This window comes from Pelophylax lessonae (genome assembly GCF_965119305.1).
Source record: "Pelophylax lessonae genome assembly, chromosome: 8".
In the NCBI taxonomy this organism is placed as follows: Eukaryota; Metazoa; Chordata; class Amphibia; order Anura; family Ranidae; genus Pelophylax; species Pelophylax lessonae.
The window spans coordinates 38,798,592-38,942,770 of NC_138775.1; the positions used below are offsets into that span (position 1 = coordinate 38,798,592).

Consider the following 144,179-nt stretch of genomic DNA (forward strand, 5'->3'; position numbering starts at 1 on the left):
GAAGTGACTATTTAAATAAAAGGCATTTTCTTAAAGCCGCTAGTTGCAAATCCAAAGGCAAGTCATGTGAAAGTGTGCAGGCCTACTGAGGCCCCCAGTATTCCCGGAAGGTCCGTAAATTTTCCACAACTGTAGCTTTGAGATCAGAGCTTTATTTCTCAGAAAATAGGCGCAAGTACTTCCCCGTCTGAGTCATCCGTTGTCTCCCCCCCCCCCTTACCCACCTCTGAGCACTGTCCCTTGTCTCAAACCCCTACCCACCTCTGAGCACTGTCCCTTGTCTCAAACCCCTACCCCCTCTGAGCACTGTCCCTTGTCTCCACCCCTACCCACCTCTGAGCACTGTCCCTTGTCTCCACCCCTACCCACCTCCAGCGACAATGCTCGGTCTCCACCCCCTACCTACCTCTGAGCTCTGTCCATTGTCTTCACCCCTACCCACCTCTGAGCACTGTCTCTTGTCTCCAACCCTATCCACCTCCAGGGACAGTGGTCGGTCTCCACCCCCTACCTACCTCTGAGCTCTGTCCATTGTCTCTACTCCTACCCACCTCTGAGCACTGTCCTCTGTCTCCACCCCCTATCCACCTCTTAGCACTGTCCATTGTCTTCACCCCCTACCCACCTCTGAGCACTGTCCCTCATCTCCACCCCCTGCCCACCTCTGAGCACTGTCCCCTGTCTCCACCCCCTACCCACCTCTGAGCACTGTCCCCTGTCTCCACCCCCTACCCACCTCTGAGCACTGTCCATTGTCTTCACTCCCTACCCACCTCTGGGCATTGCCCCTCGTCTCACCCACCTCTGAGCACTGTCCATTTTCTCCACCCCTACCCCCCCTCTGAGCACTGTCCCTTGTCTCAACTTCTACCCATCTCCAGGGACAGTGCTTGGTCTCCACCCCCAACCCACCTCTGAGCTCTGTCCATTGTCTCCACCCCTACCCACCTCTAAGGCACTGCCCCTCGTCTCCTCCCCCCTACCCACCTCTGAGCTCTGTCCATTGTCTCCACCCCTACCCACCTCTGAGCACTGTCCCTTGTCTCCACCCCTACCCACCTCTGAGCAATATCCATTGTCTCCACCCCTTCCCACCTCTGAGCACTGTCCCTTGTCTCCACCCCTATCCACCTCTGAGCACTGTCCCTTGTCTCAACTTCTACCCACCTCCAGGGACATTACTTGGTGTCCACCCCTTGCCCACCTCTGAGCTCTGTCCATTGTCCCCACCCCTAACCACCTCTGAGCACTGTCCCTCGTCTCCCCCTACCCACCTCTGAGCAATATCCATTGTCTCCACCCCTACCCACCTCTGAGCACTGTCCCTTGTCTCCACCGCTACCCACCTCTGAGCACTGTCCCTTGTCTCCACCCACTACCCACCTCTGAGCTCTGTCCAATGTCTCCACCCCTACCCACCTCTGAGCAATATCCATTTTCTCTACCCCTACCCACCTCTGAGCACTGTCCCTTGTCTCCACCCCCTACCCACCTCTGAGCACTGTCCCTTGTCTCCACCCCCTACCCTGCTCTGAGCTCTGTCCAATGTCTCCACCCCTACCCACCTCTGAGCACTGTCCCTTGTCTCCACCCCTACCCACCTCTGAGCACTGTCCCTTGTCTCCACCCCCTACCTACCTCTAAGCAATGTCTCTTGGTTCCACCCCCTACCCACCTCCTAGTACCTTCCCCTTTAGAGAAAACAGAACCAAGTATCGTTTTGTGGTGCTAAGTAACTTGTATTGAATTTGTCAATGATAACAAGAAAAATAGTAAAAATAAGTCCCCTAAAGCCAGCAACACTGCATCCCCCTCCCAAAGCAACAATCGACCCCCCGGCAACGATAGACCTCCCAGCAGCCAGCATCAATAGGCCCTTTAGCGACCAGCAACATAAGATCCCTCCCTCAACAGTAGATTCCCATTTGATTTCCCAGAAACAACAAATTCCCCAAGCAACCATAGATCTCCCAGCAGGCTGAATCAATATACCCTGCAGCAGCCAGCAACAATAGATCAATCCATCAACAGTAGATTCCTCCCAGCAACATAAGACTTCTACAGTAACAATAGACCTCCAGCAACAATAGATCTCCCAGCAGCCATCATCAATAGATCCTCCACAGGCAGCAACAATAGAACCCTCCCTCAACAGTAGAAGCCCCCAGCAACATAAGACCCCTTCAGCAACAATAGATTCCCCCAGCAACATTAGACCCGCTAGCGAAAATAGGATCTCCCAGAATCAATAGACCCTCCAGCAGACAGCAACAATAGACACCCCCAAACCATTGACCCCCCAGCAACAAACCTCCAGAAACAATAAAGTAGATTTCCCCAGCAACAATAGCTCTCCCAGCAGTCAACCTCAATAGACCCTCTAGCAGTCAGCAACAATAGATCCCTCCCTCAACAGTAAATCCCTTCCAACAACCGTTGACTCCCCCAGCAACAATAGACCCCCCCCCTGCAATCAGAGATCCTACCCAGTGACAATAGACCCTCTAGCACATCTAGCACACACCACCACCCTTGCCATTATGTACATTCAGTGCTGGAGGTGCCAAAATTGCGCTCCCCTACATTACTGCTGAAATAAAAAACCCTGCTTGAGATACTTGTAAAGTGCCTGGTGCCTGTGCAGTTTATTGCCAAGTCTGCAAATGTCTGACACAGATCAGCCCCTACTATAGCCTATCATCCTGTGAGAGGTGCAAAGTTAAAATGTTGCAGTCTGATCTCTGGGAGGGGGGAAACTTAGGAAATGCTTTCTGCTGCCTGCACAGACTGATGACATCTTCTCAGCCTAGGCAATATCTCTGGACTGAGGACCAGGGACAGTTTTCCAATTATAAATGATGGAGTTGTTTTAAAAAAGTATACTGTGCCCTATCAGGAACATATTATACAAACTAGTTCATGAACGGTTCTCTTAAAATCCAATCGGCGTTACAGAAACCTTAGTTGAGTTACATAGACTTTGTTCTAATGAGCTTCGTTTTCAAAGACCTACCTCCACTTCTTATTCTAGCACTTGCATGGGGAGAGGATCGGGATGAAGAATGGCGCACAAAGAAAAATGCATCGAATTCTACATGTCTGCCTTATTACCACTTACAATGACAAATTAACCAGTTCTGGACCGGAAGGATTTTCCCCCTTACTGACCAGGCCATATGTTGCAATTCGACACTGCATTACTTTAACAGACAATTGCGTGGTCGTGCAACGCTGTACCTAAATAAAATTGATGAACTTTCTTTTGGTGGTATTTGATCACCTCTTTGATTTTTATTTTTTGCGCTTTAAACAAAAATAGTGCGACAATTCTGAAAAAAAAAAAAAAAACAATATTTTTCACATTCTGCTATATAACATTCCCAAAAAAAAAATTAAAAAATTAAATTTTAACATTTTAGGCCAATTTGTATTCTGCTACATGTTTTTGGTAAAAAAAAAAAAATCGCAATAAGCATATTTTGATTGGTTTGCTCAAAAGTTATCGCGTCTACTAACTATAGGAAAAATGTATGTTTTTATTGTTTTTTTTTTTTTTTACTAGTAATAGTGGCGATCTGCGATTTTTAGCGGGACTGCGACATTGCGGCGGACAGATCGGACCCCTGACCTACATTTTTGACACTTTTGGGGGGACCAGTGACATTACTACAGTAATCAGTGCTAAAAATATGCACTGTTACTGTACTAATGCCATTGGCAGGGAAGGGGTTAACCCAGGGGTGATCAAAGGGTTAAATGTGTACCTAGGGGAGTGATTCTAACTCTATGGGGGTGGGGCTTGTGAAATGATCACAGAGACCTGTGATGCTATATAGCAGGATCACAGGAGCTCTGTGATCATTCCAGATAGAAGAATGGTCATCTGTGTTTAAAACCTTTAGGGCAGGGGCGTAACTACAGGGGTTGTAGGGGCTGCAATTGCAACCGGGCCCCATGCTCCAGGGGCCTGTGCGGTTCCCCTGTACACCTGGATAGGAGGGGTGGCGGGTGCAGCATGTAGAGAAATCACTGTCCTCCTTTTTACTCCTGTAGCTGCAGGAGGAAAATGGAGGAGATTGGTTCCTCTGTATGCTGCCCCCGCCACTCCTCCTATCCAGTTCACTTGTGTTCTGCTGTCTCTGGGCCCCTGTGTGCTCCCCTGGTCCCCCCCCCCCCCGCATTGTGCTCCTTTACCCCTCCTGCCGGCTGCTGAAGGGGATGTGTCACAATGGCCAGATGGAAGCCACTCCTCAGTAAAAGGCACATGACAGCCCACCTGGAGTTTGCCAAAAGGCACCTGAAGGACTCTTAGACCATGAGAAATAAAATTCTCTGGTCTGGTGAAACAAATATTGAACTCTTTGGCCTAAATGGCAAGCGCCATGTCTGGAGGAAACTAGGCACTGCTCATCACCTGGCCAATACCATACCTATAGTGAAGCATGGTGGTGGCAGGATCATGCTGTGGGGATGGATGGGGCAGGAACTGGGACATTAGTCAGGATTGAGGGAAAGATGAATGCAGCAATGTACAGTGACATCATTGATGAAAACCTGCTCCAGAGCGCTCTGGACCTCAAACTGGGTCGAAGGTTCATCTTCCAACAGGACAATACTTTGTTGAAGCTCCTTTGGCACCAACTACAGCCTCAAGTCTTTTTGAGTATGATGCTACAAGCTTGGCACACCTATTTTTGTGCAGATTCTCCCATTCTTCTTTGCAGGACCTCTCAAGCTCCATTAGGTTGGATGAGGATCGTCGGTGCACAGCCATTTTTAGATCTCTCCAGAGATGTTCAATTGGGTTCAAGTCTGAGCTCTGGCTGGGCTACTCAATGACATTCACAGAGTTGTCCCATAGCCACTCCTGTGTTATCTTGGCTGTGCGCTTAGGGTCATAGGCATGAATATCAAATAAAATCTTCCCAATGGCAAGCCCAAAATGTATACACCATTGATGCCCCGAGTTTTAGGGCATCTGTATGAGATAGATGGCTATTATTGGTTTTTAATTATATTCCATATTTGTAATTAGCCAATCAGAGTAAGGAAAGCATTGTTGCTATTTAAATGTTTGTTTTCTCTTTTATGGTTTTTCTACTATTGAACAGATGCTGATCACCACACACGGGTCCATATATTGGTCGAGATGACTGATGGGTGAGCATATGCTCCTCATATCTACCACTTATGGCTGGATGGGCACGTAATTGTTTGTCGGTTTGCCCTTCTCCTAGCCCTTACTTGGACGGAAACAAGCAGCCGCAAGGCAGTCAAGGCCCCACTGCATTCAGCACCATTTTGCATATTCGCAGTAATGGGGCACACGACACCACAACGTCATCCTCCGCCGTCGGCCGGATGACGTCAGAGGCGGTCGTGGGGGATAAAAGTAGCGAGCTGAACGTATCTGCCTGTGTATTCACCTTCGGTGTCAGACGGACGTTCCAAGGTAAGGGAATTACCATAGTAAGGACACTACACCACAGAAAGTCCTACTTTGATTTTAAATACTGTATATGTTTGATCTATAGAGGAACATATAGAGGAGCACATAAGCAAATACTGAACTTTGGCCCAGCTTTAAAAGGAGAGTGTAATTTTCCTTAAGTTTGCATGATATGTTATACTGTATATCCACTTGGGTTCTGAACGATTCCCTAACTTAAGTAAAATTACAATACCCATACTTTGTTCTTTTTTATATACATAGATACAGGGAAGAGTACCAGTTCTATTCTTTGCTCCTGATGGCTAAACGGACAGAAGGGGAGAAAAGGCCAGGTGAGTTTGTACTGCTAGGTAATGAAGCAAGCAAGTTCCTTTGCAAGGCTTAGACAAAGTCAAATTTTGCCAAAAAGCCGAATTGCCATAATGCAATATAACGCAATGGCAGAAATGACATTTGCAATTTAGAAAAAAAAAATAAATAGATTTTTTTACATCTAATGACATCCACAGACATCATTTATTTAACAATATTGGGAGAATATTTAACTATGTGAGGTTAGGAAAGCTTTTTTGCAGAACTAACCACAGTTACCTATATGGATTTGTTTTTCCTTCCTCCATATGAAATCTTATGGAATTGAGAAAGGTTATTACTATTTTTTTCCAGGCTAAGTAACGCGATGGACATAACTTCCACCTATTTGCTGTAAAAAGCCATCAATACATTCTTCAAGCCAAGAATGCCAAACCTAAGTTGCTTTATTATATATTGCAGTTCCACAAACCCACAGCTCCCTCTAGTGGAAGAAGGTAACAGTGCAGAATGAAAGAGCAACTTTTTTTAAAGGGGAATTCCAGCATTTATTTTACAGAATGGAACATTGGAAACCACACTTCGGTAAGGTTTGCATTGTCAGATTAGTGCATTTATCATTAAAGGTGAACTCCAGGGGAGAAATAATGCAGTGGATAGTTTGCTGCACTGCAAAGATGAAATGCTCTTTTTCATCTAGAATAGCTTTTGTTGAATATTTTCTTTTGCCATTTATTGACTTTATTGCATACAAAAAAGGACCATTAAACATGAGCTACAGCACTTACACAGGGGCAGCACTCAACAGTCAAAACAAAAAAGCAGAAAAATAGAGCAATACAGTTGTTCACAGTTCCTAAAGTTTGTGGCTCGAGCACTGAAAGCTAAAATGAAAAAGATAAAACCTTGCCCTAAAAGATTTTAAGGACTTCCCCTAAAAGAAAAGTTGAAAAGTAGTTAGCTATCAGTTCCCAAAAAATAAAAGAAGAATTATCCCAGTATAAAAAAACAAAAGCAAAAAATAGAAGGACATGGTGTGTCAGATGTTAGAAGACATAACGGTAGAGGAATCATCTAACCAGTGTGACCAGATTTTAAAAAAGGTTTTGGGACAACCTTGGTTAGAGTATGTATCTTGGTAGAGGTAAGTTTCCAAAAGTGGGCAGCGGGAGCAAAGGGTTTTTTTTAAGCACATACTCATAGCCTTTCTGGCGTAGAACAAGAGATGGCTAAGGAGAGTTCTCTTTGCCACAGTAGGAACCAAGTCCTCCACCACAGTGTTAATTTGGTTGACTAAAACCGACTAAAATGTTTTCGTCGACTAAATTAACACAATTTTAGTCGTCTAAAATACGACTAAAACTAAAACAATTCAGATTACTAAAATACGACTAAAACTAAAATGGCATTTTAGTCTTAAGACTAAAATACGACTAAAACTAAAATGGCATTTTAGTCATAAGACTATAACTAAAACTAAATAAAAAAATTGACATCATCAAAATTAACACTCCTCTGCTGGCCATTTCTATATTGGCAACACAATTCCATCCAGAGCCTGTAATAATAGCACATTAAAGTTTTAACATGTATTGCACCACCGCATACGCATTGGTAAGGAGCATCTACTAAGCTGCTGAAAACTAAACAATTAAGAAAAAGGCTTTTCTTATATTTTTCCCTAATATTTAATGTTGGTAATATATTCAGGTAATATGTGCAATGACATTACAACCAATGGAGTTTACAGCAGTGTTAATTTCGTCAACGAAAACGTTTTCGTCACCGCTTTCGTCACCGGCATTTTTCAACTGACGAAAACGAGATGCAAAGTATAGCACATTTTCGTCAAATGACGACAACTATGAAGAAAATCAAATCCGTTTTCGTTAACGAAAGAAAACTAAACGAGAATGTGAGGCAGGGACGTTTACCCAACTTCCGGTTTTCACGGAGCTCCGCCTGTGTGGCGTCTGGCGTGGCGTGCCCCGTGACGTCCGACGTGAGGAGTGGACTACTACAAGAGAGTCGACTCGAGACCAGTCACCTGACCTCACCAGAGCACTGCAGCTGCAGCACTACAGCCAGACGCGCCAGGCCCGACTCATCACAGGGCACTGGCTCCCGGCCACCACCACATCCAGAGCAGAGCACCCACTGTGAGGTAACAGCCAGGCCAGCTATTACTGCCTCCCTGAGTCCCCTCAGACCACTCACCAGTCACCACTGGCATCCGATTCCGCCATCCATCAAGGACTGTGTGCGTGCATATAGGCCGCTGAGGCCCGCCCGGCCCATCCTGTTCAACAACTTTAGTTCAGAGTCAGACCAGAGACCACCCTTAAACCTGAGACCCCCATCCAGCACTCTGAGCAGCACTGTGTGTACTCACTGCACTGACTGCATGCAGCAGAATTACAGGCCTCCTCTCTGACCTGACCATGACCATTTAGATGACTAAAATTAGTTTCAGTCGACTAAAATGTAGGACGTTTTAGTCGACTAAAATGTAAGATGTTTTAGTCGACTAAAATGTACTGGAGTTTTAGTCGACTAAATACGACTAAAACTAAAACACTCGCAGAAGACTAAAATGGGACTAAAACTAAAATGCCATTTTAGTCCTAAGATTAAGACTAAAACTAAATTGAAATTTGCTGCCAAAATTAACACTGCTCCACCAGACCCAATAGGCAGAGTCTAGGCTTTGGGGTAATAGAAAGCTGGGCTGTGGCAATAATGACATTGATGACATTTCTCCAGAAGGAGGTATTTGCAGAGCAGGCCCAAAATATATGAAAAAAAATTGTAGCTAGGCAAATACTGTACATCACCAACAGGCTGGGGAGACTTCTTAGTTCCTCCTGTGAAGCCTCTGGATGAGGTAAAGTAGGCACAGTGGAACATTTTGAACTGGATGAGTTTATCTCTGGCAGACACTAGGTGTTTGTTTAGCCACAAGGCAAGGGGGGAGGGACAAAGGGGGGCATGAGTAAGCACCACAAGGTGGAGGGGGGCACAAGGTGAAGAGGGAAGGGAAGGGAAGCTGCAAAAGAAGAGGCAAAAGGAGGGTACACAAGATTGGGAGGGGGAGCTGCACAAAGTGAGGGGAGGTACAGGGGATGGAGAAGCTGCACATGGTGAGGGGGGAAGAGGGGGATGCACAAGATATGGGGGTAAGGGGAGCTGCACAAGGTGAAGGGGGTGCACAAGGTGGGGGGGGGGGGGCAGGGGAAGCAACACAAGGTGAGGAGGAAGAGACAGACAAGGTGAGGGGAGGGTGTCAGGGGTGCACAAGATGAGGGGGGAGGATGGGGAAGCTGCAAAAAGGTGAGGGGGGAAGGGGGAGCTGCAAAAGGTAAGGGGGATGCACAACAGGGGGATAATTGATAAGCTGCACAAGATGGAGGGGGAAAGGAGGTTAGGGTGGGGGGTATCAGGGGGTGCAGAAGATGAGGGGGGGAGCTGAACAAGGTGAAGGGGAGATGGAGAAAATGCAGGGGGGCGGGGGTGTGGAGAAAAAAACTGCAGGGGGGGCATGGGGGGAGTTGTACAAGGGGTTAAGTGTGTCACTTGTTTTCAGGGTCATTGTGGAAGATGCACAAGGTGGGTGAGAACTTGAAGTCCTGCCTGCTGCTGATTTGCCTTCACTCCTGGCTCAGTGAGACTCTTGCTCCCCTGCAGTTTTCCCTTGGACTTTATTCCTTTCTGTCCTGCAGTGGCTCTAAAGTTCTGCGGTGGTGGCTCCTCCAGCTCCTGCACCCAGCCGGACACGAAGAGCAGGGGTGCAGCCGGCCCAAATGAGCGGGCACTGAAAGCTGGGTGGACCAAGAGGGTGGTGAGGCTGGCTGCTGAGCTACTGCTTCTCCTGGGACTTCTACTGCTAATCCTCCACATCGCTGTGCTCTGGGGGGCCCCCTCAGTGCAGCCAATGTCTGCTACTTGAGACTCATCAATAATTGCTGTGTGATTGCACAGCCCCCTGTGTGCTCCCTTGGTCTCCTTCTCGGGCTCGAAAAATAGTAAAACATAAAATTGTGAAAAAATTATAAAATAGCAAAAATAAAAAAAACTACTGACACCAACCTCTGTCCTATTTGGGATTGGGGGGGGGGGGGGGTCTGAGCCTTTGCCCCAGGTAAAACAATGACTAGCTTCGCTGCTGGCTATAGCCGCTAGCAATAATCACTGTGATCTCCCTGCAGGGATCTAATTGACATTCAGGAAATTGGCTGCATAGGAAACCTGTAAGTAGCGAAAGTAATAGTGAGAAGGTACATTAAAGTGAGAGCCAGTTCACACTAATTCGACTTGTCAGGCGACTTGGTCGCCTGACAAGTAGCTTCCAATGCTGTGCAATGGAACTGTTCTAATCAGAGCGCTACCACCTTGCACTACCCAATTGTGCAAATCAATGTTATAGATAATGTTTCTTTTTTCACAATCAGGTAGTGCAAGGTGGTAGCGCCCCAAACCAACAATCCTCAACCCCAATTATCTTTTTACCCTAGTGGTAAGTTGGAGGCAGCACAACTACCTGGTTCATTTACGTTCAGGTATTAGTGTTGTATACACATTCCGTAGCGCAGGTACACCCTATCTCTTCTTACTTTTGTTCTAATCAGAGTGACTCAAGTCGCTCTGACTTAGAAAAAGGTTCCTGCACTATTTTTTGGCAAAGTCGGAGTGACCTGCATTGACTTCTATTATGAGAAGTCGTTGCAAGACACGCTGAAGTCGGGGGGCGACTTTGAGTCGGATTAGTGTGAACCGACTCTGATTGTAAAGTTTTTTTTTTTTTAAATAACAAACATGTTATATTTACCTGTTCTGTGCAGTTGGTTTTGCACAGAGAAGCCCGGATCCTACTCTTCTTGGGTCCCTCTTCTCTGCTCCTGGTCCCTCCCCCCTGTTGAGTGCTCCCACAGCAAACAGCTTGCTATGGGGGCACCCAAACCAAGCTGCAGCTCCGTGTGTCCATTCAGACACGGAGCAGCAGTTTGACCACGCCCCCTCTATATCCTGGTTGGCTAACTGACTTTGATTGACAGCCGCAGGAGCCAATGGCGCCAAGAGGAGAGATGGCCGAGGGACTTGTGGACATCACTGGACAGAGAGGGGTGGTGCTGGGGTGGCTGCTACACACAGAAGGTTTTTTATGCATTAAGATAAAAAAACCTTTTGACTTTACAACTCCTTTAAGTTTACAACGGAGAACATCGAAAGGGAACAGGCAACAGTCCCCCTGATTTTTAATGTGGCCCATTTATGAGGGTCGGGGAGTGTATAGAAGTGAGAGATGGAAATTTTGAGCAAAAATGGAGTATGCGGGGAGAGAGAAAGTTGGAGGCAAGGATGTAAGTTGGTAAGAAGCTTTTGGTCTACAGTAAAAATCGAAGCGCCTTCAGGGAGTGTAAGATGGCAGTCTCCAACAATGTGGAGGAGTTGGAGATGTCAGGCCGCAGCCTCCAATTTGCCATTACTAATTGGGAAGCTATAAAATACTTTTGGCAATCTGGCATAATCAGCCCTGAAGGAGCGGTCTAGTTAAAGTGGAAAATGTATATCTTGGCAAATGAGAACCCCAAAAGAAAGTCATAAATAGTTAAGTCTGGTTAAAAAAAAGAGGACTTGGGAATCCACTGAGGGGAGTTTCAGAACAAGTATGTGAATGTTGGAAGAACTTTCATTTTCAGTAAATTAATGCAGCAAACCAAAGAAAGGGGGGGTTGGCTCCATGCCTTCCTTCTAGCATTAACATCCATTAGTACAGGGTGAAGATCGAGCGTCACATATTTAGTAACCGGACGAGAAACAACTATCCCAATATAGGTGTGAATGTATCAATGCACAATAGTGGAAGGGCTCCAGAGGATGACGCTTTCTGCTCCCTGGTCTATTGGAAAAAGTAACAATATGTGCCAGTAAACCCGGAGGCCTGTGATCTGAGAAATCTAGAATAGCTTTAAATGTAGTTTTTATTTACCCTATTCCTCGCTCCCCTTGGCAGCCAGCACTCACCTCTTCCCCTTGATGCTCTGGGTTATGGGTGGGTCCTCAGCATCCCTGCTTACAATGCAGGACTGATGGTCCTGCATTGTACGTGATAATATCAGAAAACAACTGATGGGACAGATCGCCAAAGAAAAGAAGCTTCGGGGGGTGCACGGAGAGAAGGAAACCTGCACTTAAAGACTTAAAGCTACCCTACCATCCCCAATGGCATGGTGGACGATGAAACCTCCAACCTAATTTTAAAGATGCAGATTCCATAGTACTTTAGGGTGGAATAGGCTTTGTTTGTTGGCATGTATGCACTCCTGGGTCCTGCCTCTTTTAGATAGCTCTGCAATGCAAAAATTGTGGAGGCACAGTGTTAGCACTGGGGACCTTGGTTTGAATCTTAGCCAAGAAGACACCATCTTGGAGTTTGCATGTTCTTCCTGTGTTGGTGTGGGTTTCCTCCCACACTCCAAAGCCATGCAGGTAGGTTAACTGGCTCCTGCTAATGTGGAATTGCTTATATCTATAATTTGTACATATGTGAGTGGCATATTCAATAACATTTGTAAACGGAATTATGCTATGTGATATCATTTTACCCTTACATGAGCATCACCACCTACTGGTTGGAGGAGGAGAAGACTAGTCTCGGACCCTGACATAGGATGTACAAAATATCGGACCATATCGGCCGATACCAATATGCGATGGCCAAAATATCAGTTTCGGCAACGAAATACCAATATCAATCTATCCCTAATGTGTGTAATAATTGGCTATGTGTTATAATCTTCTTTATTCACAGACAAGCAATTGGGGAGGATTTAGGAAGGACTTGGTGACCTGCCCCATAAACAATTCACCAAAAGTTTTGATGGAAAAGGCTTTCAAGCCTATCAGATATGGTGCCCAGAGAGTTTGCCATAGAATCAACAAGAGTTGGATACGACTGAATGGATATATCAATCCGCTATAAAATGATGACCATCCACCATAACTCATTGAGGCATGGATGCCACTAGACTTCTGAAGGTATGCTGTGGTATCTGGCACCAAGCCATCAGTAGCAGAACCTTTGAAGTGGAAGTTCAGCCTAAAACTAAAATCTTTAAATCTACTTGCAGCCACAATCTAAGACTAACCTATTCAGCCCTGTAAAGTAAGAATCGCTATGCATACCTTTTCTGAAGCAGCTTCAGTCTGGTCTCCAGCGGCGGAAGCTCTGTGCAGGAGAAAACCGACAACGGCTGGTAAATTCCAGGGAAGTAACGTCACCCATAGAGTTACTATGGGGCTCTCCGACAAATACAACACTCCACTTTCCTGCGCTTAGAGGTGGCCCCCCAAAGGTATTGCTCTAGGCTCTTAGACTTGGCAAATACAGATAACTGCGACCTTACTGCCCTCTCAAGACCGGGGATGTCTGGATACACTAGAATCAAGAAAAAAAAAACAGAGGGCGCACCGGCCTAGAACATTATCCTTAGTAAAATCGACTTTATTGGATAAATGACTAGTTATATTCATAAACATATGCTTGACAAAGGCACATCGACTCAATGTAGCTATAACCACCAGAGTCTCACATAACAGATGCAACGTCCTCAAATAAACTGGCTGGCGCATTTCAAAGCTTTGCCTCTTCCTCAGAGCCAGTTAGGCTGTATCTGAACCTTTTATTTATATAACCAAAAAATAGTACAAAGAGAGTGTGGTCTAGTACTGACTCCTTCTTAGTGGGTGTGTATTCCCATGGTGTTAACCCATGCAGCATTGCCATGCAACCTATAGACCTAGTCATTGATTATGGACTCAAATGTAACAGCTGGAAAGGTTTTGAACACAAAATAGACACACCTTGGTGCCAGGAATCATCTTAAGAATCGTAGAGAGGGGGTGTATGTAAAGGAAGGTATCCGCAGGTTGGAAGTGTGTGACCGCCACCCAATGTCATCTAAGGCCACCTCTGGCAAGGGTGCAGCCTGACCAGGGGGACACTAAGGATTTTCTGTTCTTATTCCTCCAGGGGCATTCCGATGGGGTCCCACAGATTGAGGGCCTGAAATAATGGGGCTTCAAAGCGGCTGGAACGCACACTACCACTATGGGGCTTCGGTTGTCGGATGCCTCTTCTGCATCTGTCTATGCAGAGAAGCTGCTGCTGACAACTCAGCATTAGACTTGACCAGAGCAGTTTCAGAAAAGGTATGTATAGCGTTTTTTTTCTCTACAGAGACAGATAAGTTAGTCATAGATTGTGGCTGCAAGTAGATTTAGAGATTTTAGTCTCAGACTGAACTTCTACTTTAAGTTCTGTGTGCTGAGAGGTGGGGCCTCCATGGATCAGACTTGCTTTTCCAGCACACCCCACAGATGCTCGATTGGATTGTGATCTGAGATCTTGAGAATTTGGAGGCCAAGTACACACCTAGAACTGTTATGTAACGGTATCAGCCAAGTGATCAGACCAGTGGTGATGTGCAATTAATACTTTACTTAACAATGTAGAACGTAGATTACACAGGAGATCATGTGGACAGGGGTTTGCAGTACAAAACAGCAATATGAGGAAGGGAGAAACATGCATAAAACATATGAAAACAATTCTATTGCAGTTCTACTAATGTCCACTAGATGGCAGCAGAGTGCTCTGAGTTCAGTTTACTGATAGGATAAAGAGCTGAAGATTCTCACGTGTTCCAAGAGATTAATCGTTCATTCAGCAGACTGTGAGCTGAGGGGATTTCCTGCTGGCACAGACTTCACACTGGCACTGCTGATGCTGACTTCGGTCAGGAGGCTCTGGGGGCTGTAGATAGGACCACCCCACTGCTTGGACAACTTCTCCACATGGATTGTAACAGAGTCCTCTCCAGTGACTGGGGCTTGGATAGATGCTGCGTGCTCTTGTGCTCACTGCTGGTGGCCCACACACCAGACTGATCAGATGAGGACCCAGCACCTGGGGACAGCTCACTTGCCCAGTCACTGCTGTCCCATCAGGCAGGATCTCTCTGAGCACAGGAAGCTGGTCGGAGCTGGCATTTATACTCCCTGGGCGTGTCCTGGAACGCAGGAGATGCTGGGAGCCCAGAGGATTGTGGGGAATTGAGTTAAAGGGACTTGCACCTGCATCTGGATAAAGGGGCACACCACTACAGAACTTGTTGTTGTGTTCCTGAAACCATTCTTGAATTTATCAGTACTGGACCACAGAGCTATACAGTAAATATATATATCCATACATGGGAATATTCCTTTAAATGGTTGAAAGACTGTTGACTCTCCATTCTCACACATCAGCAACAGAGCAGGGATGGAGTGGCAACTTGTCACTGCAGGCAGTAAGGAAGCAATGCTTTAGGAGAAGGTAAGTGCTCTACTAGCGTTCCTGTAGAGCAGCCGTCATTAAATGGTGGCCCATGGTCCGAGCACGAACCGAGCGACACTCCTGCCTGGACCGCCAGTGTAGTGCCGAATGTCAGCAGTCATTGGTTTGCTTGGACAGTGGGTTTCACACTGATGGGCACTAATGTTAGTGGGGGCACGCTGATGGACACATATGTTAGTGGGAGCACGCTGATGGGCACATATTATGTTAAGGGGGCACTCTGATGGGGACACCTAATGTACGGGGGCACTGTGATGGGGACACCTGATGTAAATGGGCATTCTGACGGGAATACCTGATGTAAGAGGGAACTCTGATGGGGACACCTGATGTAAATGGGCACTCTGACGGGAATACCTGATGTAAGAGGGAACTCTGATGGGGACACCTGATATAAGGGGATACTCCGTTGGGGGCACCCAATGTAATGAATTATTCTGGTAGGGGCACCTGGTGTAAGAGGGAACACTATTGGGGACATTTACAGAGTATTACCAGAGTGCGTAGAAGAAACAGTAAGAAAAGCGCCAGAGAGTGTGGCTTGCGACAAAAAAAGGAAAGAAGACGCGTACAAGCTTTTATGGCACAGACTTTTGATTTGGACCTTCGGCTGGAAAAAGTTTTTAGTTACTGGACCTCCTTGAATTTTAATTCACTACCCCTGCTGTAGAGCATGGGGAGCTCAACATGTGGCCATCCAGCTGTTGCGGAACTACAAGTCCCATCATGCCTCTGCCTTTAGAAGTCATGCTTGTGACTGTCAGTCTTGCAATGCCTCATGGGAATTGTAGTTCTTCAACAGCTGGAGGGTCACAGGTTGAACACCCATGCTGCAGAGGGTGAATTAGATCCAGTAAGAGGATCAGTAATGTGACATGGGCCGCTGGGTTACAATGTCCCCCCTCTGAGGGTTTCTCTCCTTCCAGGACGCTGCGTGCTTCGGCTTCACGTTGTATAATTAAAAACACTCCAAAGTCTATAAAAATATTCATAAACACACATTATGGAATGTTTTCATTCTCTTTTGCACAGAGGAGCTATAAAACTATTTTCTGGTTGTGAACTTTTGACCGGAGGTCTCCTTGGAAACAACAAAAATGCATTGCAGGGCACTTAAACCCATTAAAATGATGAAATACATAAATCTGAGCGGTTTATTCATCTAAACCTTGTCCAAGTGCCCGGGGGCATGCATGATGCTCAAAGTGCAATACTACATAGCAACAGATCACCTTCAGTCTACAGTGAGATCGGTTAGGATCTGTACTGCAGGATGCCATAATGACCATACACTACATAATATGATTGTACAATCTCCTTTAGATCTACCAACAACTATGTAGTTCAAGGGCCTGCTTTAAAGCGGAACTTATTTAATTTCAGCAATTTTGTACCATTTTACTAAAAATGGGAAAAATTGTATTTTTGCATAGCTCCCAACTGTCTCTGATTTTGAGGGACTGTCCCTGATTTGGGTATAAAGGTATAGGCAATTTTTTTTTTTCATTTTGAATAGAGCAAGGGACATTTATAAGCCCTGTCAGATTTTTTTTTTTTTTTGCTATCCCATTGTGGAGTTTTCCCTTCACTTCCAGTCCCATAGCCAAATGGGAAGTGAGAGGAAATCCCTGAAAATTAAGGGAATCCCTTGAGGACCCCCAGGTCACCAGAACTAGTGTCCCAATTGGAAGATTTCCCCTCTATTACTTTTCCGGGGACAACCAAAAATTGGGGATTTTTTTATTTTCACTTTTAATATTAATGCTAAACAGGACAACAAAACAGGGTGAATCTCCCTGACAGGGGCACAGACCGCAATTAAAACTGACAAGCGTTCTAATACCTCTGCACTCCAATCCAAAAAAAAAATGGGATTTTTTACTCTTACTTACTTTTTTAAAATCCATTTCTCAGAGTTCTTTGATGGCACAGCGCTCCATAAGTCACAATTACAGGGTTATATCCCCTTCTGCAGTAGTAGTACTAGGCAGTACAAAAAGACTTGGCTACGCCCATGGGCCATCCTCAGCTGGCATATAACCCCCTCTCGGCTATAGGTATTCCATTTAGGAGCAAGCAGTATTAGAAGTATCTAAAACTCTTTAAAGGGGTGGGTGCTGTGTCCGTCGATGAACTCAGAGAATTGGATTTTACAGTGAGTAAAAAATCCCATTTTCTCTTTCGTTCAGTGACGGAAACAGCGCTCCCTAAATCATAACTACTGGGATGTCCAAAAGCAAACTGAGGGGTGGGGAAATAACCCAAGGCTAACACAAGCCCCCGATGTCCGCCGGTCACACTACGATCGTCGGTAGAGCGGGAGAAAGGCGGGCGGCTTATGTAAACAAGCCGCCTGTCATTCTCCCCTGTGTAAAAATGGAGATCAGACGGTTCTACTATGTAGAACCGTTGATCTCTGTTTTTACAATAGTAGACCGTCCCATCACAGTTAGAAACACGCCCCTAGGACACACTTAACCCCTCCCTCTCCAATACAGTTAACCCCTTCCCTGCCAGTGTCATTTTTGCAGTAACAGTGCATATGTATAGCACTGATTACTGCAGTAATGTCACTGGTAACCCCAAAAGTGTCAAAAATGTCAGTCAAGGGTCCGATCTGTCCGCTGCAATGTCGCAGTACCGCAAAAAAAATCGCAGATCGCCGCCATTACGCGTTTAAAAAAAACACCAAAAATGACAAAAATCTTTCCCTTTGTTAGTAAACGCGATAACTTTTGCGCAAACCAATCAAAATACGCTTTTTGCGATTTTTTTTTACCAAACATATGTAGCATAAAACAAATTGGCTGAAAATGTTAAAAAATTTTGATTTTTACATTTTTTGGGGGGGAATTTCATATAAAAAAAAGTGAAAAATATTGTTATTTTTGCAAAATTTACGCTCTTTTTTTGTTTATAGCGCATGATCAAAAAATCGCACAGGTGATCAAATACCACCAAAAGAAAGCTCTGTTTGTGGGAAAAAAAGGACGTGAAATTTGTTTAGGTACAGAATCGCACGACCGCGCAATTGTCCGTTAAAGTCACGCAGTAAAAAATCGCAAAAAACCCCCTGGTCAGGAAGGGGGTAAAATCTTCCGGGGCTTAAGTGGTTAAAAATCTGCAGTGTCATGCATAAGATTTTTGTGCCATCCCTACCCCTTGTGGATTGACGATGGATCAAGTTCTGTAGAGACTCATAGGAGGTAAGAATAGCCACCTCTAGAGTTGTGGCAGCAATATTGGCTTCTGGATAGAACCGCCAGTGTGCGTGGGCTAGTTGGGAAGCAATATAATAGTATAGGAGAAGTGTTGCGCTAATCCTAAATGTAAGCAGACCAGTCTATCAATATGAGAGTCCACGTGAGGGATTGTGTCCACACCAGCCGATCAGAAGTGCAAGGAGAGAAAAAGAATCCGCCACCAAATGGAGGAACTAAATACTCTTACCATCAACCCAGACCCAAAGGGGTCATGCAGCGCCAACAATACAGGTATACTGGAATGCAGGTAAACTCCACTTCTCCCCCACAACTTCCTGGTATGGTAATCAATATTAAACCTTGGTAGCCTCACCACTCATAAGAAAAACAGAGATGCCCCTCCTAGTGTAGAAAGTTTTAATCATTTATTAAATAAATAGAGAAAGCAGCTTACATTTATGTAGCCGAGTTTCAGCGTTCTGTTACAAGAAGTTCACAGCAAGTTCACAGACACTCGTTGGTTTCCCCACCAACAAGATGGCCGCCGCGTCCCTCGTCTGCGCATGCGTAAGCCGTCCCTCGTCTGCACATTCACGTAACGGCTTATGCATGCACAGATGAGGGACGCGGCGGCCATCTTGTTGGTGGGGAAACCAACGAGTGTCTGTGAACTTGCTGTGAACTTGTTGTAACAGAGCGCTGAAACTCGGCTACATAAATGTAAGCTGCTTTCTCTATTTATTTAATAAATGGTTAAGACATTCTACACTATGAGGGGCATCTCTGTTTTTCTTATGAGTGGCGAGGCTACCAAGGTTTAACATCGATTACCATACCAGGAAGTTGTGGGGGAGAAGTGGAGTTTACCTGCATTCCAGTATACCTGTATTGTTGGAGCTGCATGACCCCTTTGGGTCTGGGTTGATGGTAAGAGTATTTAGTTACTTCATTTGGTGGCGGATTCTTTTTCTCTCCCTGCACTTCTGATCGGCTGGTGTGGACACAATCCCTCACGTGGACTCTCATATTGATGGACTGGTCTGCTTACATTTAGGATTAGCGCGACACCTCTCCTATAACATTGCCTAGAAGATACCCTATTCATATCTTTTTGTGTCAGCTGCTTTTCATTTGTGTTTTTATTATACTGATTTTATTGATATTAGCACAGCAATTTATACCTATTGAAAGCAATATAATAGGTTTGCATATTAGGGAGTGCTAGGCCTCCTTCCAGAATAGGCAGTTGCAGTGTATCTTTAACAATCCTAACAGCTTTACTTCCCCAAATAAAAGAGGTAAGGATGGAGTCAATTTTCCGGAATCTACGTTTAGGGATACTGTATATACCGGAGAGTTTCTCAGTATGTAAAGAAATAGTGGCAGAAATATCCTTTTAAAATTATTTACCTTGCCAGGGTCAGAGGTAAATTGGACCAAGTCTTTAGCACTTACTATTACTATTAACTAGCAGGTCCAAATTATTTTTAAGATATAAAAAAAATAGGCTGTTGAACTACGACACCTAAATACAACTTTTAATGGACACATTGGCGGAAAAGAGATCAGGGCATCTCAGTCTAATTGAAACAGGAGGGATTTTTCCCAATTGACTTGAAATCCTGAGTAATGACCAAAACCCTGAATGATACTTAGTAAGAGAGGATTGAGGGTCAGCTAAATATATGAGGATGTCATCCGCATAAAGGGACGCCTTTTCTTCTATACCACCAATCACTAGGCCAGTAACGGAGGAACATGATCTCATCAACCAGGCCAGGGGCTCTATCGCCAATGCAAAAAGCAGCAGAGGACACCCCTGCCTAGTGCCTGTCGGTATAAGGAAAGATTTGGTAATAAAATTGTACACTCTGATTCTAGCCCTAGGCTTGTTGTATAGTAAGTGAATCCATTTGAGAACGTCACCAAAGCCAAACTTCACTAGTACCTCCCGTAGATATGGCATTCGACCGAGTCGAAGGCCTTGTGAGTATCCAGAGCCAAAACAGCCCTGGATCCGATATTATCATGTAAGGTCTGCATATTAGTGAAGAGCCTACATAGGTTGATGGAGGTAGAACAACCCAGGATAAATCCTGTTTGATCTGAGTTTATAATAGTGGGAATGATGTCATTCAGTCTGCAGGCTAGGACTTTAGCTAAAATCTTTACATCCAAATTAATTAGGGAGCTAGGACGGTATGATTCACAATATAGGTGATCTTTATGGGGTTTTGGATTAAGCACAATCAATGCTTGCGGCATAGAGGGTGGTAAATGCCCCACTTCAAGTGCACAGTTATATACTCGGAGCAGCTGTGGAATTAAAATTTCTCTATTGTGTGTATATCACTCTATGGGGAAATCTGTCCGGACCGGGCGCTTTATTGTGTGCAAAAGATTGCATAGCTTTCTCAATTTCCTCATAGGTTAAAGGGGCATCCAACAGTGAAGCTTTACTTTCTGACAATTTAGGGAGATGAATATCAAACAAGTAGTCATTTAATTCTGCTATGGTATAGTGGGCTCTAGTAGTCTATAGGGTGGAATAAAATGTGACAAAAGTTTCTACAACATCTTTAGTTTGTTCCACTATGGCTCCCTCAGAGTTTTTAATTTTAGGAATAGTACAGGATTGAAAATCAGGTCAGGAGAGATATGCCTGAAGGTGACTGCTCTTGTCCCCAAATTCAAAAATATGTTGATTTTGGTATAGAAGTTTTTTCTGTGTTTGCTCTAAAAGTATTAAATCTAATATTCTGGCTCTCTGTCTACAGGTAGCATAGGTGTCAGGAGTAGGGGTGGTAGAATGTTGAGCCTCTGCAACATGGAGTTCTCGATCCGCATTCAACAATTTAGACTGGGACGCCTTGCGGGCCTGTCCGATGGCCGCAGCAAATGTGCCGCGCATGGAAGCCTTGAAGGCGTCCCAGGTCACAGGTATGGAGGCAGTATCTTTGTTAGTTGCTCAATATAAATTCATGTCAACCAGCCCTTGATCTGTCACTGCTGAATCAGTTAACCATAGGGGGCTCAGTCAGAAAACTAGAGTCAAGGAACTTAAAAATACATAAAAGTTCAGTCGGTGCCCGTAGGTGGACAAGGAACTTAGATGCCAATCCCTGAGTGAGTGATACTGTTCATGTGGAGAAAATGTTAACAGGAGACAATAGTTCCCCAAACAGCTCAGAGATGCGAGCTGTGCAACCAAATCATATACAAAAGTGATGTGTTTGCCATACACCGTGTAACAGAGCCTATACGCTACAGGATATAGATCGGCCATGTCAAAAACAGCAGGGCATAGTATTTGTAGGCTCAAAACAGCATCTTCTTTCAAAAACAATGTTCCCAGAAAACAAGGGGTGTAATACGCTCCGTATAGTGGAATACTCACTAAACCTCAGATCAGAGAGACATACTTAGCGAGGTGGAGAGCGACAGTTGTTGCGAGGTAATTCTTGTGGTCCACGGGTGTCCACCCAGTAGTTTGCATCCTTCGGATCTGTAAAGAAGTGAGCTTTTCCCTGGTAGATGACGTGCAGCCATGCAGGATAGGGAATACTATAGGGCAGTTGTAGATCACGTAGCCTTTTCTTGATTGATAGAAAGGTTGCTCTTTGTTTTTGTGTAGCCGCAGAGAAGACGGGGAATATAGTGATTGTGCAGTTATTAAGGAAGACTCTGCCTTTTTCCCTGGCAGCTCTCAGAATTGTCTCCTTATCTGGAAAGTGTAACATTTTGATGAGAATAGGGCAAGGAGGTGTGCCTGGTGGTAGCAGGCGCAAGGGAACTCTATGAGCTCTCTCTATAGCAAATAATGGGGAGAATATGGAGGCACCAAACGTAGATGTTAGCCAGCATTCCATAAAAGAGTTAGGATTTTTACCTTCAGACCCTTCCAGGAACCCCAAAAAGCAAAAATTGTTGCGCCTTAGGCGATCCTCCGAATCAGTCACTTTATCTATAGTGGCGTCTTGGCTCTTTTGCATATCAGTAACAGGTGCTTGTAAAGGACGTGTGACATCTTCCAAATCACTTATGCGCTGTTAAGCATTAGTGACCCTGCATCTGAGATTATGAACGTCCTGTTTCAGAAATGACAAGTCCATCCAGACTGAGTCAATTTGTGTGGTTAGAGAGGCCTGGCAATGCTGAATAGCCTCCATGATCTGTAAAAGTGTCAGCTCAGCAGGGGTTACTGTGGGTGCTGTATTGCTGGGGGATATCAGATCAGTGTCCTCAGCAGGAGAATATAGTGGTAAATCACCTAGCCCAGGTGGGGGGATTTCTAGGGACTCACCCAGTGTAGAAACATCCCAGGATTCAACAGCAGAGGGGGACTGCACTTCCCCTGCACCACGAGGTGGATCTGTGCCATCTTGCCTTCCTATGCCGGAGAAGATGGGAGGCTTGAAGCATGGCGTGGCTGCGCCGGCATTACCTATTTTTACCATTCCCCGATCTGCTCTAGATGTTGCGGGAGGTGAAGATGACAGGGGCGGCTGATCAGGAGCAGCGGGGTCGGCAGGATCACTGGAGGATTTGATGAGGCAGGACGGAGCTCTGGGAAGAAGCTACTTACAAGCCGGAAGTTGGCCAGGCCCCCCACCAAGAGACCCTTAATGATGTCATCCAGAGTAGCCTCAAACCGGCAATCGCCCTGAAAGGGCAGATCAATGAGAGCTTTCTTGGAGGCTTGGTCTGCAGATCAATTCCTAAGCCACAGATTAAGCCTATCACCACCACTGAAACAGAAAGCTTGGACAGCACAGGAGCTGCATCCAAAGCTGCATCACAATCAAACTGCAGCCCCTGGACCAACTGGTCTGCTAAATCAACATAAGCAGCGGGAACCTGCTCACTCTCCAGACCCTGGCACAAAAGCTTAGTCCATTCAGTAAGAGTCTGAGACACCGGGGCCAAGGCCAAGACTGGTCACAATGCTGAAGCACCCATAGCAAACATGCTGCGCCTCACAGCCTCCGCTTTCCTGTCAGTCGGTATTTAAAGGATGGAGATTCCTCTACTGGAATCATGGTTGCTTTATTCAACCTGGAAACAGGAGGGTCCACCATTGGTGCACTAGTTCACTTTTTTAAAAGGGATTCCTCAAAGGGGTAACGTATTGAGAAATGTTTGAGGGCTGCAAAGGGTTGCTTTGGTTGCTCCCATTCCTTATAGATAAGCCTGTCAAAATAAGAAAGATAAGGAAACACCTTAGCTGTGCAAGGTGACTTGTGTGTAACCAAAAGAGACAGCCACATCCGTGGCCAAATCAGTCACATCCTCCATTTTTAAAGTTTCACGCACTGCAGCAATTAGTGCGTCTACCAGCACTTTCTCAAAAAAGCGGAGTTACTCTTTAGGGGAAGCCAGGGGCTGACTCCCCTGACCAGGCTGCACCTATAATTACCACCATATCACCATTGGGTAACCAAAGCAGAAATTCCATTTGAATGTATAGCATAAAATAGAGATCTTAACATGCATATAGAATACCCAGTGACCTGTTCCAGTAGTACATAGCTCTTTTTTTTAAAACCAATTAAATACTGCTTTCAATAAAATGCTGACAGTGCAGGCATACGCAGAATTTACTGAGCTACTGACTGGTAAAAAAAACAAATGTATGAACCTACAGCATTACTATCATTACACACACTTCCCTTTTTTGGTCCTTAACTATTCACACACATTACAATGTGATTGTATAGCCTTCTTTTGAAGTATTAACTATATAGTACAAGGGTCTACCTGGAAACATATGACCTGGATTGATAAGGTAGGTTTCTTTTGGTTAGTGCACTGCTACTAACTAGGGCGGTGAGCTAGACTAAACCAGCACAAGTGTAATTTGCTTTCAAAATTACCTGCAAAGACCATAAGGGGGCAACATTTAGCAATAGAAGCAAATGGAAGAATTTAAAGCAGTATTAAACTCAAAAGCAAACATTTCTTATATTGCAGCTTACCAATTCTTAGATGTAATGACTGCATCAGTTTTCTTTTTGAGGCTTTTTTTCTTCTATTTTCATCTGATGATCCAGTCATTACATCAGTTGCGTTTCAAAAGAACAAGCTCTCCAGCAGAATGTATCAGTCACAGAGATAAAGCAAAACATTTAAACACAAACTTATACCATCCAAGTGAAAGATATAACACCAACATGTCAGAAAACAAAAAAAAAAAAATCAAAAGCAGAATCACTGAGTTGGAAAAAAAATGTTTTTTTTAAATACAGACTTACCTGTAAAATTAATTTCTTGAAGTACATCACGGGACACAGAGCCATGAATCATAACATATGGGTTATACAGCCACCTTTAGGTGAAGGACACTGGCAACCAATCAGAATTGATGCCCCCCTATATAACCCCTCCCACACAGGAAGTACCTCAGTTTTGTAGCAAGCAATAAAGACCCCATAGAAGAGGGGAAGGACCTCTGTGTCCCATGATGTACTTCAAGAAATGGATTTTACAGGTAAGTCTGTATTAAAAAATAAATTTTTCTTTTCGTACATCATGGAACACAAAGCCATAAATCATGACATATGGGATGTCCAAAAGCAATGCATCTGAGGGGAGGGGGACACCAAAAAATACCGCCATCTGACACCAAAAAAGGATTACACCGCTACCTGCAGAACACTGTGGCCAAATGCAGATTCCTCCTGGGTCCCAACATCCACTCTATAGAAACGGGTGAACATATACAGCGACGACCAGGTCGTGGCCTTGCAAATCTGAGCCATAGAGGCTTGATGGCGATGTGCCCAAGAGGCACCTACTCCTCTGGTAGAATGTGCCTTTACAGGAAAAGGTGGAACCTTTCCTACTAAACCATATGCCTGGGTAATAACCTGGCGAATCCAACAAGAAATCGTAGATTTAGATGCTGCCAACCCCTTTCTGGGTCCTTCTTGCAGCACAAACAAGCTCTCGATCTTACGAATCCGAGCTGTTTTGTGGATGTAGCACCCTCCTAGATAGGTGCTAGTTAGTGTAAATAGTATGCTCCATCTGCTTATCATGGGAGAAGCAAGTAAAACATAGCCTGCTCCATCTGCTTATCAGGAGAGCCTGATCAGTAGTTAGGCCTGTTACATGTGTCCAGGGTATGATTCATCTGTGCTGAGGGAGTGTCCCCACTGTATCCAATAGGGGAGCCTGTTGGACAGTGGAGGAAACCCAGCCAGTGACACAGGCTTTGTAACTATCCCAGTGGGTTGGCACAAACAGTGGTGCATCCTGGGATATTTTATAAAAGCCAAGGGCACATGTGACAGGGTGTCTTTGGGTGGGAAGCCAGGTCCCAGGAGGAGGGTGACGGCTGTCTCTCCTCCTGTCTGTTGTGGAAGGTGGTCACAGGCGGTTGAACTAGTGAGTCAGAAGTGTGGTGCTGAACCAGGAGGTCCAGTGGATACTGACAAGTGGAGTTGGAGGCAGAGCAACCTTGGGAAAAACAGTGTCCGTGAGTACCGGGAAGCTTGCCAGGGGTCTGTCCAGAAAGGGGACCGCTCCAGTGGAGAGTCCGTGGACAGGAGGTAACACACAGCAAGTGAAAGGGGGTGCCAATCTAGGACACTGAAGAGTAACTTTGACAGGATCATATTCATTATCTTCACTTCAGTGGCAAGATGAAGCAGCAGCCTTGTCGCACACTACAACTAGTTGTCCTCAGAATTGTGCATAGTTCATAGTTGGAGTATCCCACTCATCCCTTCTCCCATCCCAGTTCTAAATAAAAACACAAAAAACCAACATCCCCTAGATTGATTATTGACTGAGCCAAGGACTTTAAATGCTATTTATCTGCTATCAGTTGCTAAGGGTAACCCAGAGGAATCCAGAAATTGCAATTCTCAGCAGTCTTCTAGGGGGCAGTGCTACATGTAAATAAAACTTAAGTGCACGCATTACATCAAGAGAATGTAATAACTTTTCCTCCCCTGAGTGAGGATCTGGAAAGGAAGGTAGTAGAATGTCCTGATTCAAATAAAAGGCGGACACCACCTTGGGCAAAAAACCTGCGTGTGGACGTAGAATCACCCTATCTTGATTAAATATCAAGAATGGCTCTTTACACTTGCCCCAGAGGCTCAAAAGGCTGTTTTTGCAAAATTGCCAATACCAAATTCAAGTCCCAAGGACATAATGGTGGCTTCACAGGCGGAAGAAAACGTAACATTCCCCGGACAAAGATCTGAACCAACCAATGGGAAGCGATCGGTTCCTGGAAGAAAACCGATAAGGCTGAAATCTGCCCCTTGATAGTGCTCAAGGCTAACTTCATGTCTACTCCTGCTTGAAGGAAAGCTAGAATTCTCCCAATGAAATATTTGAGGGGATGTCATTTTATGGCTTCACACCGGGCAATGTCGGATTTCCAGACCCAGTAATAAATGTTTCTAGAGACTAGTTTTCTAGCGTTTATCAGTGTATGAACTGCAAGGCCCGCTCCTTCAAAATTAACTGTACAGCAGGGGGGAATATTGGACCTTGAGAGAGAAGGTCCGGACGCAGTGGAAGGGCCCAAGGCCTCGTCACTGCCAACCTCTGGATTTGTGCAAACCAAACCCTCCTCGGCCATGCCGGAGCTACCAGTATTACTGGTTTCTCCTCTAGCTGGATCCTGCGCAATAGACGCAGTATCAGCTGCACTGGAGGAAAGGCATACATCAGGGAATACTCCTCCCAAGGAGTCACCAAAGCATCCACTCCGACTGCGAGTGGATCCCTGGTCCTGGACACAAATCTCTTCAACTTGTTGTTGAACCTGTTTGCCAACAGATCTACATCTGGGACCCCCCAGCGTAGGAAGATTGATTGAAAAACCTTGGGGTGTAAGGACCATTTCCCCGGAAACATCTGTTGACAACTCAAAAAGTCCACCTGCTAGTTCTCTATTCACGGAGTATAAACTGCTGTCAGGCATGGCACAAACTTCTCTGCCCAAGACAGGATAAAAATTCACCTCTTTGATGGTTGATATAAGCCACAGCCGTGGCATTGTCGGATTGTACTGTGACAGGGTGACCCCGAAGCCTCCAAGTCACTGGAAGAAAGGATTTCCCTTTCTCCAGATTTCTGGTCAACAACCACCAATTTAGACTCTGACGTACTCTTGGTACCAGAGACATGGACCGGTTCAGAGACTAAAACCTTCTGGTCCAGGTAGACAGAATGTTGATCTGTAAGGGTCTGGCATGGAATTGAACATAGGGTATTGCCTCGAATGCGGACACCATCTTCCCCAATAACTTCATGCAAAGACGTATAGAAGGATATCTCAGCCTTACCATGGACCAAACCTAACCATTTAGGTCTGTGTCCTTTCTTGCTGGCAGGAATATCTTTGCCTGTGCTGTATCCACAAGAAGACCCAGATATTCCAGACGCTGGACTGCTTGGCTGACTTTACCAAATTCAGTATCCAACCCAGATGTTCTAGGAACTGCACTGTCTGGTGGACATTTTGGCTTAGAGCCATAGCCGATTGATCTATTAGTAGTAAATCGTCCAGATATCATATTATATCCCTCGGGACCTTAGAACAGCCAATACTGGAGCTAGGATCTTTGTGAACACTCTTGGAGCTGTGGCTTGCCAGCAAGGGGTTCTGCTGGTTGTACAACGAGGGAACATGCAAATTCGGAACAGCGTGTCGATATAAACATGAGTGCTCCGGCTTCGGGGGCTCCCATTTGCTTAGCAGATGTGCACACAAAGGAAAGGGGCGGTCTGGGGAAATTGCAGGAAAAAAGGATGACTCTCGTCAGTATAACAAGGAAAGGCGTCCCTTTCTAAGTAGGTATCCCAAACGGGGGGGCGGCTGACCTACTGGATAAGGGATTTAAAGGGTTTTCAGATTCCTTGAAGTCTCCGGAATCCCCCCCCCCCCCCCTTCCTCCTGCGGACAATTTGAGGTCGGCGCTGGCTCATTCGGAGGTGGTTTCAGACAAGCTATCAAAAGAGGTGCATATGGGCCCCATGGCAGGCCCGTTTGGAGTCGCACTACTGGACAACTTGGTGATTTGCCCTTTAGGGGTGGTCCACAAAAAGGAACCTAACAAGTTCAGATTGATTCACCATTTGTCGTACCCTAAAGAGGGTTTGGTGAATGAGTTTTATTGACCCCGAATTTGTGCTCAGTGTCTTACACCTCTTTCGATGCGGCCGTGCTCTTTTGGCGAAAACGGATATTGAATCCGATTTTCATTTGTTGCCGGTGCATCCCGACAGTTTTCACTTGTTGGGTTTCCGGTGGCAGGGTTTGAATCTTGTTGACCGTTGTTTACCCATGGGATGTTCCATTTCCTGTTCGTTGTTCGAAACCTTTAGTTACTATTTTTGAATGGGTGGTTCGGGATGTATCCAGGATTCCGTCAGTTATTCACTATCTGGATGACCTTCCTGTGCATTGGTCCGGCTGCCTCTAATCGCTGTAGGATTCTGTTGGCTACAATTCAGCATTTGCCGGATCGCTTTGGTATTCCACTGGCGGTGGAAAAAACGGAGGGTCGTCAACGAGGCTGAGTTTTCTTGGCATTTTGAATGATATGGTGGCGATGGAATGTCACCTAGCAGAGGATAAGCTTGTGGATTTGAAATGGTTGGTGGTTGCAGCTCGGGGGTCTGGTAAGTTGAAGTTGTGTCAACTTCAGTCGCTGGAGGTTCAGGCTCCTAGCCATCGGATTAGGATTTCTCATGAACACAGGGCAGATTTGCAGGTGTGGGAGACCTTTCTGGAATCTTATAATGGTATGTGGATGTCTGAGGCAACGTTAAATTTTTGACCTTGAGCTCTTCACGGATGCCCCGGGATCGCCTGGTTATGGTGCATATTTGGGGGGACAATGGAGTGTGGGTGCTTGGCCCGTGGAATGGAAGGAGGCTGGTTTGACCAAGAATTTAGTGGTGCTCTACTTGTTTCCCATTGTGCTCGCTGTAGAATTGTGGGGGTTCACAATTTTGTAATAGGAAGATCCGCTTCAATTGTGACAATATGGGCGTCGTGATAGCAATTAATAGTGTATCAGCGTCTTCGCCTCCAGCGGTGCCTTTATTAAGGCAATTAGTGTTTTTTTGTTTACGTTTCAATTCTTTTGTTTATACTGTTATTTACCAGGCTGTGATAAAGTCTGAGAGGAATGGTTTGGGATGGTGAGTGGATTGCAGGGTGAGGTTGCTGAGGGGGGGGGTCAGAGATCGGTTTTTGGTTTTGTATTTTATAGGAAAAGATGTGGAAGCTCGTTAAATCGTAAGTTGGCAGGGTTGGCCTTTTTGTTTAAGTTGTTGGGTAAGACGGACCATACCAAGGATTTTTTGGTATGACAGGCGGTGAAGGATACCGCAGGAGCCGCCGGTCAGTGTCTTTTGAGTTATTGGGGTCCCTCCCATCAGTTTTGCACCAAGTATGTTCATCGCCTTATGAGGTGGTGTTGTTTCAGGCGCCATTTATGTTGGCCTTCTTTGGGGCATTATGTATCGGGGAATTGGTCTGTTTGGCAAAATGGGATCCGATGGTTTACATTTAGGTGATGTAAACTGTGGGGGAGGTTCGGTGGTTTTTTGGATACAGTGTTCCAAAACAGACCTAGCAGGACTGGGAGTGTGGGTGGAATTGTTTGGTGTTCCTGGATCTTTGGCCTGCCCGGTGTGAGCGGTTACTTGTTTGTTGCATGCTGATGGGTCAGCTTTGTCACGGTATCAGTCTACTTCCGTATTCCGGAAATGTTTGGCAGCCTTGGAGTTTTGTCTGCTTCCTTTGCATCGCATTCTTTCCGTATTGGGGCGGCTACAGAAGTGGCGCAATGGGTTTTGGGGGAGGCTTGGTGAGGCGTATTGGCAGGTGGGAGTCTCGGCGATTTCACCTGTATGTTCATCCTCAATTGTTGAAAAAGCACAATTTTGGACCGTATATTCCCCACCTGGAAGAGGAAATCGGCAGACCCTTCCCAGGTTCTCAAGATGTCAACATCCCATTCAGAGGAAAGTGGCCCTGGAGTATGGGTACGATTATCCCTACGCTCATCGGCAGATTATGTTGGAGATCGAGGCCAGAAGAGAAGAGTGGTGCAACGATGCGACTTGGGAGTTCCTTTAGATCCCCAAGCTGTATCGTAACAAAGAAAAGCCTGAGCTATGGGACCCCTTTCTGTTCTGTTCTGTAAAGACAACCTGGAACCTAGGGCGGGCCATCTACATAGACCGCGTGGAGGTCCGCCGCCCAAACGGAACAGGCCAGGCTTGATCTGTCTGTGTCAAAGACCCTGTCTGGATCTCTCATCCTGACCATTACTGCTGAGGATGTAGGATCCCAACCCTACCAAGATATTGTCATTACAAGACTGGCTAGCCTGAGAGTTGTTAAAAGCAAAGGCGCTGGTGAGCTTGAAGTTCAAGTTGTTGTTGGGGGTTAAAAGCCCTATTCCCATATTCCCCTTTCCCTTCTATCCTTGCAAAAGGGATCAGGAAATCAGCAGAACTGCTACCACTGTGTAGTATCATCAAAAGAGGGCCGACACTCTAACACACAACAGACTTTCTGTTCCGAGGACTTCAGTAGTCACTTGGTGTCATGCTTCAGTTGCTATCAGAAGCCTTCTTTACCAAATGTTCTAACAAGGTCCTTTGGGCCAACGGGCCAGGATCACTTACTGGAACAATTCAAGAGACACTTTGTAAAGAAGCTTAGGCCAACGGGCCAGAAGAAAGAGTACAGAAGAAGAGGACTCCTTTACAAAGATACTTTGCTCAAAGGACACTTTGCAAAGATCCTGTTGGGCCAGTTGAGAGAATTCTGTGTGAGTTACTGCCTCGAGGAGGAGGTAGTGGCTCATGGTCTCTTCTAAGGAGGGGATGCCAGTGTGAGGGACCCCTCGAAGAGACATACAAAACTCACAAGTTGTAAAAGCTAGCTCAGGTTCCAGCAATATAGCTTGTCGCAGAAGATGTGTTGCCGCAGTCTTACGGAAGGAAAGGACACTGAACACCAGTCAGGTGGACTCCGCATGTCTTTCTTCTGAACGTGTGGGTCTGACTATACTAGGAAGAGTCAGTGCCCTAGTGTTGAGAAGGGACTGTGCCTATTATCTAGTCACCAAAAATGGTTCGCAGAGATTAATTAGTTAGCTTGGCAAGGTCTAATTGTTATCTGTTTCAGGAGTAACAATGAAACCTTTAAATAGTGTGCCCTGAAGGGGCAGAAACTAAAGAGAATCTCTGCAAGAATGTGCAATGAAAGATTATGTGGTGAGAAGGCCGACTCTGAGGAGAGGACAGTCTCACTGGTGTAAGTAGCAATGCATTTATGCTTAACCAAACTTCCTTTGTAGGTTTGCTTGGAACCTTCCAGGTCTGGCTAGGCCCTCCATTATTCAATTTGTATTTCTATGCCATGTAGATACTGTATCTAGTTAGGTGTCTACCTGTCCAAGCAGATTTTTGCTTGGCGGGGAGTGCATTGATTTTAATGCACTCGCAATGTGTACATAATGCATGTAAATATTTGTACAGCAGTCATATATATTTTTTTCATGTAAATTATTATATCTACTGGCCACATATGGGCTATGCCCCATGGCCTTGTACATTTGTTACTTCCCTTTTCCCCTGTTCCAGGTTTGTGGGAAACTTAGTGGAACTTTTTGGCAAAATAATTTTTGTAAGGGCGCTGCCCAGAGCCAGTGAGGACATGGCTAGTTTGGCAGGGGGTGAGTGTAGCACCCTCCTAGGTAAGTGCTAGTGAAAGAGTATAGTTTTTGGCTCTGTCTGCCTATCAGAGGAGCAGCAGGCTAATCTATATTGCTTTCTGCCTACCAGAGAGCAGGATCTGTGAGTTAGGTTTGCTCAATGTGCTCAGTATGTGATTCAGACATAGGCTTTGATACAGTCCTGGTGATTGGTAGAGACAGGCTGTCTCAGTTCATTCTGGGATACTGTATAAAAGCCAGGAACACATGTGCTGCGGGGTCTTTGGCTGGTGAGCAGAGTCCCAGAGGGAGGGTGTTGGCTGCCTCCTCCTCTGTAGCGATGGCAGGTGGTCGCAGGCGGTCGGCCTGGGGACCAGAGGAACAGGACTGAACCCAGAGGTCCAGGAGAGCTGACTAAAGGGGGAGATACTGGAAAAACAGTACTACAAATCCCAGTGCACCAAAATCGCTATAGCAGCAAGATAGAGTCAAATAACCCCCGCAGGGACTCACCTCCCCCTTCTCATATGCGGATGCAGAGTGTCAGGCTGCACACCGTGCGGTGATCAGAGAGGAAGCAGAAGTTCATAGAACTGGCACTAGAGGCCGACCGCCAAATCACCTCACCATAGATTTCAAAAACATGGCCTCCAATTGATAGAAATAGGAAACTACAAGAAAATGGCCACCAGACTACACAAATATGGGCGCCGATACATACAGCAGTCATCCACAACAAAATGGCGACTGCACACGGCTGCCGGGACTCTCCAAGGACCACCAGGTACAAATGGACATTAAGGGGGGGCCCCCGCTAGGGTCCCCCACCAGGCCCATTCCCCCCCCACAAAAAGGCCACGTTTGTGCCGCCGGTAGCGTGCCCCCCCCCCGTACCCGCTCAACACACCAACCATAAAAATCAGGAATGGGTGAATGTAGAGGTTGGTCCTCAGAGGGACCATGATATTGAGGGGGAGTGTAAAAGTGGGAAGGAAGGGCACTCGGAAGATCCAACCCAGAGGGGTGGGGGGACACTACTTACCGCACCATGGGACCAGGTGGGTACCACTCCAGGCAAACCACCCACCATCTTGGCATGGGGGTGCTGTGGGCCAGAGGTACGCTGCAACTCAGGTCATGACTAGGATTGTGACCAGGGTTATGCGTCCTCGCGAGACATTTAACTCGCTGGCCAGCCCCATCCAGTGGGGCTATGTCGCAGCCATCCCAGCGCGAAGCTAAGGTCCGGTCTCGCTTACTGAACAGACTGGGAAGGCTGTAAGGATCTAGGATATCCAGTCCATCGCCCAGTCCAGGATTTGATTTTATTATTTTCCGTTAATGTGAGAACTACAAAAGAAAAAATGTTGTTTAAAAAGGAAAAAATGCTAGGACCAGAGATCCGAGCCAGGAACTAGGTCCTTACTCCTGACTAGGCATAAAAAAACAAGTACTATAGCAGGAAGTGGGAGTATAGCCCCTGGGACTGCCCTATAGGCGTAGTAAATTTTTTTTGAGATGGAGCTGTGTCCGTCAATGAGCGAAAAATAAATCACCTTTTTACGGTCAGCAATGGCAGTACGTATATTTATCTAATGAGCAGTAGAAGTACTGTTATTAGCTATTAGTAGCTCCCTGATGGAGCTAAATAATTTACCACTAATCGGGCATCAATCTCCTTCCATTACATATGACCATGCCTGCGCTTCTTTACAATATAAACATGACTTAACACTTTTTAGCTCTGTGTAAGCTGTAAAAATTTCAAGCCTACACAAAATCTTTATTTCCCAGGTGCCAACAACTTAAGAAAAGGGGTGCAGGCATGTGGAAGGGTGAGTATTACTGCTGTGGAAGGAGGGGGAGCTAAAGCCCAAAACGGAGGTCACACAGTACAGTACCTGAGCCCAATTTCAATCCAGCACTGTGCCCATTTGCAGCAGCTCTGTTCTCATTGGCTCCTGCTGCTGTCAATCAAATCCTGAGTGTAGGAGAAGGGGCTGATCCGCACTGTATGTCAACAGAGGCACAAAGCTCAGGAGCAAGCCTGCAGGTGAGCCCCCCATAGGAAGCAACTTCCTATGGTCAAAAACCATAAAAAGCCTTACAACAGAGGGTGTTCAGCTCACAGCGCTACACTCACTGAATTGACCAGAACAAACCAAAAAGCTATGCATGACACATATGACATGAAATTATAAATTAAAATCTAAATACAGCAATCAAATAACGTGACCTACTGAGCTGGTAGCCCAATACCTAGACACACAACTACTACACTAGGAGTGCTGCTGTAATCAGGGAGAGAGAACTTCACCTGTAAAGACAAAAGCAAGGGAAGGGAGAAACCAGCACAGACCTCTGCTGTAGTGAAAGGATCAAAGGGCTTTATTAAAAACAACATATTCTATACTCGCACAGTAAAAGGTGAAAAGGTTGCTAGTCAACATGCCCTCTCAACACACACAGTCAGAAGCAAAAGGTTTGATGAGCAGCTACAGTGTCCAAATCACTGGGACCAGCTGACAGGTGAAAAGCTAGGCTGGATGCCAGAAATCTCCGCTGCTCATGCTCGGCTCACTCAATCCCAAGGAAAGCTCCCAGTGGATGATGATCTCCTGTAAAAGTGGGGGCGCAGGACACGATTTGAGGACTCTTCGACAGCAAAACCTCACCCTAAAAGAGAAAAGTTCCACTTTTCTGACTCCTCTGCCCCACATTAGGACACTTTTTTTGGTTTTGACAGGTTACCCAACTCCGACTTTTGCTTGGATCGCCTAGGCCCCCCTTTTCCCCCCATTCAAGGAATCACAGAGTGATTTCCTTAGTAGACATCAGGAACCCATAGATGGGCGAAGTACCGGCCTGGGGGAGAACATTACTTGATCTCTAGACAGGCAAGTGTCTAGTAAAAATCAGTACAGTATTTGTAGCTGCTGGCTCAATTTTTTTGTGGGATTGAAGATCAATCCGATTTAAGCTTTACAAAAACACTTTATATTAGTATTAAACCCAAACATGTATTCACCTCTTCCTTGCGGCTGCATGGGCTTTAACGCCCGAGAGGCTGCATATATGTGGCCTTATGTAAATACAAAACTGTGCTGTGAGTGCATGCCCTGTGAGCTCCGACCGCAGACACTGATGGGAACCGGAAAGCTCCCCATAGCCACTTACGATCAGAAGCTTTCCAATCATGACTGCTGTGACAGCGGTCACATGACCCGAATGCCCACCTCCCAGCATCTAGAAGTTCTTAAAGGGCATGGAGGCAGCAGCAGGAGGGGGTGAAAAATGCAGCTTACAAATCCTTAAGAGGCGCTGGCTGCAAGTTTTTTTTTTTTTTTTTTCATTCTTTTTTTCACCTGGGGATCCTGTCATTTTCAACTTGCATTACTTGACGAGGCTGTCCAGATAAAGTGGCCGTTACAGGGTTGAGAAAAAAAAAACATTTATTGTATCCTGACAGAAGACTACTCCAATGTTAAAATACACTAATCAGTGATGCAGCCGCTGATCAAATGAAAATTTTCCAACATCATAAATTTCAATGCATCTATTCCCAACCTAAATCTGCCAATTCTTCCCTCACCCCAGACAGAGGGCTGCTGTTCAAAGCATCGCCAGCTGAAATAAAGTCTGAAAAGAAAAAAAAAAATGAATGCAGTCACCACATCTTAAAGTGGTACTAAACCCAGGACTCTGCATCCACTATACAATGCCTTAAAACCGTAAATGATCATACCCCTTGAAATTTTCCCAAATTTTGTAAGGTTACAAACAAAAACAATGGTATTTTATTAGGATTTTATGTGATAGACCAACACAAAGCGGCACATAAAATTCTGAACTGGAAGGAAAATAAATGGTTCAACATTTTTTTTTTTTTTTTACTAATATCTGAAAAGCATGGCACCTTCTTTCACGTTTAATGTGGCTTTCTTCTTGCCACTCTTAAGTAAAAGGGCAGATTTGTGGAGCACACAACTAATAGTTGTCCTGTGGACAGATTCTCCCACCGGAGCTGTAAATCTCTGCCATGGGCCTCAGGGCTGCTTCTCTGATTAATGCTCTCCTTGCCTGGCCTGTCAGTTTAGGTGGACGGCCATGTCTTGGTAGGTTTGCAGTTGCGCCATACTCTTTCAATTTTTGGATGATGGCTTGAACAGTGCTCTAAGATGTTCAGAGCGTGGCATATTTTTTTTTTTATAACCTAAATCTCTCCATAACTTTCTCCCTGACCTGTCTAGTGTGTTCCCTGGCCTTTATGATGCCGTTTATTCACTAAGGTGTTCTAACAAATGTCTGGGGGGCTTCACAGTACAGCTGTATTTACAACAACCGAATCACCCAAGCATTCACTCCGATGGGGATGACAGGCGTGCCCCGCTCTCCTCAGGCAAGGAACTCCAAACATAAGCACATGAAAGAGAAGAGGAGGCGCAAACACCTAGTGCATTACCCGTGGACACCTTTAAAAAGATTATTAAAATGCCAAAAACACACAGAGATGAAGAGGAAAAAAAAAAAAAAGCACATATAGAGAATCCACCACATGTGGAAATGAACATGTTCCTGTAATTGGACCGCCGACACGTTTCGGGAGTCACGCTCCCTTCCTCAAAGCTGGTCTTTCATCAGAACCCAATATATACTGAGTTAACCTACAGCTGTATTTATACTGCGATTAAATTACACACAGGTGGAATCTATTTACCAATTAGGTGACTTCTGAAGGCAATTGGTTCCACAAGATTATAGTTAGAGGTATCCGTATAAAAGAGAGCTTAATACAAATGCATGCCACATTTGTCAAACATTTTTACAAATAAATATCTGAAAACCATTTATCATGTTCCTTCCACTTCACAATTGTGTGTCACTTTGTGTTGGTCTATCACAACAATAAAAAACATTTACTTTTTTGGTTGTAACATGACAAAATGTGGAAAATTTCAAGGGGTATGAATACTTTGTCAAGGCACTCTATCTGGTCTCCCACAGTACATGGAAATGCAATTATTTTAGAAATTATAAACTGCTAAATAACTTCTGATCAGCAGTAAATAGCAGTCTTGCGACTTCTATCAGTGTTTGGTTAAAGCTTGTAGGAGGAGGTTTCATTCTGCTCTGACTGTCCTATGAAGTTGCAGAGGACTGCTGGCCCTGTCTGGACAGTGCTGATTGGCCCTGTGCCAATCACATGCATCCTGCCAGGGAAAAAAAACAGCAATACACACTAAACGGAGCATGTGCAGAGCGCCCCAAAGGCTCTGTTCTCTCAGCAGATGAATTGGGGACAGTGGAAGGAATTGGGGACAGTGGAAGGAAGAGGATCATAGAACACAGAATCAAACAGCCTTTTTACACAATTCAGAAGATTAACCCCTTAGGTTCCACAGTGAGTATAACAGGCATGCTTTACTGCATTTACAGACCGATTTTACGGTTGTGTGTTTTACAACACTAAGTGTTAGTAAACTGAAATGGTAATGTTACATTTTTCTTTTTCAGTTGATTACGGTTTTAAACAAAGTCTTTCAAAGAATCACAAAGAACAGCAGATTGGAGGGAAGACTTGGAATCTACCTCACCGAAAAAAGCTGGAACTCCATTAAGTGGCATTTTGACATTGAGAGTGGAAAACCAGGTCCATGCCCACAGAGATTAATCAGCTTACACTCCTTTTAAAAAGGGCAAGATTCATCCACTTTTATTTGTTTTCAGTTGCATATATCTGATAAAAATGTACTCCGTCTCTTATAACATAAATATTTATTGCTTCATATGAATACTGTATTGAAAGCCCAAAGCAATCAGTTGTACACACAGAAATTATACAATTAAAGAACGCTCCACAAAAGGCAGTGAACACTCGTTACATTCTACAAAATCTACTTTTACCGAAATTTAAAAATTCTATATATCAAAAAAGCTATTCAGTTGAAGAAACAGGTAGAAACTCGACAGCCAGCGATCGTGAGGCGGAGACCGGTCATCAGTCTGGATGGCAAAGGTGTTAAAACAGCAGGAATTGTGCTTTGAGCAGGTCAAAGGGCGTTAAATTCACTGGCTGTTAGAAGGCGAAGTTTGGGGGATAAAGGGGGAAACGAAAAAAAAAAAAAAACTGAATTTCAGTTCACTTCAAAAATACAAATCATGGCGATTTCAACGCACTGCAGGAACTTCAGTCATTCAGTCTAGGTTCACACGTAAATATATTATCACTCTCTCAATACAGCTGAGCAACTTTGCAACGTCATTGCATACAACAGTATCATCTTGGTTAAACAAGTTATCTTGTAGTCAAGAATTTCAAGGTTCAAGCAACAAAAGAATACAAGTACCCTTTTTTGTGTGTTCTTCTTTCATCCAGGCCAGCAAGTATCTACCTTACAAAGACCTGTTTGCTTCAAGCGCAGGATATAGAAAGTTTCTTCTTCCCCATAAATAAAAAATGAAAAACCATAAAAAAAAAAAAAAAAAAAAAAAAACATTGCTGGAAAAAAAAAAAAGGTGGTTCAGTCTCTTGGAATGTTAAAATATTTGCACCATTTTATCTCCTTCACGAGATTCTCTGCATGGTGTTTTAAAGTGTAAATGTTGCCAGCACCTCAGAGGAAGCCATTTTGTGGCCCAGAATGTAGACCAGAGCGATATACAAAGCAGTCGATTTTGCACAGTTAACAAAATCTGTTCACGGAATAAAAATCCCATAAAACAAGGACGACTGATCCTTTAAGATTAGAATCGGCGAAGACTAAAGTGGCTTAGCACGCAAAATGGCTGCTTCAGTCATGTGATGGCAAAAAAAAAAAAAAAAAGATAGACTTTATAAAATTAGAAAAACAAAGTACATATGGAATTTCAATCTAGATCATTGCCAAAGAAAACAATGTGGGCAAGGGGACCCAAAACGTCTAGCTTATATTTTCTTTTTTAAAAGTCAACAGAATAGATCACCTTAATTACGGTACGAGCTTTGCTGAAATGAACTTAAATGACAGAGGACGAGACGCCATAGATTTTTTTTTTTGTTTTTTTTGTTTTTTCTTTTTAATTTTTAACCAAAATGTTGAAACCTTGAAAAAGGGTTGTCAAAATTATAACCTTCCAGTTTAAAAACCTATTCGAAATTAATAAAAAAAAAAAAAAAAAAAAAAAAAAAAACATCTATACACAAACCACTGATTTGACCAAAACCACCAAGTCAGTGGTGAACAGAACCTGAAGGGTTTTCACAGTTCTGACATAGGAGGGAAGGAAAGGGGGGGGGGGGTGAATAAAGCTCATTTCGGATTCCAGAAAAATTCTGAGTTTTCACAACCTGCTGTTTTTTTCTTTTTTTTTGTAAAACTAAAGGTCCACTTTATTTAGGTAAAATTTGTTTACAGTGTAAAAACAGAACTGTTGGGAAAATACTGTGTCTATGAAGTGTTGTCGTTAGTCTTGTTCCATAGGTTCATCTGCTACATCTGTGGCTTCCTCGCTGTTTTCCATGGGGGTTTCTGGGGGGATTTCAGGGGACTTATCAAAAGTTCCCGGCTGCTTAGTGTCACTGCATTCAGTGTCAGCTTTACTTGTGGTGGCCGGGTTCTCTGCCATTGCAGCCTCCTCGCCATCGCTGTGCAGATCCCCCTCTGCCTCACAATGTCCCGTTTCCTCCATTTGAAGAGACTCTTCCTCAGAGGAGGAGGAGGAGGAGTTGCTCACAGTTTCAGATTCGCTGGTTTGCTTGTCAGAGATTTCTGCTGTGGTCTCGCTGGGTGTCATGGATTCTGTAATGAAATACAAAAGTGGAGTGATAAACCAAGATTAAAAAAAAAACACTAACAGTATCTTTACCCTTCCTTTCCATAATCGCTCCCCTTGGACTTTCAGCCCTAATAGTGGTGATTTAGGTCATTTTAACCACTTGCCTACTGGACACTTTTACCCCTTTCCTGCCCAGTCCACTTTTCAGCTTTCAGCGCTGCCGCACTTTGAATGACAAATGCGCAGTAACGCAGCACTGTACCCAAACAAACTTACTTTTTTTTGAGACAGTTAGAGCTTTTAGGTACTATAAAATTTTGCAAAGAAGTAATTTTTCTCCTTCAGTGATGTGTGCTGATGAGGAGGCACTGATCAGAGTAGATGTCCCCTTTTACACTTGCCAGTTACTAGCTCTCCTCTCCATGTTGAGACAGCGAGTTACATTATGATAAGCTGTGATTGGACAATCACAGCAGCCCTTTACCCCAATCACAGAGCGTGACCTAGTGGCTGCACTGTCCAATAAGCGCTCGACATTGGGAGCATTATGATGGATACTTATTTTGGGGCTTTGTACTGTGGTGAATGAACCATTACAGTGGTACATACACCACAATACACAGCATTGCATCACAAGGATCCAGAGGAATGGCAAGGCTATTTGGATTTAGTTCAGCTTTTCATATTTGTTAAAGTTCCTCTTAGCGTTTTTCTTTTCCAGGATTTAAACACAACACAAAAAAAAATATAGGTCCTAGTCTTGATAGGTACCCGTTCCCAATGGAGCTCAGATCACCTAACTGATCCAAGCGCAAGTTCTCCTCTTCCCCTCCCACAGTCTTCTGGGACACGTCACAGATCCCAGAAGACTATGGGACCATTCACCATGCACAGCGAGGCTCAAGCATACGCAGTGGGCATCTAGCGGTGAAGCTGCAAGCTACCACAGCTGGGTGCCCCCACCCTTGAGGTGCTGACATCGGAGACTGAAGACGGTCCCTAGCACCCCCTCAGGTGAGCACACCACTGGATCCTGGGACAGGTGAGTGTTTATTAAAGTCAGCAGCTACAGTCTTAATTTTTACAATGACTGGAGCTCCTCTTTAAACCATCATGCACTACACTGTCCTTTTTCCTGCTTGCTTTCATGGTTACTTAATCAAATTGTAACTACAGCCAGGACTTTGCCATGAGTGTTGCTTTCCGTGTACTATTCAGATGTTTAGGACTCCAATGGAATGGAGCAATGCTGTATTTACCTACTTTATCACCTGTAATAAATAATTAAGCTAGGTAAAAAGGTTTTATTATACTTTGTGAGTTGTTCAATTACTGAACTGCACCCATCTAAAAGGTTCAGCAGAGTAACGTGATATCAAACAAATGTAACACTTTATTACATCATGAGACAATGGTCAATGTACAAGCCTATATGCAGTCCAGCAGATGTGAACTTTTTTGCTGCTGTGGAACCGCAGGCCTGGGAGTGTGCCCACCTTCTGCAGTATGCTCCGAATCACTGTTCTCTTTTTCGGCCTCCTCACTTTCAGATACAGCTTCAGTTTCTTCAGCCATTTCACTGGAAGTCTGGCTGGGTGAGGCCTCCGATTTGGCAGCCTCCGCCTCCTCCTCCTCTTCCTCTTCGTCCTCTGTGTCAAACTTCAGCCTCTTCACCTCATGCTCCTCTGTGGGGTCTTCCTCCAAGTGTTTATTCTTCACAGTGCTTGAAGGAGAACTCTCATCAGGTGACAGGGAGTCACTGTAGATAAAAGGAACAGTCCAGTTGGAATGAATAAACCCCAAATAGAAGACATTTTGCTCGCCTGACAGTTTGGCACATTCGTTTGCAAATGTCTAAAATGTATTAGAATTTTTCAAAACTACAACGCGTTACAGATATTAATGTGATCACAAGAATGCATGTAATATATGACAAAATAGATGTAGAGGAGAGTTGGGAACCTGGTTAGAGCTCTAAACTTACCAAAATGGTAAATTTCCTGCAATAGGAGAGAGTTATACTCCCATCGCCAGCAGCCGTTCCAGCACTACAGCTTCCATCAGTTTCTCCAGCATTTGACTCTTCCAGGTATGTCTGATACTTTCATCCCCCTAGACGCAAGTTGTGGCTCCTTAATATAGCAGTGCAAAAGTCACAGAAAGGAGCCAAAACATGGCAGCTGTAGTGTTAGAAAGGTAGCAGACACAGGCCACAAAAGAGGCTATACCACCTCTATTTTTACAGAGGGGTGCCATTTTGGTTTAGAGACCTGACAGGGACCCTTTTGAGGAAACCGGTACAATGGGCCAAAGAGATGGAATGAGTATACAATATCCCACAAAGTGAGTACACCTCTCACATTTTTGTAAATATTTTATTATATCTTTTCATGTGACAACAGTGAAGAAATTACACTTTGCTACAATGTAAAGTAGTGAGTGTACAGCTTGTATAACAGTGTAAATTTGCTCTCCCCCCCACAATAACAGCCATTAATGTCGAAACTGCTGGCAACAAAGGTACACACCTAAATGAAAATGTCCAAATTGGGCCCAATTAGCCACTCCCCCCCCCAATGTCATGTGACTCATTGTTACAAGGTCTCAGGCGTGAATGGGGAGCAGGTGTGTTAAATTTGGTGTTATCGCTCTCACTCTCTCATGCTGGTCACTGGAAGTTCAACATGGCACCTCATGGCAAAGAACTCTGAGGATCTGAAAAAAGAATTGTTGCTCTACATTAGGATGGCCTAGGCTATAAGAAGATTGCCAAGACCCTGAAACTGAGCTGCAGCACAGTGGCCAAGACCATACAGAGGTTTAACAGGAAAGGTTCCACTCAGAACAGGCCTCGTCATGGTCGACCAAAGAAGTCAAGTGCTCTTGCACAGTGTCATATCCAGAGGTGGTCTTTGGGAAACACACGTATGAGTGCTGCCAGCATTACTGCAGAGGTTGAAGGGGTGAGGGGGGGTCAGGCTGTTAGTGCTCAGACCATACGCCGCACACTGCATCAAATTGGTCTGCTTGGCTGTCGTCCCAGAAGGAAGCCTCTTCAAAAGATGATGTACAAGAAAGCCTGCAAACAGTTTTCTGAAGAAAGACTAAGGACATAGATTATTGGAACCACGTCCTGTGGTTTGATGAGACCAAGATAAACCTATTTGGTTCAGATGGTGTCAAGCGTGTTTGGCCGCAACCAGGTGAGGAGTTAAAAGACAAGTGTGTCTTGCCTACAGTCAAGCATGGTGGTGGGAGTGTCATGGTCTGGGGCTGCATGATTGCTTTCGGCACGGGGAGCGACAGTTCATTGAGGGAACCATGAATGCCAACATGTTCTGTGATATACTGAAGCAAAGCATGATCCCCTCCCTTCAGAGACTGGGCCACAGGGCAATATTCCAACATAACAACCACAAACACCCCCAAGATGATCGCTGCCTTGCTACAGAAGCTGAGAGTAAAGGTGATAAGACTGGCCAAGCATGTCTCCAGACCTAAACCCTATTGAGCATCTGTGGGGCATCCTCAAACCGAAGGTGGAGGAGCTCAAGATCTAACACCCACCAGCTCCATGTGGTCATCATGGAGGAGTGGAATAGGGCACCATTGGTAACCTGTGAAGCTCTGGTGAACTCCATGCCCAAGAGGGTTAAAGGCAGTGCTGGAAAATGGTGGCCACACAAAATACCGATACTTTGGGCTCAAATTGGACATTTTCACAAAGTGGTGTATTTACTTTTGTTGCCAGCAGTTTAGTTATTAATGGCTGTGTTGAGTTATTTTGAAGGGACAGCAAATTTACTGTTATACAAGCTGTACACTCACTACTTTACATTGTAGCAACGTGTCATTTCTTCAGTGTTGTCCCATTAAAAGATAATAAAATATTTACAAAAATGTGAGGGGTGTACTCACCTTTATATGAGATACTATATTTTCAAAATTCTGTTTCTTCTCTGGCTTTACTGAATGCATGCTTGATTCAGTTCATCAGATAGCCAGGTAGCAAGCATTTTTGGAAGGTGGTCTACAGTGTCAGTCCTCAAATATTTCCCAGGACAGGCTTCCATCAGACAGTAAAACAAATCTGCTGATCTCTTTTTTGAATTGTAAGACTCCATTCACATTGATCCGACTTGTTAGCCTGACAAGTCGCGGTCCTCCCGCTCCCACTGTGTAGTACAGGAGCCGTTCTAATAGGAGCGACACAAGTCACTCCGACTTAGAAAAAGGGTCCTGTACTACTTCGGGGCGACCTGGAGGCGACTTGCATTGACTTCCATTATGTGAAGTCCATGCAAGTCGCGCCGAACGAGACTTCACATGTCGCCCCCTAAGTCGGAGTGACCCAATGTGAACGGGGTGTCAGATCAATGCAAGCATAGGAAGGAAAAAAAAAAAAAATTGGATTTTGTCTTACCATAAAATCCTTTTCTCTGATGTTCATTGACAGACAGCTCCTGTCATTTTTGACCATTGGATTATACTGCCCCCTACAGGAGTAGGACACTAGGCAGGACACCAGGCAGAAAAAGATTCTGGCTACACCCATGGGCAGTCGCAGGGGGTATACTCTCTCTCTCGGCTATTGTCAGTTTTGTTGCAAGCAGTGTCAGGAGAATTATAACTCCACAGAGGGGTGGGTGCTGTGTCTGTCAATGAACATCAGAGTACATCCTTCGAATGTGTTGGCCTGGGACACAGGGAAGGCAACACAATAGCTTCATTCAAATGAAAATCAAAAACAACCTACGGAAGGAACGACAGACAGGGGTGAAGAACCACCAAATCACTAAACCATCAGTAAGGTGGACAGGATAACGATGCCAATTCCGACACCCTGCATGCAGAGGTGAAAGCCACCTTCTGGGAACGCGTAAGCAGGGGAATCTCCTGAAGATTCCTAAAAAAAGGCTTCTGGAGGACTGAGATCATCAAATCGAGGTACAAAGGCAGCAACAGACCGCAATGGAAGTGCCTAACTCCCTGAAGAAAAGTACGCACCAGGGAGCATGTGGCCAAGGGCCGTTGAAATAGGACTGCTAAGGCCAACACCTGACCCTTGGTAGTACTCAAGATCCGTTTCTGCTCAACCCCCCCGTTGAAAGAAGGTCAAGATATGAGCCATCGCACAAGAGTGAGGATGAACACCAAGAGACTCACACCACGCAATAGGTTTCCTAGCTTTTAACAGCGTTGGAAACACCAAATCAGACAGAAACCTCTATCCATCAGCACCTGGCATCCAACAGCAAAGCCGCCAAAGCCAGCGACTGTAAAGCAGGATGAAAGATTGGTCCTTAGGACAGCCAATCCTCCCTGAGAGGAAGCGTCCAAGGAACGTCAGCTACCAGCTGCAACAAATCGATGTACCAGGCCAGTCTGGGGCCACTAAGATGACCGGAATCCCTTCTGCCTCGATCCTGCATAGAAGTCTTGGCAGAAGCTTGAGCTGAGGGAAGACGTAAATCAGACGATACTGACTCCACAGATGAAAACACCTCCAGGTGAAGGGACCACTCCCCTTGGTCCAACGCCTGCTGACTGAGGTAAGCTGCCTGCCAGTTTGCCACCCCCGGAATGTATACGGGGAGAGGGCTGGAACAAACCGTTCTGCCCACCTTAGAATGCCAGCTACCTCCAGGACACTTGTGCCCCTCTGGTGCCTGACATAAGCCACAGCCATAGCATTGTCTGATTAAATGTACACTAGACATCCCTGAAGACGATCCGTCCAATGTTCCAGGCACAGTCTGATCGCTCGGAGTTCCAAGACTGATCAGTAGTCTGGACTCTTCCAGTGTCCAGAGCCCCGGAGCATAATATTTGCTGAGTTCCCCCAACCGTACAGGCTGGCATCCGTGGTGACTGTCCACTGTCCAATACAAGGGGAGGAAGGATTTGCCCAGCCCAAGCATAAAGCCACCATATCAGGGCCTCTCTCGCTCCCTGGTTCAGCTGGGTCCGATTGACCAGAGACTGCGGATTCTTGTCCTATTTGGCCAGAATCTCCTTTGCAGGGACCTTGTATGGAACTGTGCAAAACAGAACCGCCCCAAAAAAAGGTAGACACCATCAGGCCCAGCATCCATATAAAAGTCTGGAGTGATGAGCATCTGCTGGACAGCAGGAGACAAATTGCAGCCTGCGGAAGGAGGACTCTGGCTAAGGCCAAGTCCAGAGTCAGACCCAGATAGTCCAGCTTTGTGGACGGAACCAGAGCAGACTTCTGAAAATTCAGAACTCAGCCAAACTCCCTCAAGCTCGTATCGTGATTTGCAGGTTTTCCACCAGAGCAGTAGGAGACTCCACTCGCAAAAGGATGTCCAAGTAGCCCAGCACTGCGATCCACCACTGGCATAACAATGCTGGCACCAGGGCCATCACTTTCGTGAAGACCCGAAGAGCAGAGGCGAGACCAAAAAGGTAACGCCACAAACTTATAATGCTTCTCTCCCACGGCAAAGCAGAGGAAGCACTGGAGACCGACACATATTGAAATGTGAAGGCAAGCATCCTTGATGTCGATGGAGGCAAGAAAATCGCCCCGATCCAAGGAAGCCATCACAGTGCTAACGGACTCCATTCTGAACTTCTGCACCCGCACAAAGTAGTTTAGCTCCTTGAGGTCCAGAATTGGACGCACCTTGCCTTCCTTCCTGAGGACTGTAAACAGGTTTGAGTAAAACCCCTGAAAACGTTCTGAAGTCGGAACCAGGACCATCACCCGTAAAGAAAAGGGTCTTGCACCTCCACAAAAAGAGCCTGTAAGCGGGCTGGGGACAGTCGCACGTCAGAAGGAAGAACCTTACTGGAGGGCAAGTACGAAGCTTGATCTTGTAGCTAAACTGAATGTGTACCAGGGGAGTCCACGGGTCCGGGAACAAGCCACGATGTTCCCCCACCCCAGATGCGGGTGAGGGCGCACTTTCCTGCTGAAGGGGCCTTGTCCGCGGGTCTGGAGAAGACCGCACTTGACTAGCCAGACCAAGTTCCCTTGGATCCTCCAGAGGTGGCCCTGAAGGGCTCCGATCCCTTGTCAATCGACCCTGAGGAACGAAACCCACTTATGAGCCGAGAAGGGAGGGTCCACGTCTACAACGAGGGTCCTTGCCCTTAATAGCCTGCGGAAGAAAGGTACTCTTCCCCCTGCGAGAGCTTTAATGATGTCACCCAGGGTAGCACAAAAACAGGCGATCTCCTTGAAAGGAAAGATCAGTCAAGGCCTTTTTAGTCACCAGGGGGACCCCTCAAAAAAAAAAAAAAAAGGGTAAAAACACAGCTAAGGGACAACCCCTAGCGTTTTGGCAGCACCACCCGATTGCCAGTCACAGAGCGCCAATCGATCCTCAGCAGAGAGGGAGAGGACCCCACTAGACTCGCCACCCAGCAGAAACTAGGCACCGCAGCCACCGTGATAATCTGCACTGCATGAGCGGCGATCAGGAAACTAAAAAGGATCCAGGAGTCAGCACCAGGGAATAAGGAGTGGCTCCCACCGCCAAAATCGCCACCCAGAGGGCTCCACTGCCATTGCTGCTGTCATTTTCAATGGCAAAACACCACAAAATGGCCACCAAACTACACAAACATGGCCGCCATGCATTGAGCACACAGGTTATAAGAAAATGGCCCTAGGCCTCAAGAATAGGCCCCAGACAGGACAGGGGGCCCTAGCAGTAGCCCCCACCAGGTACAACCCCCCCCCCCCGGCTGATCGTCCAGTCATCGCCCCCATCCCCCCCCCCCCCCGTCGCCAGTATAGCGCCTTGCCCCCACCCCAGGAGGTGGCCTAGACCACCCACACACAGCCAAGCTTAAGGGGAGGACAGATGAAGGGGGGTGCCTGATGGGAAGGAGCGGAACCAGAGGGTCCGACCGCCCCAAAACCCTCCAGGGAGGGCGGCTACTTACCAAACCCAGAACCAGGTGGGCACCGCTCCAGACAGAACCTCCTCTCCATCAAAATGGGGGGGGGGGGCTGTCGGCCCAGGGGAACGCTGTAACTTAAGCCGAGACCCGGGCCATATGCGACCTCGCAAGCCAGCCCCCATCCGGTGGGGCTATGTCGCGGCAGGCCTAGTGCATGCTTGTTGGCCAGACTGGGGTGACCACTGGATCTAGATTATCCAGCCCGTTGACCAGTCCAGCAGTTGATTGTAGATCTCACGAGAAAAAAAAAAAAAAAAAAAAAAACAGGAGAAAAAATTATATCTAAAAAGAAAAAATTGCCAGAGATCCCAGCAAGGAACTAGGTCCCTACTGCTGACTAGGCAGGGAAAAAAAAAAACTGAGTACCTATAGCAGAGAAGGAGTATACCCCCTGGGACTGCCCATAGGCATAGTCAGACTTTTTTCTGCCTAATGTCCTACTCCTGTAGGGGGCAGTATAACTCACTGGTTAGGAAGATCAGAAGCTGTGTCCGTCAATGAACAAAAGAAACACCTTTGTGCACAACCCCCCACCACTTGTTTTTTTTCTTAAATAGAGCTTCTTGTGGTATATACTATGCAGTCCAGACAGGGCCAACAGAAAAGAAAGCAACGAGCGCGCCACTTTAAAACATCTTCCATATGGGTTACTTGACATGAATGAACAATTCAGACTTAGATCTTTCAGGTGGATGCCAACAGTTATTCACATTTCATACATGAAAATGACAACCTGTGAGTTTTGTCTTTCTGAGGGACATCGGAGTCTTTATTCTCAGCGCCGTCAGGTAAACCGTTAGATGTAGTGGGGCTAGATAACGACAGCTTAGATTTGCTCAGTGGTCTTGGGGTGCCTGGGCCATTTATGTTTGATCTATAAAGAAAACAAAACTGCGTTAAGTGTTCCATATCGACTGTCTATGATCAATGCAACGATTGTAATACATAGCACACACAAGCCTATTTAACAGACCGAGGGGGTTCGATTTTGGCATGTACCTGTCAGTGTAATTTTGGGAGTTCCCTGGAAACATCACTCCGTTCATCCGATTCAGGCTTGATGAATTGTTTTTCCTATAAAAGAACGGTGGCATTTCAATATTAAAGCATACAAGATGAAATAATGGATCTAAGATAAGTCTTTACAAAAAAGTCTTCATGACATGTTGGCCAGTCCTCTCACAGCAAAGGAACAATATGGCAAAAGCCTGGACACCTGACCATCACACCTACAGTGCCTTGAAAAAGTATTCACACCCCTTCAAATTGTAACATGACATAAGGTGTACAACCAAAAACGTAAAAACTTTTTGGGATTTTATGCGATAGACCAACACAAAGTTGCACATAAATGTGAAGTGAAAAGAAAATAAATATTTTTAATTTTTCACAAATAAATATCTGAAAAGTGTGGTGTGCATTTGTATTCAGCGCCCCTGAGTCAATACTTTGTAGAACCACCTTTCGTTGCAATTACAGCAGCAAGTCTTTTTGGGGATGTCTCTACAAGCTTTGTACATCTAGAGTGAAATTTTTGCCCATCATTCTTTGCAAAATAGCTCAAGCTCTGTCAGATTGGATAGAGAGCGTCTGAACAGCAATATTCAAGTTTTGCCAGAGATTAATAGGATTTAGGCCAGGACTTTGACTGGTCTAGTCTAACACATGAATATGCCGTTATCTAAACCATTCCATTGTAGCTCTGGCTGTATGTTTAGGGTTGTTGTCCTGCTGGAAGATGAACCTCCACTAGGGATCGACCAATATCGTTTTTTCCATTGCTGATACAAGTACAGCCCCAATCATGTGTGTGAGGACAAGACACTATGAAGTAAGTTCAACAAATACACAAATAATGATCCTCAGTTGAAAAGATAAGAAGTCCAGCCACCCAAGATGGAGTCAATTAGATGGAAACACCACCGCGTGCAACAGATTGTAGTAGATGCCTGCTTACCAGAACCTCCAGACCCCCTGTTAAGGCGGGTCAAATAGGCAGATAGTAAAGAGATCCAAGGAGGGGGTCCTCTGTGTTGAGGAAGCCAATCCTGATATGATCACTCCAGATAGGACACACTTCCAGGATCCAAATACACCAGTGCAGTAAGTGGGGATGATAGCAGACCTCAAAATCAAGAGGAAGACTCCAATGGCATAGTAAACTTTACATCTTTATTAATAGAAAATAAAAATGGCAACTCACATTCAAGACAATTCAATGCGCATAAAGTGGAAACCAAGAAAAGCGTGAAGACATGCGGGCGTGCCTGACGTTTCGTCCTACCTAGGACATTTTCAAAGGCCTTTTTGACCCGCCTTAACAGGAGGTCTGGAGGTTCTGGTAAGCAGACATCTACTACAATCTGTTGCACGCGGTGGTGAGGTTTCCATCCAATTGACTCCATCTTGGGTGGCTTGACTTTTTCATCTTTCAACTGAGGACCATTATTTGTGTATTTGTTGGACTTACTTCATAGTGTCTTGTCCTCACACACATGATTGGCGCTGTACTTGTATTTAAATTTTTATGCTGATTAGTTGTTTTTGTACTGGCTGCCCTTTTCCTATTAATTGTTTATATATCCCGAGTGTGACCCAAGCACGGTCTTTTTTTCCCCATTTGCTGTTTCCATTGCTGATAACCGATATTTTGGTCATCGCGTATCGGTCTATACGGGCTGATATTTTCATACTTTAAATTTTTTTTTTTTTTTAACTCGACAGGTACTCTTGGAGAGATCTGGGGGGGGGGGGGGGGTCTAAAAGACCCCAAACTTCTCCTCTGCACTTAAAAGCATTCAAAAAACACCAAGTTTGGCTGTTCTGAATGCGGTAATTTTTTTTTAATCTGGCGCCAGTACCCGGAAGTGATGTCATGATATCACTTCCGGGTTTTTGCATGGAGACCTGATCAGAGCCGCATGCGGCTTTGATCGGGTCTTCGCGGCCATGCAGGCTGGAGCCTCGGAAGGCGGCGAGGTGAGGGGGGGGGGCTGTCCCTTTACCGCTCCCTGTAATGACAGCCAAACGGCTTCTCAGCCGCATTGGTTGTCATTACAAGATAGCCGATCGTCGGCTATGGGCGCCAGTACCGGGGTGATGCCTATAGCTGAAGGCATCACTCCGGTACAAGCACTTTCCGAAATATCGGAAATAATCGGCCACCTTGGTATCGGGGGAAAGCGCATATCGGCCCTCGATATATCAGCTTTGTCCATAATTGGTCGATCCCTAACCTCCACCCAAGTCTTTTGCAGTCTCTAACAGGTTTTCATCCAAGATTGCCCTGTATTTGGCTTCATCCATCTTCCCATCAACTGACCAGCCTCCCTGTCCCTGCTGAAGAAAAGCATCCCCACAACATGATGCTGCCACCACAGTGCAGTGTTAGTTTTCCGCCACACATAGCGTTTTGCTTTTAGGCCAAAAAGTTCAATTTGGTCTCATTTGACCAGAGCACCTTCTTCCACATGTTTGCTGGGTCCTCCACATGGCTTCTCGCAAACTACAAAAACTGAACTTATTGCCACACTTGTGCCAGATTTGTAGAGAGCACAACTAATAGTGGATCTCTGCAGCTCCTCCAGAGTTACCATAGGCCCCTTGGCTGCTTCTGTGATTAATGTTCTCCTTGCCCGGCCTGTCAGTTTAGGTGGACGGCCATGTCTTGGTAGGTTTACAGTTGTGCCATACTCTTTCCATTTTCGGATGATGGATTGAACAGCGCTCTGTGAGATGTTCAAAGCTTGGGATTTTTTTTTTTTTTTATAACCGAACCCTGCTCTAAACTTCTCCACAACTTTATCCCTAACCTGTCTGGTGTGTTCCTTGGCATTCATGATACGGTTTGTTCACTAAAGGTTCTCCAACAAACCTCGGAGGGCTTCACAGAGCAGCTGTATTTATACTGAAATTACACACATATAGACTATTTACTAATTAGTTGACTTCTGATGGCAATTGGTTCCTCTAGATTTTAGTTAAGGATATCACAGTAAATGGGGGCTAAATACAAATGCACATCACACTTTTCAGATATTTAAAACAAAAAAAAATGAACACCATTTATCGTTTTCCTTCTACTCCACTATTATGTGCCACTTTGTGTTGGTCTATCAAATAAAATCACAATAAAATATATTTACGTTTTTTTAGTTGTAACATTACAAAATGTGGAAAAACTTCAAGGGGTATGAATACAATTGCATAAAGCGCTGGTGCTGTAGAACAGAACCCTTCAATGAAAATGATGAAGGGGTGTCCACATATTCTGCCTATGCACATCACCTGATGCCAAAACAAAGCAGAATTACCATAATGTTATACTATCTCAAGTATTATATCAAAGTCAAAAGATGGTAAAATATTACAAAGCCAGCTATACATAATCCCAAATATCTGTAGGCCCAGAAGTAGCAAAATGCACTTACTCGGAAGAAGGGTACACACAGCTAACAACCATAACATTCTGCAAGATAAAAAGTAAAGCAAGTCAGTCCAGCACACTGAACAGGCATGTGGCTGATATGCATACAAACAAGGTAGGAAAAAGGCAAAAATTCCAGCATGAACCAGAAGTTTGTCTGCATTCTCTAAACGTACAAACTGAACCAGTTATGTCAATTTATCTAGCATACCCCTTGACAAGTACATAACCAGCACCACTAACTGATCAACAAAATCACTTTTGAGAAAATTGGCCAATGTGATATTTCTACACAGATAAAAAGAAGGAACAGTACAAAGTACATGTAGTAAAGCTTTTCTGAATTGACCACTTACTGTGAAATTTAAAAGAAAAAAAAAAAAAAAAAAACCCACCATGTCATGCTTTAGCGAACTGACCTTTTAATGAGATCAGTTTCATCATTTATTGTTTGATGAGTTCCAAACTAAAGCTGTAGTTCCTGGGATAAACATACCACTGTCTGAGAACCTATGTACTACTTCACTATAAGAAAAGATTCAAAATGGCCAGATGTAACCAGCTCTGCTGTTGGAAATAAAAACAGAACATGAAACTTTACAGTCTAAAAATCATATTTTAATGCTAATACGAATCTTAACGCAACATCCCTGTCACCCAACCTAAAGTTCCCATTTGAAGATGTGCTTGTATAGCACATAGTATATAAATAGGGATAGGCCGATATGTTTTTTTCAGGGCCGCTACCGATATTTTGGTCACAACGTATCGGTATCGGCCGATATATTTTGTATATTTAAAGTTTTGAAAAATAAAAGACAATTTTTGACACAAATCTGGTACTGAACACGTTCATTTTTGTTTAATGCTTAATGGGTGGCTGACTGGCAACCTGTGGTGGCTGGCCGGCCGGCACAGGGCCCGTGGCTGGCTGGCACGCACAGGGCCTGTGGCTGGCTGGCACAGGGGCTGCTGTGCGTGGGTGTATGGCTGCGATACACTCCCACGAGACTAGTCCCAACTCCAGGCGAGGCTGTCCAAAGCAAAGGAGGCAGCCTAAGAAGGCAGAATGACGTCGGTAGTTCCAATTTTTTATGTCACCCGGCATTACTGCAAAAGGTCTAGGAAACGTAAACTTGCAGTAAAGAACAAACTAAAGTGAATTTTAGGGTAAACGCTACAAACGACTAAAATTTTTGGTAAAATATTTAACACGAGGTTGCACCAAGTAAATAGATAGCAAACATGTCAAACCTTATATTTGTGTGCGCCCGTGGAATAGCAACAAACTTCAGTACCCTATATTTTCTATAGGTGACGTTTCAAAAGCACCCTATAGGTCATCAGTTTGGTGTTACGGAGAAGGTCTTGTGCTAGAATTATTGCTCTCACTCTGCCCTGCGTGGCAATATGCAACGTGTATAGCGTGGGGATTTTATTTGCTCTGATGTAACTGGCACTGGTACCAGGGGCGTGTGGAGGCAATCAGGAGGCAACGCAGTCGCCCAAATGCATTGACCAGACAATCAGGGGTCTGCCTGTCCATTTTACACACAATATCGGTGACTGCAGACACCGAATTGTGTGTGAAATCCCATGCTGCTAGGTCCGTACAACATACGGACCTGGCAGCGAAAAGGTTAAAAAGGACCCATAGAGAGCCATTTTCAGCAATAATAAATAAAAAGAGACTTTAGTGCTTTCCAACAAGCACATACATTTTCTGTTACTGTAATGTTTACCTTATAGTAATTACAATTTAGTTTACCATTTCCACATATACTTGGTCTACCACATTTCCATTCTTGTACAACATATTTAGGCTTGAAGATCTCCGTTGACTTTATGGCCTTGACTTGTACAAGGCCATACTGTGCACATCCAGACGTATTTCTCTGCCAAGATTAAAAGGTCAATTGTACAGCTGCATACAGCCTCCTGGCTGAAACTGACTGTACAGGTATAGAAGCCAAATCCCAATCCCACTGTGTACATGAGTACTGGGACCTGCGCAATGCACCAAATGCAGAGGGACTGTGTTCGAGGACGTGTATCCTAGCAAATGGGATCAGATATATACCTGTAATGTACATTGTGAGAAGCTCAGTGTACAGTAAGCAGCTTTAGTATAGGAGAGGAGCCTGTACAACTGTGCACGACTGAAGGGAAGTCTGGAGTTCAGCTTTAGAAATTTACCTTTTCCACTCCTCTAAGAAACTTGTCTGTCCCTGTGTAATTCCTCCGGGGGTCGGTGACAAGCTCACAGAGTCGCTGAATAGTGAATGGTGTCCTAGACAGAATGCACACAGATATAGTAAGTACTCATTTATAGCATGTATGAAAAACACAAATTACCTCAATAGTCTATAGGTTAAATAGGTCTAGAGGAATCCCTCTACTACATACAGACCCATCTTATCTGTTCAACTATATACATTGACAAGCAGGCACATAGAAATATATGGCTGAAAAGCAGGTTATTAAGTAGTGGTAAACCTCAGACATGAAATATGAACTACTTAGTGCTTTCAATTGATACAACACATGAAGTGTCATTTCTGTCCAGTTGCTTTGTTCCTCTAGTATCAGCATGAATCACTTCTGAAAAGTTTTCCTGACACAAGAGAAAAATAAATGGTGACAGGGGAGGGAGCTCCAGCTATTGACAGCCTCAGCTCTGTTGCTGTGAGAGGGCCTCTTTCCTCCAATCAGCTCTCCTCACCGAGCCCTGCAGGATGCAATTTCAGCTCTCTGCCCCTTTTTTCCTGACAGCTCAGAAAAGCTTATAAATTCTGTACTTTTAACAGAAGTAGGGCAGAGAAGACTGCAGATAAATTCTTCTACATTAGTACCTGTTTGTTTCATTCCTATCACCTGAGGCCAGTCACTTTACTGGGTATATGTCAGGGTTTACAACAACTTTAAGCTGTGAAATTATAGAACAGCCGGGGAAAAAAAAATGAAAATATATATATATATATATATATATATATATATATATATAAGTAAAACCGTGGATTGCGAGCATAATTCGTTCCGGAAACATGCTTGTAATCCAAAGCACTCTTATATCAAAGCGAATTTCCCCGTAAGAAATAATGGAAACTCAGATGATTCGTTCCACAACCATTTATTCATAAATCCTTCAGTTTATAGTCCATATAAAAAGATTATAGCATTGCGATAGGTTGTGTCACCATAAAATGTCCATCCACAAATAGCCGCTTCCACAAGGGGATTAGAAGCAAAATCTAGCAGGAGCTACAGAGTATCAAAGAGAAGAGAGGTGCCTCTAATTGTAGCAATATGGTTCCATTTAATGAAGGTACAACATTTAGCAACTCACATGGTTGATGAATAAAAGTAAAGCTGTCCACATAGACTATCTTCTGCACCACCGGCTGCCAGTCTGTAATCCTGACCGGGAATACCACCCTGCAGTAAAGCGATCTGAAAGCGAGGGGCAGCATGGAAGGGATGACGTAGATGGCGGTGCGGAGGATGGTCCTATGTGGACAGCTTTACCCCGGAAGCCTGCATCCTTAGATGTGCCTGTTCCAATCATCAACCATGTGAGTTGCTAAATGTTGAACCTTCATTAAATGTAACCATATTGCTACACTTAGAGGAGCCTCTCTTCTCTTTTATACTCAGCTGTGACTTGAGGCTACTTGTATATCAAGTCAAAATTTATTTAAAAATTTTGCTTGTCTTGCAAAGTGCTCTTGAACCAATTTACTCTCAAACCAAGGAGAGATAGATATAGATTATATATATATATATATATATATATATATATATATATATATATATATATATATATATATATATATATATATATATATATATATATATATATATATATATATATATATATATATATATATATATATATATATATATATATATACACATATACATATATATACACACACACACACACACACACACACATACATATACACACACACATACATAGAGAGATTATATATCTATCTCTTAGATCACACTAGATTTCAACAAACTTAAAACCCAACTTCTAATCCCCTGCTATCTTGTTTCATTCGTCTGCTGCCCGTTTATAGAGCAGTTTACATTGTGGAAACTGTTTGTACAACTTTTATGAATTGGGGGGGGGTGAGTGCCCAGGTCCAGTGACTGGTATTAACCTCAGCAGCACCGTAAGATCACAGCTGCAGGAGTATCGGAGGGTATTTGGAAGGAATGAAGACTTCAAGAGCAGCCACAAGTACAAGGAACACTTTTACTCAATTTAAGTACCATCCCTGCTGCAGATTGCTGAGCAAGGTTGACAGTGCCCCATCCCCCGCTTTCAACCACACAGTTCACATGGAAATAGGTAATGAACATTCACTGACAGTGCTTGTGCAAGACAAAAGTCGTGCGGGGTGGGTGGGTGGGTAGGGGGGTTGGAGCGTGTTAGGAGGTAGTGGCAGCTGAGCCCTGCCTGAGATCAGCAATAGTAACCCCTACAAATCGGGCACATTACAGGAGGAGCAGAGAAGAAATAGGCAATAACTAAAAGAGATTTAATTTGCATTTTAGTGAAGGGGCAGGTATTTATACATGAATGTACACGAACTATGCATGAAACTTTATTACAGAAAGGACTCAAATGTGAAAGATAAAACAGAGTTAATCTTCGCGAGGAACTGCATCATCTGTCATTGTTGATATTGCCCATAGTTCCAATTTAACCTCTTCATAAAGTGAAACTACTCCACAGTGACAGTGGGTGAAAATAAAAAATGATCAGCAGCCTCTGAGCATGCAATGCAGCTTAGAAGTGCCTTGGTCTTGTACCCCAGGCTACGGTCGAGCTCAAAATCATGTCACCTAAAACGCCTGGATCAATGCAAACAGAAGAGAGCAGGGCTTCTGGCTGGAGGCTCAAACGCTTCGGCCCAACTGTAAATCCTTAAAAACAGCTGCGATGAGTCTCAGCAGGGATAAAGCATTTCGCGCCGAGCAGATCAACTTTGTGCAATATTCAAAGCACGGCTGCCAAATGACAAATCTCACCGGCCTATGTGATCCAAGTTTTCAGATGGTTACCTAAACACAGATGAGCTACATAATACAGACATTCTGGCTGCAATGCATATGGGGCCTGATTAAGTCACCAGACAAGTCTGTACTAGTCTAATGGGGAAAAAAAAAAAAATGTAAAATAAAGGTTATCTGCGTCGCCATAATATATACAATCCAGCTGCTTTTTCGCTGGTAAATATATATATATATATACACACATACACACACACACACAATAATGAGAGTAAGGGTAACAGGGCGCTTTAGGCCTCTTTCACACGGGCATTCCGTATGTCCGTATATCACCCCATCCGTTTGCGGGTGATATACGGACATAAATGCATGTCAATGGGATTGCGGATGTCAGCGGATGACCATCCGCTGACATCCGATTTAGGTCCTTTCAGTTCTGTTCCGTTTTTTGGAACGGAACAGAACCCTATTTTTCTTCCGTTTAAAAAATCATCAGCTGACATCCGCAATCCCATAGACATACATTATGTCCGTATATCATCCGCAAACGGATGGGATGATATGCGGACATACGGACTGGATGACACAAATGTCATCAGTTTCCGTGAAAAAAAAAAAAAGTGCCGGCGCGGATCGCAATACGGTCCGCCCCGTGTGAAAGAGGCCTAAGTGTCCTTGGGGGAGAGAGGTGTCAAGCCCTGCTGTCTGCAGCCAGGCAGGTGTCCGTTGTCTATGCATAAGGCCCTTAAAAGTGAGTACCATTTAGTACGTTGGACTCTGTACCTCTCCCTCCTGAACACACAAAAATGCCAGAAAGGATGCACAGCCGGCCGATAGACTGATCTGTGTGCAAGGGGTCCAATAATGTAAATTTATCTGAAAGGGTCAAATGTAACTTTATCTGAAAATTTCAGAATTGAACAAACAGATGCACAGTGCCACATTCATCAGCTTAGCATACATTCAACAGAAGACTGCAAGCAGGCAGAAGAGAGTTATGGCAGAACAGACACAGCATGTCTCTTCTGCAAAAGAGAGCTGCCTGCTCGCATTTTTGACAAGTTCAGTTTGGTTCAACCTTGATCCCCCAATCTGCAAGCAACAGTTATCACATGATCAGGAACCACTCAGACTGTTTTCCAATTGTTAGTGTGGCCTTCAGTGATAGCGGTTGTCCAAAGTGTCAGCAGATATCATTGAATGGGAGTACAGTTATTAATGAGGCATCAAGCTAAGGAGCGTTCATATAGGAATTGTGGACGGAAAGAGGCTAGACACCCAATTAACCGCATTAACAAAATTGCTGGTAAAAATACAAAATATTTTAAAATGTTTAATTGCATTGTTTTTCTTTCACAAATTATTTTTTGCTCACTTGCAAAGTACCTCAAATTGCTAAAAAAAAAAAAAATGAGTTCATGAAGAGTTAACCTAGTACAGGCCTTTCCCTCCTTACAAGATCCTAGCCCTCTCCTTTCCTGGGAGTGTCTAATCACTCTGTGCTGACTCAGCAACTCACTACATAACCTTTTATGCAGCTGCTAGGGAATGAATAAATGGCAATACTAAGGCTGGGTTCACACAATCTGCGGCTGTGGCTCTCAGCTGGGGGTCGGATATGTCCCTGTTCTCCATTTTAGGTGTGAATCAGGTCCAAACTTTGCCTGAATTCAGACCTGAAAAACGGACCAGAAGACGCACAGGACCCTTTTCCAGTGCAGACCGCGGCCACCCCGGAGGTGTGTGAACTAGCTCCATTGAGAGCTTGTCACACACTGTCATGCAAATTGAATGCGGGGAAACCTGCATCCATGTCACATAAGTGTGAACCCAGCCTGAAAGTGGATGTAAACTTATCTTCTATGCATTAAGAGAAAAAGCCTTCTGTGTGGAGCAGCCCCCTTTATCCCACCCAATACTTACCTGAGCCCATTCTAGATCCAGCGATGTTGTAGGAATGTCTCAGCTGCCCATTGGCTGAGACAGCAGCGCAGCGCCACTGGCACCCGCTGCTGTCAATCAAAGTTAGCCAGCAATCAGGAGAGAAAAGGGGCAGGACCGCGGCTCTGTGTCTGAATGGACATAGGGAACTGTGGCTCGGGTGCCCCCATAGCAAGCAGCTTGCTGTGGGGGGCACTCAAAAGGAAGGAGGAGCCAGGAGCACCAAAAAAGGGACCCGAGAAGAGGATCCAGGCTGCCCTGTGCAAATCCACTTTACAGAGAAGGAAAGTAGAACAGGTTTGTTGAATTTAACTTGGAAAAAAAAAAAAAAAACCACGAGTCTCTACAATCACTTGTTTCATCTGAGTCTGCGATGACTGCTGATCGACGTGATTATGTGCACGCGGTTTCCGCCACGGGAGGAGCGGGCTCGATCGCCACCGGCTTCCCGCGATCTTTGGCTAGAATGACAGAAGAGCTGTCTGCTTATGTAAACAAAGCATGCAGGTCTTTTCTCAGAGAGGCAGGGAAAGATCGTGTGATTCAGCTAAGTTTTGTACAAACCAATTAAAATATGCTTTTTGTTTACCAAAAATATGTAGCAGAATACAAATTGGCCTAAACTGATTTAAAAAAAAAAAAAAAAAATTTAGTGGGAATGTTTTATAGCAGAAAGTAAAAAATATTGCATTTTTTTTTTTTAAATGGTCACTCTTTGTTTATAGTGCAAAATCTAAAAACCACAGAGGTGATCAAATACCACCAATAAAAAGCTCCATTTGTGGGGAAAAAAGGACATCAATGGTATTTGGGTACAGCGTCGCACGACCGCGCAATTGTCAGTTAAAGCAACGTAGTGCCGAATCGCAAAAAATGGCCTGGTCATTAAGGGGGTAAAACCTTCCGGAGCTGAAGTGGTTAAAGACCATTTGTAGCCAACAATTAAACTAATCAGTGCGCTGCTAATGCTAAACTTCAACTGTATTTGTGCCCAACAGTTTAGATTTGTTTGTTTTTTTTCTTATACAATATTTTATTGTATTCAGGATTTTAAATAAATAAGGTAATAAAGTATTTTAAATTACTTTTTTTTTTTAATTCTATCTGCCCAGTTATTTTGTTCTCAGAACTTACCCATTAAAACCAGTGACGATCTTGAGTATTCTTTCCTTCATTTCATCAAAGGGAATATATTCCACATTTGGATTGGGGGGACCTCTGGGCTCTGGAGCAGCTGACCGGAAATCATCCATAACTTTCTCTAGCTTAAACATGAAGTAATCCTTAAACTGGAGCCATTGGACACTAGAACAAAAAAAGTTGAGGGAAAGGATTAAAAACAAAACACCATCACTGCTTAAAAATTAAAATGCATATTCCTTTTATTTGGAGAGGGAACCACATGAAAGATTAAAATAGAATTTTTGGTTCACCTATAAAATCTTTTTGTTGAGTAAATCACAGGACATTTCATTATCATAGGGTTATGCTGCCACATTCAGGTAACTGGGCACTAGCAAAAGAGACAGAAGTCCCCTCATTAGGTATAACACCATCCCATTGGGCAAGGCTTCAGTTTTTGTAGCTAGCCATGAACCACAAAAAGGCAGAGGGGTAGGATCCCCATGTCCTGTGATATACTCCAAGAAAAGGATTTTACAGGTAAAACAAAAATTCCCTTTTACTTTTTGTACACTCCAGGACACAGGGATGTCTCAAAGCACTGAATATAAGGGGAGGGCAATAAGCCAACAGGCCCCCATAGTTAGAACAGAATGGGATTTTTGACTTACCGTAAAATCCATTTCTCTGAAATGTTTTCTTTTTTGTTTACCTGCAAAGTAAATGCATATTGTGCTAGTATGCAATGTGAAGCCCTCATCACCCACCTTCGCCGTCTTCCTCCTGGGTCTGTGGACTCCAGGTGTGCTACTGGCCAGAGTCGTGTAATGTAACTCCCGCGCATGCACACGGGAGCCACCAGTCATGGCACAGGGCTCTAAAAAACGACACGGGGGCCCATTCCTTCTCATTGGCGCACGCGCTTTGGTCATTGGCTGCATGCAATATAAATATCTCCTAAACTGTGCAAGTTAAGGAGATACTTACAGTACCTATAGGTACAAACAGTACATAGGGGCTAACAACTAAAACCATTCAAAACACCAAGATTGGTGGTGTTTTTTTTTGTTTTTTAAATGGCCCCGTCAACATCTGGGTAAACCGGACATTTTCAGTCATGACTTCCAGGTTACCATAGCGGAGAGGTGATCAAAGCCGATACCGGCTTTGCTTGGGTGTCTGGACAGCTTGGGTCTGACCAAGTTAGCCGCTAGGATTGCTTTTACAAGAGAGCTGACAGCCAGCTTAAAAAGGAAAAAATCATCAGGGATCATCACGGTATATCCTCCGTACCGTAAGGGTACGTCGCTGGTCTGGACTTGCTTAATCAGACATCAAAGACCAACTGTACTCATTTAAAATCAGCTAAATACATTCCAGGAGCTGGCCAACATAGTTCATAGTTTCTTTCTAAAGCAGTTACAGCCCACAGAGTAAAGCCTGTCCCATGCCAGCAACTGCAGAGTGGGGCAAACTATTTTGTGGAAAAGCAGTTCTCTTTGCAGAGATCCGTCACACCCTCTGTTGAGTTACAGACAGAACTCTCCAATCAGCATGAGCTTTGCCGATTGCACAGCTATAGGCCAGACTCAGAGTGCCTGCTGGACCTCCGCAGACAGACCAATACTTCCACACAGAGCAAGAGATCCAATCTGCAACCACTGGCAGGGTACAAGCTTCTCTACTACTTAGAATGAAAAGACATTGAACACCTTTTGTTTAAAAGCACGTTTGTTTTTAGCAGACTGGAATTGAAAGTTCAGTTGGGCTTTAACAAAAGCTTGTTTCAAACGATCAAAGTAAGGTATTCTACGTTATGGAGAAAGGATACAATCTTTGGGTCTGACCACTCTCCTAGGTCAATGGTCAGCCTTCTTTAGAAGTGTGTATAAAAAACAAATGGCATCAGTGAACTTGTATGCATCAATATTTACTTTGGGTAGTCAGGCTCTACTAAAAGGGATCTTCAGGACATTTTGTTAGCAAAGTGCTGCAGACGATGCTCTGCAAAACCTCTGCAGCACCCAGCTAGCTGAACTCTGGCACTCATGACAGGAGACATTGTGGTGAGGCAATTCCTGGACAGGATCCAGGGCAGTAAGTTTTCCAAAACATTTCACTACGCGACAACATCCACAGCCCAGTCAACAGTGAGAATTCCAAGCTGCGATGTGAGCCAATAGTTACTATTCCAAATACAGTAACAGCTGCACATGTAACATTTTAAATTCCTTTACTATGAATCTCTTACTTTGTTCTTGGGGTGTGTGAAGTTTTAGTGCCCATACATGATGTCCTGGCATGTAGGTGCAGGCAGAAGGCACATGTGACTGTCCAGCCACAATATAAAAGGCTGGAAGCGGCTGCTCCAGGACAGTCTGCCAACAGGTACCACATTGGTACCTGTTGGCAGACTGTCCTGTTGATGACACTGCTGTAAAAAAAAAAAAAAAAAAAAAAAGGGGGGGGGTCACAGACACAGAGGGCAACTGGAGTAACTGATGTGCAAGGGGAAGTGGGGAAACTGATGTAATGGCGCTTTTCCACTGCATGGAACCGAACGGTTCGGCACGCTTTTGTGCTTTTCCACTGCTGGTACCGCATGGTATAGTGTCGGAACGGTTCGGTGGCGCTTTTCCACTGCATGGAACCGAATGGTACGGCTCTGAAAAAACAGTACCTACTCGATTGTGGTTCCAACAGGTACCATAACTGGTACCATATCCCACAATCCTTTGCATGCAGTCACTACTAGCCACTGATTGGTCAGAGAATCGTTATCCCACCCACTTAACTTTAGTGGAAAAGCAAACCATACCGTACCGAACCGTTCCAACACCGTACCATGCGGTACCAGCAGTGGAAAAGCAAACCGGGCCAAGCAGGGCCGAGTAGAGCCGAGCCGGTACTTGCAGTGGAAAAGTGCCATAAGATAACTGATACAAATGTGGGGGGGCTACAATATAGAGGATCTGAGTCACTGGACAAATATGTAATTTGCTCCAAGAAAATTTTGCTGACCAGACCTCCATGGATTTTGAGTTCAATAGCCCGGCTGCAAAGCAAAACCAGAAAGCGAAAAAAAATGGATCATCCAAACTCTGCAACCTAAGAGCAAAAACCTGTAGTACAGAACTGCAAAAATCTTTGGCAGGTAAAACAGTAAATATTTCAACTGTCTTTTAAGCCCTTTGCTTAAGAGTGCCACTTGAAGCCAGTCTAGCGCTTGAGATCATTAAGAGAGACCAACGATGTGCAGAAGTGTTCAGAACACATAAAACAGCTTGTTAAGGTAAGGGAGCATTTATTTTTAATGATCCGTGGACCGCTTTGTCTCCACAGGTAGCTTTGTAAATGGCTCTAGTAGAACTGGTTTGCATCAGCTGCTCAAGAACAAACTTACTTTATGTCAAAGATGAGCCACAAGCGGAGGATGAGCCCATTTTAGAACTTTTCAATGCTCCCAAACTTAGAAAGAGTTAATTGCTGCAGTTGAAGGGGCATCTAAAAAAAAAATGCTCCATCAAAAGTCATACAGGACCATGAATATGCTTTCTTCCCTTCTCTGTCCACATCTTAGGGAGCCAAGAATAAAAAAAAAAGGGAGGGGAAGTGATGTATGAAGGGGGAGGGATGTATGAAGACATGGGCATATCTATACCTAAAGCCAACCTGGGGGCAACTGAAAGCATATACAAACGGATATAAAAAGTCTAAACCCCTTTTAAAATGTCAGGTTTCTGTTAAAATGAGACAAAAGAAATCATTTCAGAAAATTTTCCACCTTTAAATGTGACCTATATACTGTACAACTCAGTTGAACAAATAAATATTGTATGTGGAGGGAAGTAAAAATGAGAAACTAAAATATGGTTACATAAGTGTGCACACCCTTAACCACTTAAGCCCCGGAAGATTTTACCCCCTTCCTGACCAGGGTTATTTTTGCAATTCGGCACTGCGTGACTTTAACGGACAATTGCGCGGTCGTGCGACGCTGTACCTAAACTAATTTGACGTCCTTTTTTCCCCACGGAGCTTTCTTTTGGTGGTATTTGATCACCTGTGCGATTTTTACTTTTTCCGCTATAAACAAAAAAAAGAGCATAAATTTTGCAAAAACAACATTTTTCACATTTTTTATATGAAATTCCTCAAAAAAAAAAAAAAAATGTAAAAATCAAAATGTAACATTTTTGGCCAATTTGTTTTCTGCTACATATTTTTTTTTTTTTTTTTAAATAAACCAATCGCAAAAAGCGCATTTTGATTGGTTTGCGCAAAAGTTATTGCGTTTACTAATTAAGGGAAAGATTTGTCATTTTTGGTGGTTTTTTTTAACGTGTAATGGCGGCGATCTGTGATTTTTTTGCGGGACTGCGACATTGTGGCGGACAGATCGGACCCTTGACTGACATTTTTGACACTTTTGGGGTTACCAGTGACATTACTGCAGTAATCAGTGCTATACATATGCACTGTTACTGCAAAATGACACTGGTAGTGAAGGGGTTAACTTTACTTGAGAGGGAGGGGTGGTGTGTGTCCCTAGGGGCGTGATTCTAACTGATTGGCTGTGGCTTGAAGTGTAGTTCCAATTAACAACGGTCCTACATAGTAGAACCGTATGATCACCGTTTCTACACAGAGGAGAATGACAGGCGGCTTGTTTACATCAGCCGCCTGACTTTCTCCCTCTGCACCGACAATTGGCGAGTGACCGGCGGACATCGGGTCCGCCAGTCACACGCACGGACTTGCTGGGGAATGAGCCGGGGCGGGAGCGCGCCTCTGCAGGCGCACGCTCGCCCACTATTGGCTCCCAAGCAAGTGACAGGCTAGTGGCGTGTATATATACACGTCACTTTGCCTGGCCGGGGCTGACTGCCGACGTATATCGTCGTGCGGCGGTCGGCAACCGGTTAAACAAATACTTTGTTGAATCACTTTTTTTTTTTATTACGGCATTCAGTCTTTCTGGGTAGGAGTATCAGCATGGCACATCTTGACTTGGTAACACTCTTCTTTGTAATAACACTTCAAATATGTCATCCTGCGAGGACATCCCTCTTCAGGTCACCCCACAGATTTTCAATTGGATTCAGGTCTGGGCTCTGGCTGGGTCATTTCAAAACAATCTTTTTCTGGTGCAGACATTCCTTTGTTGATTTGGCTGTATGCTTTGAGTAGTTGTCATGCTGAAAGATGAACTTCCTCTTAATGTTCAGCTTTCTAGCAGAAGCCTGAAGGTTTTGTGCCAATATTGACTGGCATTTAGAACCGTTCATAATTCCCTCTACCTTGACTAAGGTCACTGTTCCAGCTGAAGAAAAAAAAGAGCCCCAAAGCATGATGCTGCCACCACCATGCTTCACTGTGGGTATGGTGTTCTTATGGTGATGTGCAGTGTTTTTGCGCCAAACATATCTTTTGGAAAGAAAGTTCAACCTTGGTTTCATCAGACCATAACACATTTTCCCACATGCTTTTGGGAGACTTCAGATGTATTTTTGCCAAATTTAGCCAGGCTTGGATGTTTTTCTTCAAAAGAAAAGGCTTCCATCTTGCCGCTCTGCCCCATAGCCCAGACATATGAAGAATACGGGAGATTGTTGTCACATGTACCACACATCCAGTACTTGCCAGATTTACCTGCAGCTCCTTTAATGTTGCTGTAGGTCGCTTGGTAGCTTTCTTGGCCAGTTTTCTTCTCGTCTTTTCATCAATTTTGGAGGGACTTCCAGTTCTTGGTAATGACACTATTGTGCCATATTTTCTCCACTTGATGAGGTCCTCCTTCACTGTGTTCCATGGTATATCTAATGCCCTGGAAATTTTTTTGTACCCTTCTCCTTTGCACGACATCCCTCTGATGCTTTGGAAGCTGTGGACCATGGCTTTTCAGTAGGATGTGACTAAGAAAATGTCAGGAAAGACCTACTAGAACTGCTGAACTTTAATTTGGTGTTAATCAGAGGCACTTTAAATGATGGCAGGTGTGTACCAACTTCTATTTAATATGAGTTTGACTGGGATTGCTTTATTCTGAACACAGTTACATCCCCAGTTATAAGAGGGTGTGCACAGTTATGCAACCACATTTTTATTTTTACCCCCCGCCCCCCACCTAAAAGATTTCAGCTGGATTTCAAGCGAGTTGTACAGTTTATAGGTCACATTAAAGGTGGAAAAATTTCTGAAATGATTTGTCTGTCTCATTTTACATCACAGAAACCTGATATTTTAAACAGGAGTGTGGAGACTTTTTATCCTCTGTATACTACAACCTGCTGAATTTAGATTATACTTTTTTCCCCATCGTGATAACTTCCTTTAAACATTGTAGCATGGTCTCTTGGCAGTGCAGTATATGCATACTACCTACCCAATCCCAATGCAATTCCATAGGCCTGAACCATTTAATAGCTGCAAAAGGCATGGGGCATGTCAATAGTTATGCAAACAGTGACTGATAAATCACTATTCATATAGAGGTTTTAGATTGGCAACACTGCAGGGGAAACCACAACCAAAAGGTTAGGAGCTGACAAGCAGGTTTTAGTCTATATAGAGTAATATGTAGGCGTACAAGTGCAAGTTAACCTTATTATAAAAAAATAAATAAATAAATATGTGGAACACCTTCCTTACCACCCCCCAGTCTCCCCTGCAATAACTTCTATGGATTATACAGTTTCAAACAACCACACAGCCTGATGCAGCGGTCCTGGGATTTGAAAACAGCACTGTTCTCTTTTACTAGGGAAGCTGGGATAGATCACAGCAGTTCCGATTGGTCAGCGTGAGCACGTGGCCATGCTCCAATCAGATCTGCTTTGATCTGTACCAGCATTCCTAGGGAATAAAGGGGGAAAACAAATCATGTGATTCTCAAACCCCAGGATCTCCACAACAGGTTGTTTTACCCACTGAGTTAAGTGCAGCGGAGAGACCAGGAGCATGGGACGGGTGTAGGGTACAAATTCACCTTTTAATTTATTTCAGAAAACATAAGCTTACACTTTAAAGTCTGTCCCTCCACAAAATATTGGGGGGGGGGGGGGGCAGGTTAAGTTGGAACGTTTACTAGTTTTTGTTGCTGTAGATATGCACCATTTTTTTTTCTGTAAGGCAGCGCACCATAAGGGCCTTTACACGGAACGCAGTTGGCTGCATTTTGAATTGCACTCCAACTGCATAGAAAGCCAAAAAATTTAGGTAATCCTATGGGCAGAGTATACATAATTGCAAAAAAAAAAAAAAAAGGCAGAGCATGCTGTATTTTTCTGCACCGCAAATACAGGCAACGCACTAAAAATGCACTGCACCCCTTTAAGCCAAGCCCAAACACGTATAGAAAAACGCAACACAAAACACATTCAAGCAAGCTTCAAAAAGGCATGTAAACATGCAGTCAAAAACGCCATTATGTCCAGTTTCTGGTGTAAATTGGCTCTAACTTACAAGCATTACTATGCATAAGGCACTGCATTGTAGGTGTACTGTATCAGCGAGTGTTTTATCACAACATATAGGAGTCCATGGACTAGAAGTGGATTTGTACTTGTGTTAGTCTGAATTGTTACAAAATACTGAAAATAAAAAAAAGGTTACATTACTGCAGGAACAAGAAAAGTAAATAACCAAAGCTTGCTTTTTATGCAACATTGGCTCCGCTCTGATAACTGTATCAAATCAGAAAACCTCAGAGCTGTTAGGCCCCGTTCACATACGAGCGACGCTACTTCCAGGGGCGACCTCCGAGGTCGCGGTGCAAGCAGCGCGCCGCGACCTCGGAGCGGCCGGCACGGACTTCATAACATTGAAGTCTATGGTGGTCGCTCCGGGTCGCCCCAAAGAAGCTTCGGACCCTTTTTCTAAGTCGGAGTGACTTGTGACGCTCCTATTAGAACGGGTCCGCAGCTTCCCTATGGAAGGCGACCTATGAGGCGACCAGGTCGCCTTAGTGTGAACGGGGACTTAAAGTGATACTAAAGTCTCATTTTTTTTTGCCTAAAAATAACAAACATGTTATACTTCCCTACTCTGTGTAGTGGTTTTGCATAGGGCAGCCCCGCTCCTCTTCGGCTCTCCTGGCCCCTCTACCCTGATGAGTGCCCTCACAGCAAGCAGCTTGTTATGGGGGCACCCGAGCCACAGCTCTGTGTTCATTCAGATACGGAGCCCCTGCCTAGGCCCCACCCCCTCTCCTCACTGGCTAACTGACTTTCATTGACAGCAGGAGCCAATGGCGCTCTGTTGCCCTCAGCCAATGAGTTTTGGGCAGCAGAGTCTCTCCTGCAACATCGTTGAATAGAGATGGGGCTCAGTTAAGTATTAGGGGGGGGGGGGGGGGCTGCTGCACACAGGTTTTTTTTATCCTAATGCATAGAATGAATTAAGATTAAAAAAAAAATCCTTCTGCCTTTACCATCTTTAACTTCATAACTGGTCCCCTGCTTTTGTACTATGGATGTTAGCTGCCTAAAATCTAAACTCCAGCTTTTGATACACTTTAAATTGTTTGGGCCAGCTTCAGAGAAAGCAATGTATTCTAGCACTGAATTTAAATGAGTCCTCTCTGATTGGGTAAGTCAGAGGTTGGTTGATCTTGTCACATGGGGTCAAAAAGACCCCAGATCTCTCATTTACCCTTAAAAGAAAAAATAAATAAATCTCTAAACCCGGTGCCGCAGAGCTCTCCAGTCCTCCAAGGGATTAGAGTCAAGGGCTATCTCCTACCTAGCCATTGGCCACATTGGATCGGTTCTGGGCCTACCGACTGCTCCGGCGGGCTCGAAAACGACTGGGAAGCAGCGGGAGGCGGAGATCACCACTCCCGCTGCCTATAAAAGTGATTTTGCGGGGAAACCCACAATGGGATCACTTATCCGAAAGCCGGTCGCCTAAGGGAAAAATGCAAGGGTTATGAATGCTATCTGCTGCCATAACAACATTATTTAAACATCAAAATCATGACATACACATTCCCAGTTAGGCGGTCGGCAAACTGTTACAAAAAAAAAAAAAAAAAAAAAAAACACCTTTGGAGTTGTGATAGCGCTTTACCTGGTCGATGGAGAACGAGAGATTTCTAAGGCAAATCAACTGCACAATACATCTTGCAACACAAATTAGGCAATGCAGTGTTGAGAATCAGGACTAGGCCGGATGATATTTTATTCCTTTAATCTGTCCACTGAATACAAAATAGATTCTCTAGTCTCCACCTATGACCGAGCTGGTGTGAATTTCATAAAACAGAGGTAAGGCAAATATCGGTCATTGCACTATGCCCATCATAACAAACCTACAAAAACTTGGGGCGGACAGTGCTAAAATCCTAGCAAGCTGCAAATGTACTGTCTAACATGGGAAAATCTTTGCTCTGATAAAGTGATTAATGAAGCCTGTGTAATGAATGAACTACAGTTTGACGAAAGCACCAACAGCAAAGCAATTAGGCAGGGGCTTGCGGAAGGTAATTAACAAGTATTAAACGCAATGAGGGTGTAACTTCTAACTGTAAGATAACTTGCTCATGGCGCAGGTTCCATTTCCCATCATGGTCATGAACAGCAGCAGCTTTGGATCTCACAATGTGAGAAGGCAGTATCAGTACCAGGCTAATAAATGCTGGGCACACATGATTTCAGATTTGAGCAGTCAAAGAAACACAATTTATAAACTATAAAATTTGAGGCCCTGCCTACGCGACTAGAGTTTCAGTGAATTGGTTAGGTAAGCAGTCACATTACATAGTCATTGGTATACTGTATTTTGGTGATCTAAGATTCATTTGAAATGCATACAACCTTTGTTAGTTTTTCTTTTGGCTGTCTTATTCGGGGAGGGGAAGAATTAGCTGTCAGGATTTTAATCTTGGTATTAGAGTAATACTAAACACACCGTTTAGGTTACATTGTCCTTTCTTTTTCTGTGTGGATGTGGCACTAATTCTTTTTATATTATTTTATTGTCAATTTAAAGTACTTTTTACCTAATCGATATACAGCGGTCACATGACCCAGCCTGTCTGCAGGGAAACATAAGCAGGGGGAGCTTTTAGTGCCGGTGTAACGTGAGAATTACCTACCCCGTGAGAAAAACCTACCCTCGTCACTTCCTGCCAGGAACAGCTGAGCAGTGCAGCAGTGCGCATGCTCCCAGCCCCAGATACGTAATGTATCAGCTGAGGAGCAGACTAGTGCGCATGCGCACTAGTATGAAATTATTACTGTGTTCCGTGAAAAAAAACCTACCCACGCGGCAGTTACATAAAACATCTCAGCTGCAATACGAGTCATCTCCGCTCCTGTCCCTGTGACTTCCCTCAACTCGGCTAGTAAATATAAAAGCGGCTGGCGGCTCCGTGATTTATCTTTTCATACACCCGCCGCCGCTTTTATATTTACTAGCCGAGATGAGGGAAGTGACAGGGATAGGAGTGGAGATCACTCGTATTGCAGCACAGCTGTTTTAATGTAAACGCCGCATTACACACAGTGCCGTGCAACCGGAAGTGACGAGGGGTAAGTTTTTCTCACGGGTAGGTAATTCTCACGGGACACCGGCTCACATTGGTGCTATGCGGGAACCCTGCGAATCCCCACATCGCACCCGACTCGCAGGCAGTTCACTCTGCCATATGCAAACTGCTTGGAGTGTCAATAAAAAGTTAATGACAACCCCAGATTAGTTTGCATATCGCAGTGCGAACTGTCAATTCGGACAGGAATCGGATCGCATAGATGTGAACACCCATGCAATTAGATTCTGGTGCGGACCAAAAAGAAAGGGTCCTGCACGACTTTGGCCCGAATGCGATGCAAATTCGGTCATGCAATCATGTTAAATAAACAAGACTTTACAATTCACGCTGACGACTACTTCTTTCCTGAATCATTGACCTCAAAATGAGGCAAAATGTCAACAAGGAATTACAACATGCAAGAAGTCTTCTAAAAACGTAACTGAGCCCTGGGGCTATTGGGGCAGCCGTTTCCTCCAGAAAACAATACTGTCTCAAGGCTCCTTGAGTTGACTGGCTCCCGAATCAGCCATTACCTTACCCAATAGAATTCTATGTCCCTACAGCCATTTCATCCCCCTTTATGTTTACATAATGTAAACTGGAGTGCTCCATGCATTTAAAAGTTCAGCTGTATGTATGAATTTTGCATGAAACTGACCCGCAGAGTGAGTAAAATGAAGCAGGAGGCGATTTGCCCCAAGGCCAATCTGCAGTCTATTCCCTGTAAACCTGATGTGAGAACCTGCATGAAGACCTACAGCTCTCTTTCCGTTCCTAGAATACCTTAAATCTCTCACACATGAGGGAGGGAGATGATGCCCATTTGAACAAACTCGGATACTGTAGCTTAGCAACAGCATTATTAGTAAAGTTCTCAGGCTTCCAAAAAAAAAAAAAAAAAAACGCTGCAAAAAAACTGTCCTGTGATACTACATTGGCACCAAACTAGTATGGGCAAAGATAAAAATACTTATTTACTAATTTACAACCCCTATTGCAAAAAACATTGCAATAAATAAATCTAAATAAACAATGCAATGGATTTGCAAATCTGATAAATCCACAACAGAAAATAGAAAACATTTCAAAATGTTTAAACCGAGGAAAAAAAAAAGAAAAAAAACACACAAATCCATTTCTCTGAGACACGAGTCCTCCACTGTTGCCTGAGATTACCAGCTGCCCTTTCCATCAGCTGGGATCCGTGTTTGTCTTTGCAACATCAGCCTCTATGCTTTGCTGGTTAGAACCAATCTTACATGTGAGCTGTAAGCTGCTTTTTTTTTCATTTATTTTTTTTATCATGTCTCAGACCCAATGAGTGGCCGATTCAAGAAAGGTGGCTCCAGGGAGGATGGAAGAAGCCGAAGTTATTTAGCTGCCACTGAGGTCCCAGAAATAACACACTCAGGAAACCGGAGATGAGGTCACCGTGCTGGCGGAAAAGTCTGAGGGGACGTCACTGGTATGGGCACGGAGGACACTGAAGCTGCTGCAATGCTACAAAGGGAAGATGAATTGGAAAAAAAACGCCAGTTGCTATGATCAAGGACCCTGAGCCTGTGATGGACGTCAGTACATGGACTCAGGTATTCATAAAATCACTGTCTGAACAGTTCGCCGTGCCATCCAAAAATACAAGGCAACGCTTCATTATGCAAAGAAGCCATATCTGAACATGATCCAGAAAAACTGCCATTTTCTATGGGCCAAAGCTCATTTAAAATGTTCTGTTGCAAAGTGGAAAACTGTTCTATGGTCAGACTAATCGACATTTTTAGGCAGCCATGGGCTCCCTCTAGACTAATAAGAGAAAGGACATTCCAGATGATCAGCACTCCCTTCAAAAACCTGAATCTATGGTATGGGGGTGCATAAGTTTATATGGAATGGGCAGCTTGCACATATGGAAAGGCACCATTAAAAAAAAAAAAAAAAAAAAGATATCCAGGTTTTAGACCAGCATTACAGACAATGAAATATGAAAGGCCTTCCCTGAAAATTACATCAGGACAATGCTAAACCGCATACTGCATTTATGACAACAGCATGCCTTATTAGTAGAAGAGTCTGGGGGCTTAACTGGCCTGCTTGCAGTCCAGACCTTTCACCTATTGAAAATATTTGGCGCATTTTGAAACAAATTACAACCGACAAGTCAGGACTGTTGAGCAGTTTGAATCCTGTATCAGGCAAGAACAGGACAACATTCCGCTCCCAAAATTCCAGCAACTGGTCTCTTCAGTTCGCAAACATTTTCCACGTGTTAAAAGAGAGTATGCTACACAATGGTAAACACGACCCTGGTCAAACTTTTTTTGGGATGTGTTGATATCAAATTTCAAAGTTACCTTATTCCTTGCCAGAATATCAAGTCAGCTATTGGCTGCTGGTTTTCCAGCATGCACATTTGACGGAAGCCAGCCGAAAATTCGGCTTCTGTCAGACTGGCTGCCATACACACAAGCTGAAAGTCGGCCTGTCAAACTGCCTATGTGTAGTAGGCTTTCGAGAATAAGATTTTGAGCCTGAAGTTGCAGATTACAAAATTACAAGACCTGGTAACCACGGTTTGCACATACAATGCTCTAACGAGCGAGGCCCTCTGATTCCTCCTGTATTGAATTGCTTTGTAACTGTCTGACCTCATGTTGTAAAGCGCAGTGCCAAGTGTTGGCGCTACATAAATCCTGCATAATAGTAATAAATATTAATGAGAGGTTGATTATGAACACTGAAACATTCTGCATTGGGGGTAACACAGGACACAATTTGTTCTTAGTGCAGAAAACATGTACTGTACTGCATCTCTTGTTGGGTGTGCCAATCCCCCCCCCGATAGCCACCTGCCAACCATAGTACTTCTGGGCAACACTGACCTTCATGCAGTGCCTTGTCCTGGGCATATATGTGTCTATAAACTCATTCCAAGCGCCACCAGCAGCCCAAAGTACTTGCTAGCATGATCAAGATTCCCGACAAATTTTTTTCATGAGATCAATGCACAATAAAATGAAGGTGCTGTAATGGTGGAAAGGATACAGAAGTGTTACATGAGACACAGGTTGGAGTGGTGGTAATAGTGAAAAGCAGCGCACAGATTTCTTATCTGTCAGAATACAGGGGAACACTGCCAGAGGTAGTGGTGTACAGCTATTTGGGGTGGTGACAAGAGATTCCCTGACAGCACCCACAAACTTGCCTACTGATGGAGCCCAAATCACCTCACCTCTTTCTGGTTTTACTGGTTTATATGTCCTGCTGGAGACAGAAACGGTAATAGACGCAGGGAGATCCTAACATGTTTAAAATAGCCAAACAGGTAGGCTCATCTGTTCGTAAAACACTCCACTTGTCCCCTTTAGGTTTGCAGAACTTGTTTTAGGTTTGCAGAAGTAAAAGTGAACCTGCGTATCAGATCTTTACATGATATATAGCAGTAATGCTTGCCCAGAAGTTAGCCTATACAGACATTTCACAGGTCACTCTAGAACTGTCTACACTAGACTGAGCTTAAGACAGCTTGAGCAACCCTACCACCCACTGCTTAAAGGATTCACTGAACATCTACTCCTTGCAGCCTACAGTTCACACAAGTGGTGTCTTGATATGCACGGCATAAAGCATCTCTACAGGGCAAGTTATTACCAAGATTATTTGTTCAGAACTTTGTACAAAGCTAAAAACACACAACTGTGAATACAGGACAATCAAATGTAGGGTTCAATGTACCCCATCTGCAGCCTGATTCAGACAGGGTTGGGGTACCCTCTTAAAAAAAAAAAAAGACATCTACATAAACCTTTAAGCTACCATACAAGTGGCAATTGATGGAATCAAACATCTGATTCCTCTATTTTCAAAGCAACTGCAAAGCAGTTAAAGACTTAAAAGGTTTGATCGACCACAAATAGGAGGACATTTCTCAAATGGAACATGGTGAAAAAATCCAATCCCTTGTGACAAAAAAACTGTTCGTTTTTTTTCCCCCAGTTTTGATCCCATGTCAATTTTGATCATTCAATAAAACTTTACTGAAGCTGTCAATTTATTGCCCAATTTCAACTTCACAATCTACCATATTTTGCTGATCTAACTCTTGAGTGATAGACTGCTTAGTTACTGGCAAAAGCTTTTGACCGTATTTGTGACACTAATGTGGGAAAGGTGTCAATTTGGTCCACGTTGCAGGGGTACATACAGCAACAGAAAAGACAGCATTAGGTTTATGTGGTCCATTGTATAGTGTATACATATATGGCACATTAACCACTTCAATACAGGGCACTTTCCTCCCTTCCTGCCCAGGCCAATTTTCCCCTTTTAGCGCTGTTGCATTTTGAATGACAATTGCGCGGTCATGCAACACTGTACCTACACCAAATTTATGTCATTTTCCATCCACAAATAGAGCTTTCTTTTGGTGGTATTTGATCACCGCAAGGTTTTTTCCTTTTTGCTAAATAAAAAAAGACCGAAAAGTTTGAAAAAAAAAAAAAAAGTTTTTTGTTTATGTTATACAATTTTGTAAATAAATACGTTTTTTCCTGCACTGATGAACACTGATGAGACTGCACTGACAGGCACTGATGGGGCGGCACTGATAGGTAGCACAAATATGCAGCATTGGTGGGCACTGATAGGCGGCACTGACGGGCACCGATAGGTGGCACTGTGGGCACTGATAGGCGGCACTGGTGGGCGACACTAAAAGATGGCAATGATGGGCACTGGTGGGCAGCACTGATAGGGAGGGCGATGGGGGGCTCCGATTGCCATCCCTGGTGGCCATAGTGGGCATCCCTGGTGGTTCTAGTGCAGACCCCCCGTGGGTCTGCACTGGTAATCAATGATCTGATTACCAGTGCCGACCCCCCCTTCCCCCCCCCCCCCCCGTCAGGGGAGCTGCCTGTCAGGCACGAACTAAGGAAAGCTGATCAACGGCTGTTCCTGTTTACTATGTGACCAGCCGTGATTGGACACGGCTGATCACATGGTAAAGAGCTACGTCAGTAGTCTTTACCGAGATCGGAGATGCAGGGTGTCAGGCTGACACCTCGCATCACTGATCGCCGCTCTGCGCGCCCGCTGTATTATCCTGCCGCCGTCATACGACGTCCGGTCAGGATAATACAACCACATTCCCGCCGTGCCTATAGGGCGGGCGGGAAGTGGTTAATGGGAACCAAAACATCGACATCACAAGCTTGCATCTAATTAAGGTACAGGCAACACCAAGATTAAAGCGAAACAAAACTCTTCAATACTATACAGCCAAGGAAGCTATCTTAGCCTCTGTCTGATCTGCAGTTGCCATAGTGCTGCACATGTAATCAGTTAGGACACCAGCCATCAAAAGGCTTTACAGCTCAGTTGAGGCTCACTTGAATTGAACGGTTTTGGGAAACCTTTAAAATGCTGTGTTTAGATCCAATTTAACCACTTAATGACCGTCTAACGACTATATACGTCATTAAAGCTAAATACCCGTGTTATGGCAGCAGATAACTGCCATAACCCCGGTATTTCTTTAAACTGCAGGCGGTTGGCCTTCAGGTAAGGGCGGTCCCTGTGGCGGATTCGTCATGGGATCACCCTTCCAGGGCAGGGGGAAGAGGTGCCCCCCACTACCCCACCGCATCCCGGCTGTTTTCCCTACTTACCGGACCCACCGGCAGTGGGGAAAACAATCCGGATCCTCTTAGACAGGAAGTCGAGTGATGGCAAGATGGCCCTCACTCGACTATGGTCTTGGACAGGAGCGACGTGAAACATCATTGCCTGGCAACCAGATTAAAAAGGTCCCCTTTTTTTTTTCTTTCATTTTTTAGTGTACTTGTGAGGTCTGAGGTCTTTTTGACCCCAGATCTCACAATAATGAGGTCCTGTCAGGCCTATTTCTATTACAAGGAATGTTTATAAGAATGAAAAATATTTTGTTTGTTTTTTTTAAAACTGTGTAAAAATAAAAAATACATAAAATAGGAAAGAAAAAACAAATGAAAGCGCCCTGTCCCCGTTATCTCACACGCAGAAGCTAACGCATACGGAAGCCCCGCCAACACAAGTAAAAGGTGTTCAAACCACACGTGAAATATTGCCGCGATCGTTAGCGCAACATTTGTTTGAGCCCTAGACCTCCTCTAAAAATTCTACAGGTTACCAGCTTGGAGTTATAAAGTGTCGCCTATGGCGATTTTTTAAGTACCAAAGTTTGTCGCCATTCCGTGAGCATGTGCAATTTTGAAGCATGACATGTTAGCTATCTATTTACTCGGCGTAACATTATCCTTCACATTATGGAAAAAAATTGGGCTAACTTTACTGTTTTCTTCTTTAATTCAAAAAGTGATTTTTTCCAAAAAAAAAAAAAAAAAAAATGCGTTTGGAAGACTGCTGCGCAAATACGGTGTGATGAAAAATATTGCAACGGTCTCCATTTTATTCTCTAAGGTCTCTGCTAATATATATATATATATATATATATATATATATATATATATATATATATATATAAAAATTTGAGGGTTCCAAGTAGTTTTCTAGCAAAAAAAAAAAAAAATGATTTTAGCTTGTAAACACCAAGTGTCAAAAACCGGCCCGATCCTTACGTGGTTAATGGGCGGGTATGGTTATTTCATCATCCTGTGGTCTAAGTGCGGTTACAGCAGGCAGTAAGTGAGCATGAACACTAGGTTGGTACTTTACCATATGACAAGAATTCTGGAGAATAGATAACATCACACACAAAACACCTCATTAGTGTTGCAAACAGCTAAACATTTATCATCAATAAAATGTGTACAGTAGTGTCACACTTACACGGTCTCCCCAGTTTTCGCCACATGGCAAAGAAACTGATCCAGTTCTGGATGTACTTCTTTCTTTCCTTTCTTCTCAAATTCTAAGGAGAAAAAACAAAGTGCAATCAGAGGCAGAAACATATTAGAGTTATTCATCTCACAAAACCATAGCTTGGATAATTTAGCCAATAATGTAGCCAATGCTCTAAAAATTAGTTGGCCCCTAACTTTTGGGTTTCTTTCTAGTTGACAATGGAGCTGGAACTTGCAATAACATAATTTACACATACAGTACATACGGAAAGTATTCACAGCACTTCACTTTTTCAACATTTTTGTTATGTTAGAGCCTTATACCAAAATGGATTAAATGCATTATTTTCCTCAAAATTCTACAAACAGTACCCCATAATGACAACATGAAAGAAGTTTTGAAATCTTTGCAAATTAAAATAAAAAAATCCCATGTACATAAGTATTCACGGCCTTTGCTAAATACTTTCCAATTACAGCCTTAAGACTTTAAATATGTTGCTACAAGCTTGGCACACCTATTTTTGAGCAGTTTCCCCCATTCTTCTTTGTAGGCTCTCAAGCTCCATCAGGTTGGATGGGCAGCGTCGGCACACAGCCATTTTCTGATCTCCCCAAAGATGTTCAAAATCGGGTTCAAGTCTGGGCTTTGGTTTGGTCACTCAAGGAGATTCACAGGAGTTGTCCCGTAGCCACTCCTTTGTTATCTTGGCTGTGTGTGTAGGGTCGTTGCCCTGTTGGGAGATGAACCTTCACCCCAGTCTGAGGTCCAGAGCACTCTGGAGCAGAATTTTCATCAAGGACGTCTCTGTACATTATTGCATTCATCTTTCCCTCGATCCTGACTAGTTTCCCAGTTCCTCTTGTTGAAAAACATCCCTACAACATGACGTTGCCACCACCATGCTTCACTATAGGGATGGTACTGGCCAGGTGATAAGCGGTGCCTGGTTTCCTCCAGACACAATGCTTGCCATTCAGGCCAAAGAGTTCAATCTTTGTTTTATAAGACCAGAGAATGGTGATTCTCGTGGTCAGAGTCCTTCAGGTGCCTTTTGGCAAACTTCAGGCAGGCGGTCGTGTGCCTTTTACTGATAAGTGGCTTCTGTCTGGCCACTCCATCATACAGGCCTAAATGGTGGAGTGCTGCAGAGCTGGTTCTTCCACAGAAATGCTGGCGCTCTGACCAACAGGTTCTCCCTTCTCCCCTGATGCCTCAGTTTTGCTGGGCTTCCCGCTCTAGGAAGAGTCCTGGTGGGTCCAAACGTCTTCCATTTAGGGATGACGGAGGCCACTGTGCTCACTTGGACCTTCAATGCTGCAAAGTGTTTCTGTACCTCGATACAATCCTGTCTCTGAGGTCTACAGACAATTCTTTGGACTTTATGGCTTGGTGTGTGCACTGACATGCACTGTTAACTGTGGGACATTATTTAGACAGGTGTGTGCCTTCAAAATCATGTCCAATCAACTGAATTTACCACAGGTGGACTCCAATCAAGTTGTAGAAACATCTCAAGGATGATCCGTGAAAACAGAATGCATCTGAGCTCAATTTTGAGTGTCATTGCAAAGGCTGTGAATACTTATTGGATTTTTTTATTTTTAATACATTTACAAAGATTTCAAACAAACTTCTTTCACATTGCCATTATGGGGGTATTGTTTTTAGAATTTGGGGAAAATATTGAATTTAATCCATGTTGGAATAAGGCTGTAACAAAACAAAATGTGGAAAGCGTTCACCCTGGATGTAATCTCTTAAACTCCACAACAGACCCCCAACAGATTGCCCAATATGGCCCTAAACCCCTTCACCAACAGTCAAAAATCACCACCAGTTCTAGAATAGCAGCAGTAGGACTTCAAAAGAGGTCACCAGCTTGGTTTCACTTTACATAAGAATAGCTAGGAACAGAGCAGCTAGATATTCATCATTTGTTAAAAAAAAAAAAAAAAATATTACAGATAGACAAGTCTGCCACACCTAGTGAGATTTTCACAAGGAAAGCTCATTTACTGACAAAAGTTAATTACATTTCCTGTGACGCATTAAGTGAATTTCAACACTTTGTACCAGCTATCTGGTACAAGGCTGCCATCAACTGATTCCTATATTCCCAAGGCATAGGGATACCTGTTTCCTTCTGCCAGCCCCTACATCAGTATAGAACACAGGGAGAGAAAAAAAAAAAAAGGCAAGAAAATGCTTCTGTAAGCTTAGCATTTCAAAGAGCACAGACCAGCAGTGAAGACAGCAGGACCTTTAGGCTGGGTTCCCACTAATGCGAAATCGGATACGGGGTTTCCCTGCAACCAATTCGCATGTCAGGAGATTGTGACTGGATCTCTATGGAGCCAGTTCACATATCTCTGGAGCGAATTGCACAGGAGTCCTGTGCGTTTTCTGGTCCATTTCAGGTCTGAATTCAACCAAAAATTCAGACTGAAATCGGACCTGAAACGGTGAACAGGGAAACACTGGACCCGTGCTGTGAGCCATTTCGTGTGGCAGTGTGAACCCAGCCTAAGCCCCCGTTCACACCGGTAAAACTTGTCATGCGATTTGACAGTTCCAAACCGCATGACAAGTCGCATCCCACTGCCAGCAATGGAACAATTCATGTTGCCATGAGTCAACGTCGCAGCGATTATGAAGAAGGTTCCTGCACTACGGCTGCGCTCTGTCCAAACAAAATAATGGGGTGGGCAACTACATGGAAGATGAGGTTTAATGTTGAAAAATGTAAAGGAATGCACTTGGGTGTCAGAAAAACAAACGCAAGTTAGTCGCTGGAGGGAGGGGGAGAATCTCTGGGTGAATCTAAGATGGAAAGGGACCTGAGGGTTTGAGTAAACAGGCTTAGCAATGGCATTCAATGCCAAGCCCCTGCAAGCAAAGCCAACAAAATACTGGCATGTATAAAAAAAAAGGGGATTCACGCCAGAGATTATTCTCCCACTCTACAAGACTCTGGCCTGGCCACATCTTGAGTATACCATCCAGTTCTGGGTACCGGTCCTCAGGAAGGATGTGCTGGAACCGGAACTCTGGAAAAGACGCTTGAGAGGGGATAGGATATCAGTGTACAAATACCGAACTGGTGACCATAGAATAGGGAACAAACTTGTCAGAGAAAGGGAATTCAATAAGACATGTGGCCACTCACTAAAACTAGGAGAAAATGGTTTAACCTTTAACTGTGTAAAGGGTTCTTTACTGTCAGAGCAGTAAGGATGTGGAATTCTCTTCCACAAACAGTGCTATCAGCAGGGAGCATCAATAGTTGTCAAAAAACTATTAGATGGGCACCCTAAAGACCACAACATACAGGGGTATGCAATGTACGGTTAACAGCACGTGTGCACACACACACACACGCACACACACGCACACACACGCAGTTGAACTGGATGGGCTGATGTCTTTTTCATCCTTACAATGTAGAATATCTTTATAAAGCCTCTGCTTGGGGCACCTTTGACCCAGACTTAAACTTACTGCGGGGGAATCAACCTCACCACTTGAAGCCAAGACTCCACCTATCATCTATCCCTCAAATCCAGTGGTTAAAGTGGTTCTCCTGGAAAAAAACTTAAAGAGGTTGTAAACCCATACAACTTTTTTTTTTTCTTGCAACCTGTGAGATAAACACATAATGAGATAGTATGCATCACATACTAGTGCATACTAGCTCATTATGAAATACTTACCTTAGAACAAGCCCCCGCCGTGCCGCCCGCTTACCTGTATGTTGGACGACATGTCTAGTCGCCCGTCTTCCAGGATCGCGGCATCCGGCCATCTGATTGGCCGGAGCCGCGGTGACGTCACGCGTGTGGGAGCCGACAGTCACGGCACAGGGCTCTGAAGAAACGGCACCAGCGGCCGTTCCTTCAGAGCGCATGCGCCAGTGACGTCACTGAATGCATGAAAGGTAAGTATCTCCTAAACGGTACATGATTAGGAGATATTTACAGTACCTATAGGTAAGCCTTATTATAGGCTTACCTATAGGTAAAAGTGTCAGAGGAGGGTTTACTTACTCTTTAAAGCCATGATCTGCAAGGTTTCCCCAATCAAGTATGCTCTTTTTATTTGTACTCAAAATATTTTTTCTCATTTCTTGCCTTGGTGACATATTTCTGTCTCTCACCTGGCACTTGCTGTATAGATGCAATAGAAATGGCTTCTCTCTGCTTTTTAGACCCAGAAGTGTGCTGTGATACGCTGTGCAAGGGAGCCATGTACACATTCGCAATTCCCTTACTGCACATGTACCAGCACATCTGAGCAGCTCCTCCCAACCTACTAGCCACGCTCAAACCTTCATGCTGCTGTTGTAAATGGGGGGTGAGTGACAGTTTTGCTGGCAGCTGGGGGAGGCTTTGTGTTGCTGTTGCTGTGGACATCTCTAAGCAGGCGTATGTCAATTCAAAACATTTTTGCTATTTGATACATAGCAATATGCTTACAGGTTGTATTAGATGACAGTGGAGGCATTAAAGTGTTACTAAACCCACAACAGTGAAATCTGTCTGTAGATGCAGAATAGCATGCTGCTTTTTATACACACTGTGTAACTTAAGTGATTAATCCTCTGCAATGTGTAGAAAGGCTGTGTGTGAGATCCTGTATGCACAGATCATCCCCCTCCTGCACGGTCACTCTCGACAGGCCCAGATAAGACACAGTAAAGGCTCGAGCGTACACACTAAGAATATTGGGCAAACATTTTCGTCCAAAGAACTTTCGTAAGATTTTTGCATAGTCTACACAACTTTCGACAGCCGATTCAGACTTCGTACGAAAATTCCCAAAGGAACAAAACTAAAATTTCTCTTGTATGGGAAAAGAGCAAATGATTTTCATTTAATGTGTACCGTTTGCATAGGAATTTCGTACAAGGAAAAAAAAAAAGCCTTTGTACGCGAGAATTTTCGTACGAATGCTCCTTCATCTGTTCAGATTTGCTGTTAAGGGGAAAAAAAAAAAAAAAAAAAAACGGACGATTGTTTACCCGATTTTCTTGTGTTTACCCCACTTAAGTGTAGTTCAGCTGCACATGCTCAGTCTGTTCTCTATTGCTAGAACACTTCCTGGTTTTAGCGGGGCTATTCAAGTCACAAGGCATTAACATCACACATGTGGGCATGTATAGAGATCCTAAATGACAGCCCAGTCCCTCCCTCCCTCCTCCATTCCCAGTAACAAAAAAACAAGAAACAAAAACAAACAGTGGGCGGGATGTCACATCTTGATTGATGGATGATCCGCCTCCCTTAAAGCATGAGGACACCGGCTATAGTGGATTTCAAAAGGCAGTGATTCTATAAAGGAGATAACACCCCTGTACTGTACATGTTTTTGCAGTGTTCTTTTTCGACCTCTCAAAAGCATCAGTTACAGCCTACAGAGGTGCATATTGAGAGTGTAGATATTTAACTTTTAAAAATAAATTTCCCTACTTCAAAATTCATAAATACAGATCATGCCAAAAATGGGTTATGTTTTTTTTTTATATTTGTGATCCTGCTTTCTGTGGCTTTCCTTTTTTTCCTCTCTCCACCGTCACCCTCATCTCACCTGACAACTAACAGCCCACCCCGTCATCGTCCTCTTCATCACACCTGGTAACCCACAGATACCTTACCAACACCCCCAACCCCTATCATCCTCACACCTGGCAACCCACAGATACCTTACCAACACCCCAAGCCCCTGTCATCCTCTTCACACCTGGCACCCCATTGCAACCTTGCTAAAACCCCTACCACTGTCATCACACCTGGCAATTCAATGATACCTTACTAACACCCCACCCCATCATCCTCCTCATCACATCTGGCATCACGCTGCAACCTTGCTAACATCCCATCATCCTCATCCCACTGCAACCTTGCAAACACCCTACCCGTCACCCTCATCACACCTGGCAACTCATTGATACCTTACTCCCGCGATCCTCCTCCATATCTTCATCACGACAGGCAACCCACTGCAACCTTGCCAACACCACCCCATCATCCACATCACACCTGGCACCCCACTGCAACAGCCAGCTTTCAAACACCTGCATTGATAAAGCAGCTTATTCCAATGTTGAAAGGACAAGGGTTTGTTCCCCCCCCCCCCCCCCCAAAAAAAAAAAAAAAAAAACTCATTTACAGCATCTATAAAGTCATGTTGCTCAGTCACATTGACTGTACTGCGGCAAAGTGGCTCGTTCCCGTCCAGCGATGTAGACCTACGTCGCTGGACTCCTCCCCTTGTGGGCGGCGCAGTTACAGCGGGAGTCGGGCCAGGGGAGGAGCGGCAGTGATCAGCGCCGCTCTTCCCCGATCGTCGGGGAATCGAGTCTGGAGATTCGCCCGCTTGTGTAAACAAAGCGGGCAGATCTCCTAAGTGACAGACAGTGACAGATTGCAGGGTTCAGCATAGCTAAACCTGCGATCTGTCCCTGTGTCACTCAGTCCCCTCCCCCCACACACGTTAGTAAGCACCAGGGATACATTAACCCCTCCCTCTCCAATAAAATTAACCCCTTCCCTGCCAGTGTCATTTTTACAGTAACAGTGCATATTTATAGCACTGATTACTGTAGTAATGTCACTGGTACCCCCAAAAGCGTCAAAAATTTCAGTCAGGGGTCCGATCTGTCCGCTGCAATGTCGCAGTCCCGCAAAAAAAAAAAAAAAAAAAAAACACCAAAAATGACAGAAATCTTTCCCTTAGTAAAAACGCAATAACTTTTGCGCAAACCAATCAAAATACGCTTATTGTGATTTTTTTTTACCAAACATAGGTAGCAGAAAACAAATTGGCCAAAAATTTTAAAAAAAGTTTGATTTTTACATTTTGGGGGGAGGGGGGAATTTCATATAAAAAAATGTGAAAAATATTTTTTCAAAATTTACGCTCTTTTTTTGTTTATAGCGCAAAAAGTAAAATCGCAGAGGTGATCAAATACCACCAAAAGAAAGCTCTGTTTGTGGGGGAAAAAAGGACGTAAATTTAGTTTTGGGTACGGCGTCGCAATTGTCAGTTAAAGTCGCACAGTGCCAAATCGCAAAAAATGGCCTGGACGTAAGACAGCAAAATCCTCCTCCGGTGGTAAAGTGGCTAGTGAACTTTTATTTTTTGGGAGAGTGCATGTGATCAGCAAAGGGCCAATCAGCACTGTCCAGACAGAGAATCATGGGTCTTGAAGCCGGATAGGACAATCATGGGAGAAATTAAAACTCCTCCTACAAGCTACCAGCACCCACTGATACAAGTCACAAGTTTGCACTAATTGCTATATACTGCTGATGAAAAAAAAAAGTATCAGTTTAGATTTACTAAAATAATTGCATTTCTATGTTCTGTGTACTGTAGGAGACCAGATATCGTGAATGCAGGATCCTGGGTTTAGGAACAATTTAAGGGCTTGTTTCCATTAGTGTCATTCTTTGAAGAGCAATCCTTAGTAGATCACTTTTCAAAGGGCATTCAACAGGTGAGGAGGTGATATGTCTCCTCTTCACCAGCTGTTTTAACCCCTAAAAACTTGCAATAACACACCACAAATGTGTGCATTGTATATGGTTGTAGCGTGGCCCCACTCTCTTGGTACTGACCACTGAACATGACAGGGGGTATAATTCTTTCAGGAAGTGCACCAGAACTGCAGGACATAACTGAATAGAAATCTGTGGGTTAGCTGTGCTTTAGCCAAAGCGCAGCGGGGCAGTGTGAAGATGCCCTAAAGTGGAATTTCAGCTTACAGCCTCATGCACACTGCAGCTGTCAAAAGGCTGTTTTACAGGGAGAGGAACGTTTGAGCAGAACACCTGCCTGACATGTCTACACTGGGTGGCGGCAGACGGACCGCACCACCCCCGACCACACACCATCCCCCCTCCCGGACCGAGGCAGGACAGGACCACAGTAGGGGGGGCAGGACAGGACCCGGCTCACCCACCCTGCCTGGACATCTGCATCACATGACCATACCTAAACAGTCTGAAAATAGGTAAGTATATGCATCTTTTTACACAGGTTAGTTAGCCTAGGTCTTATGTGGGGGAAGGGACATTAAGGCTTAATTAGGTGTTGGAATTCCCGGGGCTTAATTGCCTTTTATTGCCCCTCACCAAGTGCAAGTGTAAACTTAGTGACAAAGATTTAAAAAAAAAAAAAAAAAAAAAAATCATGCTAGCTTGCTACCAAGCCGCGATCAGTTGGCCCTGTCCCCTCACTGGCTGTGACTGACAGCAGTAAGAACCAATGACTCCCACTGCTGCCTCTGAGCCAAAGAAGAGAGAGAACAGCAAAGTGACATCAGGCTTAAGTATAAGGAGGGGCTGGGTAAGTTGCACACACAAGGTTTTTTAAAGCGGAGTTCCGGGCACAAAATCAATATTTTTTTTTTTGTGCCCGTCCGCTTGGTACCCTTCACCTGAAAAGGAATTGGATAGTTAGGTTTTTTTTTTTTTTTTTTTATTTACTCACCTTGTAATTGAAGATCGAATATACTCACCTAGTCTTCACTTCCTCCCTCTGTGCCGCGGCTCCGTCGTCACTTCCGTGCTTGCACTGATTCCTGGGAGCTGAACGTCATCGCTCCCAGGAATCAATGCGAAGGCACCCGCCCCGCTCGTCATTTCCGGGCGACGCACCGGAAGTGACGAGAGGGGCCGGTGCAGGCGCATTCTGGGAGAAGAAGACGCCGAAGAGGACCGCGCCGGCTTCAGCTGCCCACAAGAGAGATGGAAACGCTGTGGAAGAAATTTTATAAGTGAGTATTTCTTCTAAAAGGTAAGTGCGAACCGGGACAGATCAGAGGCTAGCCATTGTGGAATGTACTAGCCCTGACTGTCCGGGGGGTATGTTTGTTGAAAAATGATTTCTGTGCCCGGAACTCCACTTTAACCTTCATATACTAACAACTTCCTGACCGCCCACCGTGTATTTACGTCGCTACTTTGATGTTAAATACTGGTGTTATGGCAGCAGATAGCTGCCCTAGGCTTTCGATACATGGCCGGCGGTCCTCTTTCACATAAAAGTGGTCCCAGTGGCGGCTTCGCAATGGAATCACTTATGGGTGGCAGGAGAGGTGCCCACCCACCTCCCAGTCGTTTTCCCGGAGCAGTCAGTAGCGGGGAAAATTATCAGATTCGTCCATGCCCCAGGCAGGAAGTTGAGTGAGGGCAAGATGGCACCCACTCAACTCTTTGGCCTTGGAGGACCAGAGCGACATATGTCGCTTCCTCCCAAAGGCCTTAAAGGGCTAATTTTCTTTCTTGCTGAAAGTGTAGTTGTGAGATCCAGGGTCTTTTTGACCCCAGATCTCACATTGGAGAACCTGTCTTGCTTATTTCTATTACAAGGAATGTTTGTATTCCTTGTAAAAGAAATAATAAACAAAAAAAAAAAAAAAAAAAGGGATAATTTTCTTACCATAAAATCTTTTTCTCTGATGTTCATTGATGGACACAACTCCATATATTCTTGACCCTTGGGTTTATTGCTGCCCCCTACAGATGTAAGACACTAGGCAGAAAAGTTTGACTATGCCCATAGGGCAGTCCCAGGGGGTATACTCCCACTTCCTGCTCTAGCTCTTCAACTTTGTAACCAGCAGTATCAGAAGAACAGACACCCCCAACTCATTAGAGGGGTGGGTGCTGTGCCCGTCAATGATCAGAGAAAAGGATTTTACGGTAAGACAAAAATCCCATTTTTTCTCTTTCATTGTCGGACACAGCTCCAAATCTTCTTGACCCTTGGGACGTCCCAAAACAATGTCAATATGAACGGTGGGAAGAACACAGCAATAAACCTACTTCTCAAAAGCTAAAACATAGCCAACCAGGAAACTGGCGCTCATCTGACAAAAAAAAATTACACCCTCCAAAGAGGACCAATCCTCTCCAACAGCAGCCTGGAAAACCTTGCGGCCAATGGCGGCAGCCGCAGATGCCAACATAGCCACCTTATAAAATTTTGTGAAAGTGTGCATGGATGACCAGGTGGTAGTCTTGCAAACCTGCCCACTGCCGCATGACGATGGAAGGCCCAGAGGCACTAAGCGGTAAGCACCCTCGTAGAATGCGCCTTAACAGGGAAAGGAGGATCCTGACCCTTAATGCAATAGGCCTGCACCACCGTCTGCCTGATCCATCTGGAAATGGTCGCAGCAGACACGGTCAGCCCCTTACAGGGTCCACCTGTAAGGACAAACAGGGAATCAGATTTTCGAAATGACTCAGTTGCTGCCAGGTACACCCCGATTGCCCAAACCACATCCAAAAGAATATAAAAAGGGAATTTATTTAGGGTGCTTAGGCTTAGAGCAAAAGGAAAGCAACACAATGTCTTTATTTAAATGGAAACCAGAGATGACCCTGAGAAGGAACGACAGGCAGGGATGAAGCACCACTTTTATCTCCGTGAACCACCAAAGAAGGTGAACGACAAAAGCTGCCAGCTGCGACACACTCAGTGCAGAAGAAAAAGCCACCAAGGCGGCTACCTTCTGGGACAATGTTATCAGAAAAATCTCACAAATATTTCCAACGGCGGTTACTTAAGAAACGACAACCAAGTTGAGATCCCACGAGGGGAAAGAAACCGCACTAAGGAAGCCAAGTGGCAAAACTCCTGGAGAAAAAGTGCGAGCCACAGAAAGGGTAGAAAGGACGAGGAAAGCAAATCGCCAATGTCTTTCAGAAATACTAAGGGGACAGACATATATCAGACAATATCGGCCCCAAAAGGAGCCACCAGTGCGTCTGTGGCGTCGGTCAGAGGATCCCAAAACCGTGCCACAAACCCAAGCACCTGTTGAGACGAGAGGGCAACAGGACCACCTCAGGAGTTACACCTCCAGAGGAAATGTCCAGACTCCCTGAGCACAATCCATGGGAAACAATCCCACCCCCCTCGGACAGGCTGGTATCCATGGTGACCATCATCCAGTACAGGGGAAGGAAGATTTACTCTGTCGAAGTGCCGGAGAGTGAAGCCACCTAAGCACCCCGGCACAACAGGATCAAATGGTCTAGAGACTGGATTCTTGCTATGCATGGCAACAATCTCTCTTGCAGAGGTCTCGTGTGGACAGATTTTGGAACTCGTCCTATGGGACAAACACCCTGGCTGAGGTTGGGCCCAGAACAGACCCAGATAGTCCAACTAGGTGGACGGAACCAGAGCCAATACCTGGAAATAAAATTTCCAACCGAACTCCTGCAGAGTCGGCACAGTAATCTCAAGGTTGTCTGTCATAGCAGTCAGAGACTGCTCGCAGAAGATGTAGGGATGCCACTAACATACAAATGGACTCCAATAGAAACATTTCAGAGCTTGTTGTCCAAGATTGGACGTACCTCACTTTTCTTCCTGGGACCTGCAAACAAGTTTGAAAAAAAAAACCGATGAAACAAACGTTCTGATTCTGAGACCAGGACAATCCCCCCTAATAGTAGCAAGCATTGCACCTCCTCGAAGAGACCTTGCAGGCGGTCTGGGGATAAAACGTAGGTTGGAAGGAAAGAACCTCCGGAGGAGAAGACCGAAAACTGGACCCACTTGTCCTGAATCAGGGAGGTCCATGGGTCCGGAAGGAAGCCAAGATGCCCTCCCTCACCTGAAATACGGGCGATGGCGCCCTTTCAGGCAGAAGAGGGCTAGTCTGCAGATCTGGAAGGACCTGCTCTCGGCATGCCAGACCAGGTCCTCTTGGAACCTTCTGAGGAGGTAGTATAGCAGCCATATCATGTGCCGAAGGATCATTGAGACAGACATCACAGACAGCACAAAGACTAAGGGAGCTGCATCCAGAGAGGCATCACAGACTAACTGCAACCCCTGGACCAAATAGTCCTCCAGATCCGCAAAGGCAGGTGGAGGCTGTTCCCCCTCCAGATTCCGGCACAAAGGTTTGCCCACTCAGGAAAATCAGAGACACCAATGCTATGGTGAACACGGGCCAAAAGACCGAACCGGCCACAGTAAAAACATGTGGCGGACTAAAGTTTCCGCTCGCTCTCCTGTCAAAAGGATCTTTTTCAAAAACCAGAGACTCCACCGGAATTATGGTGGATGTATTCAGCCCGGAAACCTGAGAGCCCACCACAGGTGGGACTGCCCACGTACTCAGAGACTCAAGGGATACCGTCTATTGAAACGTTTCGACACCGCCATATTGCGTTGACTCACGACAATTTTGTCACAGTAGGCAGGACAAAAAGGGAATACCTTTGCCGCTTTTGAGGATCTGCGGGTCGAAAGGGGACCGGCGCCTCTGACGGAGCAGCCGCATCCCCCATGTTTAAAATGTCCCGCATCCACCAGCGCCTTTTCATGCGTCTATGCAGTAGAAGAGGAATCATCCTCACTGTCAGAGCACTTGAAGTGCGTGGACACAGACCCAGTAGAGTCGCTATATACCAAACTCACCCTGAAAATATAACAAGCAGAGGCGGCCGCCGACCTCAGTCCCAAAAGGACCACCGATTAGACCCTGCAAAAAGCAAGGCGGATGCCCGTCAGCAGCTCAGACAACTTGACCAGTCAGCCGCGTGTAGGCCCCAAAGCCACAGGCTAAACTTTTGACCCGACTACGCCGTATGCCAGAAGGCAGCAGCAGTGAGTAGGCCGCAAAGCCGCAGCCTAAATTCTTGGCCCGATCCTAACACGTGAGGCGTTAAAAAGGAAAAAATGCCAAGACCAGAGATCCCAGCAAGGAACTAGGTCCTTACTCCGGACAATGCAGAAAAAAAACGAAGAGCTACAGCAGAAAGTGGGAGTATACCCCCTGAGACTGCCATATGGGCGGTCAAACTTATCCACCCAGTGTCCTATTCCTGTAGGGGGCAGCATACACCCAAGGGTCAAGAAGATATGAAGCTGTGTCTGTCAATGAACAAAATAATTTTATTTATTATTTTTTTTAAAGGGACAGTATAGAAATAAAAAGGTAAAATAAAAAAAAAGGAAAAAAAAATTAAAGCGCCCCGTCTCTCCGAGTTTGAGCGCAGAAGCGAACACAAATGCGTGAGCCATCTATAGAGGAAAAGCAATAATTCTAGCTCTAGACCTTCTCTAACTCTAAACTGGAAACATGTAGAAATGAGCACGAGCGTGCTCAATTTTGAAGGCTGACAAAAATATTGGGCTAAATTTACAGTTTTCTTTTTTAATTCAAAAATTTGTAAGACCGCTGTGCAAATACAGTGTTACAAAATATTGCAACAATCTCCATTTTGTTGTCTAGGGTCCCTGCTGAAAAAAAAAATATATATACGTTTGGGGGTTCAAAGTAATTTTTTAGCAAAAAAATGATTTCAACTTGTAGACAAGTGTCAGAAATAGGCCTGGTCCTCAAGTAGTTAAGGTAAAAAACACCTTCTTCCTCTAGAACCAATTTGAACTTTGATTAGAAAGGCTTTTTCAGGATGGCTCCTAAACAGAACTTTTACATTTAAAAAGCTTAAAGTTGTAGTAAACTTTTTTTTTTACCTACAGCTTATAATAAGGCTTACCTGTAGGTAAAATAAATATCTCCTAAACATGCACCGTTTAGGAGATATTCTAGCGAGCAACAGCCAGTAACCTCAGCTGCACATGCCTTCTGAAGGAACGGTATAACTGTGCCGTTGCTTCAGAGCTGTGTGCCATGGGAGTGATGTAATCGCAGCTCAGCCAGCCAGACAGGCGGAGTCGCAAACTTTGAAAGAAGACTGGAATTTAAGGTGTCTTTCATAATGTGCTAGTATGTGGCGCATAATAGCACATTATAATGCCATGCAGGTGGAAACTTTTTTCTTCTCAAAGAGTTTACCACCACTTAGAATGTAAAGATTCCCCAAGGTAAGGTACTGGTGAAGGCTCTGCCTGGCACTAACGCTTAAATTCAGCAGAGGTCATGTAAAAACGGCCGCTGGTGGCAACCTAGAGCAGTGTTTTTCCCTGGAAAACAAGACAAATTCTTTTACTATATTTTTTTCCTCAAGCAAGCTTTCATTATCTGAGTACAATCAACTTTTATAGAGCAATCACAGGAACAAATCATTAGCAGGTTCAACTTTTGGCGACATTCACATGGCCGTCAGGAACGAGCATATTTCTGCAGCCAAGAGTCTCAGGCATATGCTTATAGCTGTAGCCTGTTCAAATCAATGACAGGGTGACATACACTGCAGCTGTACACACGTAACCACTAGAGATGCACCGAAATTTCAGCCAAAGAAACATATCGGCCGAAAATGGTGTTTGCAGAGGAGAAAAAGGAACAGATAATGGCACTGAAAATGCACATGATTTTGCTGCGATGTTACCGTGTTACCTGCATTTTCAGTTCACCTCCAGTAACACCACATCTGAGCAGTTACATGCATACAGTAATAAATAAGCAGCAATGGATGCAGATGTATGGTTAGGTGTTCAACTGCAGCATCTGAAGGTCTGATTTGTACAGGCTTGCTGGCTAAGAAATATGCTCCTTGTCAGTGTGCAACCCTCTGCAACAACGTAAATGAGGCCTTTGCATCCAAAACTAGCAGACAGCCTGGGACTGGTATACTTCTGCGACAATTCTCCCAGTCACAGACAAGGGAAATCCGATATAAACACAGAGCATTAAAAGTTTTGCAATCAAGGAGTACTTGTCTTAAGGCAGGGCTCAACAAACCCCAGGTCACATTGGTGACTAGAATTAGCAGCCAGGCGCCCGGGTTACACTGCGGCAGGTGTCATGTCGCCAGACATCCCAAGTCTCCCGCATGCGGGCTGCGGCTCCATGACACCCTTAAGTGGCGCTACCGCACCTCGCAGGAGACTTGGGATGTCTGGCGACAGAACAGTGTGTCAGCTGTGACAGAACAAAGCCGATGCTTCCTGTATAGTTCCGGCAGCGCCGCTCTTCACACTCTCCACCAGCATATCCTACCAGCAGTAATCACATGTGCTAGGGGTGCAACTAGCCCCCAGCACATAACTAAATATCCCAGCATGTGCAGTGTTTCTCTGACTCCTACCACCATCCACTTCAAATCACTGAAGTGGTCATGGTGGTTGGTATGTTCCTTTAGGGTCCTTTCACACGGGCGATCCGCTGCGCCTGTCAGTTTTTCAGGCGGACCTGATCAGATGCTCCATGAATCAATAGGGGGCAGCGGATGTCTGAGACATGTCTGCTGACACCCGCTTTTCTCCGATCCTGTCCGTGAAATCCGGACGGATGGAAACCCTATTTTCTATCTGTCTGCCGGTTCGGATGAGAACGGACAGGCGGTCCGTTCTCATCCGATCTCCCCATATAGGAGAGCGGGGATCTGACAGCTCCTTCTGCGCACACAGAGCAGAGACGGAGCTGTCATCCGCCTTCTCAGCGGGGAGTCGGCGGATCGCTGAGCAGAACGGACCTCGGACGGCGCACCGTGTGAAAGGACCCTTAATATCTCCCAGAAGTGAAAGTAAACATGGGTCGAATGCCATGCAACATCAGCTGGTTCATTAAAAACTGGCCATCGATCAGCCTGTGTGTATGGCAGCCGGTCCGACACAAGCCAGCAACTAGGCATGCGCGGAAAAAAAACTACCTCAATTATATGCAGTGCGATTTGAGCCCATTTATTTTTTGTATGGGCTCAAATTGCACCACAAAAGGTATCGGTGAGTATTTGAGCACAAGTATCAGTACTGGTACTTGCCGATAAAAACAGCTATCTGCGCAACCCTATTCCAACGCATGAACGTCCAGAATGCACACGATTGACTGGAATTACACTGTTCTGTGAGCATGCAGCGCATGGTAATTCAGAAACGCAAACAGACCCATATAGTTTCCGCTTCTAAAACATTATTGCAGCAAATGCATGGGTGTGTGAAAAAGTGAAACTATGAAGGGCTGACAGCTGACATGGGCTGGACGTGTGCGCCAATTGGTACCAGCATTTAGGGCAGTATGCGCTCAGACGAATGCCCAGAACACAGACTGCTAGCATCTAGAGCATTTTCCCCAGGACAAATCTTGCCCTAAAATGCTAGCACCACTCTGTACACCATCCAGCTGAAGCAGCTGTCAGCCTCAGAGTCTAACAGACAGCCAGCAGCGGGCTGGAAGGTTTGCTTGTGCCTTTCACCCAAACCTAAAGGCTGGAGTCTTGTGTACCAGGGCCAAGCGTCCAGTGTGCATGAAGCTAAAAACAAAACTAAACTAAGTAAAAACTAATGAATACTGATTCCGGTTACATCAGCACACAGGGAAGGTGAGCTACAGTATATTTGGAACACAGAAGACTTCGTCACTAAACAGACAAGGCCCTAAAAAAATTGAACCACTTAATACAGTGTTCAGCCCTGTAACCACAGCCTGCCATAGACTTGGACAGGCTGCCTGCATCAGGACTGGACATTGTACCTGTCCCTCGTTTCTGGGCACAAGAGGGATGCCCAGAGTACAAGGGGCCTTAGCAAAACACATGACTGAAATGATGACACCCCTATGAAAGGAATCTACGAGACATGAATAAATCAAATGCAGAAATATAAAAAAAAAAATACAAAAAAATCACAAGGATAAAGTCAAAGCATTGATATGCAATTGCAGGAGTGCTATGTTCTAGTGACACACCAAAAAGGAGCATGCAACCCATGTATCTAATCATACAAGTGCTTTAATACCCGGTTGCATTTTCCACTGGCAAGGCTTGCTGAAACTTACAGTTCAGCAGCAGATGTAAAGCCACACACCGTATGCATGACAAACCGATTCTCTTTTCTCCCAGCCACCAACATAGAGCAGCAGAATTACAGCATGAAGCCGGATTGTGCCGGTACTGCTGGGGGAATTAAGGGGGTGGGGGGACAGAATCCCAGGAAATGCTAGAGGAGAGCAGGCAAACAGGGAAAAAAAAAAAAAAAAAAACACATTCTCTCCAGCTACAGAACACGCAAGCTCAATCACTCCCAGTTCACACAAGATTTTTTTTTTTTTTTTAAAGGCACACCCTTCTCGCTTGTCTCTCACACTCCCCACCCCCCACCAGCCTTGGCAAGATTGATAATTATGCTGAACTCTTTCCAAGTAGGGCAGAAAACTAATCGGGTCTTCCTCCATCGTGCACAAGTGACCGTCCAGAGCAGGGGTACTTTCACAGCAAAGTATTCTCCCACAGAAACACCACAGGAACGCAGTTTATCAAAACAAACAAGAAAACCTCGAGCAAACAAAAAATCTAACCATGGATTCTCCTCTAGTCAAATTTCCTAACCGATTTATCAGCATGAAGCTTGTTGACATCAAGGAGTATTTTGGGTATTTTGGAAACAACGTAAAGGAAATCAGGGGCGACCTCTGCAGCAATCGGTCATTGCGTTACTAATTATCTGACAGGAGTATAAAGGGCTTGTGTACACAGAACCAGCCTGTGTTTGAAATGCAGGTGAAACGCAGGTCAGCAGATTCCCGTTTACCTCAAAAGTACAGTGTGGATGACAGTTGTGTTTGTCTGCTTTGCATTGCACACAGAGGGTTGATTTACTAAAACTGGAGTGTGCAAAATCTGGTGCAGCTGTGCATATACATCAATCAGCTTACAGTTTTTTTTTTTTTTTGGTCAAAGCTTAAAGCGGAGTTCCACCCTGGGAAAAATGTTTTTATAAAAATACCCCCGGGACAGTCAGGGCTAGTGCATTCCACAATGGATAGCCTCTGATCTGTCCCGGGTCGCACTTACCTGCAAGAAGAAATATACCTTGAAAATGTATTTTTTCCAGCGCTGCCATCTCAGGTGTGGGCAGCTTGAAGCCAGCGCGATCCTCTTCTGTGTCCTCTTCAGTCTTCTTCAGTCTTCTTCGGTCCCACAATGCACTGCACCGGCCCCACCGTCACTTCCGGGGCTGCAGCGTCATCCCTGCACAGCTTTTGGGCATGCCCAGAAGCTGTTTAGCAAGGTATGACAGCGCCTGCACCGGAACTGACATCGGGACCGGTGCATTGATTCCTGGGAGCGATGACGTTCAGCTCCCAGGAATCATTGCAAAGCCAGGAAGTGACGAATCGCCGTGGCCGCCAAGGGGAGGAAGAGGAAGTAAGGTAAGTATATTCTCTTCTAAATGAGGTAAGCAAAAAAAAAAATAAATTGCGATTATCCATTTGTTTTTCAGGTGACCCGGAGCAAGAAGATGGAGGGAAGTTTAATTTTAGGGTGGAACTCCGCTTTAAAGTGGATTTACATTGCATCTGAGCACCCACAAGCTAAAAAAAAAGTATTGATTTTTAATATTCAAAGCAAACTCCCCCTATTCATCCATCCCTCTATGCTATATTTTGCTGAGGAAATCACTTTGAAAAAACACCCCCCCCCCCTAGCATTTCTGGCCATCTTGAGAAAGGGCAGACGATTCATGTAGCATTTTCTTCTTGGAATCCATCTGCCCTTAGTTTAGGAATGCAGACAGGAGGTAGTGCTTAGCTGAGAAAGCCCCCGCTCCTGAAGACTCCTGGGATGCATGACATCATTTGCCTAGGCCTGGAAGTAACTGAAAAAATGTAAGCAGAAGGGTTAAAGTGATTGTAAGGTCTCTTTTTGAGTGGCCCGGGTCCTCCTCTTCTCAGGTCCCTCTTGGGTGCTCCTGGCCCCTCCTTGCTGAGTGCCCCACAGCAAGCAGCTTGCTATGGGGACACCCATGCCGAGTCACAGCTCCCTTTGTTCATTCAACACAGAGCTGTGACCCGGCCCCAACCCCTCTCTCTCCTGATTGGCTCCCGCTGCAGTCAATCGTGCCACACTGCTGTCTCAGCCAATGAGGGGAGTCCCAGGCATCTGAGACACTCCAACATTGCTGGATAAAGATGGGCTCTGGTAAGTATTAGGTAGGCTGTGCAAAAGGTTTTTTTTATCTTAATGCATAGAATGCATTGATGGAAGAAAAAAAAAAAAACAAAAAAAAAAAAACATTCTGCCTTACAATCCCATAAGGATTAAAAAGAGTTCATGTTGATTAAGCGAGTGGAGTTCCGCTTCAAGACTCAGTTCACAATAGTGCGACATGGGATCCAACTTGTGAGAGTACAAGTCGCATGACATGTCAAATTAAATGTTGACCTATGAGAGCCGTCTTAACTGATTGGACACAAGTTGCTGCAACTTTTTAAAAGGTTCCTGCACTACTTTGGTCCAACTTTGATAGGCCTTCATTGTCAGAGTGTAAAATGTCACAAAGTCAAATTCCAAAGTTGCACTGAAAATCATGCGACTTTGGAGTCAGGATATTAGTGAACAAGCTGAAGGTAGAAGCTATTTGGCTACCATGCACAGCTGCACCAGATTTTGCACTCTCCAGTTTTAGTAAATCAAACCCATTATGTACTATTGGAGATGCACACACATTGCAAGCACTGCAGGTCAAAATGCAGCCTTTTAGCAGCTCTGCATTTATAGGTATCTATGGTCAAAATGTAAAAATCATAATTTCCAAAAGGAGTTTATTATATATATGTATGCCTACTCCAATAATCTGAACAGAGTATTTCAAACTTCACACATTTACTTCAATTCTGCGACATTCACTATGCCCAGTGAGCAGGCACTGATGTCTGAATTCATGGAAGCTGCCTTTTGAAACAGGATAGGGGGGGGGAGTTTCAGGAGTCAGTACAGGAACCAAAGCATGAAGGCAGCAAGGAACAATGGGATATGTAGTCCTTAGAAATGAGAGGAGAAGCTGCAAGGCATGAACAGAATACAGGAAGTTGCAGAAAGATGGTCAGCAGCAGGGTGAATTTGATTTAAATCATCATTTTTTGAAGAGCAACTGTCATCTCTGTCCCGCAGCTGACTCACCAACAGTCCCATTTACTTTAATGAGATGGCTGGTGATGCGGCACTGACACAAGGAGAGGGATGTGGTGGCAGCAGGCGAGTGGATGCCCACTAACAGGCGCAGCCATGATAAATCTGAAATGACATGTGCTCTTTATATGCAAGGACTAATTATTGCTGGTAGTGTGAGATTGTGTGAAAGCATCAATGCAGTGCGTGTTATCTCAGCTTACCAAAAATGTAAATATTGCAGAATATACAGCAATATATACAGCCTCATGCTACATACCCAAGCTCCATTTCATGCTGAATAAACTAAATTATTAAGTGTATCTTAAATAGGAAAACTATCTTTAGATAGATTTTTACTCCAAAAAGCATTTTATTAAAATAAATCCAAATTAAAAAATCTGATTTCAATCAAAAAAATTCAATTTAAATGTGATTTTTTTTTTTTTTTTTATTGACTTTTAACCACCCTGGTCAGCAGTCAGGCAGAACCAACAAAATGAAAGGACATTTTTCAAGTAAGACTATATTGGATTGTCAACAACACCACTTGTTTGTATCGTTAGGACAATGCTGATGCTATAAAATTAAAGTGTATGCTGGGATTTTAGATTTCCTTTAAGCCCTGGTTCACATCAGTGCAATTTGACAGTTCAAAAATCGCATGACAAGTCGCACTGCATTGCCAGCAATGGATCCATTCAAATCGACGTGGCTCAATTCGCAAAGACTTTGAAAAAGGTTCCTGCACTACTTTTTTGGGATTAGATTGCGACTTACATGAACCCAAAATTAAATTAAGTTGCAAGCTGCAAATCACAGTGATCTGCGGCTTTGAATCGTGCTGAAGTAGTGCAATTTCTAAGCAGCACTGGTGTGAACCACAGCTAAATGAAAACCTTTGAGTATGACAACTCCCCTGTACACAAACTCTCTAAAAACGACAACACAGCAATGAATGGCTGTTACAGACAACACAAGATCTCACAAACAGCTCTAAGTGCCGGTTCACACGAATAGCGTGTGCAGCGATCGCATGTAATATCGGAGCGCACTGCTCCTTCATTACATGCGATCGGATGTGCAGTGCGAATTCAGCCATACACTTTGTATGGCTAAATTCGCACTGCACCCGCACAAAAGTCGCACATGAGGCATTTTTTCAGCCGCATCAGGATCGGATCGCAGTGGTTCACACTTGTGCGATCCGATCCTGTGCGAACTGTCAGATCGCACTGCGAAATGCGATCAAACTGGGGGTGTCGTTAACATTTCATTGACACCCCCAGCATATCGCATATGGCAGTGCGTTTGCGATGCGGGAACAGGCTGCGAATTCGCAGCCTTCCCGCATCACACAAGTGTGAACCGGCACTTACACTAGCGGCTGCTAACTTCTCCGGTATAGGGGGCCTCAATGTGGACCCTGACAGGTCCAAAAGGGCTGCATTTAATATATATAACAGAAACTGTCAAACTTTAAACATTTTAAAGGATATAGTCAGACTGAGCATGCAACATGTATACAAAGGCTGAGGACACACTGTAGGAGACAGACTAGGGATATGCAACAGGAGACTGCTGGAAATGAATTACATTACACCTTGATTTCAAATGAAGGCTACTGACTGCAGGAGTCTTGCAAAATGGATGTGGGTTGCGCACCAAGGTGTTAAAGTAGTTGTAATCCTCAGATATGAAATATAAACTAAGCATATCCTTCTATAGTGTGTCACTTCTGACAAGTTTTCTCGCTGAGCTCTCCAGAACGCAACTTCAGTTCACTGTCCGCAATTTCTGAAAGCTCAGACAAAATTGTATAAACTCTGAAAATGGCTGTGGAGAAGGGAAGACTTCATATAAACAGGTACAACCTACGTAAGTTTTTGTTCATCTCTATCACCTGAAGCCAGTCCACTCACTGAGTATATGTGAGGTTTTACAACCACTTTAACCTCCCTGGCGGTCTTAATATGTCAGAATTTTTGTGCTAAAAGCGGTACATTGTTTTGCATGGAAATAGGTTTTATATTTTAGGCCTGTAATTTTTAGGAATGACTCACTTAAATCTGTCCACTCAAGAGTCTAGTAGACATCCCGGGTATGATAAAGTTTGAAACACGAAATCAAATTATAAAGTACTGTAATAATAAATCAAATTCTTCATGGTTTTCGAATTTGTGATATTTCATTATGAGGGAGAATCTGTACTCTGTCATGACTGTGCCAAAAGGGACCCGCCACTCCCTGAAGAATTATTAGGCCCAGAAATTTCCAAATGTCATCTTTGGTCAGCGGTTCCCACTTTCTGCATCTTGCAAACTTCCGATACGTAGCACATTGTTGCTCTTTGTACCGGTTTGTCTCGTTAACTATTTTGACAATAACCTCATCGGTCAGAAATAATTGTAGGTATGCCAAGGGGTTGTCATGGTCAATGTCAACTTAATACCAGGTGCTCCAGTAAATGGGAATATTGGGGGCGCTGCCTGATCCGTACCGCAGTCGATCGAGCACCAAGCCCGCACATCGCTGAGCTCAGTCGCAGAATCATCAATGTTGTCACTTTTAGTACCCGATGACAAATTTTTCCACGAATCGCTAACACTCCGTTCTTCAAATATTTCCGATACACCGTAGCTGTTTTCCAGTTTGTCCAAAATCGTTTTTGAGCTAAAAGAACGTGTTTTGGACACCACAGACGTTATCAATTTTCCAGGCACAAAGCAGCGCAAAAAGTACAGGCAGTGCATTGGAAAATCCACTAGGTGGAATGGCATGATACAAAATTGTAATTCTAACAGATCTGTATCGGGTCATGTTTTTTTTTAATCTCCAGCCGGTTCCACCCCCCTGCGGCGCTTGCAGGAAGGGAACCGGAAGAAGGTTCCGGCATCGGCCGAACACAGTTGGAGAGGATGGCTGGTGGAAGGCCAAGGGCTCTTTCACACGGCCGCTCCGATTTCTTCTTCCACTGCAGCGCTTTTTTTTTACACGGACGACACTTGTGTCATCCGCTCCGTATGTCCGCATATCATCCCATCCGTTTGCGGATGATATACGGACATAATGTATGTCTATGGGGATTGCGGATGTCAGCGGATGACACCGCTGACATACGATTTTGCATCCATTCCGTTTTTATAAAAACGGAAGAAAAATAGGGTTCTGTTCCGTTCCAAAAAATGGAACAGAACTGAAAGGACGAAAATCGGATGTCAGCAGATGGTCATCCGCTGACATCCGCAATACCATTGACATGCATTATGTCCGTTTTTCATGCACAAAAAAAAAAAAAAAATGGGATGAAATACGGACATACGGAGCGCCTGTGTGAAAGAGCCCTTAGGAAGACGGAGGGGGATCGCAGGGAAGGAGAGTTTGATTTTTGGGTAATCCCGAGTGTGGCTCGGGGTTACCGCTTTTGGCACTGAATATTAACCCCGAGCCACACTCAGGAATACCGCTCGGGAGGTTAAAAGGCAAAGGAGTGCATATATTCACAAACTCTGGGAAATCTCTTTATGCTGCAGATATCACCTTAAAGTGGAGTTCCACCCTATTTTTATACTTACCTCCATCTTCTCGCTCCGGGTCACCTGAAAAAGAAATGGATAATCGCATATTTTTTTTTTTTTTACTTACCTCGTAGCGAAGAAAAAATACTTACCTTACTTCCTTCTTCCTCCTTCCTCGGCCGCGGCCCGTCGTCACTTCCTGGCTCTGCAATGATTCCTGGGAGCTGAACGTCATAGCTCCCAGGAATCATTGCGCCTGCACCGGCCCCGACGTCAGTTCCGGGTCGCGCGCGTCATCCCCTTCTAAACAGCTTCTTAGCATGCCCAGAAGCTGTAGAGGGATGACGCGTGCGACCCGGAAGTGACGTCGGGGCCGGCGCAGAGCATCGTGGGACCAAAGAAGGCGGAAGAAGACGCCGAAGGGGATCTCGCTGGCTTCAAGCTGCCCACATCTGAGATGGCAGCGCTGGACAAGACGTTTGCAAGGTAAGTATTTGTCCTAACAGGTAAGTGCAACCCGGGACAGATCAGAGGCTAGCCATTGTGGAATGCACTAGCCCTGACTGTCCCGGGGATATTAAAAAAAAAAAAAATCCAGGGTGGAACTCCGCTTTAACTTTCCACCCCACCAAGCACATTAGGACAAATTGATAGACCCCGGAGGGAAGAAATGTGATAGCGTAGAACAGGGATGTCGAACTCAATTTTATAGCAGGCCGCATCAGCATTATGATTGCCCTGAAAAGGGCTGGTTATATCTGTAAGACTGGATGTCCAGAGCAATTCCTACCCTTACACAAGATGTCAAGAGCCTCTCCACCATCAGAAGTTGAGTCTCATTGCCTTGTGCTGCTGCTGGGAAGAAGCTGGAGGCAATGCTGAAAAGCAGAAAGTACAGGAGGAGGACCAGAGGAGGGCTGAAGCTCTTCTGCAGCTGCGAGGGCCACATGAAATGGCCTTGAGGGCCGGATTCGGCCTGCGGGCCTTGTGTTTGACATGTGTGTCGTAGAAGATCATGGCAAAAGTATCTTGTTTGGGAATTATGTTAGCAATAGTCAGGGTCCCTATAGTGACCTTTCAGTTTTCATATCCCTGCAAACACCTTACAGACCACACACTATATTCTGCCTGTCCGATAACTCTGTATTGTCAGACCTGCCTAACCCACACCTTTTGACCTCTCCTAAACTCTCAAGATCCACTATGCAGCTCTGACGTCTCTAAAGCCCCGTACACACGTACCGATTGTCGGCCGAACGATCGGCCGTCTTTTGTCCAGGGCTGTCCTGTCAGCTGAAAACTGCAAAAGACTGCACACGAATTTTGTCGGCCAACAACAGCCGACTGCAGAAGTGATGTCATGTGATGGTTAATTTTCCTTGTCTCTTTTCTTTTCTGAACATGCCCAGTCTTGCTAATCTGCTGTTTGTCGGCCGAAATCTGTACTGACTGGCGAACAATCGGCCGTTCTGGTGTTGGCCAACAAAAATTTTAATGCCTGCACGACAGATTCTGTTCGGCCGAAAATGCGCTGTCGGCTGTCGGAAGCATCATACTAACAGGCCTGCAATCGGTCGAACGGTCGTCGGCCGAATATTTACGGCTGACAATCGGTACATGTGTACGGGGCTTAAGGCCCCTTTCACACAGGCGGACTGTTCAGATCCGCCTATTCGTTTTTTTGGTGGATCTGAACGGTCCCCCCATGCATCCCTATGGGGCATCGGATGTCAGCGGAGACATGTCCGCTGACATCCGATCCGTCAAATCTGGACGGATGGAAACCCTATTTTCCATCCGTCCAACGGATCAGATGAGAACAGGCCAATGGTCCATTCCCATCCAATTATCCGATTCCTCCATAGAGATGTATGGGGCTGTGACAGCTCTGTCTCCGCGCACAGTGCGGAGAACAGCTGTCATTCTCCTGCTCAGCGGGGGATCGGCGGATCGATCCCCCGCTGAGAAAAGCGGAGTCCGTTTGACGGACTATATGTGTGAAAGAGCCCTAAAGCTTTCGATCTCTGGTTCCGACTGTTACAGACCGGCAGCCATCTTCCCGATAATAACAAGCAAGCTACCATCTGCCTGTCCTCACATGACCTGTCATGATTCTCTCACGAAACCGGGAGCAGTACACATATGGCAATTGTAATCCTATTGATTTTTCATGGAAGGCCAGTGCACAGGAATAGGGAACCTCAGAACTCTAGTTGTGGTGGAACTACAAGTCCCATGAAGCACTGCAAGACTGACAGCCACAAGCATAATGGGATTTGTAGTTTCTCCACAGCTGGAGTGCAGAGGTTGCCTATCCCGGCTCTAACAAATCTATAAAGGGCCTAGTAAATGTAGGCGATCCTGGAAATCAGGAGACATCACTTCCTTGCGTCATAAGGCCAACCTCAGCCTCCAGGTATACATTACTTTTCATTAACCGAAATTCCCACAACCTCCTCACAAAGGGCGAAACAACTAATCAATTGACAACTAATCGATTATGAAAATAGTTGGTCAGCTGATTAGTTGGCCTGCATACAGAATGCATTGTTTACATATCAGGAAATACAGTGAAGCACACATACATCTCTGCACACTGTCCATACAGGTCAGTATACACATTGCATCACACATACAGCTCAGTACACCATCCATACATGTCAGTAAGTGCCTGAACATGTGAATGTGTGAGGAGCAATGCCTCATGGGATATGTAGTCCTGGGCAGGAAATGACAGCTTCTAAAGACAGAAGTTTTGTTTTTCCTTGCTATTGGGGCACTCTGAAGGCAGGAGGAGCAAGAAGAGTCGGTGGGGGACCCCAGAAGAGAAGAATCAGGGCTGCTCCATGCAAAAACATTACACAGAGCAGTTTAGTATAAAACATGTTTGTTTTAAAAAAAAAAAAAATCACTTTAAAGACTCTGTACAGGGAAGATCAGCATCCGAACCCAGAGAAGATTTAGGCTGATAGACTGGAGGTAATATAAGGCATTACCATTACATTTAAAGTAAACTTTTACCAGTATTGTGCATTATATTTAAATGATCAGATCCATGGAAAAAGAAAAGTCTCAGCTTTTAGTACTACTTTATGACAAGGGAGTCGGTCATACAAAATATTTTACAGTTCTGTCGGAAAAATCGGCAAAACAGTCTTTACATTTTTTTCTTTAACTAAAAAATGTGATCTCTGAGTCTGATGATATTTACCAGATTCAACCTCCAATAGTTTATACAGTATATCTCTTCTGTCATTCTCAGAGTTGATTAGAGATTTTGCTACATAACCATATAGTTGGTTATTTATATTTACTGCTGCATATAAATATTTAGGAATAAATTGCCTTTTTTTCTATAACTTTACATATTAACTAAATGTTACTCCACACTTTAAGGTTATTATCCGGCTAATCGAAACCACAATCGGCCAACTAATCGATTATGAAAATCATCGTCAGTTGCAGCCCTACTCCTCACCGATCACCAGCCAGCTCTCCAGATACACATGACACCAAAACTCAAACTCCAACTCATTACACTTGAGGCTCTGAAGCCCACTTCTCTGCCATTCTCCCAGGTATGAGGTCCACAGTGCCCCCCCCCCCCATCCGCAGCACCCCATACTCTCCTCACAGCCGCAGCACCCCATACTCTCCATTCCTCACAGCCGCAGCACCCCATACCTCACCAGCCAACTTATCAAGCCTAATGATGCCTCTCTGGCTGTCACATCCACTTGCAACTTTTACAGCCTCCTTGCACCATTCTTCCTCACTGGTCTTCCTGCACCCCCACATCCTCCCCATACACTGCGGCTTCCTTACAAGTCTCCCTTCAACCTTTCCCACCTTCTTGCTGTCCCTTCAGTCACCTTTTTTTCTGCCAGCCATTGTGTGGCCCCTTCATCCTCCGGTTCCCCCACAACCACTTCCCAACCAGTCATTCTATGACCCCTGTAGTCTTCTCTTTAACAGACCCTTCAGTCTCCTTGCCAGTCTCCCTAATGCCCCCTCCTCACAAGTCTCTATGCTACCTTTTTAGTCTCCTCCTCACCAGTCTCCCCACTTCCCCTCCAACCTCCACTTTGTCAGACTCATCGCTGCCCCTCCCAGCATCCTCCATATCAAACTTCAAGCTACCCCTAAAACCTTTTCCCCCACAGCCCCTTCAGTCTCCTCCTGGCCAGTCTCTCTGATGCCCCTCCAACCTCCTCCCCCACACCAGTCTTCCAACTGCTCCTCCAGCCTCCTCCTAACTAGACTCCCTGCTGCCCCCCTCCATGCCAGTCAGTCAGATTCCCCTCCAGTCTCCCCGAAGCCCCTGCAGCCTCCTTCCCACCAGTTTCCCTACTGCTCTTCAATGCCAGTCTCCGCTGCCCCTCTAGCCTCCTCGATGCTTCTCCATGCTAGTTTCCCCAGTGCTCCTCCAGCCTCCTCCTCACCAGTCCCCGATTTCCCTTTAGCCTCCTCTTTACCAGTCTCCCTGCTGCCCCTCCTGTCTCTTCCATGCCAGTCTCCAAGCTGCCCATCTAGCCTCCACTTTGCCAGTCTCCAAGCTTCGGATCCATCTTCCTCTCACCCCTCTCAAAGCTGCCCCTAAAGCCTTCTTACTGCCAGTCCCCCCCCCCCCACTGCCCTTTTAGCCTCCTCTTCTTTACCAGTCTCCCCATTGCCCCTTCAGCCTCCTCCCCACCAGTCTTCCCAGTGCCTATCCACAATAGTTTCCCCAGTGCTCCTCCAACCTCTCCAATTCCCCTTCAGCCTTTCACAGTGCTCCTCCAAGCCAGTTTCCAAACCACTTCTAAAACCTTCTTAACAGTCTCCCCGCAGCCGCCTCCTTCTGGCCATTCTCCCCAGAGCCCCTCCAGCCTCCAAGCTGCCCCTTGCTCACCAAACTCCCTCCTATCCAATTGCCAGGCTGCCACTGCAGCCTCCAATTTGTCAGTAAAGCCTCATCACCAGTCCCCCTCAATGCACCTTCAGCCTCACCAGTCCCCCCAGCGCCCCTCACCAGTCCCCCACAATGCCCCTTCAGCCTCACCAGTGCCCCCCCCAGTCCCCCCCCTAACCTCACCAGTGCCCCCCAGCACCCCTTCAGCCTCACCAGTGCCCCCCAATGACACTCACCTGTTCCCCTCAGTCTCCTCACCAGTCCCCCCCCTAACCTCACCAGTGCCCCCCCCCCCAATGCCACTCACCTTTTCCCCTCAGTCTCCTCACCAGTGCCCCCCCTAACCTCACCAGTGCCCCCCCCCCCCCAATGCCACTCACCTGTTCCCCTCAGTCTCCTCACTAGTCCCCCCCTAACCTCACCAGTGCCCCCCAGCACCCCTTCAGCCTCAACAGTGCCCCCCAATGACACTCACCTGTTCCCCTCAGTCTCCTCACCAGTCCCCCCCTAACCCCACCAGTGCCCCCCAATGACACTCACCTGTTCCCCTCAGTCTCCTCACCAGTCCCCCCCAGCACCCCTTCAGCCTCACCAGTGCCCCCCCCCAATGCCACTCACCTGTTCCCCTCAGTCTCCTCACCAGTGCCCCCCCTAACCTCACCAGTGCCCCCCAGCACCCCTTCAGCCTCACCAGTGCCCCCCAATGCCACTCACCTGTTCCCCCCTAACCTCACCAGTGCCCCCCAGCACCCCTTCAGCCTCACCAGTGCCCCCCAGCGCCCCCTTCAGCCTCCCCAGTGCCCCCAATGCCACTCACCTGTTCCCCTCACCAAGTTTGTCTCCCCAGCCTCCCATAGCCCCTCATCAGCCTCCTTCTCATCAGCCTCCCTCCTCCCCCCTCAGGCCTCCCCCGTCCTCCCCCGTCCTCCCCCGTCCTCTCTCACACAGGGCGGACAGTGACCTTTCAGAGCCTCCTGTAGCCGGTCGACGTCCATGGCCGGAAGGGGGGGAAGGTCTCCTGATAACACCGCCACCTCCTCCTCCAGAGCCCGCCTGTAGCCCGGCCTCGGCCCCGCGCTCTATGGGCGCCTCCTCGTCCCCGGTCTCAGCCTGGTAGCGGAAGCCCCTTCGGCAACGAGGACCAGAAAGCCGCCGTCCAATATGGCGCTCGTGACGTCACCGGGAGCGCGCATGTGAGGGAGGAGGAGGTGGAGGCGCGCTTCCCTCAGAACAGTTTCACGGGGGCGAGCAAGCGCCCAGCCAGGGAGAGCATAGTGTGCGCGCATAGCGTCAGGGCGATTCTCCGGGGAGAGCCTCTCATTGGCTAATCGCGCCGGCAAGCGTGCGTGCTGATTGGTGGCACAGTGGCTCAGGTGACGTTATGCGGCCAGGCATGTATGGGGCGTGTCTTCCTGCGCTCAGATGGTGGCAGTGTAGTTTACAAATATATAGAGAGGCAGAGGGGACAGGGCACACAGGGGATCACAGCACAGGGGATCACAGCACAGGGGACAGAGGGCACACAGGGGATCACAGCACAGGGGACAGAGGGCACACAGGGGATCACAGCACAGAGGGATCACAGGGGACAGGGCACACAGGTGAAAGAGCACAGGGGACAGGGCACACAGGGGATCACATAAGGGGACAGAGGGCACACAGGTGTCAGAGCACAGGGGACAGGGCACACAGGTGTCACATAAGGGGACAGAGAGCACAGGGGACAGAGGGCACACAGGTGTCAGAGCACAGGGGACAGGGCACACAGGTGTCACATAAGGGGACAGAGAGCACAGGGGACAGGGCACACAGGTGTCACACAAGGGGACAGAGAGCACAGGGGACAGAGGGCACACAGGTGAAAGAGCACAGGGGACAGGGCACACAGGTGTCACATAAGGGGACAGAGAGCACAGGGGACAGAGGGCAGACAGGTGTCACATAAGGGGACAGAGAGCACACAGGTGTCAGAGCACATGGGACAGGGCACACAGGTGTCACATAAGGGGACAGAGAGCACAGGGGACAGGGCACACAGGTGTCACATAAGGGGACAGAGAGCACAGGGGACAGAGGGCACACAGGTGAAAGAGCACAGGGGACAGGGCACACAGGGGATCACATAAGGGGACAGAGAGCACAGGGGACAGAGGGCACACAGGTGTCAGAGCACAGGGGACAGGGCACACAGGTGTCACATAAGGGGACAGAGAGCACAGGGGACAGGGCACACAGGTGTCACACAAGGGGACAGAGAGCACAGGGGACAGAGGGCACACAGGTGAAAGAGCACAGGGGACAGGGCACACAGGTGTCACATAAGGGGACAGAGAGCACAGGGGACAGAGGGCAGACAGGTGTCACATAAGGGGACAGAGAGCACACAGGTGTCAGAGCACATGGGACAGGGCACACAGGTGTCACATAAGGGGACAGAGAGCACAGGGGACAGGGCACACAGGTGTCACATAAGGGGACAGAGAGCACAGGGGACAGAGGGCACACAGGTGTCAGGGGACAGGGCACACAGGTGTCACATAAGGGGACAGAGAGCACAGGGGACAGAGGGCACACAGGTGTCACATAAGGGGACAGAGAGCACACAGGTGTCAGAGCACAGGGGACAGGGCACACAGGTGTCACATAAGGGGACAGAGAGCACAGGGGACAGGGCACACAGGTGTCACATAAGGGGACAGAGAGCACAGGGGACAGAGGGCACACAGGTGAAAGAGCACAGGGGACAGGGCACACAGGTGTCACATAAGGGGACAGAGAGCACAGGGGACAGAGGGCAGACAGGTGTCACATAAGGGGACAGAGAGCACACAGGTGTCAGAGCACATGGGACAGGGCACACAGGTGTCACATAAGGGGACAGAGAGCACAGGGGACAGGGCACACAGGTGTCACATAAGGGGACAGAGAGCACAGGGGACAGAGGGCACACAGGTGTCAGGGGACAGGGCACACAGGTGTCACATAAGGGGACAGAGAGCACAGGGGACAGAGGGCACACAGGTGTCACATAAGGGGACAGAGAGCACACAGGTGTCAGAGCACAGGGGACAGGGCACACAGGTGTCACATAAGGGGACAGAGAGCACAGGGGACAGGGCACACAGGTGTCACATAAGGGGACAGAGAGCACAGGGGACAGAGGGCACACAGGTGTCAGAGCACAGGGGACAGGGCACACAGGTGTCACATAAGAGGACAGAGAGCACAGGGGACAGAGGGCACACAGGTGTCAGAGCACAGGGGACAGGGCACACAGGTGAAAGAGCACAGGGGACAGGGCACACAGGGGATCACATAAGGGGACAGAGAGCACAGGGGACAGAGAGCACAGGGGACAGAGGGCACACAGGTGTCAGAGCACAGGGGACAGGGCACACAGGTGTCACATAAGGGGACAGGGCACACAGGTGTCACATAAGGGGACAGAGAGCACAGGGGACAGAGGGCACACAGGTGAAAGAGCACAGGGGACAGGGCACACAGGTGTCACATAAGGGGACAGAGAGCACAGGGGACAGAGGGCACACAGGTGTCACATAAGGGGACAGAGAGCACACAGGTGTCAGAGCACAGGGGACAGGGCACACAGGTGTCACATAAGGGGACAGAGAGCACAGGGGACAGGGCACACAGGTGTCACATAAGGGGACAGAGAGCACAGGGGACAGAGGGCACACAGGTGTCAGAGCACAGGGGACAGGGCACACAGGTGTCACATAAGAGGACAGAGAGCACAGGGGACAGAGGGCACACAGGTGTCAGAGCACAGGGGACAGGGCACACAGGTGAAAGAGCACAGGGGACAGGGCACACAGGGGATCACATAAGGGGACAGAGAGCACAGGGGACAGAGGGCACACAGGTGTCAGAGCACAGGGGACAGGGCACACAGGTGTCACATAAGGGGACAGAGAGCACAGGGGACAGGGCACACAGGTGTCACATAAGGGGACAGAGAGCACAGAGGGCACACAGGTGAAAGAGCACAGGGGACAGGGCACACAGGTGTCACATAAGGGGACAGAGAGCACAGGGGACAGAGGGCACACAGGTGTCACATAAGGGGACAGAGAGCACACAGGTGTCAGAGCACAGGGGACAGGGCACACAGGTGTCACATAAGGGGACAGAGAGCACAGGGGACAGGGCACACAGGTGTCACATAAGGGGACAGAGAGCACAGGGGACAGAGGGCACACAGGTGTCAGAGCACAGGGGACAGGGCACACAGGTGTCACATAAGAGGACAGAGAGCACGGGACAGAGGGCACACAGGTGTCAGAGCACAGGGGACAGGGCACACAGGTGAAAGAGCACAGGGGACAGGGCACACAGGGGATCACATAAGGGGACAGAGAGCACAGGGGACAGAGGGCACACAGGTGTCAGAGCACAGGGGACAGGGCACACAGGTGTCACATAAGGGGACAGAGAGCACAGGGGACAGGGCACACAGGTGTCACATAAGGGGACAGAGAGCACAGGGGACAGAGGGCACACAGGTGAAAGAGCACAGGGGACAGGGCACACAGGTGTCACATAAGGGGACAGAGAGCACAGGGGACAGAGGGCAGACAGGTGTCACATAAGGGGACAGAGAGCACACAGGTGTCAGAGCACAGGGGACAGGGCACACAGGTGTCACATAAGGGGACAGAGAGCACAGGGGACAGGGCACACAGGTGTCACATAAGGGGACAGAGAACACAGGGGACAGAGGGCACACAGGTGTCAGGGGACAGGGCACACAGGTGTCACATAAGGGGACAGAGAGCACAGGGGACAGAGGGCACACAGGTGTCACATAAGGGGACAGAGAGCACACAGGTGTCAGAGCACAGGGGACAGGGCACACAGGTGTCACATAAGGGGACAGAGAGCACAGGGGACAGGGCACACAGGTGTCACATAAGGGGACAGAGAGCACAGGGGACAGAGGGCACACAGGTGTCAGAGCACAGGGGACAGGGCACACAGGTGTCACATAAGAGGACAGAGAGCACAGGGGACAGAGGGCACACAGGTGTCAGAGCACAGGGGACAGGGCACACAGGTGAAAGAGCACAGGGGACAGGGCACACAGGGGATCACATAAGGGGACAGAGAGCACAGGGGACAGAGGGCACACAGGTGTCAGAGCACAGGGGACAGGGCACACAGGTGTCACATAAGGGGACAGAGAGCACAGGGGACAGGGCACACAGGTGTCACATAAGGGGACAGAGAGCACAGGGGACAGAGGGCACACAGGTGAAAGAGCACAGGGGACAGGGCACACAGGTGTCACATAAGGGGACAGAGAGCACAGGGGACAGAGGGCACACAGGTGTCACATAAGGGGACAGAGAGCACACAGGTGTCAGAGCACAGGGGACAGGGCACACAGGTGTCACATAAGGGGACAGAGAGCACAGGGGACAGGGCACACAGGTGTCACATAAGGGAACAGAGAGCACAGGGGACAGAGGGCACACAGGTGTCAGAGCACAGGGGACAGGGCACACAGGTGTCACATAAGAGGACAGAGAGCACAGGGGACAGAGGGCACACAGGTGTCAGAGCACAGGGGACAGGGCACACAGGTGTCACATAAGGGGACAGAGAGCACAGGGGACAGAGCACACAAGGGATCATGGCACACATGGGGTTACAGCACACAGGGGATCAGAGCACACGGGATGGGGTACACAGGAGACGGGGCAAACAGGGGATTAGAGCACACAAGGGATTATGGCACACAGGGGATCACGGAACACAGTGGTCAGAGCACACGGGATCACAGCACACAGGGGACATATCAAACAGGGGATCAGAGCACACAGGGGACGAATCAAACAGGGGATCAGAACACACAGGGGATCATGGCACACAGGGGATCACTGCACGCAGGGGGTTAGAGCACACAGGGGATCAGGGCACATGGAGTCAGAACACATGGGACAGGGCACAAGGGATCAGAGCACACATGGGACAGGGCACACAGGGGATCATGACACACAGGGGAAAAAGCACACAGGGAATCACAGCACACAGTGGTCAGAGCACACAGGATCACAGCACACAGAGGATTAGGGCAAACAGGGGATCAGAGGACACAGGGGATCAGACAGAGCACACAGGTGAAACGGGATCAGAGCACACAGGGGACGGGGCATACGGGTTCAGGGCACACAGGGGAAGGGGCACTTAGTACCAGTGCAAACAGGGGATCACAGCACACAGTGGTCAGAGCACACAGGAAATCGGAGCACACGGGGGATCACGGCACACAGGGGATAACGGCACACAGGAGTCAGGGCACACAGGGGATTAGAGCACACAAGGGATCATGGCACACAGGGGATCACGGCACACAGTGGTCAGAGCACTCAGGGGACAGAGCACACAGGGGAAACGGGAACAGAGCACACAGGGGATGGGGCACACGGGTTCAAGGCACACAGGCGACGGGGCACTTAGTGCCAGTGCAAACAGGGGATCACAGCACACAGTGGTCAGAGCACACAGGGAATCGGAGCACACGGGAATCACGGCACACACGGGTCAGGGCACACAGTGGATCAGAGCACACAAGGGATCATGGCACACAGGGGATCACGGCACACAGGGGGTTAGAGCACACAGGGGATCAAGGCACATGGGGTCAGAACACACAGGACAGGGCACAAGGGATCAGAGCACACACGGGACAGAGCACATGGGGGATCAAAACACAAGGGATCATAACACACAGGGAATCACAGCACACAGGGGGTCAGAGCACAAGGGATGGGGCCCACAGGAGACAGGGCACACAGGGGACAGAGCACCCAGGGGATCACAGCACACAGGGGGGTCAGTGCACACAGGGGACAGGGCACACAGGGGGTCAGAGCACAGAGAAGATCACAGCACACAGGGGACAGGGCACACAGAAGATCACAGCACACAGGGGACAGGGCACACGGGTTAGAGCACACAGGATCAGAGCACACAGGGGGTCATGGCACACAGGGGGCGGGCACTCGGGTCAGTGCACACAAGGGATCACTGCAAACAGGGGGTCAGAGCACACTGGTCAGAGCACACAGGGGGTCAAAGCACACTGGTCAGAGCACACAGGGGACTGAACACACAGGGGGTCAGAGCACACAGGGGACTGAGCACACAGGGGGTCAGAGCACACTGTCTATGGGCTCTTTCACGTGGGCGATCAGTTTTTTGGCTCTGCTCCGGTGGTTTTTTTTTTTTTATACGGAGCGGATGACATTTGTGTCATCCACTCCGTATGTCCGCATATCATCCCATCTGTTTGCGGATGATATACGGACATAATGTATGTCTATGGGCATTGCGGATGTCAGTGGATGACACCGCTGACATCCGATCTTGCTTCCTTTCCGTTTTTTAAACGGAACAAAAATAGGGTTCTGTTCCGTTCCAAAAAACAGAACAGAACTGAAAGGAAGAAAATCGGATGTCAGCGGATGGTATTCCGCTGACATCCGCAATCCCATAGACCTTCATTATGTCCGTATATCACCCGCAAAAAAACAGGATGATTTGCGGACATACGGAGCGTCCGTGTGAAAGGGCCCTATCAGAGCTTAGTCACTGTGCTCGGAGCATTGCATGTAAGCACACTCAGCACAGAAAAGCGTCTCCCATGAGTACATATGTATGGCGGTTCTGTGTTCAACGGGGGAGGAGCCTGCACGTCATTACGCCGGTCCGGAGGTACCAGGAAGTGTTTGGAGGCAATTGCTAGCTGGCACGGCTGAAGTGCCCGTCTATGTAAGTGCATTATATTTACTGATAATAAATAACCCCCCAATCAACACAGAGAGCATTAGATCTCCTTTATTTGTTTTTCATCCACCACATCCCTGGAGTTTGAGAGATTGGTTGGAGGTGAAGGCAGAGGTGATCACCAGGCGATTGTGAATACTGCTTTCCTGACAGACTCCATGGCAGCATACGTTTGGGTAGTCCCGCCTCCACTCCTACCCTATAGGACCCCACTCCCATAAATCTTTGCTCCCTTTCAGCATCCGTGTTCTTTTTTTGTCCTCCTCCATGCACCTGTTTGGTGCTGAATCCCTACGAATATGGTCGTTTTATATGACGCAGGGTCGTTTGGAGTCGGCAGGACCTGTTTTCCCAATAAGCCCTTGCTGCTGCGGGGTGTGGGATGGGCAAGTTGAAGAGGAGCCAAGAAGTGCCTGACAAAGCGGGTTGGTAATGGCATGGCCGATGACCCCGCTGTGGTGGGTGGCCTCATTGTATTGCCCCAACGCTGGAATTGTTGTCCTGGTCTATGGCTCTAAGGTGTCCCTGGTGTCTAGTGCGGCTGGAGGGGTAAGTGTTTTCTTTATCCCTTTTTTTATTTTTTCATACCTGGTGGTCTAGCGACTGCCTGGTGGCTAGTGTGCGGCTCCTCGCTTTGTTCACAGTCTTCCTGGTGGTCCGGGAGGCTCTGTGGACACCGCGGAACGCTATGCGTTCCATCTCCGGCGTCCTCGGTCGCTCTGCGCATGCGCGCCGACTGACTGAGAGCGAGGCCTGGTTCGCGCATGCGCAGTAGCGGCGAGTGCCGATACTCGCGCATGCGCAGTGCGCCGCGACCGTGACGTCACGGCCGGCGCCAAATTTAAACAGCTGTCAGTTCCACAGTCTGTGGAACTGACTATATTTCAGGCTGCTGATCTCAGGCTGCAAGTTTTGAATCCCCAAGCGACCTCCACAGCCTGTAGCTGTTCCCAAGAGCTGACGCTCTAGTCCTCAGGTATGTGGGGTTTCTTTTGGGGGTTTCCTTTATAAGGTCGTCATGTCAGCCCTTTCTAGTATACTTATGTGCATTGTTTATTCCAGTGGTTCCTTGCTTTATGGACCCGTCACCGCTCCCCTGTGACCAGCCCTCTCTTAGGTGAGTGCAGGGCTGCATGAAAGGGGGGAGCAGGATGTACGGATGGGCGCATTACTGTATTGCCTTATGTGTTTTATTTTTGCAGCTCCTCTTCTAGGACGGAACAACCGCAGGGCACGCGGGAGGATCGCCATGCTAATCCGCAGCATCACCGCTCCTCCTCCAAACATGGCTCATCCAAGTCCAGATACCGTAGTAGAGACCGGTCACCTCCCAGGTCTTCACGCCAATCCAGCGAGACTAAGTGCTGGGGCTGTGGTATCCGTTTACTGGACGGTGGATCACTATGCGACTCCTGTTATTCCCGAGCATCGAATGAAAGGGGAAGATCTGACCAACAACTTGAGTCTATGGTCAAACGCATAGTCAAGAATTCGCTGGCTGATTTTAATAGACGTCAATCTCCAGCGCCAGAGCCATCGGTATCTCCAGTTAGAGAGACCACTAGCGGAAGAGCCCTCGAATCCTCTGAACCTAGCCATCCCTCGGTATTCGAGTCTGATAGCGATTCGGATCAGGATGAACCAAGTTTAGGATTCTCTTTCAATTTGGTTCCACCTTTAGTAAAGGCCGTCAGAGAAACTTTAAACTGGGAAGATCCAGTAGTCTCGGCTCCAAAGCAGAGGAAACTCTTTAAACAGCTGAGCAAGGAGCGGCTGAATTTCCCGTTTATTCCTGAATTAGGAGAAATTATAACGGAAGAATGGAGTAAGGTGGAGAAAAAGAATTCTATGATCTCAAAATTGGCCAAGCTCTATCCATTCAAGGAAGAGGAAGTCAGACATCTGGAAACTCCTCCTCTGGTAGATGCGGCTGTCATGAGACTAGTGAAGCATGTAACTTTACCTCTTGAGGATACTGTTTCCTTCAAAGACCCGCTTGACAGGAAAATCGACACGGATTTGAAGCGTGTCTATCTTTCGGTGGGTGCTGCCTGTAAACCAGTTTTGGCCCTGGCTTCTCTGTCCAAAGCCATGGAAGTGTGGGTGGACAACGTGGATGATTCCCTCAGAAGCTTCTCCGAGGATGCAGCTAAGAATTCTCCTATCCAGGAGTTGAAACTGGCCTCAGCTTTTCTGGGGGAGGCGTCTATTGATGTTATTCGCCTGTTAGCCCGGGGAATGCTATCATCCGTTACGGCGAAGCGTGCACTTTGGTTGCGCCCTTGGTTGGCTGATCCTGCTTCTAAGCAGGTGTGGTGCCGTATTCCCTTTGAGGGTTCGTCCCTCTTTGGGAATAAGTTAGATAGCGCCATTTCCAAGGCTACTGGCGGTAAGTCGGGCTTTCTCCCCCAGGATAGGCGTCTTCTGGGTCAAAAGAGGCCACCTCTTAGAAGACAAAATTCTGATCGTGCCAGGGAGGCACGCAGTTATAGGCCGGGGAGGGAGTTTGGAAGAAACTGGAAATCCAGGCAGTCTTCCTTTCGGAAAGGCCCCAAGACCAATACGTCTGGGGATAGAGACACGACAAAGTCCTTTTGAGATTGGGCCCGCTCAGGCCGGTCGGGTGGGAGGTCGTCTCCTTCACTTTCGGCGGGTCTGGGCGGCCTCAATCCGGGATACTTGGGTCGTCAACACGGTCTCTGCAGGTCATTCTTGGACCTTCACCAGTATTCCCGGAGACAGATTTTTTCCTACCTCCCTTCCTCGGTCAGGCGACAAAAGAGAGATTCTCTTGTCCTACGTAGACTCGCTAGTCACTCAAGGAGCAGTGGTTCCAGTGCCAGAGTCCGAAAGAAGACTCGGAGTGTACTCTCCTCTGTTCATGGTGCGCAAGAAGAGCGGCGCCTGGAGACCAGTGATAGATCTGACGCATCTGAATCGCTTCATCAAAGGCGAAAAATTCAAGATGGAGACTCTATTCTCCATTCAGCAAGCCATTCAACCAGGAGATTGGATGGTCTCGGTAGACCTGAAGGATGCATACTTCCACGTACCAGTGTCAACAGAGTTTCAACGATATCTGAGATTCTCGGTCGGCCAGCGTCATCTACAATTTGTATGTCTCCCCTTCGGGCTTTCCACGTCGCCTCGTACCTTTTCGAAGGTCTTATTAGCGGTGGTAGCCTTGATAAGACTGAGAGAGGTCCGTCTTTATCACTACCTGGACGACCTCCTTCTTCTGGCCCAAGACAAGTCTGTCATCCTGGAACATCTAGCTCTGGTCATCTCGTCTCTAGAGAGGTTTGGCTGGATCCTGAACAGGGAGAAGAGCCATCTGATTCCCACTCAGTCCCTGGTCTTTTTGGGTGCGCTGTTCAACACCAAGAACAGTACCATCTCTCTGCCAGAAGAAAAGATTCCGGTAATCAGGGACAGAGTGTCTCTAGCTTTGTCAGCATCCCGTCTCACAGCAAAACAATGCCTAAGGGTAATTGGCACCATGGTGTCGGCAGCCCCTATGGTGAAGTGGGCTCTCTGGAGGATGAGACCTTTTCAGAGGGGTTTCCTTCAGCAGTGGAACGGAGTCAGCAATTCCCAACGAATTGTGATAACCACAACAATGAAGAGTTGGCTTCCGTGGTGGCTACAGCTGAAGAATTTGAGCAATTGTCACTCCATAACCCCCATATCTTGGGTGATAGTGACATCAGATGCCAGCAACACCGGATGGGGCGGTCATTGCGGAACAGAGATGGCACAAGGGAAATGGGACTTTCGGTCTCGCCAGACAGTGTCCAACATCTTGGAACTACGAGCGGCCTTTCAAGTGCTACTAGCCTTCAGCCACCTCATTCGGGGCACCTCAGTCATGCTGAGGTTAGACAACACGACTGCAGTAGCCTATGTGAGGAAACAAGGTGGAACTCGCAGTGCATCCCTGCTTCGGGAAGTAGAGCCAATAATGACCTGGGCTCAGGAAAACCTGGTCAATCTGTCGGCAGTTTACATACCAGGGGCTCAGAACACTCAAGCAGATTTCCTCTCGAGAACACAACTCAGCAACAACGAGTGGTCTCTCCACGAGGATGTCTTCAGCTGGATCCTGTCCTTGGAGTTCATCCCAGAGGTGGATCTATTTGCCTCCTTCAACAACAGGAAGTTGCAGAAGTTTTACTCGAGGGACAGAGATCCCAGAGCATTCGGGGTGGATGCCCTGACAGATTGCTGGAGGTTTCACAAGGCCTATGCCTTTCCCCCAGTACCAATCATCTTTCAATTCCTGCGGAGAGTACAGATGGAATTAGTCAAAGTGGTTGCAGTAATCCCGTTCTGGCCCAACAGACCGTGGTTTCCCCTACTGTTTCAACTGAGCTACCGCGACCCAGTCCCTCTTCCTCTCAGGACGGATCTGCTGTCCCAGGGCTCCATCCTTCACCCATGCCCAGCCCGTCTGCACCTTCGGGTCTGGTTTTTGAAAGGGGAAGGCTGGAAGCGTTAGGATGTCCGGAAGTAGCCATACCAACGCTTTTGAGTGCTAGAAGACAAAGCACGAATAAGACCTATGAAAGGATTTGGGCTAGGTTTACTTCTTTCCTAGAGTCCAAAGGAAAGTCCTGGTCATCTCCTTCCGTGCAGAATATTCTATCTTTTCTCCAGTCAGGTTTGGAATTACCTCTTTCAGTGAGCGCCTTACGAGTCCAAGTCTCAGCCATATCCGCTTTCACAGGCATTTCCTGGGCTACACATCCTTTGATCAGGCAATTCTTCAAAGGGGCAGTAAGGCTAAGGCCACAGAAAAAGTTGAGATTCCCCAAGTGGGACATGCCTTTGGTCCTGGATTTCTTATCCTCAGTTGGCTCAAGTCTTGAAGATCCTATATCTATAAAACATCTCACCCTCAAGACGGTCTTTCTGGTGGCCATCACATCTGCAAAAAGGGTGTCAGAGATCCAAAGTCTGGGAAGTAAAGAACCCTTTCTGACCTTTTTCCCGGACAGAGTTGTCCTCATTCCAATGCTGGGAGCAAGGCCTAAAGTCACGTCGGTTTTCCATGAGAACCAAGAAATTGTTCTCCCGACTTTCAATTCATCGGCCGAACCTCCGGAAGTCCATCCTCTGGATGTGGGCAACACGCTCAGACAGTACTTGGAAGCTACAGCCTCTTTCCGGAAGACAGATTATCTCTTTATCCTATTGTCTGGGAAGAACAAAGGTATGCGTGCCTCTTCAAGATCAGTTGCCTCCTGGATAGTAGAGGCGATTCAGTGGGCTTATAGAGAGAAGGGCTTGGTTCCTCCAAAAGCGGTGACTGCACATTCTACGCGTGGTGTCGCTACTTCATGGGCAGCTTCAAGACACGTCGCTCCGGATGTGGTCTGCAGAGCAGCGTCTTGGTCGTCCATTCACACATTTATGTCACATTATTGTGTTGAGCCGGCGGCTCTTTCTTCTGTTGGTTTTGGTACTCAAGTGTTATCTGTTGCAGGTGTTAATTAAAATTGTCAGCATCTGCCCACCCAATTGTGTTTTGGCGAGTTATTTCCCAAACGTATGCTGCCATGGAGTCTGTCAGGAAAACGGAAAATTTATATCAAATACTTACCGTAATTTTCCTTTCCTGATGGACTCCATGGCAGCAGGAGTCCCCTCCCAGTTCCTGAGTAGGCTAGTTACAGAACACGGATGCTGAAAGGGAGCAAAGATTTATGGGAGTGGGGTCCTATAGGGTAGGAGTGGAGGCGGGACTACCCAAACGTATGCTGCCATGGAGTCCATCAGGAAAGGAAAATTACGGTAAGTATTTGATATAAATTTTCCGTTTTATATGCCTGACTTGACTCATTTGAGTCTCCATCTGAGGTGAGCTGCTAATCTCACTATCTGTCACTGGAGCACTGAGAGTGAAGCATGCAGCACATTCTGCACAGATGAAGATTTGTTTATTTTTACATCACTGAAACTGCACTGTTTATTGGGACTTTTGTTATATTATTTAAAGTCACTGCTCACTTATTGGGACACTTTATTCAAGTGATTTATGATCATCACAATATTATTTGTTATCTTATTCAAGTGTTATTGATTTACCAGTATCACAGCATTATTTGTCACATATTTAAGCGATATTTTTATTCACTTAGCGCAGCAATATTACTTTATTGGTTCTGTGTTCAAGCCCAGATTTTTTATTTATTTTTAATACATTTTTATTTGATTTTCTAGAAAGATTATGTACAAACAAAACAATACAATAATGCAAAAAAAAAAACAAAAAAATACAAAACAAAAAAAAAAAAGGGGGGGAGGAGGGTGCTTGCCGTGGGCGGTGGATTCCGTACTGACCAGAGTTTCCAACCTCGAATATGTGCCTTTATTAAATTCTTATACCAACATCTACCACATTATATTCATGATTCCGCTGTGGTTATAATTGCTCTATAAGTTGAAGTAGTTTTAAACAAATACCATTTATTCCATATAACTTTATGTCTATCCACATTTCTTCTAGATATACTGTATACAAAAGTTCTTCCAGCCGACATAGGTCATCTATTCCCTTCAATCAGTGTTCAAGCCCAGATAATGCATACAGTATCTCACAAAAGTGAGTACACCCCTTAGTGATAATGTCCATATTGTGCCCAAAGTATCAATATTTTGTGTGGCCATCATTATTTTCCAGCACTGCCTTAACCCTCTTAGGCATGGATTTCATCAGAGCTTCACAGGTTGTCACTGGAGTTCTTACTTTCAATACTCCCTTTTGTTGCCAGCGGTTTAGACATTAATGGCTGTGTGTTGAGTTATTTTGAGGGGACAGCAGATTTACACTGTTATACAAGCTGTACACTCACTACTTTACATTGTAGCACATTGTCATTTCTTCAGTGTTGTCACATGAAAAGATATAATAAAATATTTACAAAAATAACTTTTGTAAGATACTGTATATGTACGGCTGGCGGGAACAGGTTTAACCACTTGCCGACTGCCGCCCGACTATATACGGCGGCAGTCAGCCCCTCACAGGCAACGTGACGTAGGGGTACGTCACTAGCCTGTGAGGCTCTGGGGAGCGAGCGCGCGCCGCCGAATGCGCGCTCCCGCTCGGTCACGGACCCCCCCGTGTGTGCCCGGCGGACCCGATGTCCGCTGGGCACTCGCGATCGTCCGTTACACCAGGAGAAAGGCAGGCGGCTAATGTAAACAAAGCCGCCTGTCATTCTCCCCTGTATAGAAACAATGATCATACAGTTCTACTCTGTAGGACCGTTGATCACTGTTCTTACAGCTCAAGCCACAACCAATCACAGTTAGAAACACGCCCCTAGGGACACACTTAACCCCTCCCTCTAAAAAAAAAGTTAACCCCTTCACTGCCAGTGTCATTTTTACAGTAACAGTGCATATGTATAGCACTGATTACTGTAGTAATGTCACTGGTAACCCCAAAAGTGTCAAAAATGTCAGTCAAGGGTCCGATCTGTCCGCCGCAATGTCGCAGTCCCGCAAAAAAAATTGCAGATCGCCGCCATTACGCGTTAAAAAACTAAACAAAAAAAATGACTAAAATCTTTCTCTTAGTTAGTAAACGCGATAACTTTTGCGCAAACCAATCAAAATACGCTTTTTGCGATTTTTTTTTTACCAAAAAATATGTAGCATAAAACAAATTGGCCTAAAATGTTAAAAAATTTAGATTTTTACATTTTTTTGGGGAATTTCATATAAAAAAATGTGAAAAATATTGTTATTTTTGCAAAATTGACGCTCTTTTTTTGTTTATAGCGCATGATCAAAAAATCACACAGGGGATCAAATACCACCAAAAGAAAGCTCTGTTTGTGGGAAAAAAAGGACGTCAAATTTGTTTGGGTACAGCGTCGCACGACCCCGCAATTGTCCATTAAAGTCACGTAATGCCGAATCGCAAAATAGGCCCTGGTCAGGAAGGGGGTAAAATCTTCCGGGGCTTAAGTGGTTAACGGCCGTTGCTTCTCTGCTCCCTTCTACACTTCCAGGCGTGAAGAATACTTGCTCCCCCGCCAGCCGCTCTGGTTCCCCGGTCATCTAAATAGATGTGAATGTACAATATACACTCACCGGCCACTTTATTAGGTACACCTTGCTAGTACCAGGTTGGACCCCCTTTTACCTTCAGGACTGCCTTCATTCTTCGTGGCATAGATTCAACAAGGTGTTGGAAACATTCCTCAGAGATTTTGGTCCATAGTGACATGATAGCATCACGCAGTTGCTTCAGATTTGTCGGCTGCACATCCATAATGCTAATCTCCCGTTCCACCACATCCCAAAGGTGCTCTATTGGATGAGATGTGGTGAGTGTGGAGGCCATTGGAGAACAGTGACCTCATTGTCATGTTGAAGAAACCAGTGGTGAGATGATTTGGGCTTTGTGACATGGTGCATTATCCTGCTGGAAGCAAAGCAAATAAAGAGCTCAGTGTTATAATGTCCTGAAGACTGTCGGCCACATCACTAAAAATATAGAACACAAAAAGAGGAACCCCCTAAGTGGGACTTTATAGGCAGAGAATGAATGAAGTAATAGGAGTATAAAATCAATAAGTTTATTTCACATAGTAAAAAGTGACAATATCACATTACAAAGATATATGTGTCATAATGACTGTATGGATTTGGTTATGATGACATGGCTTTGATAAATCATATACATTGACATACAGTATATACTTTGCATGTATAGACCTGAGTACCCTGTTCCCATTTTTTCCCTTGAAGAAGGAATTTTTATGTTCCGAAACATGTTGGATATGGATGTGTCAGTGTGAACCCATGTTACATAGTTAGTCAGGTTGAAAAAAGACACAAGTCCATCTGGTTATACGAAAAAAAAACTGTATTGAAATCCCAACCATACAATCCCATATACACAATCCTATACACGCAGTTGATCCAGAGGAAGGCGAAAAAAAACCCCCAGCAAAGCATGAACCAATTTACTACAGCAGGGGAAAAAAATTCCTTCCTGATCCCCCGAGAGGCAATCGGATATTCCCTGGATCAACTTTACCTAAAAGAAATGTTAGTACCCATTTATATTAGGTACACCTAGGAAGAGAATCCAGGCCTTTTTTAAAGCAATCTAGTGAGCTGGCCAGAACCACCTCTGGAGGGAGTCTATTCCACATTTTCACAGCTCTTATGGTGAAGAAACCTTTCTGTATTTGGAGACGAAATCTGTTTTCCTCTAGGCATAAAGAGTGCCCCCTTGTCCTCTGTGTTAACCCTAAAGTGAACAACTCAACACCAAGTTCACTATATGAACCCCTTATGTATTTATACATGTTGATCATATCCCCCCTTAATCTCCTCTTCTCAAGAGAGAATAAATTCAGTTCCTCTAATCTTTCCTCACAGCTGAGGTCCTCCGTGCCTCTTATCAGTTTGGTTGCCCTTCTCTGCACTTTCTCCAGTTCCCTGATATCCTTTTTAAGAACTGGTGCCCAAAACTGAACTGCATATTCCAGATGAGGTCTTACTAATGATCTGTACAGTTGGGTTGGGTTTGGATATCTATATCCTATGACTCACCTGGCTTCCCTGACTGAACCTAACGTACATGTGTACTCCTACGGATGGTCAATAGTTTTATATCTTTGTAATGTGATATTAATGTGATATTGTCACTTTTTACTACCGTATTTTCTAGCGTATAACACAACTTTTGAACCTCAAAAAATTCCCCCAAAAATGGGGGGGGGGGGTCGTCTTATACGCCGAGTACAATATCTTCAAGGTACCCTAAGTATCAGTATTACCAGTAGATGTAATCTGAAGGCGCAGGCTGTGGGGGGATCCTGTGTTGGCATACCGTATGTACCGTAGCTTCGGCTACATACAGTATACCCCACTGAGCCAATCACGATGAGTGATGTATTCTATTATTGAATGCAAAGCCTGCTCAGATTGGCAGAGTAACATTTTTTAACATTTTAGGCAAATTTGTTTTCTGCTACATATTTTTGGTAAAAAAAATCGCAATAAGCGTATTTTGATTTGTTTGCGCAAAAGTTATTGCGTCTACTAACTACGGGAAAGATTTATGTCATTTTTATAGTTTTTTTTTTCTAGTAATGGCGGCAATCTGCGATTTTTTGCGGGACTGCAACATTGCGGCGGACAGATCGGACCCCTGACTGGCATTTTTGACACTTTTGGGGGGACCAGTGACATTACTACAGTAATCAGCGCTAAAAATATGCACTGTTACTGTAATAATGACACTGGCAGAGAAGGGGTTAACATTGTAGGTGATTAAGGGGTTAAATGTGAGCCCAGGGGAGATATTCTAACTGTAGGGGGCGTGGCTTGTGAAATGATCATAGAGACCTGTGATCCTATATAGAAAGATCACAGGCGCTCTGTGATCATTCCAGGGAGAAGAACGGTCAGCTGTGTTTACAAACAGCCGCCCTTCCTTCTCTCTCAGCAGGGAACGATCACGCGTGTCAGGCGGCAATCAGAGCCGCCTGCCCGCTGTATAGGGGGCAGGAGCGTGGCACGTGTTTGCCTCCTAGCTCCCTGCGCGCGACCGACATATATTTATGCCGGTTTGCGCAGGAGCGGCTGCCTGCCGCAGTATAACATAAAGTGGTTAATTGACTTGAGTTAATTAACTAGCAGACATGCTGTCATCAAGCTCACAAAGTACAATACACATTATTATAAGTGTAAACGCATCCCCACAGTAGGCAATAGGTGAGTAAATCAGCATAATCAACAATGTGTGGAAGACAGTGTGAAGCAGTCCCCTATTAGCAATAGGCAGCTAGGCCTTTAACATGGATCCTAGGCCTAGAGTCCCAGAGTCTTCATATATTCCTTCAGGTATATTGTTGATACATTTTACTGTCCCATCTAAAGTAATCCAAACCATATTCTCAGTGTCCATTAAGTAGCTGTCCATCATTTTCTCGGTCACCCTGTGCCCCTAATAGACACAGAGTGACTTACACATAAGAGGGGCCTAGGGAGCTAAGAGAGGGATTTCTCAACCTCTCGAAGGTAAGCTGGGTTCCACGGGCCCCCCAACCAAAGTCACTCCCATCACAGTAAATCTCCCCCATAGTCACTATGCCCTGTGTGTAGTCACTGCTGTGTCACACATTTCACAGAGCCTGCCTTCTGAACTACAGAGGTGATGAGAGGAGAAGTTTCAGGAGGCGGAGACAGGACAGGAATCACTGCTTGCAGGAAGCAAGGTACCATGGGATACATAGTTCTTAGAAATTGAGGATCAGCTGCAAAGCATGCAGGAAGTCCATGAAGTTGTGGAAAGAGACGGTCAGCAGACAGGCAAAACTCGCAACATGAAAGGAGAATTTTTCAAGTAAACTTATATTGGATTATCGATATTAACTATTGTTTGTATTGTTATTATAAAAATTATGTTCTAAACTAAGTGTACAATGTGACCATAGAATTTAATCAATGAGTCCTAACAGAGGCAGACGTACAGGGGTTGCAGGAGTTGCCATGGCAACCGGGCCCCCTGTATGCCTGGATAGGAGCAGCGGCAAGGGCGGCTGAGACGGAGATCCTTGATCCTCAGCAGAACTGTCACACATAGGAAAGTGAAAGCACAGTGTGTGCTCTCTGCCTCCCCCTACAGTGCAATACCCAGCAGGAAGGAAGCTAAGGTACAGTGCTCTGCCGTTTTTTAACAACTTTAGGACCGGAAGATTTTCCCTCTTAATGACCAGGCCCTATTTTGCGATTCGGCACTGTGTTACTTTACGTCGTGCGACAATGTACCTAAATAAAATTTATGGCCTTTTTTTTCCCCACAAATAGAGCTTTCTTTTGGTGGTATTTGATCACCTGTGCGATTTTTATTTTTTGCGCTATAAACAAAAAAAGAGCCACAATTCTGAAAAAAAACAATATTTTTCACATTCTGCTATATGACATTCTCAGAAAAAAAAAATTAAGAAATCAAAATTTTTAACATTTTAGGCCAATTTTCAGGCCAGGACTGCACTGCCTCTTTACAGTGCAGTCCCCTTTATATCACAGTGCCCCTTAACATTACAGTGCAGTCCCCTTTATATCACAGTGCCCCTTAACATTACAGTGCAGTCCCCTTTATATCACAGTGTCCCTTAACATTACAGTGCAGTCCACTTTATATCACAGTGTCCCTTAACATTACAGTGCAGTCCCCTTTATATCACAGGGTCCCTTAACATTACAGCGCAGTCCCTTTTAGATCACAGTGTCCCTTTACAGTGCAGTCCCCTTTATATCACAGTGCCCCTTTACAGTGAAGTCCCCTTTATATCACTGTGCTCGTTTACAGTGCAGTCCCTTTTATATCACAGTGCCCCTTTACAGTGCAGTCCGATTTATATCACATTGCCCCTTTACAGTGCAGTCCCCTTTATATCACAGTGCCCCTTTACAGTGCAGTCCCCTTTATATCACAGTGCCCCTTTACAGTGCAGTCCCCTTTATATCACAGTGCCCCTTTACAGTGCAGTCCCCTTTATATCACAGTGCTCCTTTACAGTGCAGTCCCCTTTATATCACTGTGCTCGTTTACAGTGCAGTCCCCTTTATATCAATGTGCTAGTTTACAATGCAGTCCCTTTTATATCACAGGGCCCCTTTACATTACAGCGTAGTCCCCTTTATATCACAGTGTCCCTTTACAGTGCAGTCCCCTTTATATTACAGTGTCCTTTATAGTGCAGTCCCTTTTATATCACAGTCCCCCTTTACATTACAGCACAGTCCCCTTTATATCACAGTGTCCCTTTACAGTGCAGTCCCCTTTATATCAATGTCCCTTTACTTTACAGTCCCCTTTATATCACAGTGCCCCTTTACATTACAGTGCGAAGGACCAACTCCGTGAATATCCCATCACCAACCACCCCCACAAACAACCCCCCCCCCAATCCCTGGAAGAAAACTTTGGTTGTCATTATTTGTTACATAGTTAATCTGGTTTAAAAAATTCCATCCAGTTCATCCAACATAGAAAAAAAAACCACACACACAAATAGAAAACCTAGATGTATACAATCCTGTACCCACAGTTGATCCAGAGGAAGGCAAAAAAAAAAAAAACAATAGAGAATGATTCAAACTGCTCCAGCAATGAAAAATAAAAAATTCCTTCCTGATCCCCCAACAGGCAATTGGATATTCCTTGTATCAACTTTACCTATACATATTAGTTTCCAGTTATAGTATGTAGGAAATAGTCCAGGCTTTTTTTAAAACAATCTAATGAGCTGGATCGAACCAGCTCTTGAGGGAGTCTATTCCACATTTTCACAGCTCTTACTGTGAAGAAGCCTTTCCGTTTTTGAAGATTAAATCTCTTTTCCTCCAGACGAGTGCCCCTGTTCTGTTGAATTATGTAGATGGTCGGATAATGGTCGGCGATCTGTGCATGCACAGTAGTGACGTCACTCCAGCTGATGCCTGGCTGGAAGGGAGGGAGTGCTGGATTGAAGGGATGGAGGAGGAGAGAGGAAGATGGAGGGGGTCCAACTGATTGGAAGGCGGCTCAGGCACGGCGTAAGAGAAGAGGGGACGGGGAGAAACCACACCCGAGGACCACACTGAGCCTGGCCGGGACTGAGCAGAGGACGGTAGGAAAAAAAAAAAATGGGCTGCTCAGTCTAATATTCCAACACGTATTTTTTTTCCCAAGTCCAGGCCTTACTAGAGCTGTATCTTCCTACACTGTATGCATCAGTAGAAACACACAGCCTCATAGGCAAGGTTCTCCCCTGCTGCTCCCCCTTCCTTCTCCATTAGTCTCAATAGTGTCTAATTTTTTTTTTCACTAAAAAAAATAAGAAAATTAAAAAAGTTAAAAAATAAATAAATTACAGCAACGATACACAAATAATGATCAAATATATCTGTAAAAATTCTCATTATCCAGGTCATGGTATATCTAGTGGTAGACAAAAACGATGGGAGAGACCATAAAAAGAAGGTACCTCGAAGATCCAAATCGCGTAGCCACAAATAATTTATTGATAGAAAAAACATCCCAAAATTCAAGACATGAATATTATGGAAAACAACCTCCACCATACACTCAATGTATAAAAACATAAAACAATATTCACATGAAAAAGAAGTCCTAACTCATTTCCATGGGCGTCCGCAGTTAGGGGCAAGGGGGGGGGTCAAATGCCACCCCCCCCCTGGAATCTCAACTTCCCCCTTTAAAGGGGTTGTTAAGCCACTTTATACCATCCTGTCTGGTCTGTTTAATAATCTTGTATGCCCCTGTGTCTGTGTTTTAAAAAAATAAGGCGTTCTTTACCAGTTTTCAGAGCTCCGAGCACCGCTCACGTGAACCCGTCAGCTCTCTCCTCTCCCCGTCTGACAGCTGCCTGCAGCGGTTGGGGCCAAAGATTCCTCGCTGTCGTCATGCGGGAGGGGGAGATGAGAGGAGAGGAGTGGAGAGGCGGCAGGTCACGTGAGCGGCGATTGGCGCTCTGAAAACTTGTAAATAATGGCTTATTTTTTGTCTGATAAGAGGCATGGAGGAGCTCAGCTATGAGAAAAGATTAGAAGAACTGAATTTATTCTCTCTTGAGAAGAGGAGATTGAGGGGGGATATGATCAACATGTATAAATACATAAGGGGTCCATATAGTGAACTTGGTGTTGAGTTTGTTCACTTTAATGTCAACACAGAGGACAAGGGGGCACTCTTTACATCTAGAGCGGAGGTCTTCAAACTACGGCCCTCCAGTTGTTTAGGAAATACAATTCCCATCATGCCTAGTCATGTCTGTGAATGTCAGAGTTTTACAATGCCTCATGGGACGTGTAGTTCTGCAACAGCTGGAGGGCCGTAGTTTGAGAATCCCTGATCTAGAGGAAAACAGATTTAGTCTCCAAATACGGAAAGGTTTCTTCACAGTAAGAGCTGTGAAAATGTGGAATAGACTCCCTCCAGAGGTGGTTCTGGCTAGCTCACTAGATTGCTTTAACCACTTTACCTCGGCTCACTGTGCCGTTCCCGTCCAGCGACGTAGACCTACGTCGCTGGACTCCTCCCCTCGTGGGTGGCGCGCGCGCGCCGCCGGAGGCTCGCTCCCGCTGTTTTCAGTCACAGCGGGAGTTGGGCCAGGGGAGGAGCGGCGGTGATCATCGGGGAATCGAGTCTGGAGATCCGCCCGCTTGTGTAAACAAAGCGGGCGGATCTCCTAAGTGACAGACAGTGACAGATTGCAGGGTTCAGCATAGCTGAACATGCGATCTGTCCCTGTGTCACTCAGTCACCTCCCCCCACACACGTTATTAAGCACCAGGCATACATTAACCCCTCCCTCTCCAATAAAATTAACCCCTTCCCTGCCAGTGTCATTTTTACAGTAACAGTGCATATATATAGCACTGATTACTGTAGTAATGTCACTGGTACCCCCAAAAGTGTCGAAAATGTCAGTCAAGGGTCCGATCTGTCCACCGCAATGTCGCAGTCCCGCAAAAAAAAAATTGCAGATTGCCACCATTACTCGTTAAAAAAAAACCACCAAAAATGACAGAAATCTTTCCCTTAGTTAGTAAACGCAATAACTTTTGCACAAACCAATCAAAATACGCTTATTGTGATTTTTTTTTACCAAACATAGGTAGCATAAAACAAATTGGCCAAAATTTAAAAAAAATTAGATTTTTACATTTTTTTGGGGGGGAATTGCATATAAAAAAATTTGAAAAATATTGTTATTTTTTCAAAATTTACGCTCTTTTTTTGTTTATAGCGCAAAAAGTAAAAATTGCACAGGTGATCAAATACCACCAAAAGAAAGCTCTGTTTGTGGGAAAAAAAGGACGTACATTTCGTTTGGGTACGGCGTCGCACGACCGCCCAATTGTCAGTTAAAGTCGCACAGCGCCGAATCGCAAAAAGTGGCCTGGACGTAAGACAGCAAAATCCTCCGGTGGTAAAGTGGTTAAAAAGGCCTGGATTCTTTCCTAGGTGTACATAATATAAGTGGGAACTAATATTTATAGGTAAAGTTGATCCAGGGAATATCTGATTGCCTCTAGGGGGATCAGGAAGGAATTTTTTTTCCCCTGTTGTAGCAAATTGGATCATGCTTTGCTGGGGTTTTTCACCTTCCTCTGGATCAACTGCGGGTATAGGATTGTGTATATGGGATTGTATGGTTGGGTTTTCATTACTGTTTTTTTATGTTTTTTTATTGGTTGAGCTAGATGGACTTGTGTCTTTTTTCAACCTGACTAACTATGTAACTATGAATAGATAATGCAGAACAATAGTCATCCATTGCCGTGTGGCAGTGCTCAGTATCCACTACCACTGTGAATTAACAGCGGATCAAAATGTGGTATTACTGAGTAGGGCCAAGTCAGCACAATGCATGTATGCAATAATAGATAATGCCTAGGCAGCTGTTACTGGTATATTATGACCTCTCAGAAATCACCAAAATAAACTGTGCCACGCAGAAGCTGCTTGATATTAGGGGAATCAGTATGATCTTCACAGGCAGAGTTTAAGAGCAGAATGCTGGGGTGGAATAAAGCAGCCACGTAATAGGGAGTCAGGAAGGCTATCAGGGCTGGCCTTAGGTGTTCAAGCGGCCTGTGCGAGCTGATCCTGTGGCGCCCCCACCAGCGCCCTGCACATTTTTTCTTGCACTTCATTTGACTTTTCTTTTTTATGATCACTACAAACTTGGCCCCCCTTACATTAGAGACCCCCCTTACATCAGAGACCCCCCAACGGAGCCCCCCTTACAACAGAAACCCCCCAACGGAGCCCCCTTACAACAGAGAGTTCAGAAACCCCCCATAGAGGCCCCACTTACATCAGAGACCCCCCACACAGATCACCCTTACAGCAGAGACCCCCCAGCCCACACAAAGAGCCCCCTTTACATCAGAGACCCCAACACAGAGCCCCCTTACATCAGAGACCATCCCCACACAAAGCCCCTTACTTTAGAGACCCCTCACACAAAGCCCCCCTTACATCAGAGACCCCAATACAGAACCCCCTTACATCAGAGACCATCCCCACAGAGCCACCCTTACATCAGAGCCCCCCATAGAGCCCCCCACAGAGCTCCCCTTACATCAGAGCCCCTCAACACAGAGCTCCCCTTACATCAGAGCCCCCCACATCAGAGCCCTCCCACACAGAGTCCCCCTTACATCAGAGACCCTCCACACAGAGCCCCCTTACAGAGACCCCCACACATCAGGGACCCCAACACAGAGCCCCCTTACATCAGAGACCATGCCCACACAAAGCCCCCTTACTTTAGAGACCCCTCACATAAAGCCCCCCTTACATCAGAGACCCCAATACAGAGCCCCCTTACATCAGAGACCATCCCCACAGAGCCACCCTTACATCAGAGCCCCCCATAGAGCCCCCCACAGAGCTCCCCTTACATCAGAGCCCCTCCACACAGAGCTCCCCTTACATCAGAGCCCCCCACATCAGAGCCCTCCCACACAGAGTCCCCCTTACATCAGAGACCCTCCACACAGAGCCCCCTTACAGAGACCCCCACACATCAGGGACCCCAACACAGAGCCCCCTTACATCAGAGACCATGCCCACACAAAGCCCCCTTACTTTAGAGACCCCTCACATAAAGCCCCCCTTACATCAGAGACCCCAATACAGAGCCCCCTTACATCAGAGACCATCCCCACAGAGCCACCCTTACATCAGAGCCCCCCACAGAGCTCCCCTTACATCAGAGCCCCCCACATCAGAGCTCTACCACACAGAGTCCCCCTTACATCAGAGACCCCCCACACAGAGCCCCCTTACATCAGAGACCCCCACACATCAGAGACCCCCACACAGAGCCTCCTTACATCAGAGACCCCCACACAGAGCCCCCTTACACCAGAGACCCCAGGCCCCCACACAGAGCCCCCTTACATCAAAGACCCCCCACACAGCGCCCCCTTACATCAGAGACCCCCCACACAAAGCCCCCTTTACATCAGAGACCCCCACATCAGAGACCCACCACACAGAGCCCCCTTACATCAGAGACCCCCACACATCAGAGACCCCCCACACAAAGCCCCCTTTACATCAGAGACCCCCCACACAGAGCCCCCCTTACATCAGAGACCCCCCACACAGAGCCCCCTTACATCAGAGACCCCCCACACCAAAGACCCCCCCACACAAAGCCCCCTTTACATCCGAGACCCCCACACAGAGCCCCCCCTTACATTTGATGCAGGAGAGAGTTTACTTACCTTAGTATGGAGGCTTACCACGAGAAGGGGCGGGAGGAGGAGGAGGAGAAGGGGCGGGAGGAGGGGGAGACGACGATCTCTCCTCTGGCGTCCCTGGCCTGGAGAGGAGGGGATCTGTCAGTGGCGGGCACTCAGCCCTGCAGCTATAGAAGACACAGGCACAGCCGCACAGTGGAAGGTAAGCGGCGGTCGTGGCCTGTGTTAACTCTCTCCATGCCGCGGTCGCCGCTTACCTCCCACTGTGCTGCCTGATCATGTACGAGCTGCGATGGCCGCACGGCGCCCAATTTGCCCATGGCGCCCTGTGCGGCCGCACAGCTCGCACACCCCAAAGGCCGGCCCTGAAGGCTATAATCATATAGGGGTAAATAAACCAGATGGAATAGTCCCGTGTAACCAAACATATGGAGCATAGTTCCGTTACTGTAATAAACTGGAGTAGATAAACGGACAAATGGAATAGTCATCCGTTATGACAAACGTATATTCAAATGCTGATGAGGAGAAATATACATTCCACTAGGGCAGTAAGATAGTCCTGATCATGCACATCAGGAATGTTCAAATAGAGATAGTCCCAGGTAATCACAGGATAAATGCTCGTAGCGAAAGCTAGTGTAAGTAGCAACACTGTGCAAAGCCATGGATACTCACTGCTACATATCCAAAGTTCCCGATGGAACTACTGAGAGGAAAATCTCCAACTAAGTATGTAGACGCTGCTCACTTATCTCCACCCAAGTTTATGTTAAGACAAAGGGCAGCATCCAACATGGGTGTCCAGGATAGAGTAGCCAAGTGTAGGATACCGAAGAAGCCTGCGATCACACAAGCAGACGAAATGCGTCGAAAACAGTCTACCTTCATGTTTTATGGTCTACATTTTGCTTCTGGTTGTCAGGGCACAAACACCAGGAGAAGGGCTCTAGGACCCAGGAGCGCTATCAGCAACTAAGCAGGAGAAGAACTTTAGGACCCAGCAGCACTACCAGCAATTTACTTGGGCCTATATAAGGAAGCCTGCCAGTGATTTTAGTTGTTGGTTGATCTTTCGGCTCCTCCAGTGTGTTATCCTTGTGATATTCCAGTTCCTGTCTCCTGTTACCGACCCGGCTTGTCCTTGACCTGTCTCCTGATTGCTTCCTCTGTTTGACCTCGGCTATCCACCTGACCACGCTTGCTCTGACATCCACCTGGCTCCTGATCTTGGCTATCCACCTGACCACGCTTCCTCTGACATCCACCTGGCTCCTGGTCTTGGCTATCCACCTGACCACGCTTGCTCTGACATCCACCTGGCTCCTGATCTTGGCTATCCACCTGACCACGCTTGCTCTGACATCCACCTGGCTCCTGATCTTGGCTATCCACCTGACCATGCTTGCTCTGACATCCACCTGGCTCCTGATCTTGGCTATCCACCTGACCACGCTTGCTCTGACATCCACCTGGCTCCTGATCTTGGCTATCCACCTGACCACGCTTGCTCTGACATCCACCTGGCTCCTGATCTTGGCTATCCACCTGACCACGCTTGCTCTGACATCCACCTGGCTCCTGATCTTGGCTATCCACCTGACCATGCTTGCTCTGACATCCACCTGGCTCCTGATCTTGGCTATCCACCTGACCACGTTCCAGTCTCAGCTATATCCAAGTCCTGCAAACACCTCACGGGCGCGACCTGTCTGCTGATTCCACTCCAGCACTCCAGCTGTACTCTGGATCCTTCTGCACACAGTCCAGCAGGCGACCCGTGCTACTTTGGGCCTGACCTCTCCAGTTCTCATCCTCAGGGGGGTCTGGAACTTAGCCGCAAGGGAAGCCCTCTCTCTCCATTGGCCTCCAGCACCAGGTACATGATACTGGTACATAGATCCACGTCTATACTTTGACAAGCTAAAGTAATTACTTGATGGTTTATTTTAGGCCATCATAACCTCCCTTTTACCTCTGGGGTGTTATGCCCCATTAGGCTTTTTACATAATATTTCTGTATATCTAATGGTAGTTGGTCACATTCAACTAGACATGTTCTGTAATATTGAAGATGTTTCGTAGCTTCTCCAAGTCACCTATTTGGTTCTTATGAGAGTCTGGACACTACCCTGACATAGGCAGACAATGGTTGTTCAAGAACAGGAAGGGAAGTATAAAATATGTGGAACCCAAATTTTATAGGTACATAACCTCATCCTTGAGTTGGCCATAGACTGCTTAAATTTCGACTGTCTGGAGCAGTGGGCGGCCCTGTAGGCACCACCCGGCTCAACAGAAGTAGTTTTTAAAATCAATTGAGCCAGATATAACATCCATGTGAAACATATAATACCAACATGTCAGAAAAAAAAATCAAAAACAGAATCACTGAGTTGGAAAAAGGATCACCCCCTCCTAAAAATGACTCAATCAGGTGTAGCTAATCACCTTCTCAATGGCCCACAAAGCCATTTTACTTTCAACTGTGATCAGCTGTGGTCATTTTGATTAGCTAAGCATGAAAATAGCTTTCCTGGAGCATTTCAGTCCCTGGTAGTGCAACTGAAGCAAACAATCAATTTCGGGTGGCAAGGCACTGTCACCGGGATCTCCGGGGTAAAGTTATGGACAGCCTGGCACAAGTAAAAAGATGGATACAAACACTATACATCTACAGACACCTTAACCCAATTGCCATCAATGAAATGTGTCAAGGCAGACGATGGTTGTTCATGTTCAACAACAGGATGGGAGATATGAAATATGTGGAACCCAAATGTTCTAGTTACATACCCTCATCCTTGAGTTGGCCATAGACAGCTTCTGACATTTCGGCAGTCTCCAGCAGTGGGCGGCCCTGTAAGCACCACCCAGCTCAACAGAAGTCGTTTTTAAAATCAATTGAGCCAGGTGGAATATTAGCCGCCTAACAGTGACTGTGTCCTATCAGATGCTGTCACTGTTGGGGTATTCAGGCAGATGCAGGTGATACAATACTAGATAAGAAAAGTTTTTTCCTTGACCTACACCTTTTCTTCTTCCTACAGGATGGAGGGTAAATAATTAGAGGAAAACTGGACATACAATACATTTTAAATGCATCTTTTCAGTAGATGTGCTGCCATAAAATCAATTACAGGGTAAACCACAAAGGCTGCTTGTATTTAGGCATTGATTATGAGTCTAGGCTGACCCACTGACTTGTACCGAAATATGAAGCTATTAAAAATGGACATAGAGGGCCGGATTTAAAGAAACTGCAGCTTCAAACCTCTATGACGTGTTTCAGTTTCGCCGCGTTCAAATCAATTAACTGGCGCTGCGGCGAATTGGCGAGTAAAACAGCAATAATGAATTCCGCCGTCAGCGGGATTCACTTACGATCGCGGCTTCGCCAATTCGCAAACTTATGTCTTCGTGCTTATAGCAGTTTCACATAGCGATGTGGGCTAGTGGATTAGTGCACACATCACATGTCTGTAATTCATCTCCCTCTGCTGTAGGTTCGAGGCTTACCATCTCCACCTACTTTTTTTATTTTCTTTTTTTGTTTATATTGCTAAAATGTAACGGATTACATCATATATATTGCTAAATAATGTTACACTCAGAAGCGCTTGCAAGCTTACACCATTTTAAGTGTTTTTTTGATCTTGTCTGTGTGTCGAATTGATCTTATGAAGGAAAGTACCAAAGGCAAGTGACCAAACCCCTACCCTACTTCAGGGCAAGATGAAACCTCACAATTTTACCATGGTCTTCTTCCCACATTCCATACAATGTTTAGTTCTTTAGCTATATGTGCTTTTTAGCCTTAACACACTCCATTTTTTCCACCATACAGCTTTATTCTGCACAATAGCTAAGTGCTTTGCAACTTCACTGCAGTTCACAACGTCATGGGTTCAAATCACATCACTACACTTGGGATCTCTTTTCACTCTCATTTTTTTTAAACAGTTTTTTTAAACTATCTTGAATTTGGGGGGGGAGGGGGGTGTCCTACCCAAATTTCAAGCACATCAATGGAAACAACACAATTTTGATTTTATGAGTGTGGTCCTAGTTTTATCGAGATGCAATTCTTTACATATTTACCATGGTTCTTACAATTTCTTGACCAATAAACATAGGTGTCTGATATTGGACTCTCTCCATATTTCAACAACACAGACCCTCATAGTCCAACACTACATTTGCCTCACACCTCAACACAACACTGTCACATCCCTACTCTACATTACAACCCCTCACATCACCAGTACAAGCAGCATGCAAAGTGCAAAACTCCGGCCTTGGCAGCTTAATGGGCCATACACTAACAATTTGTCTAGACTTTTTCCTGTAGACTTAACCAAACCATATAATAGAAGCTCAAACCTCAACACTTTCAATTTGGATGCAATCAGGCAGGCCCTTGCACTACATAGAAAATGTCAATCGGAAGGATAAAGTCTTCTCTAAATCTTACAGTGTGGATGGCCCTTTTGTCTGTAGGCACCCACACAAAACAAAAAAACACATGTTCAATTCTAATGTATTTATTTATTTGAGAATGACAGCAGAAGGAGGGATGCAGCAAAAGAATATTGTCACTCTCCAGTCCGTGTGCCTTTACAGCGCCAGACCACGATCTTTGCTCCATGGCTACGGGATTCTGATGTCTTCCACAACTTCCGGCAGAGTTCAGAATCCATTCTGCACCTCTACCAGCTCATAGGGGACAGGCATGGCAAGGTTGCTGGGCAGCTTCCAAGCCACTTTCGAAGTTCCAGGGTGTTCATGTTGGTCATTGGCCATGTGCCTTACCAAATATCCACTGACCACAAAAGAAAATGAGTGGAGTCCATCAAGGTGGGTTTCTACCACCTACACCCGCAAGCAGTACCACTCCTGGAAAAATAAAACAAAGGATAAGACATTTCATAATGAAAATCACATCTTAATGCCTGTTTGCTTCATTCTGAACTTCATTTAATTTCGACATCACGAGTGAAATAACACATTTTATGCCAACTTACACAAACCAGAAATCATTAATGTAAACATTTGAATACACACCTGTGACGCCAGACAGCCCATCACCACAGGCTTCCCATGGTACGTGCCATGATTCCAAGATGTTGATGTTCTGGAAAATTACAACACCATAAGATACCAAGCAGCCGTTCATGTTATCAATAACTACACAGGTGGCATAGACACAAATAAACACCTGCCAGCTCTTCTCAGCCCTTTACACTATTCACAATACCAACATGTTTATGGTTAGAGGTGCATGTTTTTGCTCAAGTAACACAATTTTACCAATGTTGACTACACTTTATCTACAATGGCAAGTGTCATTGGCAGATGATAATCACCCTCTGTCTCCCTGTGAGTGGCACCTCTGCTAACTAGCTAATTAATACACATGCCCTATCTTGACCGGTTACAGTACTTACATGTAAAGTGGCTAGCAACCAGGGTATTCCGGGTGGCCATACCGGCAGCGGTGCTCCGCCGCCTGGGGGCCGCCGGCTGACGGACCTCTGGCTCCCTCTCCTCCGTCAGCTCCCAAGAATCATCCCGGGCAACGCACATGTTGTGCAACACGCAGCACGCCAGGATGATCTTGGAAGCCTTTGTAGGAGAGTACAGGAGTTCACCCCCAGGCCGGGCCAAGCAGAGAAACCGGGACTTGAGAAGACCTATGGTCAACTCAATGATACTCCGGCTTCTCCGCAAGGCCCTGTTGTAATTCCTCTCTGCTGGGCCCTGGGGGTACCTGATTGGAGCCATCAGCCACGTCAGCTGCGGGTAACCAGCATCCCCTGAAAAATAAGAAAAATATACATTAGTTCTTCCTATCATGTGACTTTAGATGACTCCTCAAAATGGGAGACAATTAGGCATTTTACTAAACAACCTGCTCGTCTGTTTGCAAAAAATCATATGAAACATCTCAACTCTGTCTAACTGCCTAAATCACTAATACAAATGGGAAAAAGGACACACAAAGTGGTGGGTTTCTCTTGCAAGTTCCAACTTGGCCCCTATTTTGTTCCTATTACATTAGCCTAGGTCTTACTTCTGGAATATATCTGCAACTAGAGTGAGGAAACCAATATTGACTCACTTATGCAAAGTACTTTGGGGATATGGCAATACCATTGGAATCATTTGTCGGTTTTCTTTGGGTGGCTAGAGGACACCATTTACACATTGGTTAACCACCTTCATTGGACTCAAAGACAACTTTGCAAATCTTTCTTTTGTGAGCTGCTAAGCTGCTGATCTGGTTGTGTGTGAACAGCCTGACAACTCCTAACACATCCATTTTAGGTAGGCTTTGCTTAAATCAGGGTGTACACCGATGTAGCTTATTCCTATGTCTATGTAATCTTACAGTTTATGTTGTTAAGACAAAATACTTTACCAATAAGCCACCCTTCGGGCATTTGTCCACTTTCAAACACCTCGTACAGAGTACTTGTTCTTAACATACTGGAATCATGGCACGACCCTGGGTGACCAGTGTTGACACTCATGATGCGCTGTTTGGCGTCACACACTAATTGGACGTTCACGGAGTGGTACTGCTTGCGGTTCCGGTATTCACTTTCGTGGCTCCTTGGGGGCCTAATGGCTATGTGGGTGCCATCGATTGCCCCTAGGATTTGCGGCATGTGTGCCCGCCGGTAGAAACCCAACTTGACTTCATTCCACTCATTTTCATTCTGTGGCCAGTGGATAAAATTGGGCACTATATCCACTATGGCATTAATGACCAACATGAACACCCTTGAAACTGTGGGCTGGCTAATGCCCATGATACTTCCCGAAGTGGCTTGGAAGCTGCCACGCCCTAAAATATACAAAGTGGCCAGCAATCTGGCCATGCCGGGCACCGCATGGCCGCGCTGTGTGTCCGGGTCAATTTTCTCTGCTATGAGCTGGTAGAGGTGTAGAATAGTTCCTCGCTCGAGCCGGAACTTCCTCCTGACATCAGAATCCCGCAGCTTGTCCAAATAGATCCTTGGAGCAAAAATGCGTGGCTGGCGAGGTAAGGGCACACGGACTGGAGGTGCTGCTGCTGGAGGTGCTGCTGCTGCTGCTGCTGCAGCTTCCCCACCTTCTGCTGCCTCCTGTGCCAGGGCCTCCTCAAACAAGGCACCAATAAATGCCAGCATTGCACCATCTAATGCGTCTGGGATATCGTCCTCCATTTTGAACGCGCAAATTTGCGAATGCGCAGATATATATAGAAACGGCCGCTAATTATCACACCTGTGAGCCAGCTATAAAAGGAGCACATGGCCAATATGGCTGCTGGATGTTATAGATCGATGTTTCTTATGTGCTAGCAAGACCCTGTGACCCACAACCTACATTATCTGGAGGTAAGACAATTGTATCTCTCTCTCCCAAAAAAAAGGAAGGAGACAATTTGTACTTATCTTGGGTGTGCTTAAGTTGTCTATGGTGAATCCCCTCCAACCCACAATAGCTTGGGAACCCCTCAAGTGTCTTTTAATCATTGGCAGTTGGCCCCATGTGCATGTGGTTTGGACATGTGTTTTCTCATGTTTGTTAAAGGTGTGCAGTCTAGATTTGGCATCTAAACCTGCCCCCTTACCTTCCCAGCTTCCAAAGACACCATTTTTGCTTTCCTGATAACTGTAATTTATTATGTGCACGTATGTAGGTCATGCGATTTCTCATGTATGTTTAATGTTTGCAGCCTCCTTTTGCCTATAAAGGATTACACCACCACCACCACCACCACTGTGTTTGTGCCATTAGGTAAGTGTTTGGAGGGCCTCGTGTGATTTGTACCCCTATGAGTTTTCTTATGTGTTTTTTTTTTACATTTCTTTGCAACCTCTTCTGCTCTTTGCCACCACCACCACCACCACCACCACCACCACCACTGTGTTTGTGCCATTAGGTAAGTGTTTGGAGGGCCTTGTGTGATTTGTACCCCTATGAGTTTTCTTATGTGTTTTTTTTTTACATTTCTTTGCAGCCTCTTCTGCTCTTTGCCACCACCATCACCACCACCACCACCACCACCACTGTGTTTGTGCCATTAGGTAAGTGTTTGGAGGGCCTCGTGTGATTTGTACCCCTATGCGTTTTCTTATGTGTTTTTTTTTTACATTTCTTTGCAGCCTCTTCTGCTCTTTGCCACCACCACCACCACCACCACCACCACCACCACCACTGTGTTTGTGCCATTAGGTAAGTGTTTGGAGGGCCTCGTGTGATTTGTACCCCTATGCGTTTTCTTATGTGTTTTTTTTTTCCATTTCTTTGCAGCCTCTTCTGCTCTTTGCCACCACCACCACCACCACCACCACCACCACCACCACCACCACTGTGTTTGTGCCATTAGGTAAGTGTTTGGAGGGCCTCGTGTGATTTGTACCCCTATGCGTTTTCTTATGTGTTTTTTTTTTCCATTTCTTTGCAGCCTCTTCTGCTCTTTGCCACCACCACCACCACCACCACCACCACCACCACTGTGTTTGTGCCATTAGGTAAGTGTTTGGAGGGCCTCGTGTGATTTGTACCCCTATGCGTTTTCTTATGTGTTTTTTTTTTCCATTTCTTTGCAGCCTCTTCTGCTCTTTGCCACCACCACCACCACCACCACCACCACCACCACCACCACCACCACTGTGTTTGTGCCATTAGGTAAGTGTTTGGAGGGCCTCGTGTGATTTGTACCCCTATGCGTTTTCTTATGTGTTTTTTTTTTCCATTTCTTTGCAGCCTCTTCTGCTCTTTGCCACCACCACCACCACCACCACCACCACCACCACTGTGTTTGTGCCATTAGGTAAGTGTTTGGAGGGCCTCGTGTGATTTGTACCCATATGCGTTTTCTTATGTGTTTTTTTTTTTCCTTTTCTTTGCAGCCTCTTCTGCTCTTTGCCCACTACTACCACCACCACCACGACCAAGTCTGTTTGTGCCATTAGGTAAGTGTGTTCTGTAACTGTTCACTAATTATACTGTATATGAAGAGCAATCTGCAAATCCTGTTTTTTCTGTTTTCTCTTTTGTCATTTCAGATTTAGGAGTTTGGGGCTCTTTGCTGCTGCTGGACAGCCAGATTCTCTGCCCACCTCGTGCTCCCATGGCCCCACCCACTGGAAGGATGAGAAGGGGCAGGGTGGCCAGGGGGGCCAGGGGGGCCAGGGGGGCCAGGGGGGGCAGGGGGGGCAGGGTGGGCAGATCGTCTGGCTCTGGTGTGAGGGAGGCTCCAGCTGTATCCATGAGGGAGTCCACCATCCCCATCCCGGAGGAGGAAGCCGGGGGAGGTGTTAACACACCAAGTGGACAAGCTGGCTCTTCTGACAGTAGTCCTGGAGCGGGTCCGTCCACCAGAGTCAGCTTGTCCACATTACCCCGGCTTCCCCGTTTCACCCACAATCAGTGCTGTGCCCTGGTCCACGCCTATATGGCCAGATATCAGGCGATACATGGGACCAGGGCCGCGTCTTACTCAGTAACAGAGAAGAACAGATTGTGGGATGAAATCCGGGATGCTGTAAATGCACTGGGTGAAGCACCTCGCCACCGTGACAGTGTGCGGAAGAAGGTCAACGACATCTGTGGGTCCGTTCGGAAGAAGCTAATTGCATGGGCTGCGGAGGGTCTTTATGACCGTCAAGGTCGGCTGGATGAACGTGCACGAAGTTCTCTCTGGGATTATCAATTACCTTTCTTGAACATCATAGGACCCGATACCATCTTTCCCAGAGAGGACTTAGATTCGGATGCTTTGCACCGAGGTAGGATATTATCTTGGATGTCAATTGTGTGAGTTGTTTGGAAAAGATTAACTACTATCCTATGTGTGACATTAAGAGAATGTGATACTTGCCCTTCCAATTGTCCTTTTTTTGTTTTCCCCAACCTGCAATTTGTTCATCTGTAGCACGGATCTCAGCCCCTCCACAGCCCATGCAGCTTGGCGAACCAGACGGACTCACAGGTGTTGACATCAGTGCTGACCCTCCTCCTGGTAGGTCCAATATCATACTGTGCCAAACAATGTAGATGTTTTTTTTTTTCCAAGATAGCTCATATTGCTATGTCCTTTACAGAAGATCCGCAGCAGGGAACACAACCAGTGCAGCTAGGCCTGGAGGAAGGTGTTGGTATGTCTAGTCAAATAATGTTTTTTTGAATCTTATTAACCCCATTAACACACATGTTTTTTCTTAGGAAAGAGTGTTGCCTTTTAGATGTTTACCCTGCAAAACACAGTTGACAGCATTAATGGGTGCCGTCATTAGTAGGCAGACCAAGCCTTCTTAACCTTTGGGAGGGTTTAGCAAGTGTCCTATGAGCCCAGGAAAGCACTTTTGAATGTTTGGCCTCAATGCTTCATTCATGAAGCTAGGAGGGCAATCTGGCCATAATCATTACTGACTAAGGTTATGTACTAAACATGTTTTTTTTTTTTTGTTTTTAAAAGAACATCAGGCCCCTCTTGACGTTGCAGCTGGAGTTGGATCAGGAGCTGGCGACGATTCTGCATCCAGTGCTGTGGTATGTGATATAAGGGAACAAGGTGCACATGTAACATTTCAATGGTAGCATTGATTTTGGACTAGATGTGGCTTACATTGTGTGTGTTAAATTAGTGCTATGACATTCTGACGATGCACCAGCACAACAAGAGTTCTATCTTGAACATCAGGGAATTATGTTATAATTTGGTGTGCCACTAATGTTCCAAAAACATCCAGGATCTTTAAAGTCCGGCCCGTCTTTGATTTTCCAGGTCCAAATTCATGGGTATCGTTTGGTTGGGTTGTCCTGTAGCCGATTGATGGCAAGATTTTAGACAACATACGTAGATGTATAAAGTCATTGGTGTAGTAACAGATTTACCAAAAGCATAAACACCCTACCACACCAGGGTTAATTGGGAACACCTTCATGTTGAATCTTTTTTGCCTTTGTCATATTAGTCACACCAATATAATATGTACCCATTATCAGAAGTGTTGCTAGCTTGGATAATCTTACAATGAACAAGTACTCATTAGAAGCACATCAAACTTTTCAACGTTCTGCTTGGGGTGTTAAGTTGTCAAACTAATCTGAAATATTTAGTCATGATGTTTGATAATGATTTGGTCTATTTCTTCTGCTTTCAGGTAGCCTTAGATGCAGAGGGATTGTCACCTACCCAACTTCGTCCATCTATGCTGGATGTAGCCGAGAGGCTGCTTGATGAGTATCAGGTCCAAAATGAGTTAAGGAGGCGTACTCAGCAATCTACTGAGGCAGTACGTCTGCTCGGGCTCATACAGGAATCTGTAGCAACAATGGTACAGGTTCACCAGGATATGTTACAGGTTCAACAGGATATGCGTAACAGCTTGGTAAGTTTAGCAGACCAGCATCAACGGGATCGGCAAAGTGTTGACACTCAGGTGCTGGCCACACGCCAATGCCTGTTTGGATCTGAAGATGCCCCATTGGCAGAGCCCTCCCAAACATCTCACTCACCTGCCACTGCAGGTTGTGGTAGTGGGAGGGTAATGCCAGTGTTGGCCACTTGTCAGGCAGCTGGGGATGGGACAATTCCTCCTGTAGCCACTCCTAGCACTTCACACTCCGTTCGGACTCCCACACCCCTCAATGAGCAATCCTCCTGCACAACCTCAATGCGCACTGGTTCCACAGTACCCCTTCCACCTGACTACATTCCCTCCACACCTTTATCACTTCACTCCTCCCCAGGCCGTTCTTCTTTTTTGTCACCAATGCGACATGTCGTTTGCCCCCGCACCGTGGACCACAACAAACAATCAACCACCACTCCCCACACATCTTCACAACCCTTGCACCATCAGCAGCATCAAATAGCCTTGGAGCAGCAACGATCCCATCTCATGGTAATGGCACACGTTGCCCAAATGCTTAGGCTGACCCCAGAGCAGATGACACTATTGGCCGAACATCTTCTGTCTGGGACATTTCCAACGTTCAACACCCTGCATCATCAGCAGCCTCAGACAGAAGATATGATCCTAATGGGCCACTTGAGCACAACTCTACAGTTAACCCCAGACCAGATGGAACTCTTGGCACACCATTTGATGGCAGGAAACTTAACAATGCTCACCACACTGCTTCAGGCACGACCACCAACTTGATTTTTTGTTTTTTTGTTTAATTTGGTTTAGTTTGGTTTAGTTTTGTTAATGATTTACATTGGCCAATTTTTTGG

General features: G+C 45.9%; 1 protein-coding gene across 1 annotated transcript; it reads right to left on the reverse strand.

Annotated features, from left to right (window-relative positions):
* Positions 1-39,208: 39,208 nt before the first annotated feature.
* On the reverse strand, positions 39,209-107,124 carry PPP4R2 (protein phosphatase 4 regulatory subunit 2). The gene is made up of 9 exons (XM_082266437.1): positions 106,833-107,124; positions 77,622-77,703; positions 60,278-60,448; positions 54,374-54,467; positions 52,182-52,219; positions 48,751-48,825; positions 48,485-48,625; positions 41,313-41,575; positions 39,209-39,839 (listed from the first exon to the last, which is right to left on the reverse strand). Exons 1-9 carry the CDS (start codon positions 106,864-106,866, stop codon positions 39,505-39,507), a joined length of 1,233 nt encoding a protein of 410 aa, XP_082122563.1. The 5' UTR covers positions 106,867-107,124; the 3' UTR covers positions 39,209-39,504.
* Positions 107,125-144,179: the final 37,055 nt, after the last annotated feature.

Coding starts and splice junctions, on each gene's coding strand:
- PPP4R2 (XM_082266437.1), bottom strand. CDS start 106,866: ATGGACGTCGACCGGCTACAGGAGGCTCTGAAAG. Junction 60,449..77,621: donor GCGAAAACTGGGGAGACCGT/GTAAGTGTGACA, acceptor TTTTTGTTCTAG/TGTCCAATGGCTCCAGTTTA. Junction 48,626..48,750: donor TCCCAAAATTACACTGACAG/GTACATGCCAAA, acceptor TTTTCTTTATAG/ATCAAACATAAATGGCCCAG.